The sequence below is a fragment of the Bos taurus genome, chromosome 22 (genome assembly GCF_002263795.3).
Source record: "Bos taurus isolate L1 Dominette 01449 registration number 42190680 breed Hereford chromosome 22, ARS-UCD2.0, whole genome shotgun sequence".
NCBI lineage: Eukaryota > Metazoa > Chordata > Mammalia > Artiodactyla > Bovidae > Bos > Bos taurus.
The window spans coordinates 13,276,193-13,418,188 of NC_037349.1; the positions used below are offsets into that span (position 1 = coordinate 13,276,193).

Genomic DNA, 141,996 nt, shown 5'->3' on the forward strand with positions numbered 1-141,996 from the left:
ACTATCCACAGAGAAGAAAAAAATTTTTTAAAGGAAGTTTTGATTAATTAATTTAGTTAAAACTACAGGCCCATATCACTGATGAACATGGATGCAAGAATCCTCAACAAAATTCTAGCAAACAGAATTCAACAACATATTAAAAAACTCATACACTATGATCAAGCTCAGTTTATTTCAGGGATGCAAGGATTCTTCAATATATGCAAATCAATCAATCAGTGTGATACAACATATTAATAAACTGAAAGATAAAAACCATATGATCATCTCAATAGATGCAGAAAAAGCCTTTGACAAAATTCAGCACCCATTTATGATTAAACCTCTTCAAAAAATGGGCATAAAAGGGACTTACCTCAACATAGTAAAGGCCATATATGATAAGCCCACAGCAAACATTATTCTCAATGGTGAAAAACTGAAAGCATTCCCCCTAAGATCAGGAAGAAGACAAGGGTATCCACTCTCAACACTATTATTCAATGTAGTTTTGGAAGTCTTATCTACAGCAATCAGAGAAGAAAAGTAAATGAAAGGAATTCAAATTGGAAGAGAAGAAGCAAAACACTCACTGTTTGCAGATGACATGATACTTTACATAGAAAACCCTAAAGATACTATCAGAAAATTACTAGAGCTAATCAGTGAATTTAGCAAAGTCATAGGATACAAAATCAATACACAGAAATCACTTGCATTCCTATATACTAACAATGAAAAATCAGAAAGAGAAATTACGGAATCAATCCTTTACTACTGCACCAAAAGAATAAAATATCTGGGAATAAACCTACATAAGGAGACAAAAGAACTGTATACAGAAAATTATAAGACACTGAGGAAAGAAAGCAAAGATGACATAAACAGATGGAGAGATATTCCATGTTCCTGGGCAGGAAGAATCAATATTGTGAAAAATGACTATACTACCAAATGCAATCTAAAGATTCAATGCGATCCCTATCAAATTACCAATGGCATTTTTCACAGAACTAGAACAAAAAAATTTCACAATTCATATGGGAAAACAAAAGACTCCAAATAGCGAAAGCAGTCTTGAGAAAGAAGAATGGAGCTGGAGGAATCAACCTTCCTGACTTCAGACTATACTACAAAGCTACAGTCATCAAGACTGTATGGTACTGGCACAAAAACAGAAATATAGACCAATGGAACAAGATAGAAAGCCCAGAGATACCTTGTTTTTGACAAAGGAGGCAAGAATATACAATGGGGCAAGGACAGTCTTTTCAATAAGTGCTGCTGGGAAAACTGGATAGCTACATGCAAAAGAATGAAATTATACACTTCCTAACACCATATATGAAGAGAAATTCAAAATCAATTAAAGACCTAAATGTAAGACCAGAAACTATAAAACTCTTAGAGGAAAACATAGGCAGAATACTCTATGACATAAATCAAAGCAAGATCGTTTATGACTCACCTCCTAGAGTAATGGAAATAAAAACAAAAGTATACAAATGGGACCTGTCTGGTTAAACTTAAAAGCTTTTGCATAGCAAAGCAAACTATAAGCAAGGTGAAAAGACAGCCCTCAGAATGGGAGAAAATAATGGCAAATGAAACAACTGACAAAGGATTAATTTCCAAAATATACTGTCAGTGGATATCTCAGACATCTATTGTTCATCTGTCAATGGACATCTAGGTTGCTTCCATGTTCTAGCTATTGTAAATAGTGCTGCAATGAACATTGTGGTACATGTGTCTTTTTCAATTTTGGTTTCCTCAGGGTATATGCCTAGGAGTGGCATTGCTGGCTCATATGGTGGTTTTATTCCTAGTTTTTTAAGAAATCTCCATACTGTCTTCCATAATGGCTGTATCCATTTATTGAGCTTATACCACTCAATACCAGAAAAACAAACAACCCAATCAAAAAGTGTGGAAAACATACAGATGGCTAACAAACACATGAAAAGATGCTCAACACTGCTCATTATTAGAGAAATGCAAATCAAAACTACAATATCACCTCACACCAATCAGAATGGCCATCATCAGAAAGTCTACCAAAAAAAAAAAAAAAAGTCTACAAACAAAAACTGCTGGAGAGGGTGTGGAGAAGAGGGAGCCCTCTTGCACTATTGGTGGGAACATAAATTGATACAGCCATTATGGAAGACAGTATAGAGATTCCTTTAAAAAGTAGGAATAAAACCACCATATGACCCAGCAATCCCACTCACAGGCATGCCGGGAGCCGGCGAGAGACATTCCGCTCGTGACAAAGGTCATGAGGAAGGAGGCTCGGCATAGGCAAAGGCGGGATCGAGCCTCAGAAGTCTCCCTGGATATTCTCGAGTATCTTCCCCCAAAAAACCAGAGTCTGCCTACTTTATTGCTTTGTGCTCTCACCTCTGACTTTACTGGGGGCTGTCCCCTACCACCATCTCGCTCTCTCTGTCAAAGATTTAACTTACAGCTCCAATTAATAAAGTTCCTGGGCAATCAGGAGTGTTTAAATCCAAACCCCTCAGATGGCTCTCTAACTCGCCTGACAAGTTTACCCGGACTCCTGCAGCTATGCATACGATTGGTTACAGTCTCCCAGCCTCCAGAGGCACGGGAAGCTTAAGATATTCAAATAGCTTAGAGCCTCTCAGAGAGTTAGAAACTGTCAGAATAAGACTAGTAAAGGATTTCATTGATGAGCCAATGCTTGCTGCCAAGTTTTCACATCCCCTGAATTGTATCCTTGAATATGTATTAATTAATATAGTTGGTATATAGAAAAAATAAGTAGTGGCCTTGGTGTTAGTAACTTTAGACCCTTAAGGTAATAAATTCTTTGCTTTGTTGTAAACCCATTACACATCCACCCTATAGGAATGCAATTTTATCTTTGGAAGATGGCGCCAAACCTTAAAATAATTACTCTTAGAGAAAATAAGTCTTTGTTGATAAGTCCTTGTCAAGAGTCATAAAATGTTAATAAGCCTTCTGGCCAGAAGATGATGTAAATCACCTAAACCATTTGTATACGATAAATTTGCAGGAAAGAAACCCTGGGTTTTGATAAGAATCAAAGACTGCTGACTTTGCATCCCCTATTATCCTCTATGTGTAACTTAGGGTATATAAGCCCCTGTTGAAAATAAAGCTACGGGCCTTGCTCACCAGCGCTTGGTCTCCCCATGTCATTCTTTTCACGTTCTGGCTGAAGTCTCCATCTGGAGCGTGGAACCCACCACGCTTACTAATTATGCCTGGGCTTCTAAGACCCACTCGAGAAGGTGTCTAGGGTGAGGCACCTTCCGCTATTCGAGAGGGCGCCTGCAGCCTACGTAAGTGGTGCAAACTTCTTGTCTTGAAGTTTTATTGGTCTCCCGCGTAAACCAAGCTACTCAGCCTCTTTTCTCCACTGAATTTTCCTACTGAGCTATCCTCATTCTTCTATTCTTTATATCTCTAATTAGCATATAAATAGTCGCCTAGGCCGTCTCTCCTTCGAATACCCTGGATCAGCTGGGGCTGGTCCCCGGCACAGGCATATATCCTGAGGAAACCAAATTGAAAAAGACACATGTACCCCAATGTTCATTGCAGCACTATTTACAATAGCTAGAACATGGAAGCAACCTAGATGTCCATTGACAGACAGATGGATAAAGAAGTTGTGTTACATATACACAATGGAAAATTACTCAGCCATAAAAAGAAATGCATTTGAGTCAGTTCTAATGAGGTGGATGAACCTAGAGCCTATTATACAGAGTGAAGTAAGTCAGAAAGAAAAAGATAAATATTGAATACTAACACACATATATAGAATCTAGAAAGATGGTACCAAAGAGTTTATTTTCAGGGCAGCAATGGAGAAACAGACATAAACAGACCTATGGACATAGGGAGAGGGGAGGAGAGGGTAAGATGTATGGAGAGAGTAATGTGCAAACTTACACTACCATATATAAAATAGATAGCCAATGGGAATTTGCTGTATGTCTCAGGGAACTCAAACAGGGGGTCTGAATCAACTTAGAGGGTAGGATGGGGAGAGAGATGAGAGGGAGGTCCTGGGGCGGGCATATATGTGTACCTATGGCTGATTCATGTTGAGGTTTGACAGAAAACAACAAAATTCTGTAAAGCAATTATCCTTCAATTAAAAAAGAAATACATTTTTAAAAGGAAGTTTTGATTAATATCCAAGAGAGATAATAGAAGATATTGCTTCTATGAGATAGCAACAATTTTTTTTAATGCAGGTGGGATTAAGAAGAAATAACTCTTAAAAATTAATAACCTAATAACAGACATTAAAAACTAACTAGAAGGTTAGAAGATGCCATTTCATCAAACCCTTAGAAAGTAGTGAAAAGACAAAGGAATGGGGTCACATTGGTCAGAATCAGTTATGTTCAGTCACTCAGTCATGTCCGACTCTTTGCGACCCCATGAACCACAGCACACCAGGCCTCCCTGTCCATCACCAACTCCCAGAGTTTACCCAAACTTAGGTCCATTGAGTCAGTGATGCCATCTAACCATCTCATCCTCTGTTGTCCCCTTCTCCTCCTGCCTTCAATCTTTCCCAACATCAGAGTCTTTTCAAATGAGTCAGCTCTTTGCATCAGGTGGCCAAAGTATTGGAGTTTCAGCTTCAACATCAGTCCTTCCAATGAATACCCAGGACTGATCCCCTTTAGCATGGACTGGTTGGATCTCCTTGCAGTCCAAGGGACTCTCAAGAGTCTTCTCCAACACCACAGTTCAAAAGCACCAATTCTTCAGTGCTCAGCTTTCTTTATAATCCAACTCTCACATCCATACCTGACTACTGGAAAAACCATAGCCTTGACTAGACAGACCTTTGTTGACAAAGTAATGTCTCTGCTTTTTAATATGCTGTCTAGGTTGGTCATAACTTTCCTTCCAAGGAGTAAACGTCTTTTAATTTCACAGCTGCAATCACCATCTGCAGTGATTTTGGAGCCCAAGAAAATAAAGTCAGCCACTGTTTCCACTGTTTCCCCATCTGTTTCCCATGAAGTGATGGGACCGGATGCCATGATCTTAGTTTTCTGAATGTTGATTTTTAAGCCAACTTTTTCACTCTCCTCTTTCACTTTCATCAAGAGGCTTTTTAGTTATTCTTCACTTTCTGCCACGAGGGTGGTGTCATCTGCATATCTGAGGTTATTGATATTTCTCCCAGCAATCTTGATTCCAGCTTGTGCTTCATCTAGCCCAACGTTTCTCATGATGTATTCTGCATAGAAGTTAAATAAGCAGGGTGACAATATACAGCCTTGACGTACTTCTTTTCCTATTTGGAACCAGTCTGTTGTTCCATGTCCAGTTCTAACTGTTGCTTCCTGACCTGCATATAGGCTTCTCAAGAGGCAGGTCAGGTGGTCTGGTATTCCCATCTCTTTCAGAATTTTCCACAGTTTATTATGATCCATACAGTCAAAATGATCATCATTAAAAACTCTACAAATAACAAATGCTGGGGATGATGTGGAACAAAGGGAATCCTCCTACACTGTTGGTGGGAATGTAACTTGGTAAAGTCACTATGGAAAACAGTATGGAGGTTCCTCAGAAAACCAAAAACAGAATTATCATATGATCCAGCAATCCCACTCCTGGGCATATATCCAGACAAAACTCTAAGCCAAAAAGATACATGTACCCATATGTTCACAGTAGCACTATTCACTATAGCCAAAACATGGAAACAATCTATATGTTCATGGAGAGATGAAGGGATAAAGAAGATGTGGTACATATATACAATGGAACACTACTCAGCCATAAAAAAATAATCCCATTTGCAGCACATGGAAGCATCTAGAGATTACCATACTAAGTGAAGTAAGCCATACAGAGAAAGACAAATATCATATGATATCACTTATTTATGGAATCTAAAAATGTTACACAAAGGAACCTGTCTATGAAACAGAAACAGACTCATGGACATAGACAATAGACTTGTGGTTGCCAAGGGGATGGGAGTTGGGAGTGACAGAGTGGATGCTGGGGTTAGCAGATGTAAGCAATTATATACAGAATGAATAAACAACAAGGTCCTACTGTATAGCACAGAGAATTATATTCAATATCCTATGATAAGCCATAATGGAAAAGAATATTTTAAGAAGAATGTACATGTATGTATAACAAAACCACTTTGCTGTACAGCAGAAATCAACACAACATTGTAAATCAAACTATATTTCAATTAAAAAAAAAAGGAGGGGGGAAACAAAGGAATGAAGAAAAGGAAAAGATTTTAAAGTCAAAAGAATTCTAAAACCAGTCCTCAAAGGTCCTCATTTGCATAACACAAAATCAAGGAAGACTTCCTACTAGTTTGCTAATCCTCCCATCCAGCATCCAGCAAGAATCTGGCCTCTTTTTTGTTTACCTGAAGACAAGGAAGCCCACAGCTCTTAGAACATCCACCTACCACACACTTAAATATTGAGTACATTATTACAGAGACTAACTGAAGATGGATTCTGTGATAGATTAAGGACTTTATCTACACAAACGGGTTGGCAAAGGATGGTCAATTCTAGCTACTGCCTGTTTTGGTAAATAAAGTTTAGTGGAGCTGAAGGCCATCCCATGTGCCTCTGTCCTTTTACTTTTTCAGACGTGACCCTGTCCACTGATGTAGGAGCACCAGCCTTGTTGTAGTATCCCAACCAACCCTCTACTTTTGTTGTTTTTCAATCACTAAGTCATGTCCGACTCTTTGTGACCCCGTGGACCATAGCACGCCAGGCTTCCTTGTCCTTCACAATCTCCCAGTTTGCTCAAATTCTTGTCCATTGAGTCTGTGATGCTAACTATCTCATCATCTGTGGCCTACTTCTTCTTCTGCCCTCAGTCTTTCCCTGCATCAGAACCTTTTCCAATGAGTTGGCTCTTCACATCAGATTGCCAAAATATTTGAGCTTAAACTTCAGCATCAATCCTTCCAATGAATATTCAGGATTGATTTTCTTTAGAATTGACTGGTTTGATCTCCTTATTGTCCAAGGAACTTTCAAGAGTCTTCTCCAACACCATAGTTCAAAAGCATCAATTCTTCAGTGCTCAGCTTTCTTTACAGTCCAACTCTCACATCCATACATGATAATTCGAAAAACCATAGCTTTGATTATATGGACTTTTGTCCGTAAAGTGATGTCTCTGCTTTTTAATATGCTGTCTAAGTTTGTTATAAATTTTCTTCCAAGGAGCAAGCGTCTTTCAATTTCATGGCTGCAGTCACCATCTGCAGTGATTTTGAAGCCCAAGAAAATAAAGTCTGTCACTGTTTCCATTGTTTCCCCATCTATTTGCCATGAAGTGATAGGACCGGATGCCATGATCTTCATTTTTTGAATGTTGAGTTTTAAGTCAACTTTTTCACTCTCCTCTTTCACTTTCATCAAGAGGCTCTTAAGCTCTTCTTCACTTTATACCATGAGGGTGGTGTCATCTTCGTATCTGAGGTTATTGATATTTCTCCCAGCAATCTTGATTCCAGCTTGTGCTTCATTCAGCCCAGCATTTCTCATGATGTACTCTGCATATAAGTTAAATAAGCAGGGTAATAAAATACAACCTGACGTACTCCTTTCCCAATCTGGAACCAGTTCATTGTTCCATGTCCAGTTCTAATTGTTGCTTCTTGACCTGCATACAGATTTCTCAGGAGGCAGGTAAGGTGGTCTGGTATTCCCATCTCTTGAAGAATTTTACAGTCTGTTGTGATCTGCACACTCAAAGGCTTTAGCGTAGTCAATGAGCAGAAGTAGATGTTTTTCTAAAATTCTCTTGGCTTTTTCAATGATCCAGTGGATGTTGGCAATTTGATCTCTGGTTCCTCTGCCTTTTCTAAATCCAGCTTGAACATGTGAAAGTTCTCAGTTTACATGCTACTGAAGCCTCGCTTGGAGAATTTTGAGCATTACTTTGCTAGCGTGTGGGATGAGTGCAATGTGCAGTAGTTTGAACATTCTTTGGCATTGCTTTTCTTTGAATGAAAACTGACTTTTTCCAGTCCTGTGGCCACTGCTGAGCCTTCCAAATTTACTGGCATATTGAGTGCAGCATTTCAATAGCATCATCTTTTAGGATTTGAAATAGCTCAGCTGGAGTTCCATCACCTCCACTAGGTTTGTTCATAGTGATGCATCCTAAGGCCCATTTGACTTTCCATTCCAGGATGTCTGGCTCTAGGTTAGTGATCACACCATGTGGTTATCTGGGTCATATTTGTATAGTTCTTCTGTGTATTCTTGTCACCTCTTCTTAGTATCTTCTGCTTCTGTTAGGTCCATACCATTTCTGTCCTTTATTGTGCCCATTTTTGCATGAAATGTTCCCTTGGTATCTGTAATTTTCTTGAAGAGATCTCTAGTCTTTCCTATTCTATTGTTTTCCTCTATTTCTTTGCAAATGGGTCTTACTTGGGTGCTTATGGGTAAGCGCCTGCACACTAAGAGAAAAGTTATATAACCAAAAGCTGTCAATCAACTTGTTAAATAACACAGGACACAGGGAGGGATCACCACTGTAAAAAACTCAACACTATCCAATGTAGTCCTGCTTCTGGTTTCCATTTGGCCTGCTCTCCTTTTCTGAAAGCATACTTTTGCTTTTTTAAAACTAAAACTCTGGCTGTTTAAAACTGCGCTAAGTCTGTTGATTGAATTATTTTCTTTGAGAGCGTAAGAACAAAGGTATTGCCATTTTGCTGGTAACACTACTTCCTCTGGTACAAGTACAAACTCCATTTGCACTGGAAATTCTTTTTAAAACAAATTTTTTTCTTCTGGTTGCGCCATGCAGCTTGTGAGATTTTAGATCTCTGACCAGGGATTGAACTCAGCCACCGTAGTGAAAGTGCCGAGTTCTAGCTAACCACTAGACCACAGGGAATTTCCTAAAACTATCTTATAAAACAGAGAGCAAATCTCAGAAACATGCTCAGCAGACACATTTGCCCTGAGGCAAGTTTCAAGTACTCATATAGTTCAGCAACTCAGAAAACATTCCAGCCACTGTCAGTGTCCATGAAGCAGAAGTAAATGTTTTTCTGGCACTCTCTTGCTTTTTCAATGTGTGGATCACAACAAACTGCGGAAAATTCTTCAAGAGATGGGAATACCAGACCACCTGACCTGCCTCCTGAGAAATCTGTATGCAGGTCAAGAAGCAACAATTAGAACTGGACATGGAACAACAGACTGTTTCTAAATCGAAAGGAATACTTCAAGGTTGTATATTGTCACCCTGCTTACTTACTTATATGTAGAGTACATCATGTGAAATGCTGGGCTGGAGGAAGCACAAACTGGAATCAAGATTGCCAGGAGAAATATCAATAACCTCAGATATGCAGATGACACCACCCTGATGGCAGAAAGCAAAGAAGAACTAAAGAGCCTTTTGATGAAAGTTAAAGAGGAGAGTGAAAAAGTTGGCTTAAAATTCAACATTCAGAAAACTAAGATCGTGGCATCTGGTCCCATTACTTCATGGCAAATAGATGGGGAAACAGTAGAAACAGACTTTATTTTCTTGGGCTCCAAAATCACTGCAGATGGTGACTGCATCCATGTAATTAAAAGACGCTTGCTCCTCAGAAGAAAAGTTATGACCAACCTAGACAACATATTAAAAAGCAGAGACATTACTTTGCCAACAAAAATATGTCTAGTCAAAGCTCTGGTTTTTCCAGTAGTCATGTATGGATGTGAGAGTTGGACTATAAAGAAAGCTGAGCGCCAAAGAACTGATTCTTTTGAACTGTGGTGTTGGAGAAAACTCTTGAGAGTCCCTTGGACAGCAAGGAGATCCAACCAGTCCATCCGAAAGGAAAGCAGTCCTGAATAACCATTGGACGGACTGATGCTGAAGCTGAAACTCCAATATTTTGGCCACCTGATGCAAAGAGCTGACTTATTTGAAAAGACCCTGATGCTGGACAAGATTGAAGTCAGGAGAATGAGATGACAGAGGATGAGACAGTTGGATGGCATCACCGACTCAACAGACATGAGTTTGAGTAAACTCCAGGAGTTGGTGATGGACAGGGAGGCCTGGTGTGCTTCAGTCCATGGGGTCGCAAAGAGTTGGACATGACTGAGCAACCGAAGTGAACTGAACTGGTCAGTGTAAATATAGGTCAAAGTCATTCAAGACCTTATGCATATTAGGTGTCCTGAGGAATACCCGTTAGGGGCAGCCAAAGCTCTTGCTTCCTTCCAGAATGCCTCTGACAGATTCTGATCCTTTCCACCACCAGGTGGGACATGGACAGGTATGAGAAAAAGTGAAAGTTAGTCACAAAGTCGTGTCCAACTCTTTGCAATTCCATGAACTGCAGCCTGTCCCGCTTCTCTGTCCATGGAATTCTCCAGGCAAGAGTACTGGAGTGGGTTGCCATTTCCTTCTCCAGGTGATCTTCCTGACCCAGGGATCAAACCTGGGTCTCCTGCATTGCAGGCAGATTCTTTACCAACTGAGCCACTAGGAAAGCCCACAGACGGGTATAGTGGCTAAAATAGTGACCATAATGAAGAAGGTTGTTTATTAATGCTGGCATAGGAAACAATGGCAACTAATTCAATCTCAGACCCTTTTCCCCTCTTCCTGAAAATCAAAGGATGGAACTGAAAGTTCCAACCCTCTAATCACAGAGTTGGTTCTCCAGGCAACCGGCTCCCATACTACTTTTAAAAGTCACCTTATTAACATAACAAGAGACACCTTTAAAAGCTGTAACAAATACAGCTGAGTTAAAAAAAAAAAAAGACACCTTTATCACTCTCAACATTTAGGAAATTCCAAGTTTTAGCCATCTGAATGACAAAATAAATATTCTCCTTATAAATCACAATGTCCCACTTCTCTTCCTCCTCCCAGTACTCACCCCATTCATTCAAGGATGCCTGCATCAAACCTAGGTGAGATGCAAAGTGCTTTGAGAATGCTTTTAGTGGTACATGACCAAATTGGTGACTGTCTCCACTGCACAGGACCAAATAATAGCTGAGTCCAGCTTCTGTAGCTTAGAAGCCAAGAACGAGATCACCCTCTGATCATCAAAACCCCACAGTAATTCCTTTGCGAAACCCCAGGCTGCTATTCTCTACAAGAAATATTAGGTTGGGAAATTCTGTCATGTCAACAGCCTCTACAAAGTCAATTAGATATTAACAAAACTCCACTTACCTTCCTTACTCTGGTAAAAACAGCACACAAAGAGGGGAAGATTTTCTTTGGAAGAGATTTTGATCACACTCAAGAATTCAGCTGCTTTTACCTGCTCCAGGAGCTTGTTCTGGATTTGAAGGCTTATTAGCTTATCGGTTCATTCTGTATTTATTCAGTTATTCCCAGAGCACTGTGCAGTACATAGCTAATGTTCTCTTTCAATACTGGGTCCAATCCTGTAATATAACATGAGAGTGCATATTTAATCCTGGTGTTAGTGAGCCTTCTATGTGACAGAATATTCTATCTCCCACAGAAAGTGAGTTTAATGGTCTAAACTTCTAATACTCAGGGGCAACAAAAGCCTCCAGCTTTGCTGTGGCCTTACTATGTTCTGATGTTTCCCCAAGTATAGATCTGATATGTTTCCCAAGTATTTTTTTGAAATTTATTTTACTGAAGTATAGTTGATTTAGTGTTAATTTCTGCTGCACAGCAAAGCAATTCAGTTACACGTGTGTGTGTGTGTGTGTGTGCGTGTGTGTATGTATAATAGTAAGGTCCTACTGTAGCAAACTATAATGAAAAAGAATACATATATTTTTTCAATATCCTGTGGTAAACTATGACATATACATAAACTATACTAAAATATAGTATAAATGAAGGAATATATATATATCATTATAGACTATAGCTTACCACAGGATATTGAATGTAGTTCCCTGTGCTATACAGTAGGAGCTTATTATTTATCCATTCTATGTATAATAGTTTGCAAATACCAACCCCCTTGATCTATCAATCACCATATTTTCCCAAGTAATTTCTTTACACTGGAGCAGTCTGTAGTGGCACAGAAACCAATACTACCTCCTTGGTTGTTAAACAGAACAGACAGACCAAAAATACTCCATCCAGACATTTGGAGTATTGGAGGAACTTGTAGTACTAAAAAACAAAACAAAACTGGGCATTACAGCCCAAGAGTCCTGACCCACTTCAGAGCCTGTTAGTTTCTTTGTGAACTGGAAGTCAGAAGTGAGGAACCACTGGGTTAGTAAGTAAGCTTCATTTGATACTACTTAGGTTCTTGTGATTTAATAAGCCAATGTCCTCCTCATGATGGACATTTTATTCATCCATGGGTGTGTAATTTCCTGTGGTTTGTGAGTTTACCTCCTGTTTTGCAACACAAAGATTTAAAACTTCCCCATGGATGAAACCCTCAGGATATCTTCCTGTATATCATCAACATTTCTGTTAATTAAAAATTAGCTCTGTCTCAGAAAGTAAAATCTGCATGACTATTCACTGTGCAGGAAAATCAGATAGAAATAAAGTAAATAGGAAAACAATATTTCTGCAAATGAATGCTACATCTGTGAAGAGTCATGTTAACTTTCTTCTTTAAGTGACTACTGCTCTCTCACTGGACATGACTGAAGTGACTTAGCAGCAGCAGCAGCTCTCTCATTGAGAAACTTTGTTGTCTAAAATTAAAGCCTCTGGAAAACCTTGTGCTTTACATTTTATCAGTAAGAATGAAACAATTTCAATTTACTTTTCAGGGATAAAGCTTCAGAAAGGGTGCTTCTGGACAACATTTTAATAAAAACAGGATCATGGGTCCGTTTTGTTGTCTTAGGGCTGATGTTGATCACTTTAGAAAATTCTGCTCTGCTTTGTCAAAGCAATATTTCATGTGCATTTCATCTAAACTTCATATCCCCACAATCCTATAACCCTACCTCATTCTTTCACTCAGTTATATGTCCCATAACGTCTCTGGTGTGCAGTGTCCTTCATTATAATTTTATCAAGAGATTTGACTTTGCTGTACTACGGGTTTATTCCAGGTGGTCTTAGGTTGATGGGGCTTGGATCCTGTCTTGTTCAGCTTCCAGGGTTCAAACACGAAAAAATTTTAAACAGTTGTGTGAATGAAAAATGCTGCTATATCAGTAACAAAGGATGTTGCAGCCATCAATTACTGTAACCACCCCAACTATGCACCCAGAGGGCAATCACAACGGAAAAAAGAACACCATATTGTTTCTAGACAGCCCTAGAAGGACTACAGCTATAATACACTATAGCTATAATAGCTAAATTATTGCTCAGTCATGTCCAATTCTTTGCAGTCCATGGACTTGCAGCCCACCAGGTTCCTCTACCCACAGAATTTTCCAGGTAAGAATACTAGAGAGGGGTGCCATTCCCTTCTCCAGAGGATCTTTCCAACCCAAGGATCGAACCCGGTCTTCCACATTGCAGGCAGATTCTCCATGGTCTGAGACACGATGGGAGCCCATTATCAAAGAGATAATTTCAAACAGCCCACACTCTTGCATTTTCCCACACATAAAAAAGCACTAAATTCATGAACTTCACAGGTGTTATTACAAAACTCCTGTGTATCCTGGCTCCTCCTTTACCTCTTCAGTAGTCCCTCAGAGAGATCTGAGAGGCAATCTTCCAATCTTAAGTCCTCAGAAAAGCCACCAAATACAACATAATTCTCAACTGTTAGGTGGTATAGTTTTTTCACTTGACTGTAATATGCATTTTTCATCCCTAAATATAATATGCCAGGTAAGCATACTGTCTACCATGCCAGTTTCACTATAATTGGGATGAGTTCATATCCCAGAAAGGGTACAGGAACAAGGTTGTCATGGTACTCGGTGGCTTTTACTTCACTTCTTGGAACAGACTTAGATTTTCTTTTCCTCTTTTTAGTCCCAAATATTTTCCTCTCCTAAACTGATGCTTCCATCCCTCATGACTGAGGGGAATAAAAAAACTCGAGAGACATTTACTCAGCTGAAGCTGTACAGGTAGACAGCTCTGGCCACATTGACATTCGCGGGTATTGTGGAAACTGGGGGGAAGAGGTCAGCTGCTGCCCACCCCCGCAATCCGTGGCCTAGATCCAGGACCAGCGTGCTCCTATGCTCTCAGCCTCAAACTGAAACCCGAAGCAGGGCGCCCGCCTCGCCTTTAACATTCACTTCTTGTCACAAATAGGTACTAGGGCGCGCGGCTTAAAAGGAAACATAGTTTCCAAGACACTTCACGCTCACGAAACACCTGAGCTCTACCACGCTCTGCGGTCGCCATGTTTCTCGCTGGCGCCGGCTTTGATCCGCCTTTCAGTGATTGGACGAGAAGCAACGGCGTACGGCAGGGGCGTGGCCCCGCAGAAAGAGGCTGAGGAAACTACCGGATGACGCCATCTTGGATCCTGGCATCCTCCTCGAGTTGCCCTCCCTCCTGGTGATTGGACGAGCCGGTTTTGTGTCCCGGAAGGGACGTAATCAGCCAACCAGACCTGGGAGAGTGCGTTTTCTTTTCTCTTGTTTCAAGGGTGTAACTGTATGAAATGCTCTTGCTCATTCTTGGACGACCCTGACCTTTTCGCGAGGCAGAAAGGCTTGCTTGGAGATTTATCTTGCATTTTAATGGAGCTTTGAAAAACCTGAAAACTGCCTGGGGCTGCTTGGGAAGGCGTCTTATCCTTGTCATTTTTCAAAGAAAGAAGGGGAGCACATTCTAGGAAGAGGCGGCTGATTACATGGAAAGTCCCGAAACTTGTACCTATTGCGATGTTAGGGGTAAAGGAGGCAGAATGCCCAGACAGAAAAAATTTAGGAAGGGGTTAGGATTAGACTATGGAGGCCTTGAATTGCTGGGGAGTTAGGACTTTATCCTGTAGACTGGGTCAGCGGTCCCCAGTCTTTTTGGCACCAGGGACCAGTTTCGGGGAGGATAACTGCTCCCCTCCTGCTGTGAGTGCTGGTTGCAGGGAATTGGGGACCCCAGGATTATGTGGTGAAAAATGGACTTTTGGAGTACTTCAAACAAGTGTGACATAATCATTTAGTGAACTCTAGAAAAATAACTGGGGAATCCCAAAGTCTTTCCCAAAGTATTCAGTGAACGACTTGGGGAGCTTGTTTATTAAATGCAAATTCTTGCTCCTCTGCAGACCTGCAGATCAAGATTCTCTGGTTGTAGAGCTAGGAAACGTGTTTGGGGGAAAGAAATGCACAAATCATAAAGGCAGAGATTTGAATGTTCACAAGCTGAACACACTGGTGTAACCACCAACACCCAGATGAAGAAACTCACCAGCAGCTCAAAAACCCCGCTTCCCCCTCCAAGCCACTGCTGCCTGCACCAGGGGTAAAAGTGACTACTAACATAGATTAGTTTGCCTGATTTGAATTTTCTATAAATGAAATTACAGAGCATATACTTGAGACCTATAGAACAACTAGCCTGTATTTTTAAATGTCAGTAATATGAACGACAAGGATAGGTTTATTACAAATTTTTTAAAAGACCAGACATAACTAAATGCAGGCTGTAACCCTTCACAAGATCATAGGCCAGGAAGGCTTTTTCATTTGCTGGGAATAACATAAATGGAACAGTTGCTGATAGTTAAATAAGGAGTGCAAATTAATAAATTAGGTGGGAATTCCCTGGTGATCCAGTGGTGAGGATTCTGGGCTTTCATTCTGGGTCAAGCGTCTGGACCCTTGGTCTGGGAACTAGGATCCTGCAAGCCTTGAGGCACAGCCAAAATAATACATACATACATGTATATACATAAGTGTGTGTGTGTGTATATATGCATACACATATACACACAGATATATGACTATTATTAACTTACTGAATTTGAGTATTGTACTGATTATGTAAAGTCATGCCCTTGTTTCTAGGAAACATCACATTTAAGTGTAAAGGAACATCATGTCTGCAGTTTCCTCTCAAATGGGTCAAAAAAATTAAGCAATAGGAAAATATTAACATTTGGGAACTCGAAGTGAAATGTTTACGGGAATTACTTATACTTGTTTTGTAACTTTTCTGTAAAGTTTGAATCTTTTAAGAAGAAAAGTTAATAAAATTAATGGGGTCACTTACGGAGAGGAAAAAAAAATTGTACTAAGACACCAGTAACATTTAGACGAGCAGTGAAAAATAAAAGGAAGAACGTTAAAAGATGAAGTCGAAAGGACTGCAAATAGTCACAAAGGAAAGCACAGCTTCTGTGCTCTTCTGCACCGTGAAGTTTTAAGAGACAGCTGCTCACGCGCGGCATCGACTAAGCCAAGCCCACGAAACCCAATAGCGAAAGCATAGCCGAGCTCCCGCCGACTCCGCCATGTTTTCCCAGTGAGCATGTGTGCGCATACGTGCATACGTCCCAACCAATCGGTGCCCACGTCGGCGACTCGTTCACTACCGGGGCGGGGCGGCCTTCTACACAGGCGCGGGGTTGGGCGGGCCTTCTTCCTTCTCGCCGAACGCCGCCAACATGGTGAGTATCGCCGGTGCGGGCTCCATGTCTGACCCCTATGCCGCTCCAGCTTTGCCTGGGCTGGGGGCCGGAGGCGAGCAGCGGCGCTCAGTGGATGTTAGGTATCGTGCAGTGAGGTTCCCCGGGTGGGCAAGACACAAGAGTTGGGAGCTTTCAGGATGCGCGCCCGAGGAGCGCGTGGAGGACCGGGCCGGGCGCTCGCTGGGCCACGCGAGCGCGCTCTGGCCGCCTCCGCCGTATCGTTGCGGCGGCCAGTCGCCTAGCCCGCCCGCCGGGGCCGAAGCAGGGCAGGGCATGGTGGTCTGGCCGTGCTGGCTTCGTAGACGGGGAGGCCAGCGGGAGACTGACTTGCCACCGTTCCCTCTGTGGATTTCGTCCATCCTGGTTGTTCCATGGCACTTAGGCGTGTTCTCCTCAACATTCTTTTTTCCTGTTTTTAGCCGCACTATCTTTAAATTGCAAAGACTGGCAAACTGGATCGTATTTTTAATCAATCTCGCTGTTCTCTCTCCTCCCGCCTCCCAATTTTAGGTGTTCAGGCGCTTCGTAGAGGTTGGCCGGGTGGCCTACGTCTCCTTTGGGCCTCATGCCGGGAAGCTGGTCGCGATTGTAGATGTTATTGATCAGAATAGGGTAAGTGTAAGGAAAAGTGTCACGGCTTCACATGGCAGTGTAGACGACAATGGTAATGGTTTCAGCGGCCCTTTTAAGATAGGAGTACTATGGGTGGTAGTTTTAATTAAACAGCCAGCGCAGATAGGGGTTACAGAGCAGAGGCCTGAATTGACCTGTATTACTGGGTTTGAGTAATACTTCTGTCTCTTAAACTAGGCAGTTTTAGACTAAAGGTGAGCTAAAACAGGCGAGATGTAAATCACTATGTTCAAAGCGAGTTTGGAACAAAGCCATAGAAAGCCCTGTTTCCTGTTGTCACTTATTGAGCACCACAAACTTAGGAATTGAGCAGATAGTTTTTTGTGGGAAATGGAAATATTAAATACAAAATTATATGTTGGGTTCTGTGCTTAACTATTACTGCTAAATCTTTTTAACCTTTAAGAAAGCATTTAAATATAAGAATTTGATGATTCTGAAAAGACTAATATGTAGGATATCTGCATTTTGAATACTGTTACATTTTTATACTGAGGTCATTGATCATATGTCTTCTAGGCTTTGGTGGATGGACCTTGCACTCAAGTAAGGAGACAGGCTATGCCTTTCAAATGCATGCAGCTCACTGACTTCATCCTCAAGTTCCCACACAGGTAACTATCCAACTATCACCCCTCCCATAGTTTTGTTAATACTAGTAAAAATTTGCTTAATTTCATTTAAAAATGTTGTTGGTTGTTTTGTTTTTCTCTTGAGAATATAGTAAGCAGTGTGAAAGTGAGAGCCATTTAGAAGAGAGATTTGCATTCTAAAAGTAGACAGACATTATTTACTTCTAAAATGCCCTGGGATCCGGTGGTTCTCTGGCTTTCCCTTTGTTCAAATTTCCCATTCTTTTTCTCTTGTACCCCTTTCTTTCAGGATTTGCACAACAAAGAACTTTCTATATGTGTAGTTCCCTGAACATGTGTTTGTCAATTTTAGCTTTAGAACAAAAAATACTAACATCGGTTGAACTTTTCATATGTGTTGGCTAATATTTAACTTATCATCTCCTTATGACAGCCACCAAAGAGGTTCTCTTCCTGGCTATTCATGAGCAATTAAGGCAGTCATTCTGTGATTCTTGACATGATGTAGGTCATGGAAGTTAAAAACCGATGTGTTGCTGTGTGGTGACAATTGTTTGCAATGTAACCTGTGCTATGACTGGTTTACTTTCTAAGCATACTGGATTTTGATGTTTGAAACAAATACCAAAGTGGTTACAATTCCATTTTACGGCATTTGAACACAAATCTTTAAGCATTACTGTACAGGATAAAACAAGGCATAAGGGACAACTACATTATTCTTTATGAAAAGGAAATTGCTTTTTGCTGCTGCTGCTGCTAAGTCACTCTATGTGACCCCAGAGACAGACGGCAGCCCACCAGGCTCCCCCGTCCCTGGGATTCTCCAGGCAAGAACACTGGAGTGGGCTGCCATTTCCTTCTCCAATGCATGAAAGTGAAAAGTGAAAGTGAAGTTGCTCAGTCGTGTCCGACTCTTCGCGACCCCATGGACTGCAGCCCCCCAGGCTCCTCCATCCATGGGATTTTCCAGGCAAGAGTACTGGAGTGGGGTGCCATTGCCTTCTCCAATTGCTTTCTACTCATCCACTATTTGAGTGATATATGCATATTATTGGAGGTGATTTTTAAGCCCAGAAAGTGGAGTGGTTGGCATATTTTTATTAAAAAGTTGTGTGTTTTGAGGATATAAGACATCCTGGCTTAGTGAACACTGTTGGAACAAGTAGAAGATAACATTGTGCCTTGTGCTGTTTTCTGTGGAGACACTACAACTGGAAGTAGAAAAAACAAGGGTTCTTGTGGCATTTTTCTTGTGCTTTTTCAGAGGATGAAAAGCTGTCCTTGAATCTGTGTGACCTCAGAGCTGATTTCTTAAATCTTTGTTCTTGTTTCTTTCTAGTGCCCGCCAGAAGTATGTCCGGAAAGCCTGGGAGAAGGCAGATATCAATGCAAAGTGGGCAGCCACAAGGTGGGCCAAGAAGATTGAAGCCAGAGAGAAGGTAATGATTTAGAGTTATTTGAAGTTGGACATGTTCTGATTTTGGAGGATTAGAAGGTGGTTTGACAGAGTTCTTTTTTTTTTTTTTTAACACAGAAAGCCAAGATGACAGACTTTGATCGTTACAAAGTCATGAAGGCAAGGAAAATGGTAAGTTTTTGTGATTGTTGTATTCCAGCCCTGAATTTATTTGTCTGGTAATTCTGTTTGCCTAAGTTTCTAGACCACAAAGTTGACATCATAGAAGTCTTAGATGGTATAAGGGTGGTCTCCTGTACCTACCTACATATCCATACATATAGGATGGGTAAGAGTTTTGTGTGCATATATAATGAACATTTTTATTGAAATTTTTCAGAGGAACAGACTAATCAAGATTGAAGTTAAGAAACTTCAAAAGGCAGCTCTCCTGAAAGCTTCTCCCAAGAAAGCCCTTGCTGCTAAGGGGGCAGCTGCAGTAGCTGCTGCTGCTGCCAAGGTTCCAGCAAAAAAGATCACCACTGAGGGTAAGAAGGCTCCAGCCCAGAAGGCTCCTGCCCAGAAAGCTGCAGGCCAGAAGGCAGCACCTCCTCCTAAAACTCAGAAGGGTCAGAAAGCTCCATCCCAGAAAGCACCTGCTCCAAAGGCATCTGGCAAGAAAGCATGAGTGCATAAGAGGCTATTCGAATCAGAATAAAAGTTCTTTTTGACATGTTGGCAAATTATTTAATCTGTGGATTAAAGTCTTCTTGCTGGGGCTGGGTTTATGAGGCTGATTGATGGTAGGATTGTTACTGTCCTCATTGGAGAAGGAATTCCCGAGTCCCACTCTGTCCAGACTCAGATACTATCAAGTCATCACACAAAGTCCTAAGTAATGTTCTTAGGGAAATCATAATTAGACCACTGGGTTAATTTTCTTTCCCTGTACAAATATACATCTCATAAATAACTAAAATCCCAGATGCTTCTGATGCTCAAGAGTAAATTTTCTTACAAAAATACACTGTAGGTAAACAAATACTACATTTTGATAGGTCGGTTACTTAGTTTCCAGTTCCCGGTCATTTCTTAGTTTTGTTTAGTGGCATTAATAGGCAAGTGATACAGTGTAATAGTTGCCGTGATAGAGGAAATACAGGCAATTTTGGGTTACTTGTCCTTCTGACAAGGACAAGGGGGGTTGTCTAAAGTGGAGTCTTCAGCTTCCACCCAGAACAGGGGTTGTGGGGAAGGGGGGTATGAATTTCTCTGGCATGTAGAAGACTTGCCAGAGACCACAGGACTAGGAAGCCAGGTGTTGGCTCTGTGGTGGGTGGATAGTGTGTATAAAGCCATAGAGTGTTTTTTAAATAGAGTGATGTCTAAAATTTACATTGTGTCCTGTTGAACGAACTGAAACATGGGACAGAAGAGTTGGGAAGGTCAGGTGGTTTCAAGTTTGGCAGTACTCTTTACTCTGTAAAGGTCCAAAGCCCAAAGTGGCACTGATGAAATTGTATTGAGGTTCATGAACTGCATCTTCTAGTATTCCTAGAATTGCATATTCTAGTTAGCATTCATGAGTATAATAATTTCTGAATGCTTTTTTGTCTGAAATCTTCCCTGGTAGTTCAGTTTGTAAAGAGTCCATCTGCAATGCAGGAGACTCTAGTTCGATCCTGGGTTGGGAAGATCTGCTGGAGAAGGGATAGGCTACCCACTCCAGTGTTGTGGCCTGGAGAATTCCATGGATTGTATGGTCCATGGACATGTATATTTTGGGCTTCCTGGTGTCTCAGATGGTAAAGCGCCTGCCTGCAATGCAGGAGACCCAGTTTCAAGCCCTGGGTCGGGAAGATCCCTGGAGAAGGAAATGGCAACCCACGCCAGCATTCTTACCTGGAGAATCCCATGATTGGAGGAGCTTGATAGGTTACAGTCCACGGGGTCACAAAGAGTCGGACACAGTTAAGCAACATCACTTTCAGTTTTCATTTTGCTTGTCTGAAAGTAGTTATTTCCCCCTTAAGAATTTTTACTTAGCACATCTGATAGAAACTGCCCAGGTGAGCCACAGACCACACAGGTGAATGGGTGTGTGCCTGGTCATTCACTTAAGTCGTGTCTGACTGTGACCCCATGGACTGTAACCTGCCAGGCTTCTCTGTCCATGGGATTCTCCAAGGCATGAATACTGGAAAGGGTTCCCATACCCTCCTTCAGGGGATCTTACTGACCCAGGGATTGAACCCATGGTGTCTTCTGCCTCTTCTGCATTGCAGTTGGATTCTTTACAGCTGAGCCACCAGGGAAGCCCCAGAGGGATTTGCCGTGACTTCAAATGCCAATTGCAAGGCTCTCGGGCCTCTTGCAGCTGTAACTGGAGTTCACATGACTCCCTCCTTTGTTAATAGAACTAAGGCATGTTGCAGGCTTCCCAGGTGGCTCAGTGTTAATGTGCCTGCCAAGCAGGAGACTATCCCTGGTTCCAGAAGATCTGGAGAAGGAACTCGAACATTTGTTACAGGCCTGTCACAAAAGGTAACTCGGAACAGCCAAATGGAAATGCATGAGTTAAGGTGTGAGGGAAGGGGCACACAACTTACACGCCCTCTCTAGCTTGCTACCCTCCCAGCACCTTTATATTCATCCTGGGAACTGCCTTGCCTTTAGACTTTTTATGAAATTTCATTAGGTAGGCATGTTTGATTAAGTCATTGGCTATTGGTGATTAGTTAGATCCCCAGCCTTTCTGCTCCAGGCAGTTCGGGAGGTGGTGGTGGTGGTGGTGACCAGGTCACCCACGATGGATGACTATGAAGTTGTGGTTCCTCTGCTGAGCAGCCTCCCCCCACCCATCCCCATCTTAAGTTAGGAGACCCTAGCCACCGGTCATCTCAGTCAAAAAGGACAGTCCTACCACTCTGGAGACTCCCCAAGAATTTTAGAAGCTTCTTGTGTCAAGAACTGGACACAAATACCAAATACGTATTTCTTAAGTCATAGTATTACACCCTGTATCTCTGTGATAATTTGCAGTTTATGAATTGACTCAGTTAATCTGTTCAGTTTATGAGTTTGAAACTACTTCCATTCTCAATTAGAAACTGAGGAAGAGTTTAGTAATTTGCCAAGGCCATACAGTGAAGACAATTTGAACCTAGTCAGATCTCAGATTTCATGATTTTAGGTCACAGTCCAGACCATCAGCCACTAAGCAGGGGAGACGGGCTATATTCATTAGGTTAAGTTGCTGCTAGCAAGTGTGGGGCTTCCTTGGTGGCTCAGACGGTAAGAATCCGCCTGCAACGTGGAAAATTGTGTGCTCGATCCTTGGGTTAGGAAGATCCCCTGCAGGAAGGCATGGCAACCCATTCCAGTATTCTTGCCTGGAGAATCCGCATGAACAGAGGAGCCTGGCAGGCTACAGTCCGTGGGGTCGCAAAGAGTTGGACAGGACTGAGCGACTAAGCACACAGCAAGTGTTAGCGCCATAACTTAAAGCATCACAAGTATAATGTGGAATCTCGGTCCTTGACGAAGTGTCAACTTGGCGTAAGCAGCCACAGGTACGAGCTAATGCGCCTGCAGTCATCAGGTATCTGGCTTGGGGGGAACCATGGAGAAAGGCCAGCCTCCGGGCTTCCTAGAGAGGCGCTGAGAGCGCCAGTTGGGAGCGCTTCCGCCTTGGCTACGGTCGGTGCTGGCACTCGCGATCACCAAGCTGCAGGGAATTCCGCGATCCCATTCCCTGGTGGCGCAGTCCTCTTCATCCTGGAGCTCGCCGAGCAGAGGCCTCCGAAGCTCCGCGAGCCTGAGCCCAGCCCTCTGCTGGAGAGGAGCAATCGACCTTTCTGCCCTGAAGGGCCGGCCCGACCTCCTTCCTCTGACTGAGGTACTCAGGGTGGGGACCGGTCACATTTGGAGTCACCTCTTTCCCAGGGTGGAGTGTTCAGATCAGGATGCGGGCTTCCCTTTTTCCCTTTCCTCCCGGGGTCAGAACTCCACTTGCATTTTGTTCTGCAGCCCTTGCAGAGGTCCAGAGGCCTGTATTACTCTATTTTCTCTACAAAAGCTTGTTTGGGATCTTGGCCAACCATGGTCAGGAGAAGCATTCAGTGCAGACTACATAGTAATGCATTCAAAGTGGGCCAGGGATTTTCTTAAAAGTCAAATGTTCTGCAGTCCTTGACTCTTGCTTCAGATTCTTTCTAGGAATTTCTATCCTCATCAGGCAAATTTGTAGAGTGTACAAAGGAGCAGTGGCAGCATGCAGTGAATCCCTAGTGGGGGTGCAATGAACATCCAGAGTGTCCTAAGAGTATCTTTCCTAGGATAGTGGTGAGGAGACTGAGGGAGGAAGAGGTGGTGAGTGTGAGAAACAAGATAGGGTTAGTCTCACTGTGGTTCTTTCTCCTCTTAGCTCTCCAGGTTTTTGCTTTTCCAAACAGGGCAGGGCATGAAGCTAGGGGTCATCAGCCATTCTCCAGACATGGTCCCAGGTGAGCTGAGTGTTTTTCCAGATTTCCACATTCAGAACAGATATGAAAGGGCATTACAGGACATGCCTTGGCCAGTCCTGTGCTTAGCTTTGCATCCATCAAAGAGTATGGCAAAGGAGTGTGTTAGGGGAGTTGATGAGGGAGAGTAGAATAAATTCGGAAGGATCAGGTATGAAAAGAGGGAAGCACCAGCCTAGAAATTCTAGAAAATGAGAATCTACATCCAGGCAGACCGCGAGGACAGTGCACAGATGAACATGTTTGGCCTGACCAGGGGGCTTATTAGAAAGGCAGAACCTCATCTACTGAATCAGAATCTGCATTTGTACAATATCTGGGGAATTAGTGGGCAAGTTAAAATTTGGGGAGCACTAGTCTGTGTGGCAATACACAGAGGAAGGCCACCTCCTGAGATTAAACAGGCATGCCCACAGGAGGAGTTTGCTCTGCAGACCATGGAGTCAGGGTGCAATGAAACCCAAATTGGGAGCATTGGAGGGTGTGGATTGATGAGAGAGGTGAATTCTTGGAGGAGTGCTGAGTTTGGCGCTGAAGCCAGTACCTCTAAGTCCACTGCAAAAACTGCAGCTTAATCTGTGTTAAAAGGCTGTATTCATTGTTGGCACAAATTCATGCAGCATTAAAGGAAGTGTTCCCTCTCAAGTTTTCTTACTGATAGAGGATGATTTCAGTGAATTTCTCTCCAGAGTCCTAGACCATGCAATGAGAAAGCTGGTGTGTCATGTAATGGATGTATTATAAAATGAGAAAGCTCCATCCCAGAAACTTCAGAGCAGTGTATATTTGGTTTATTTTTTTGGACCTTGGACCATCCACTTCTGTTTCAGCACTTAAGCCAACATCAGTTCCATGTTAGGAAACATTTTAATATCTTTGGGGTCAGTCTTTCCTCTCCAGGGGCTTTGCCTAAAGTATGGTAGTCATGGGGGATTATGTTCCACTAAGAAACCCCCCAATTGAGGAATTCCCTGGCAGTCCAGTGGTTAAGACTCGAGGCTTCCACTGCAGTGGGTGTGGGTTTTATCCCTGGTCAGGGAACTAAGATCCTCCATGCTCTGTGGTGTGGCCAAACAAACCCCAAGTGACAGTGGCTTAAACGTGGCTTAAACAGGAAAAAACCTTCTCTCTCACACCAGAGAAGTCTGGGAGAGGCAGTCTAGGGCGAGTGTGATGGCTCCACTATCGTCACACATGCAGGTTCTTTCTGTCTTTCTGCTCCACCATCCTAGCACTGGCTGTCCTGCCCAGGGTTACTTCACAGTCTAAGGCGGCTGCCTGATCTCCAGCATTCATGTACATTCCACCTAGAAGAGGAGATGCTAAAAATGCAAACCTCTCAGCTCTTCTCTTTTAGAAACCTCTTAGAAGTGAGATAGATGGATGGATAGATATATTAATAACTGTCAGTCTTTGCTACAGTCTCTTATGAGAAACACTTGTTATTTGGAATCATCTAGGAAGTTCCCCCAGTCTCATCTGTTGTTGTAATAAGTGCTCAGATTTATATATTATCATGTGCCAGGTGATGTTTGCTTTACACATACTAATTCATTCCATCCTTACAAGATCCTCGTCAGCTTGGGATTGCTAGGATCACAGTTTTTTAGATGAAGAAATTGAGGCACAAAACGTTAAGTGGCTCATCTAAGTTCATACAGCTAATGGCTATAGTGGTGGAATTTGAACCTCGGGAGTGTGACTGTAGAGCTGCGTTCGTCAACCTCAGCACTGTTGCTGTTTCGGGCCAGGTAATCCTTTGCTGTGGGGGACCCTCCTGTGTACTGTAGGATGTTAAGTAACATGCACCCGTGGCCTCTAACCACTAGGTGCCAGTAGCATCACCACCCTCCGGAGGTGGTGGCAACGGAAACCCTCTCCAGACACCACCACATATTCCCTGATGAGCACAATTGCCCCCCACTGAGAACCACAGCTCTAAAGTCTATGCTGTTTGTCATGAATCTGTGCCGCCTCTGAAACCCACTTCCCATGTAGGGGAATCAACAGCCCCATTGATTTTTTTAAATGTATTTGTTTTATTTTTGGCTTTGCTGGGTCTTCGTTGCTGCACACAGGTTTTCCCTAGTTGCAGGGGCAGGGGCTGCTCCCTAGTGGTGTGGGCTTCTCACTGTTGTGGCTTCTCTTGTTGCAGAGCACGGGCTCTAGAGCACAGGCTCAGTAGTTGTGGTGTACGGGGTTAGTTCCACCATGCCATGTGAAATCTTTCTGGACCAGGGCTTGAACCCCAGTCCCCTGTATTAGCCGGCAGATTCTTAACCGCTGGACCACGAGGGAAGTCCCCTGTTAATTTAATAATGGAGAGGGAAGAAGTGTCAGCAAGGGAATGAAGCAGAATGATGAGAGATGGAGCTGGATGTTGAGAATCTGCATGTTGCAGAGAACAAAGAACAAAGGATACATAAGTAATTAGAGAGGTGTGGAGGGTGGAAGCCCTAATGTGAGGGAAGATGGTCAGGACTGTGCTTTCAGCTGCTGACTTTCAAGGAAGTAGAGGCAGAATATTAACATTCAGGGTCAGCAAAGTGTCTGTTCTCCACTGTTCAGTAAGGGAGCCACTAGCTACCTAGGTGCCTATTTAGATTAAAATGAATTAAAATTATAAATCCAGTTCATCAGTCACACTAGCCAACTTTAGATTTCCTGGTCAAGGTGTTATCTGATTTCTTCACTGTATAGTTATTATTTTTTCCCCCTGCAACTGATTAGAAATCTATTGGGAATCATTTAAAATCATGCAGATATCCTGCTTATCAACATTTCCTCCTAGATTTTGCATCTAGCAGTGGTTTTTGTCTAAACGGGTCTTTACAGTGATGGCTACAAGTCCTCTGCTTCTTTTTTGGTGGCTCTTTATTCCAGGACTCGCCCTCCCTGAAGTTCAGGCCCCTCCCTTTGCCTCCGTCCGGGGCTTGAGAAGAAGCCTGTTGTTTCAGGAGCCAGTGACCTTTGAGGACGTGGCCGTGTACTTCACCCAGAACCAATGGGCCAGCCTGGACTCTGCGCAGAGGGCCCTGTACAGGGAGGTGATGCTGGAGAATTACCCAAACATAACTTCCTTGAGTGAGTCCTTCTTCCTAAAACTCAGCTTCTGCCCTTGGGGGCTCCTGGCTTCCTCTATAATGTATGTGGGATCTCTAATACCATCAGAATTGATGCTCCATGAGCTGAGCTCCCTGATCCTCAGTTGCAGGAGTAACTAACTACTGGAGAAAGATCTGGGTTCATTTCAGTTTTAAACAAGACTTCCCTGAAATTCCGTGGCAGTCCAGTGGTTAGGACTCCACACTGCCAAGGGTGTGGGTTCAATCCTTGATTGGGGAACTTAGATCCCACAGGTTGAGCAGTGTGGCCAAAAGAAAAAAAAAAAAACTTCCTTCTTTCCCCTTGGGAATTCTCCTGGGAGGGGCAAAGCCCCTGGGGTCAGAGCACTGAGAAGGTTCCATATTCGTTCCTTCACTCTTTCAGTTCCCTGGAGGAGACTGTGACCCCATCTCCTCTGTGTGAGAGTCTCCTAAGGCCTTCTATACACACTTCCAGTGACAGTGTGGACTTCCTGTGCTTTCAGAGCCAGAATAAGCTTCCTGGGCAAAACAGTTTGAGCCCTCCTTTCATCCCCAGAGTCTCTCCACTCTGGCCTCCCTTCGTCTCCTGGGACGTCATTGCTCTTTCCACCTGGCAAAGCGGAGGGTAGACTGAGAGGGGTCCGAGGAGACTCTCCTCAACTTTCTATTCCTTTTCTGTGTCCTTCAGCAGCATTTCCATTCCCCAAACCAGATCTGATCTTCTGGCTGGAGCGAGGGGAAGAACCAGGGCGCCTGGATCCCTGGACACTGGTCAGGGGAGAGGACCCGAGAGGCACCTGCGGAGGTAAGCAGGAAAACCTGCCATTCTCTTCTCCATAGAGCTTCAGCCCCAAACTGGAAAAGACGAGTCCAGACCTTTCATTTTCTGTCATTCTTCTTTGTAAAGCTAAAGGATTTCAAACCTTTACTAGTGCAGATAGACTTCTGTTGATTAACTTAAGAATATATACAAAACAGAGAACTTGTTTCTGTAAGGACATTTTGTATGTGTTTGTGTGTCTGTGAGAGAGAAACTGTAGCAGAAGAATGGACTTTTTATAAATCCCTAAACACTAAATTGGGAAGTAGCTTTTGAAAGAAACCATATTTATTTTGGGGAGTGTTTTTCTACTTTTGTTAAAAAAAAATGCCGTTGGCAACTTGATAGAGATTGCATAGACTCTATAGATGACTTTCAGCAGTACTGACTTTTGTTTTTTAAGATTTATTTATTTATGGCTGTGCTGGGTCTTCCTTGATGTGTTCAGGTTTTCTCTTTACAATGAGCAGAGGCTCCTCTTCTTGTGGCGCAAGGCTTTTTTGTTGCAGTGGCTTCTCTCGTCGTGGAGCACAGGGTCTGGAGCACAGGCTTAGTCATTGTGGTGTACAGGCTTAGTTGCTCCAAGGCATGTGGGATCTTCCTGGAACAAGGATTGAACCCATGTTCCTGGCATTGGCAGGTGGATTCTTAACCACTGGACTACCAGAGAAGTCCAGTTTTGACATTTGAACAGTATTAATTCTCCCAGTTCACAAACATGGAGTATTTTTCCATTTATTTGTGTCTTCTTTGGTCGTTTTCATCCATGTCTTGTAGTTTTCAGAGTAGAGATCTTTCAGCCCCTTGGTTAAATTTATTCCTAAGTATTTTAGTGTTTTCAATGCTGTTATAAATGAGATCAATTTCTTTATTTCTCAGAAAACTCATTGTTAGTGTATAGAAAGTATTCAGATTTCTATATGTTAATTGTATATCCTGCAGCTTTACTGAATTCACTGATTAGATTTAACTATTCTTTTTGTTGAGTCTGAAGGATTTTCTATATTTTAAATCTTGTTATGTGCAAATAGAACAAATTGTATCTCTTCCTTCCCAATTCTGGTACCTTTTATTTCTTTTCTTTCTTTCTTCTTCTTTTTTTTTTGTCTGTTTGCTTTAGCTAGGATTTTCAGCATTGTGTTAAATTGGAGTGGTGAAAGTGGATGCTCTTGTACCTAATCTTGGAGGAAAAACTTTCAACCTTCCACTCTTGAGTATGATGTTAGCTGTGGGCATTTCATTTATGGCCTTTTTTATGTTGACATATGTTCCTTCCCTGTGGCGGTGGTTTAGTTGCTAAGTCGTGTCCAACTCTTGTGACCCCATGGACAATAGCCTGCCTGGCTCCTCTGTCCATGGGCTTCTCCAGGGTTAGAATACTGGAATGGGTTGCCATTTCCTTCTCCAGGGGATCTTCTCAACTTCAGAATCAAACTAGTAACTCCTGCATTGTAGGCAGATTCTTTACCAACTGAGCTACAAGGGAAGCCCATGTTCCTTCTCTACCTAATTTGTTAAGAGTTTTTATGGTGAATGTTGAATTTTGTCAAGTTCTTTTCCTTTACCTATTGAAAGTGAAAGTCGCTCAGTTGTGTCAACTCTTTGCAACCCCATGGACTGTACAGTCCATGAAATTCTCTAGGCCAGAATACTGGAGTGGGTAGCCTTTCCCTTCTCCAGTGGATCTTCCTGACCCAGGAATCGAACTGGGGTCTCTTGCATTGCAGGCACATTCTTTACCAACTGACCTTTCAGGGTAGCCTTTAACTGTTGAGATGATTGTATGATTCTTTTCTTTCATTCTATTCATGTGAAGTTTCACATCAGTTGATTTGTAGAACACATGTTTATTTATTGGGAATGAGTGGTTTCCTTTTTTGTCTTTTGGGTGAGGGATCTTCGTTCCTCAACCAGGGAGTAGAAGAACCCCTGCCCTGCTGCAGTGGAAGCACAGAGTCATAGCCACTGGGCTGCCAGGGAATTCCCCTTTTTTGAAAGCTAATGAATTGAAGTTAAATGTAAAGAACTATCCACAGATTTGGTGGATAGTCTTTCTCATTTGGTCGCCCCTGTTCTTAAACTCCCTCAATTCCTAATGCTATTCAGAACCTCTGTAAACCAAATGCCCTTTCTTACTCACCCCAGTTCTGTCTTCATCTAGTGCCTTTAGATTGACTCCAACACTTGAGCCCACCTTGATGTAAAAAGCTTTCCCAGGGGCCCACCTGCAGTTGTCAGTGTCTCTCTTTGCCACAGCTGCACATTGTCCATTAGCCTGTCAACAGCTTTGTCCAGTAGCACTTTTCTACAGTGATGGAAATGTTATGTATCTGCACTGTCCAATATGGGAGCCATTAGCCACATGAGCACTTGAGATGTTGGTCATACAACTGAGGAACTGAATTTTTAACTTGGTTCCATTTTAATTAATAGCCACATGTGGTTAATGGCCCTAATCAGACAATGCAACCTAAAACAATTTAAAACACAGCCTCCAGCTGCCTCTTTTAGTTTCTAGATCAGATCAGATCAGATCAGTCGCTCAGTCGTGTCCGACTCTTTGCGACCCCATGAATCGCAGCATGCCAGGCCTCCCTGTCCATCACCAACTCCTGGAGTTCACCCAGACTCACGTCCATCGAGTCAGTGATGCCATCCAGCCATCTCATCCTCTGGCGTCCCCTTCTCCTCCTGCCCCCAGTCCCTCCCAGCATCAGAGTCTTTTCCAATGAGTCAACTCTTCGCATGAGGTGGCCAAAGTACTGGAGTTTCAGCTTTAGCATCATTCCTTCCAAAGAAATCCCAGGGCTGATCTCCTTCAGAATGGACTGGTTGGATCTCCTTGCAGTCAAAGGGACTCCCAAGAGTCTTCTCCAACACCACAGTTCAAAAGCATCAATTCTTCGGTGCTCAGCCTTCTTCACAGTCCAACTCTCACATCTATACATGACCACAGGAAAAACCATATCAAACCCTAGTGTGCGTCAGAATCACTTGCAACGCTTGTTAAACTCAGACTGCTGGACGCCACCTCCAGAAATTCTAGTTTGGTAGACTGGGGTAGGGCCTGGGAATCTGCATTTCTAATGAGTTCCCAGACCATGATGGTCCTGGGACCACACTTTGAAGACCTCTGTTCTTGAGAATCTTGAACTGTGTTTTTAAAATTCTGGGTTGCAACTCCTTAGTGAGTTGTGCTCACCATTTAAAAAGTAGACTAGATTGGGCTAGACTTAAATAAAATAGACCAAACTAGTATAAAATCCGTCATATATTCATCATTCTTATTAAGGGTAGTGTTCTTCAAAACTCTTGTTTCCATGGGATCTAAACGGTGAGTCATGGTCAGAAACACTTGAGAAACACTAAGCCACAAGTTTCATTTGTCAAATCCTTGGTGCCTGGAAAGGCAAACATGGCTTCTCTGTTGTAGCGCCACCAGTAAGAGTGTGGGTCCCCCTTCCCCACCAATGGCCGTCTGCAGTCCTAGAAGGGTCTGAACCAGCCATGTCTTTTTTCCTTCTGAAAGGTTGTTGTTGAATCACGCGAATACACCAGGATTCTTGGCCCCCGGAGGAGAAGAATTCAATCCGGAGCCAGAGACGAGGCTTGATCGCTCAGAGCTTTTGTGTAATAAAGTTTTATTAAAGTATAAAGGAGATAGAGAAAGCTTCTGACATAGGCATCAGAAGGGGGCAGAAAGAGTACCCCCCTGCTAGTCTTTAGCTGGATGTTATATAGTCACTAGCAGTCTGTTAATGAAAGAAAGGAATGTCTTAAAATTCAGAATGGCACCAGGCCCCTCACCCATAAGATGCATTTTGGGATAATCTTGGCACCAAATGGTTTATCCTGGGCCATAAAATGATTAACTTGAATCTTGAAGAAGGGCAGACCACCATACAAATAGTTTCATTTACATAGATTAGGGGAACAATATCCATACTGGTTTGTCAAGTAGGTTCTGGGCCAAGAGGCGGAACCGACTTGGAGACAGAGTTTGGGGTAAAGGCATAGTACATTAGCATAGCTTAAGATGAACATTTCCATAAGAAAAAGGCATTGGTTATTTCTAGGCTCGAGAATAGCTAACCTCAGGCGAAACCGGTGTCATTATGGCAACACAGTATTTTAAGAGAAACCTCCCTTTAAATTTGTATAGAGAAGGAAAAAATATTGCTAGTTTGTTTCTTCCTGCCGCTTAAGAGAGATAAAAATGTCTGACACTTGCAGGCTATTTCCTCCATTTGGAGACCCCTGGCCTTCCTGCCTGTTACCCTCTCACTTCCACAGTTAAGTCTCTCTCCCACTGGACAGCACACAGGTTTTGCAATTACGTTCCTTTTATGAACCCCTCACAACCTGCAGTATTACAAACCGTCCTTTCCCCAGTCAGGCTTGCAATATAAAACATTTCTTTAAACATTACAAAATATTCTAAAGCATTCGGACAGTTTCTTGCCTTCACGGGGGGCCTTGAGATCCACTGTTGCAGACAGCATCTTCCAGCCCTCTGGATGCTGTGTGCTGTGAGAGCTGCTTACCCAGCTCTTTTTGCTCCAGTGTAAAGATCTTCTTCAACCTCAGCTCCATCTGCTTTCTTTTCTTTTGGCCACGCGTTGTGATTTGTGGGATCTTAGTTCTCGACCAGGGATTGAACCCAGGGCCGCAGAAGTGAGAATGCTAAATCCTAACCACTGGATTGCCAGGGAATTCCCTCCCTCTGCTTTTTTAATTGCTTCCCATTCAGCATTTTCTCCACCCTATTCCTGTTTTTTCTTTTTCCATTTGTCTCCATTAATAGTTTTTGCTGTCTGTACTGATTTTGTTGTCCTAATGGCATTGCTTGCTTTCTTTACCTCCAATATTTTTACTTTTCCCTCAGGGTATCATCAGGAGGCTATGTCTCTCTCCAGAAGTACACATGTCCTGGTCATGGCATTAATAGTACTGCTTAATCCCTTTCTCCTTTCAGCATAACTAGGTGACTGTTATGTTTTCTTTTCTTTTTTTGAATACCTTTATCATTATATAATACCCTTTTTTTTGTTACAGTCTTTGTTTTAAACTGTATTGTGTCTGGTATGAGTATTGCTACTCCAGCTTTCTTTTTATTTCCATTTCCATGGAATATCTTTTTCCATCCCTTCACTTTCAGTGTTTGTGTGTCTTTATTACTTATTTAGAATTTTTATTTCATATTAGAATACAGTTGATTAACAGTGTTGTGTTTCAGATGTACAGCAGAGTGATTCAGTGATATCATGTTATGTTTTCATCATGCTAGGTGGTAAAACAAGACTGAGAATGGAAGGCAGACTGCAGAGCTGAGGATTTCAAAGGGACCAGAGTCTCACAAGTTGATAACGGAGGTGCTGCTGGTGGATGTTCCCAGGCACCCTCTCTTTGAGAACAGCTTAGAGAAGCTGCAGCTGTATGACCCAGGGAAGAAAAAACACTCAAAGAACGGCGATTTCACAGATTTGCCAGTCCAGGATCATCCATCCTCCACTGTTGAAAGAGAAGAGATAGCCAGACAATTGCAAGGAAGCCGTGGTGTCTGCATGCATCTCATTACTAAGCAGGGCCTCCCTAGAGAACAGGTATTTTATAATTGTGGTGAGTGTGGCAGATATTTCAACCAACATTCAGACCTTCACCAGCATCAGAGAATTCACATGGACAAGAAGCCCTACAAATGCAAAGAACGTGGCAAAGCCTTCAGATATAACTCAAAACTGTCACGGCACCAGAAGATCCACATTGGGGAGAAACCGTACTCTTGCCAGGAATGTGGACAAGCTTTCAATCAAAACTCGCACCTCCTTCAGCATCAGAAACTCCACGGGGGAGAGAAGCCCTACGAATGTAAGGACTGTGGGAAAACCTTCAGCTACAACTCAAAACTTATCTGGCATCAGCGAATCCACACTGGGGAGAAACCCTTTAAGTGTAAGGAATGTGGGAAGGCCTTTAAGTGTAACTATGACCGTGTCATCCATGAGCGAATTCACACTGGGGAGAAGCCGTACGAATGTAAGGAGTGTGGGAAAAGCTTCAGTTCAAATTCAGTCCTGATTCAGCATCAGAGGATCCACACTGGAGAGAAACCTTACAAATGTAAGGAGTGCAGCAAGGCTTTCCACCGGAGTTCACTGTTTCTCCAGCACCAGAGGTTCCACACTGGGGAAAAGCTCTATAAATGTAACGAATGTTGGAAAACTTTCAGTTGTAGCTCACGCTTTATAGTACATCAGAGGATCCACACTGGGGAGAAACCTTATGAATGCCAGGAGTGTGGGAAGGCGTTCAATCAGAAAATCACCCTGGTTCAGCATCAGCGAGTTCACACTGGGGAGAAACCTTATGAGTGTAAAGTGTGTGGGAAATCCTTCAGATGGAGCACAAGTTTCATTCACCATCAGAAACTGCACACCAGGAAGAAACCCGACCGAGTTACAAGGCCATCCCCAGTGAAGCCCTGCCGCCCCACTTCAGTCCTATCCCCTCTGTCTCCCCAACATGCGCGACCTGCCCCAGCCACGCCAGGGGCGCCCCTGTCTTGTCCACGGGCACCGCTGCTTCCTCCTTCTGTGCCTCTCTTCCTGCTGCTCCCCTCATCGGAAATGGCCATGTCTTCACCTGTCCAAGTTGTGCATTTCTTTCAGAATCATGCTTCTCCTTGGAAGTCAACTACTCATAGCCTGAACCCTTTACCTCATTCCCTGTGAGCTCCTGCATGTCCCCAACTCTGTCATCCCTAGAGTGGCAGACTCTTCTGGGCTTCTGCTCATGTCTTTAAAGATACTCTTCTGGTCTCCTATAAGTAAGTCATTATTGTTTTCCCAGCTCCACTTAAGTTCTAATACTTAAGGACCAAGTTTGATTCCCCTCTTCTGTCCCCTGGTAGGGCTTCCCTGGTGGCTCAAATGATGAAGAATCTGCCTGCAGTGCAGGATACCTGAGTTCAATCCCTGGGTCGGGAACATTCCCTGGAGAAGGGAATGGCTACCCACTCTAGTATTCTTGCCTGGATAATTCCATGGCCAGAGGACTCTAGTGGCCTACAGTCCATCAGTTCAGTTCAGTTGCTCAGTCGTGTCCAGCTATTTGCAACCCTGTGGACTGAAGCACGCCAGGCTTCCCTGTCCATCTCCAACTCCCAGAGCTTACTGAAACCCATGTCCATTGAGCCAGTGATGCCATCCAACCATTTCATCCTCTGTCATCCCCTTCTCCTCCCGCCTTCAATATTTTCCAACATCAGGGTCTTTTCTAGTGAGTCAGTTCTTCACATCAGGTAGCCAAAGTATTGGAGTTTCAGCTTCAGCATCAGTCCTTCCAATAAATATTCAGGACTGATTTCCTTTAGGATGGACTGGTTGGATCTCCTTGCTGCCCAAGGGACTCTCAAGAGTCTTCTCCAACACCACAGTTCAAAAGCATCAATTCTTTTTTTTTTTAATATAAATTTATTTATTTTAATTGGAGGCTAATTACTTTACAATATTGTATTGCTTTTGCCATACATTGACATGAATCCGCCACTGGTGTACATGTGTTCCCCATCCTGAACCCCTCTCCCACCTTCCTCCCCATCGCATCCCTCTGGGTCATCCCAGTGCGCCAGCCCTGAGCAACCTGTGTCATGCATCGAACCTGGACTGGCGATTCATTTCACATATGATAATATACATGTTTCAATGCCATTCTCCCAAACCACCCCACCCTCGCCCTCTCCCATAGAGTCCAAATTACTGTTCTATACATCTGTGTCTCTTTTGCTGTCTCGCATACAGGGTCATTGTTACCATCTTTCTAAATTCCATATATATGTGTTAGAATACTGTATTGGTGTTTTTCTTTCTGGCTTACTTCACTCTGTACAATAGGCTGCAGTTTCATCCACCTCATTAGAACTGATTCAAATGTATTCTTTTTAATGGCTGAGTAATATTCCATTGTGTATATGTACCACAGCTTTCTTATCCATTCGTCTGCTGATGGACATCTAGGTTGCTTCCATGTCCTGGCTATTATAAACAGTGCTGCGATGAACATTGGGGTACACATGTCTCTTTCAATTCTGGTTTCGTTGGTGTGTTTGCCCTGTAGTGGGATTGCTGGGTCATATGGCAGTTCTATTTCGTTTTTTAAGGAATCTCCACACTGTTCTCCATAGTGGCTGTACTGGTTTGCATTCCCACCAATAGTGTAAGAGGGTTCCCTTTTCTCCACACCCTCTCCAGCATTTATTGCTTGTAGACTTTTGGATCACCGCCATTCTGACTGGTGTGAAATGGTACCTCATTATGGTTTTGATTTGCATTTCCCTGATAATGAGTGATGTTGAGCATCTTTTCATGTGTTTGTTAGCCATCTGTATGTCTTCTTTGGAGAAATGTCTGTTTAGTTCTTTGGCCCATTTTTTGATTGGGTCGTTTATTTTTCTGGAATTGAGCTGGAGGAGTTGCTTGTATATTTTTGAGATTAATTCTTTGTCAGTTGCTTCATTTGCTATTATTTTCTCCCATTCTGAAGGCTATCTTTTCACCTTGCTTATAGTTTCCTTTGTTGTGCAAAAATTTTTAATTTTGATTAGGCCCCATTTGTTTATTTTTCAAAAGCATCAATTCTTATGCACTCAGCTTTCTTTATGGTCCAACTCTTATGTGCATACATGACTACTGAAAAAATTATAGCTTTGACTAGACAGACAATTGTTGGCAAAGTAATGTTTCTGCTTTTTAATATGCTGTCTAGGTTTGTCATAGCTTTTCTTCCAAAGAGCAAGTGTCTTTTAATTTCATGGCTGCAGTCACCATCTGCAGTGATATTGGAGCCCAAAAAAATAAAGTCTCTCACTGTTGTCTTCGTATCTGAGGTTATTGATATTTCTCCTGGCAATCTTGATTCCAGCTTATGCTTCATCCAGTCCAACATTCCTCACAATGTACTCTGCATATAAGTTAAATAAGCAGGGTGACAATATACTGCCTTGACATACTCCTTTCCCGATTTGAACCAGTCTGTTGTTCCATGTCCAGTTCTAACTGTTACTTCTTTACCTGCATAGATTTCTCAGGAGGAAGGTCAGGTGGTCTGGTATTCCCATCTCTTTAAAAATTTTCCACAGTTTCTTGTGATCCACACAGTCAAAGGCTTTGGCATAATCAATAAAGTAGATGTTTTTCTGTAATTCTCTTGCTTTTTCAATGATCCAACAGATGTTGGCAATTTGATCTCCAGTTCTTCTGCCTTTTCTAAATCCAACTTGAACATCTGGAAGTTCTTGGTTCACATGCTGTTGAAGCCTAGCTAGGAGCATTTTGAGCATTACTTTGGTAGCATGTGAGATGAGTGCACTTGTGTGGTAGTTTGAAAATTCTTTGGCATTGCCTTTCTTTAGGATTGGAATAAAAACTGACCTTTTCCAGTCCTGTGGTCACTGCTGCATTTTCCAAATTTACTGGCATATTGAGTGCAGCACTTTCACAGCATTGTCATTTACGATTTGAAATAGCTCAATTGGAATTTCATCACCTCCATTAGCTTTGTTTGTAGTGATGCTTTCTAAGGCCCACTTGACTTCACATTCCAAAATGTCTGGCTCTAGGTGAGTGATCACACCATCGTGATTGGGTCATGAAGATCTTTTTTGTATAGTTCTTCTGTGTATTCTTGCTACCTCTTAATATCTTCTGCTTCTCTTAGGTTCATCCCATTTCTGTCCTTTATTGTGCCCATCTTTGCATGAAATGTTCCCTTGGTATCTGTAATTTTCTTGAACAGACCTCTAGTCTTTCCCATTCTACTGTTTTCCTTTATTTCTTTGCATTGATCCCTGAGGAAGGCTTTCTTATCTCTCCTTGCTATTCTTTGGAACTCTGCATTCAAATGGACACATCTTTCCTTTTCTCCTTGCCTTTGACATCTCTTCTTTTCTCAGCTATTTGTAAGACCTCCTCAGACAACCATTTTGCCTTTTTGCATTTCTTTTTCTTGGGTATGGTCTTGATCACTGCCTCCTATACAATGTCACAAACCTCCATCCATAGTTCTTAAGGCATTCTGTCTATCAGATCTAATCCCTTGAATCTGTTTGTCATTTCCACTGTATAATCATAAGGTATTTGCTTTAGGTCATACCTGAATGGTCTAGTGGCTTTCCCTCTTTCTTCAATTTTAAGTCTGAATTTGGCAATATGGAGTTCATGATCTGAGCCATAGTTAGCTCCTGGTCTTGTTTTTGCTGACTGTAAAGAGCTTCTCCATTTTTGGCTGCAAAGAGTATAATCCACCTGATTTTGGTATTGACCATCTGCTGATGTCCATGTATAGATTCTTGGGGTTGCACAAAGAGTTGGACACGACTGAGCAAGTAACAGCTTCACTTTCCCCTGGTACGAAATGGTAGTGTTTGTTCCTTTTTCTTTTTCTTTTTTTGACTGCACCATGGTGCTTGCTGGATCTCAGTTCCCTGACCAGGGACTGAACACAGGCCAAGGTAGTAAAAGCCTAGAATCATAACCATTGGGCCACCCGGGAACTCCCAGTAGTATTTGTTCCTTTTTTTTTTTTTTTTGGCTGCTTCGAGTCTTTGTTGCAGCATATGAACTCTCAGTTGCAGCATGTGAGATCTAGCTCCCTTACCAAGGATTGAACCTGGGCCTTCTGCGTTGGGAGCACAGAGTCTTAGCCACTGGACCACCAGGGAGGTTCCAGTATTTGTTCTTTATCATGCCCAGTTTTGGCCTACCGTCAGTCCACTTCTGCCTTCTAATACTAGAGTTGGAAGAGTTCATAGAACATTTTGGGTTTTGGGAGGATGGCATTACAACTGAGAAGGGCTATTGTAATTCACCAAGTAGAGGAAATGCAGTCTGTGGGAGGAAGTAACCATAAAAACTATCCAGAATTTCAGGAGGGCCCTTTGGTGGGGCCAGTAGCAAAGTTCACTGTGGAGCATCTAGCCTTGGATTTCTATTACCTTGATAATGACCATTATCAGGATCTTGTGTAACCAAGCTATAGAGCAGGAAAATAATCAGTGACAAGAATATGATTGAAAAAGGATGTGGTTTTTCTGTTTGGGTTTCTTTGCTACTCCCATCCATGCCACTATTTAACTTTAGTGCCTATTCAAGTATGTAGGTACAAAAGTGACTTGTGCCATTGAGGGCAGGCCTCTGGGTGTGTCTCTAAATTAGACACGGGGTGATCTTGTTGGCATCACACTGGGAAACACCGGAGGGAAGAGAAACCCAGCTGTGACTTGCTGCTGCTCCTGTCTTAGAGGAGAGCCTGCTCCTGGTCAGTTACCATGCCTGCCCTCACATGTTCACATCTGCTCCACGGCCCCTATCAGTCGTTTGTGAGGGGTGGTACTTTTTATATTTAATTTGATTATTGTTATTGTCATCTTATGTTTTGGCCAAGCTGGGCACCATATGGGATCTTAGTTTCCCGACCAGTGATTGAACCTGAGCCTCCTTCATTGGCAGTGCAGAGACTTAACCACTGGACCACCAGGGAAGTCCTGGAGGTGGGGTGCTTTTGAATTAATTTTCTAATTAACGATTTTGATAACACAAGAGTTTAAAGGATGCTGATCTGACCAGATGTTATGATCTCACTGGCTTGATCACACTTTTCACCCAGTGGTTAGATGCCCTGTCCTTTCTCAGAATGACAGCTTCAGACAGTGTAGTGACATAGAAGTTACTTTTAAATAATTAGATGGGGATGGATACTAAGAAAATGATATGTACGTTGGGCATAAAGATTGGGTTTGGATTTTGGTTAGGTTTATTGAGATATACTTTATAGACAGTTACTCCATCCTTTTAAATATACAGTTTGGCGAGTTTTGACAAATGAATATAGTTATATAATTGAGACATAGAAAATTTTTATTAGCCCCCAAAATTCCCTCAGCATAGGGAGAAATTTAAAAGATTGGTAGGGTGTTAAGGATTTTTTCCTTTATTCTCATTTCTTGATAAGGTTTATGTAATACAAGAGACTGCTGCTGCTGCTGCTGCTGCTGCTGCTAAGTCACTTCAGTCATGTCCGACTCTGTGCGACCCCATAGACGGCAGCCCACCAGGCTCCCCCATCCCTGGGATTCTCCAGGCAAGAACACTGGAGTGGGTTGCCATTTCCTTCTCCAATGCATGAAAGTGAAAAGTGAAAGTGAAGTTGCTCAGTTGTGTCCGACTCCCAGTGACCCCATGGACTGCAGCCTACCAGGCTCCTCCATCCATGGGATTTTCCAGGCAAGAGTACTGGAGTGGGGTGCCATTGCCTTCTCCGATACAAGAGACTAACAGGCACAAATCAAACTTATTTACCCAACTGTGGTCAGAGCTTCCACAGTATGCAAAGATGCCTTATCCAGAATCATTGTAAAGAAAAAGTCAAAATGTAGGGGAAATGACAGTAACTATGGTTTCATTATCATATTTCTGACACATGTGTTGCAGAAATCAGTACTCAAGAAACCAGGCACCACACTTGGAGAGTTGGAGAACTCAGGGTTATTATTCCCGCGGGCCCACGGGAGTTAACACTCCGAGCTCTGAGCCCCGAACAAAGTGGTTACAGAGATATTATAGACAGACTATAGTGGGCAACACTAGCTGTTAATAGGCTGGTTTAAACTAAGGGGTTTTGCACACGGGAATAGCAGTCAAGATGGGGAGGGGGGTGCCTCACCTTTACATGGACAGGCATGATTAAGCAGCTGTGCAGGGGCTGGGCATTTGCAAAGAGCAGGACAAGGATGAGAGTTAAGCTCCAGTTCCTAGTATTGTAAGTCCCCACTTTCTGAGACTACGTGACCTACGTGATCCAGATTTTGCAAGGAGCAAGCTGAGTTATAGAGGTGCGAAGGAGCAGGAGGTTATGTAAAATTTTAACTTTTTCTCTTCACATGCACACCTATAGAGATGTGTGTGTGTGTTGGAAATAATATATATTTATATGTAATATGTGTATGTGTGTGTGTATATATGTATATAAATTTTGTCCTATTTACTTCCCCAAAACACCGTTTAACAAGAAGGGGCTCAAGGCACCTGAGAGGATTATAACGAGGAAGGGCGGGACTAAGGACTCTTGCAGAAAAGAGGAACTTCTAAACAGATTATACCAAGAGAGGAAAGCAAGAAGTGTAGATGAAGTAAACAGATCTCCTCTGGGCTGGAAGTGGCTTTTGAGTCTTCCCAGCCAAGAGAGTTATCATTTTCTGACTTTTGGTAACTTCTGTTTTCCCATTTAGTTCTTCCTTTACTCATTAATTCAACAGGCATTTAGGGTTTCCCCCTGTTGTTAATTGAACATTATTAATCAGTCTCCACAGCACCTACTAGGTGAAGGGTGAGTAATGGGCCATTCTTTCTAACTCAGGGCTCAGGGTTGTCAGGTGTCTGGCACTTCATTAGATGTTCTGGAGTTTTTTTGAAAAGGGCCATAATGTAGCTCACAGAAAGGATAGATGTGTAAAAATAAACTTACACATAGTGTTCTTTCACAACTTTCTACTTTTTTTCTGAAAGTGAAATAACAGTATAACCAGTTGACCTCCCCCACCCCTGCCGATTTGCTTGAGGACTGCCTGCTTCCCTCCAGAAAGGTATGTGGGTGTCATTTTACCTGAGTTCAGTTCTGAGACATTTGCATTGACTGATGACTTGCTAAATATATTATTTAGGATCTGTTTAAGAATAGCAGAGACCCACTTGAATTAACTCAGATATACTTAATTTATTATGACTCCTGTGTGTATCCTGGCACCCAAGGGTGAGGTTACAGCAGAGGGGTCTGGAGGCTAGAAACCCAGTCAGAACTTCATGCAACACTCAGGCTCAGTCTAAGCAGGCTTTGCACCTTCCACCTCTTCTCCCCTCTTTGAATTCCTGTTTTCTTCATCTCCAGGCACCGGGCAGAATTTGCTACAGGTCCCACGTTTACAACTCCATTCTAGGGACCAACCCAAGCATAATCTCCCAGGCTTGAGTCCATATTCTTAGGAAAAACAATCTGAATTGTCCAGTTTAAGTGCTTACTTCTGGCCTGCTCTCCTCTGAGGGTAGGGTGGTTCACACAATGCAATGAGCTTCTGGGGCCCCGCCCTGTGGAAAGGGAGCAAGTACCCAAAAGATATCTGTGGCCGACTTCTTTGATGGCTATCTGTTTTTTTTTTCTTCTTTTGCTGTGCCACACAACTTGTGGGATCTTAGTTCCAACCAGGGATTGAACCCAGGCCTGGGAAAGCATGGACTCCTAACCACTGGACCACCAGGAATTCCCTACAATCTTCCTGTCATTCCTGTAGTCCATGTCTCCTTGCAACAAAGATAACTTTAGGGAAGCTTTGGGCAATTTATCTTTGACAATCTTCCACCAGATACACTGACTATCCTCCATTAACATTTCCTGGCTCATAGTGAGCTCAGTCTGTGCATTCAGATTCTCCTTTTTGATGGCTTGTGGCTGACCAGGATTGGGGTAGATTTGCTGGTGGGCTTTTGTGAAGTGACTTCCCTTATGGCTTAGCTGGTAAAGAATCTGTCCGCAAGGCGGGAGACCTGGGTTTGATCCCTGGGTTGGGAAGATCCCCTGGAGAAGGGAAAGGCTACCCACTCCAGTATTCTGGCCTGGAGAATTCCATGGACTGTATAGTTCATGGGGTTGCAAAGAGTCAGACATGACTGAGCGACTTTCACTTATGTGAAGTGGGGATATGCCGCCAATGATTTCTTCTGTGCTCTATGTTCGGGGTAAACAGGTACTTCTGGTCATGGACTGAGGGAGGCTCTGTGGCTCTTGGATCTTTTTCTTTGGGATGTATGTGTGTAATTAACTCAGCAGTGGCAAGGCTGACTCTCTAGTTATAGCTCTCCATCTTGTTCATTTCTGTTTATAGTTCTCCTGCTTTTCCTTCTCTTTTCACAGTCATTCCAGTGTGGAAGCTGGGTTGCTGATAAGAACAAATAGTGGCATGATTTCTCCCCTACAGCAGCTTCCACTGCCTTGCCTCTGAAAAGAATAGGCCTCTGGGAGAGTATTTCCGGTGAGTAACATTCGTCTGGTAGAGATTTACAGGAACATCTTTACCTGATCATGACCTGCCCTCTAGAACAAAGGATTTGACATCAAGAAGTCTGCAGCAACTAACCACACCCCTCCCTTAACCTTTCCTATAAAAGGGCTTTGCTGAGAACTTTTGGGGAGCTTGGGGTTTTTAAGGCATGGGCCACCCATCTCCTTGCTTGGCTGTGCAATAAACCTTTCTCTGTTCCAGACTCTGAGATTTTGGTATTGTTTGGCCTTACAATGCGCTGGGCACATGGACTTGTGGTTCCCTAACATTTATAGGTGAAGGTTCAAAAGCCTAGCCAAGAAAGGGCTTACAGGAGCCTGGCTAGAGTTTGGTCAAGGACAGAATCTTTATCAATGGTTATGGTCACTGGACACTGATAGGGCCCACATGGCACCTCATTGTTAAGATGGCTCATTATGTTGAGCTCAAAAACAAAGAATAAAATCCCAGTGATCCTTGAGACTAAGCAAATTGCCCAAACGACATTCTGTTTTCTCACTGGCGCCTACCTTCTCAAAGCTACGAGACCACCAGATTCCAGACCTCCTGCTACGTGACCACAGGACTCAACTACAGGCTAAAAATTAACCATCCCTTCAGAGAATTTTTCATTGGTGGGGTATAAGAAAGACCCTGTAAGAAAGGGAGGACGCTGGTTCTCCTTAAGGGCCAGTCACCCTCCCATTTCCCTCTAATAAATTTCCCTTTTCTTGCCTGATTGCCCGATTTGCTCTCTTTTTCTTTGCACTCGCCTTTACTGACACATTCAGTAAAAATAACTTTCTACTCCAACCCAAGCAGTCACTGAGGCTAGGACCCTCCTTTAGCCGAGACTCAGTTCTGGATAATGGAGTGTTGTAGTAAATTTTTAGAAGCCTTGTGCCCTGCCAGTAAGTGGACAGAGCAGTTAAAACTCCATGGGTGAGGCGCAGGCTGCCATGGAGTCGTAGAACAGTCATTGTTCTAAGAGTTAGGGGAGTCCAGGGATGGTGGTGAGAGATGTGAAGGGGAGTAATGCTCACATGGACTGCAAGAGAGGGGCGGTTTCACTCAGAGCTCTTTTCTCCTTAGATCTGAGACTCTTCCTTTTCTCAAATCTGAGAGCCGTGCAGAAAGCCAGGGGACCATGGCCTTGCTTCAGAAGGCATGCTCAGAGGGCATCTGGCTTCCTGACAGCTTTTCTTAAATTAGCGTTTGGAGAAGTAGGTGCCAGACTCAGGCCTGCCTTTGACAAGCAGTTATGGCAGGTGCGGATGAGTGTCCACCCAGGTGGGGTTGTGTTTGGGGAAATGTGGTTTAAAATGAGATGAGATTATCCCAGTGGCAGATACCTTTGTCTGCAGTTCAGTTGCTCAGTTGTGTCTGACTCTTTGTGACCCCATGGACTGCAGCATGCCAGGCTTCCCTTGTCCATCTCCAGCTCCCGGAGCCTGCTCAAACTCATGTCCATTGAGTCGGTGATGCCATCCAGCCATCTCATCCTCTGTCATCCCCTTCTCCTCCTGCCTTCAATCTTTCCCAGCATCAGGGTCTTTTCAAATGAGTCACTTCTTTGCATCAGGTGGCCAAAATATTGGAGTTTCAGCTTCAGCATCAGTCCTTCCAATGAATATTCAGGACTGATTTCCTTTAGGATTGACTGGTTGGATCTCCTTGCTGCCCAAGGGACTCTCAAGAGTCTTCTCCAACACCCCTATTCAAAAGCATCAGTTCTTCAGTGCTAAGCTTTCTTTATGGTCCAACTCTCATCCATACATGACTACTGGAAAAACCATAGCTTTGACAAAATGGACTTCTTTTGGCACAATAATGTCTATGCTTTTTAATATGCTGTCTAGGTTTGTTACAGCTTTTCTTCCAAGGAGCAAGCATCTTTTAATTTCACGGCTACAGTTACCATCTGCAGTGATTTTGGAGTCCAAGAAAATAAAGTCTGTCACTGTTTCCATTGTTTCCCCATCTATTTGCCATGAAGTGATGGGACCAGATGCCATGAACTTAGTTTTTTGAATGTTGAGTTTTAAGCCAGCTTTTTCACTCTCTTTCACTATCAGGAGGCTCTTTAGCTCCTCTTCGCTTTTTGCCATAAGGTGGTGTCATCTGCATATCTGAGGTTATTGATATTTCTCCTGGCAATCTTGATTCCAGCTTGTACTTCATCCAGCCCAGCATTTCACATGATATACTCTGCATATAAGTTAAATGAGCAGGGTGACAATATACAGCCTTGATGTACTCCCTTCCCAGTTTTGAACCAGTCTATTGTTCCATGTCGAATTCTAACTGCTGCTTCTTGACCTGCATACAGATTTCTCAGGAGGCATGTCAGGTGGTCTGCTATTCCCATCTCTTTAAAAATTTTCCAAAGTTTGTTGTGATCCACACAGTCAAAGGCTTTGGCATAATCAATAAAGTAGATGTTTTTCTGGAATTCTTTCGCTTTTTCAGTGATCCGATGGATGTTGGCAATTTGATCTCCAGTTCCTCTGCCTTTTCTAAATTCAGCTTGAACATCTGGAAGTTCTTGGTCCACGTGCTGTTGAAGGTTAGCTTGGAGAATTTTGAGCATTACTTTGGTAGCGTCTGAGATGAGTGCACTTGTGTGGTAGTTTGAACATTTTTTGGCATTGCCTTTCTTTAGGATTGGAATGAAAACTGACCTTTTCCAATCCTGTGGCCACTGCTGAGTTTTCCAAATTTTCTGGCATATTGAGTGCAGCACTTTCACAGCATCATCTTTTAGGATTTGAAATAGCTCAGCTGGAATTCCAACACCTCCATTAGCTTTGTTCATAGTGATGCTTCCTAAGGCCCACTTGACTTTGCATTCCAGGATGTCTGGCTCTAGGTGAGTGATCACACTGTTGTGGTTATCTGGGTCATTAAGACCTTTTTTGTACTGTTCTGTGAATTCTTGCCACCTCTTCTTAATATCTTCTGCTTCTGTTAGGTCTATACCATTTCTGTCCTTTATTGTGCCCATCTTTGCATGAGATGTTCCCTTGGTATCTGTAATTTTCTTGAAGAGATCTCTAGCCTTTCCCATTCTATTGTTTCCCTCTATTTCTTTGCTGAGGAAGGCTTTCTTATCTCTCCTTGCTATTCTTTGGAACTCTGCATTCAGATGGGTGTATCTTCCCTTTTCTCCTTTGCCTTTCGCTTCTCTTATCTTCTCAGCTATTTGTAAGGCCTCCTTAGACAACCAGTTTCCCTTTTTGCTTTCTTTTTCTTGGGGATGGTTTTGATTGCCACCTCCTATACAGTGTCACGAACCTCCTTCCAAAGTTCTTCAGGCACTCTATCAGATCTAATCCCTTGAATCTATTTGTCACTTCCACTGTATAATTATATGGGATTTGATTTAGGTCATACCTGAATGGTCTAGTGGTTTGTTTTCCCTACTTTCTTCAATTTAAGTCTGAATTTTGCAATAAGGAGTGCATGATCTGAGCCACAGTCAGCTCCCGGTCTTGTTTTTGCTGACTGTATAGAGTGTCTCCATCTTCGGCTACAAAGAATATAATCAATCTGATTTCGGTATTGACCACCTGGTGATGTCCATGTGTAGAATCGTCTTTTGTGTTGTTGGAAGAGGGTGTTTGCTATGACCAGTGTGTTCTCTTGGCAAAATTTGTTAACCTTTCTCCAGCTTCATTTTTTACTCCAAGGCCAAACTTGCCTGCTACTCCATGTATCTCTTGACTTCCTATTTTTGTATTCCAGTCCCCTATGATGAAAAGGACATCTTTTTTTGGTGTTAGTTCTACAATGTCTTGTAGGTCATCATAGAACTGTTCAATTTCAGCTTCTTTGGCATTAGTGGTTGGGGCATAGACTTGGACCTCCTTCAAAAAGACTTATTCCAGCCCTGATGTATTCAGTGCCTCTGACCCAGCAGTAGGCCACCGTCAATCCACGCCTCCACCACAGATTCCTGGATACTCACAGGCAAGTCTGGCTCAGTCTCTTGTGGGGTCGCTGCCCTATCTCCTAGGTCCTGGTGTGCACAAGGTTTTGTTTGTTCCCTCCAAGAGTCTGTTTCTCCAGTCCTGTGGAAGTTCTGTAATCAAATCCCACTGGCCTCCAAGGTCAAATTCCCTGGGGGTTCTTAGTCCCTTTGCCGCATCCCCAGGTTAGGAAATCTGTGGTGGGTCCTAGAACTTTCGTAACAATGTGAAAACTTCTTTGGCATAATTGTTCTCCTGTTCCACAGAGAGAACATGATTTTCAGAAGATCCATGTAATTGCTTGAGGTGGAAGCATCTACCAGTAAAATTTTCTGGGAGCTAGAAATCCACATTAGTTTCTACAGAGGAAGTCTACCCACAGACAGGCCGCCTGTGCCAATGGTTCACTCCTGTCTTTGGCGGCCGTGAAATTTAGATTGAGTAGAGCATGAATCTAGGAGGGACAGGAGGAAGACTGCAAATAACATGACATCAGGCACTTCAGACAATTGTTGGGGAAATACAGGAGGACTGAGTAGTGCAGCAGAGGCAGTGGGCTGCGGAGCCAGGCAAATTACAAAAGGGAGCTGGGCTGGAGCAATGTGCAGCAGATACTTAATTGCAGGAGAATCTGAGTATACAGTGTGTGAAAGGCCCCCATCATAGGGCTTCCTAGATGGCAATAGTGGTAAAGAATCTGCCTGCCAATTCAGGAGACATAAGAGACATGGGTTTGATCCCTGGGTTGGGAAGATTCCCTGGAGGAGGAAACGGCAGCCCCTTCTAGTATTCTTGCCTGGAGAATCCCATGGACAGAGGAACCTGGCGGGCTACAGTCCAAGAGTCACAAAGAGTCAGACATGACTGAGCAACTGAGCACAAAAGGTCCCATTGTGTGGCATTTGAAACAGCAGAGGAGAAGTCCCTGATACTGCAATGCCTGTGGTCACAGAAGAGAAGCCATTCCTGGTTCAGTTTCTATTCAGGGCCTCTGTCATGTAGTTGCACTAACTACAAGATGCCTTTGTAATTAAACTCTTCTGGATAGTGATGCTGAATTTCTCCAAGTTGGGCCTGGAACACACATACAGTTATATGGTGGGAAAGGGCTCTAAGAATAAATGCTAATCGCTGTTTCCCTAAACTGTGCCACAGGTTGGAGCCCCAGCAGGACTTGTATCTCTAAAAACAACGGTTACAAAACAGAACAGACTCTCAAGGACTTATTTTGTGCCAGGCACCACTGTAAATACTTTGCCAATCTGTGAATTCATTTAATTATTAACCTTCATTTATTATTAATAGCCCTTTGTGGGGGGTGCCCCCATCATACCCATATAACAGACAATGAAACGGGCAAAGCAATTTGCTGCTGATCCCCCAGTTATTAAGTGCTACAGCCAGGTTTCTGGAACTAGCTAGTTGATGCTGTCAACCCACACACATTTGGCCGCTGAAATGGTGGGCACTACTCTTCCCATTTCCAATTCTCCCACAGTGGTATGGACACAGGACCCAGGTCGCCTGGGCACATTTGGAGCAATGTATGTACCTCAGTTATCTTGAATGGCAACAACTGGCATAGACCAGAGAACCCAGGGTAGTCCTCAGGACTGAAACCATTCAGCAGTTGGAACCGGATTCCCAGGCAGATCAGTGGTGAAGAATCAGCCTGCAAATGCAGGAGATGCGGGTTTGATCCCTGGGTCTGGAAGATCTCCCTTGAGGAGGAAACGGCTACTCACTTCAGTATTCTTGCCTGGAGAATCCCATGGACAGAGGAGCCTGGTGGACTGGTACACCGTTGTCCAAATATGAGTAGGTCTAGTTCTATCTTAAACGTCCCACACGCGTCTAGGTCCTAGGAAGGGAGAGGGCTTTAAAAAGGTAGATGGAAACCATGGTTTTCCTAAGGGCTGCCCGGCCTAGGACACAAGCACGATCCCTGGCGTGGGCCTCTGAGACATGACACAGCAGGAGTCCCTCTCCCTAAACTGCACAGCCCAGACTCCAGATGACCCAAGGAGAAAATGAGGCAAACAGCTGATGAAGCTGTCCGTTAACTGCGGCCCCACCTGCGCCCTGAGGCCGAGATCTGAGTAGATTAAGGCGTCAACAGTGCCGCGACACGCCACCCCTAGTCGGCTCAGCGGTTGGAGCACAAGGGCGGAGGGACCAGCCCCTAGCGCTGCGTTACGGCGCCCACCAGTGACGTCACGGGCAAGTGCCGGCCAGAAGCCCGCCCCTTCGGGTCACGTGAGGTCGCGCCGCCGGGACCACCGAAATGCTCTGCCCAGAAGTGCGCTGGGTGCCCGCGCTCGCTTCTGTGTGGGCTGTGAGAGTGCTTCTTGGGGTTCGGAGGGGAAGAGGGTAGGTTCTGGCGAGTTTTTCGTGCCAGTCTCGTCCGGCGCCGGCTTCCTCGTTTTCCTTAGCGCCTCGTCAGCACGCTACCCTGAACTCGCTTCTCTCTGACCGGATGCCCCGGCGTCTCGGCCTCACAGAAGCCGCAGAGATGGCTGCTGGGCCTCCTAGAGCCCCGGTCCAGACCTTTGCCACCGAGGCGTGATCCTCTTTGTTTGAAAGAAGTTGGCCCAACAGTTCCCCGTGGCCGGTACTGAAGTTTCTGATGTTTGGGGTCTCCTGCTTGCTTGGGTGGAGAGCCTCTTGGGGTCTCCCGTCCCCTGATAGCTCTTGTGACCCTGAATATTTTACTCAATCCAAATCCAGCCACCCTTGTTTCCTCTCCATAGGCACTTTTGGGAGTCAGTGACGTGGTCCCCATAAGCACTTTTTTAGGTTTTTAAATTTGTTCAGACCCAGCACTGTAGGGGCCGAATTCGCCATGTGTGTCTCGGTCCACTCGGTGTGAATGGTCCCAGGAGCGCTCTTGGGCAGAGGAGGCAGGTGGTGGATTGTCCCGAATACCAGCTAGAGCAATTCATGAGGAGGTGGGGGCCATCAGCCAGTGGAGGGCTGGTAGAGACTCCTGCCAATGCTGGAAATGAGACCGAAGACCGTGGGCGGTGTTGGTGATGTAGAAAAGGGACCATTGCGCTCATGGCTCTTCTTGTCTTAGTTTTTAAGGTTCTTGCTTTTCCAAACCGGGAAGAGTGCACAGAGCCAGGGGACATCAGCCATGCTCCAAACCACTTGGCCTCAGGTGAGCCTACCTTCATTTCAGTCTTAAAGGTCACGTTAGCTATCAGGTCATTAGGAAGGGACCGAAAAGGCCTAAGTTGGAGAGGCTGTGGTTTCCCCCTTGAATCCATCCCCAGGGCTAAGGTTGTAAATATGTTGTGGGGGAGGTAAGAGTCTTGTGTGTAGAGTGGAGAGTTTGGATATATAGGTTTAAGTAGAAAAGGGGGGACCCATGTCAAGAAATTCCCCCAGAACATGAAAATAGAGATAATTTGAGGTATTATATAAATAAAAGTTGTGTGCAGAGATATAGAAAACAACTTTGCCTAAAGGGAAGCATGTGGGGGTGGAGTATAAATTAGGAATATGGATTAGCAACAACAAAAAAATAAGGTTGCTAGGTGAGAAACCGCTTGAGAAAAATTCTCAATTGAAGAGATTGCTTCACAAATACTAGATGTATCCCAGAGAGACCTGCATTGTTCTTTCCATATGTGCTTTCAGACTAGGCACATAATGCTGAATAATGCAGACAGGTTCTCCTTTCTCATGGAGGGTACTTTTACCAAAAACAAGTTGATATCATAAGTACCTGTTGCTCAAGTACCGTGCTTCCTAACAGTGAGGGCCGCAGGTGGGCAGCATCAGGATCGCTTGAGTGCTTATTAAAATCGCCAGTTGCTAGGTGCCACCCTAGATCAGTAATCATCCTGGGTAGGAGGGTAGGTCGGTGTCAGGAATCTGTTGTAGCAGGTTCTGTGGGTGATTCTTATGCACCCTCTCAAATTTGAGAAGCCTCAAAGAAGCTCCCTTTGAAGGTGGTCGTCAGGGAAGCCCTCATGGAGGTGGTCACATGAGCTTGAGACCTCCTGAAAGAAGTAAAAATAGGCTGGAGAACTACTGGAGAGAGAGCCAAAGCTGAGCTTTCCAGGGAGTATAGCAAATGTGTCAGCCCTGAGGTAGGGGAGAAAGCTGGGTGTATTCTAGAGACAGAAGTTAGAGGAGGTAGTTCATTGTGAGGTGGGACAGTTAGGCACGTGTTTTGGAGGTCACTGTGAAGACTCTGGTCTCACTTCTGAGTTCAGTAGGAAGACCGTAAAGGATTTTAATCAGGACATGTGAAAGGGATGGATTTACATATCAAAAAGATTTTTGGCCCATAGTGGTGACTTGCTTGCAAGAGTGTGAGTCACTTAGGAGGATGTTGCAGTCCGGGTAAGAGGTTAAGTATTGGTGTCCCTGCTCTCTCATCTTTCTTTTTTTAGTAGACTCTTTTTTTTTCCCCAGTGAGAAATTTTAGGTTCATTGTATAATGGCGCAAAAACCACAGAGTCCCCAAATGCTTTCTGGCCCCATACGTGGATAGCCCATTATCAGAGTGGTACATGAATTCAACTGATGAACCTACATTGACATAGTCACCCAGAGTCCATAGCTTGCACTAGGGTTCATTCTTGGTGTTGTACATTCTGTGGGTAACGTGTATAAATGATGTGTATTTACTATTATATCATACAGTGTCTTTTCACAGGCTCTAAAAATCCTGTGTCCTGCCCTCCCTTCCTGGCAACTGTTGATCTTTTTGCTTTTTCCAAAATATTGTGTAGTTGGTATCCTACCTTTTCATGTTGGTTTCATTCACTTAGTAGTATTCATTTCAGGTTCCTGTGTGACTTTTCATGGCTTGATAGCTTGTTTTCTTTTTAGTGCTCTATAATACTCCATTGATTATACCACAATTTATTCACCTACTGAAGGACCATTTGTTTGCTTCCAAGTTTTGGCAATTGTGAATAAAGCTGCAGTAAACATCTTTGTGTTTGTTTTTGTGTGGCCATAAGTTTTTAGCTCATTGGGTAGATACCAAGGAGTATGATTGCTGGATTGTATGGTTAGAATGTGTTTATTCTAGTTTTATAAGGAGCTGTTAAACTGTCTTCCAAAGTTTGTATTTGGAAAAGAATGAGAGTTCGTGTTGCTCCACATCCTCACCAGTGTTTGGTGGTGTCAGTGTTTCGGATTTTGGTCATTCTACTAGGTGTGTTGTGGTATCTCATTGTTTTAATTTGCATTTTCCTGAACACATAAGTTGTAGAGTATCTTGTATACCTGTTTGCCATCTGTATAACTTCTTTGGTGACATTTCTGTTCGGGTCTTTTGCCCACTTTTTCATTGGGTTCATTTTCCTGTTGAGTTTTTAAGAGTTCTTTATGTACTTGGGGTAATAGTCCTTTGTTATGTGTGTCTCTTTAAATGTTTTCTCACTATCTGTGACTTGTATTCTCATTTCCTTGAAGTATTGTCCTTTTAAGGTACTGTTTAATTCCCCGTCATCTTTTCTTTCAAAAATGTATTTCCTTCAAAACCTTCTCAGCTCTATGATGAGTTACTTTTTTTCAGATGACTTTAAATGAACCTCAACTGCTGCATAAATCTCATTGATTTTTTTTTTTTTGGTGAAGAAGTTGATTTTATTGGAATCATAGGCAAAATTGGGGATTGACTTCTTTACAAGTTTGATTCTTCCCATTTAGAAACACTGTATAATTTATTCAGTTCCTCTTGTATTTATTTTAATAGACATATAGTTTTCTTCATCTTGGTTTTACAGGTTTTTGTTGGGTCTGTTCTTAGCTCTTTTCATATGAATGGCATCTTATTTTCTACCATTTTGTCTTTTAGCTGATTATGATGATACTTAGGAAAACTAATCATTTTGGTTCATTTATCCTATATCTAGGTAACTTAATGAATTATTCTGTCAGTTTTAAATGTTTTTCATTGTCTTGGGTCTTGGATATTTTTTTAAAAAGATAGCTATTTCATCTGCAAGCAAAGATATTTATGTTGCTTTTCTATATTTATGTGCCTTCTCCAATCTTTTTTAAAAAATTATTTATTTTTAATTGAAGGATAATTGCTTTACAGTATTGCATTGGTTTCTACCAAACATCAACATGAGTCAGCCATAGGTTTACCTATGTTCCCTCCCACTTGACCATCCCTCCCACCTCCCTCCTCATCCCACCCCTCTAGGTTGTTACAGAGCCGCAGTGTGAGTTCTCTGAGTCATACAGCAAATTCCCGTTGGCTATATGTTTTACATATGGTAGTGTATGTTTCCATATTACTCCCTCCATACCTCCCAATCTCTCCTCCTCCTCTACCCCTAGCCATGTCCATAAGTCTGTTCTCAATGTCTGTGTCTTCATTGCTTCTCTGCAAATAGTTTCATCAGTACCATCTTTCTAGATTCCAGTTTTAAGCGTTCAGTTCAGTCGCTCAGTTGTGTCCGACTCTTTGTGACCCCATGAATCGCAGCACGTGAGGCGTCCCTGTCCATCACCAACTCCCAGAGTTCACCCAGACTCATGTCCATCGAGTCAGTGATGCCATCCAGCCATCTCATCCTCTGTCGTCCCCTTCTCCTCCTGCCCCCAATCCCTCCCAGCATCAAAGTCTTTTCCAATAAGTCAACTCTTCGCATGAGGTGGCCAAAGTACTGGAGTTTCAGCTTTAGCGTCATTCCTTCCAAAGAAATCCAAGGGCTGATCTCCTTCAGAATGGACTGGTTGGATCTCTTTGCAGTCCAAGGGACTCTCAAGAGTCTTCTCCAACACCACAGTTCAAAAGCATCAATTCTCAGCTTTCTTCACAGTCCAACTCTCACATCCATACATGACCACTGGAAAAACCATAGCCTTGACTAGACGGACCTTTGTTGGCAAAGTAATGTCTCTGCTTTTGAATATGCTATCTAGGTTGGTCGTAACTTTCCTTCCAAGGAGTAAGCGTCTTTTAATTTCATGGCTGCAGTCACCATCTGCAGTGATTTTGGAGCCCCAAAAAATAAAGTCTGACACTGTTTCCACTATTTCCTCATCTATTTCCCATGAAGTGATGGGACCAGATACTATGATCTTCGTTTTCTGAATGTTGAGTTTTAAGCCAACTTTTCCACTCTCCTCTTTCACCTTCATCAAGAGGCTTTTTAGTTCCTCTTCACTTTCTGCCATAAGGGTGGTGTCATCTGCATATGTGAGGTTATTGATATTTCTCCTGGCAATCTTGATTCCAGCTTGTGCTTCTTCCAGCCCAGCATTTCTCATGATGTACTCTGCATATAAGTTAAGCAGGGTTACAATATACAGCCTTGACGTATTCCTTTTCCTATTTGGAACCAGTCTGTTGTTCCATGTCCAGTTCTAACTGTTGCTTCCTGACCTGCATACACGTTTCTCAAGAGGCAGGTCAGGTGGTCTGCTTTCCCACCTCTTTCAGAATTTTCCAGTTTATTGTGATCCACACAGTCAAAGGCTTTGGCATAGTCAATAAAGCAGAAATGGATGTTTTTCTGGAACTCTCTTGCTTTTTCGATGATCCAGCGGATGTTGGCAATTTGATCTCTGGTTCCTCTGACTTTCCTAAAAGCAGTTTGAACATCTGTAAGTTCACGGTTCATATATTGCTGAAGCCTGGCTTGGAGAATTTTGAGCATTACTTTACTAGCGTGTGAGATGAGTGCAATTGTGCGGTAGTTTGAGCATTCTTTGGCATTGCCTTTCTTTGGGATTGGAATGAAAACTGACCTTTTCCAGTCCTGTGGCCACTGCTGAGTTTTCCAAATTTTCTGGCATATTGAGTGTAGCACTTTCACAGCATCATCTTTCAGGATTTGAAATAGCTCAACTGGAATTCCATCACCTCCACTAGCTTTGTTCGTAGTGATGCTTTCTAAGGGCCACTTGACTTCACATTCCAGGATGTCTGGCTCTAGGTCAGTGATCACACCATCGTGATTATCTGGGTCGTGAAGATCTTTTTTGTACACTTCCCATCACTTCATGGCAAATAGATGGGGAAACAATGGATACAGTGACAGACTTTATTTTGGGGGGCTCCAAAATCACTGCAGATTATGACTGCAGCCATGGAATTAAAAGACACTTGCTCCTTGGAAGAAAAGCTATGACCAACCTAAACAGCATATTAAGAAGCAGACACATTCATTACTTTGCTGACAAAGGTCCATCTAGTCAAAGCTATGATTTTTCCAGTTGTCATGTATGGAGGTGAGAGTTGGACCATAAAGAAAGGTGAGCACTGAAGAATTGATGCTTTTGAACTGTGGTTTTGGAAAAGACTCTTGAGAGTTCCTTGGACTTCAAGCAGATCCATCCAGTCCATCCTAAAGGAAATCAGTCCTGAAAGTTCATTTGAAGGACTGATGCTCAAGCTGAGGCTCCAGTACTTTGGCCACCTGATGGGAAGAACTGACCCATTGGAAAAGACCCTGATGCTAGGAAAGATTGAAGGCAGGAGGAGAAGGGGACAACAGAGGATGAGATGGTTGGATGGCTCACCAACTTGATGGATATGAGTTTGAGTAAGCTCCGGGAGTTGGTGATGGATGGGGAAGCCTGGCGTGCTGCAGACCATGGGGTTGCAAAAATTTGGATTAACTGAGCCACTGAAATTATATAGTATCCCTGTTCAGGGTACATATGGCTGCAGCAAGGATTGCCTATGTGATTATCATTCCATTCAGACTCACAGATCAGTTGCCTCACTGTCCCAACAGCCTCAAATGTTTCTCCTCTGTCCTAAACGGTTGCCTCAATGTGGGATCTCACCCCTCCTTCAGTTCACCCCCAGGTGCAGTCCTCCTCACACTCCTCTTTTCCCCCCTACTTCTTTTGTCCTACAGAGTTTGCATGGTTTTATATATTCTTTTCTGGTGATCAGGTACTCCTGCTCGCTCTCAGCTGCTGTTCTATAAGATCGTCTGTGTCTGAAGGTGTATTCCTGATGAATCCATGGAGAGAGAAGTACTCCTTTTCTACTTATGCCTCCACCATCTTGGATCTCCTGAACATTCCTATTTTTAGTTTTTTAAGGAACCTCTGTACTCTTCTCCAGAGTCTGTATCAATTTACTTTCCCATCATCAGTGTAGGGAGGCTCTCTTTTCGCCACACCCTCTCTAGCATTTATTGTTGGTAGATTTTTAGATGATGGCTCTTCTGATCAGTGTGATACTTCATTGTAGTTTTGATTTGCATCTTTTCATGTGCTTCCTGGCCACTTGTATGTCTTCCTTGGAGATGTCTGTCTAGATCTTCTGCTCATTTGTGATTCGGGTTTTTTTTTTTTTTTTTTTTATTGAATACATGAGCTGTTTGTAAATTTGGGAGATTAATCCCTTATTGGTAATATTGCTTGCAGATATTTTCTCCCATTCTGTGGGTTTTTTCTGTGCAAAGGCTTTTGAGTGTAATTAGGTCTCATTTTCTTCTTTCCATTACTCTGGGAGATGAATTGAAAAAGATATTGACACGATTTATTTCAGAGTGTTCTGCCTATGTTTTCCTCTTAAGAGTTTATAGTATCTGGTCTTATATTTATTTAATCTATTTTGAATTTATTTTTGTAGATGGTGTTAAAGAAAGTTCTAATTTCAGTTTTTTAAATGTGTAGCTGTAGTGGGACTATTTCAAAGGAGTGGCTTCTCTGCATGTAGTGTAAGCTGGTGGAGAAGGCTAGAGAGAAACTAGGGCGGGGAACATACGTGGTTGTACACATGTATTTTTGCTGAGCAGAGATAGGGAGAGTAGTTGGTGTACAGAGAATAAGGTGACAGGTTATGGGTACCCCAGACTTCCCTGGTAACTCAGCTGGTAAAGAATCTGCCTGCAATGCAGGAGACCCTGGTTCGATTCCTGGGTCAGGAAGATCTGATGGAGAAAGAATAGACTACCCCCTCCAGTTTTCTTGGGCTTCCCTGGGGGCTCAGATGGTAAACAATCCGCCTACAATGCAGGAAACATGGCCTTGATCTCTGAGTTGGGAAGATCCCCTGGAGAAGGGAATGGCTAGGACTTCAGTATTCTGGCTTGGAGAATTCCATGGACAGAGGAGCCTGGCAGCCTACAGTCCTGCCAGGGGTTGCAAAGACACAACTGAACAACTTTTAGTATGGTATGTCAGGGCAGCTGATGCTAGAGAGACAGCTCCATGGAGACAGGAACATAAGAGGTTGATACAGTTACAGCCCCTGATGAGCCCCTGATGCCAGGCTTTGAGGTTTAGAGCTGCAGAGCTGAGCAGGTAGGAAGCCTTGGTGATCCACATTTGAAGGTGGGAACCAGTGCTCTTGTCCATAGAACAGACCTTCCACGGGGCTCAGAGTCACAGACCTTGGCAGGTCTGTTTCTTCCCTGAAGCTCATACTGGCCCCCTCTGGCCCTCACTCAGAGCCTGAGCAGGAACCTGTTGTTTCAGGAGCCAGTGACCTTTGAGGACGTGGCCGTGTACTTCACCCAGAACCAATGGGCCAGCCTGGACTCTGCGCAGAGGGCCCTGTATAGGGAGGTGATGCTGGAGAATTACGAAAATGTGGCTTCCCTTGGTAAGATCTCTCAGTGGCCCTCTGATAGTTGGTCTTCCTCAGATGTCTTGGGAGTTCTAGTAGTCCTCAGGGTTCTGTGGAGATGCTGGGTGGGGAAATCCCAGGTTCCCCTTGGCTTTGAAGTTGGACTTTATTCCTTCCCAGGGAAGAGCGTGGTTTTGGACCCTGAGGGAAAGGACTCTTGGGGTGCCCCCAGGAGACCTCAGTTCCTCCGTCCTTGCAGTGTGGTGGATGTGGGCCCTCTCCTGTGTGCAGGAGCCTCCCAGGATATCGGTACATTCATCCTTCCTGAGGGGATGTCCTTTCTTCTGAGTCAGGGCGAGCTTGCACTTCCTCCCTGGGGAGAATCACTGTCTCCCTGATCTTTGCATGGAGTCAGTTTGGACCCCTTCCTCAGAACCCCTGTGTGGCTCATTGGTCCCCCAGGCAGTCCCCTTCTCCCCCCAACTCAACTCGCCTGCCTTGGGGTGGGCAGAGGGATCTCAGTAACAGCTCTGGATGTCTCCCCTCAACTTGTCTGTCTCTCTGTCTTGTTGGAGTAGTGTCTCCATTCCCCAGACCTGATCTGATCTCCCAGCTGGAGAGAGGGGAAGCTCCATGGGACCCCGATCCCTGGGAAGCAGAGGATTTGAGAGGCATCTGTCCAGGTGAGTAAGGGGACTTAGCACCTTCTGGTTTTGCCTTCCTGGTTTACTGGAAATGTTTCTTCTGCAGTGGAGAGCAAAGCTCCCTGTAGCTGACCCTCTGACCTGTATTGAGTTCCTGTCCCAAACCTGTAAGGACAGTTTTCATGGCAGGGTGGTAGGGTTTCAGCTATACTTTAAAGAAGGTGTGATTCTGTGCATCAAACTGATTGATTTGTACCATAGCTATGATTTTATTTGCCTTTTTAGTGTTTATATAATTTTTAGTATTTTAAAGTTCCTGATGCCATAACGTTGTGGTTTACAATGAATTTGTTTTAAATGGGGCCATAGAGGAAAGGGCAAGAATACTACCCCACTGAACACACACACCCACTTACCCTAAAATTTCCTAGAATCTTTGCTGATGAGTTAGTCCTGGGAGGTTTTAATTATTTGGGTTTTCTTTACTCATTCCCAGGTAGCTCAGATGGTAAAGAATCTTCCTGCAATGTGGGAGACCTAGGTTCAATCCCTTGGTTGGGAAGATCCCCTAGAGAAGGAAATGGCAACCCACTCCAGTATTCTTGCCTGCAAAGTCCCATGGATGGAGGAGCCTGGCAGGCTACAGTCCATGGGGTCGCAAAGAGTTGGACGTGACTGAGCGAATTCACTTTTCTTTGCTTTAGGAAGAAACTTTCCAGGCCTCACTTCTCACACATATTGTGATACTGTAAAAAGTGGTTTCTTCAGCAGTAAAACCACGGTGGCCTACAGTTCTCCAATCAACTTGTATTCCCACTGACTTGCTGAAATAATCTTTTATCCCAGAATGTTATATGAAATATTTAAAAGTAGAATTGTCAGGCTGTTATTTAGAATTCAAAATTGGGGGTGGTTTCCTGGCTTCCAGGTGGGGCATTGGGGTCCATCGTTTCTCTGTTTGTGTTGCTGGGCTTCTCAGCTGCTCCCCTTCATCTCACCGATGTCTTATCCCTCCCTGAGGGTCTCCCTCTCTCTCTCTTTTGAAGCCTGTTTGCATTTCGTGCTGGTCCATCTTACCTCACCCATTCTTTTTTCCCCTCCTGCTTCCTTTCCTTCCCACTCTTGAAGTTCTCATTTGCCCACCTCACCTGCCCTGGTTCATTGCCCAGCCCTTCCTTATAAGAGGCACTTCCTGGACTGCAGTGTCATCTTTTGTCCAGTTTATGCTGTTGTTTTCCTTTTTCTCTCTTATCCTCTCTTATGGAGGCTCATAACCATCTCATGGGATATTTTTGGAATATCGCATCCTACGAGAGAAAACCAGGACCACTGCATCCCATTCCTTCCAGTTCAGTAACGAGGAAACTTGTGGTTTCTTTGGTCAGGTGGTGAGAGGGGCATCAAGACAGAAGAGCCAGCGGTAGCGCAGCAAGCCTCCGAGGGCACAGAGGCCCACAGCAGGCCCGTGGGAGGGCTTCTCACGAACGTGTCTCAGCACTTGGATTTTGAAAACAAGGCAATGTGGCAGACTTTCAGTCTGAATCCCAATCTGATACTTCGAGGCGGCATGAAGTTCTACAAATGCAAAGAATGTGGGAAGATCTTCCGATATAACTCACAGCTCCTTCGGCATCAGAGTAGGCACACTGGGGAAAAGCCCTTCAAGTGCAAGGAGTGTGGCAAAGCTTTCAAGTCCAGCCAGAACTGTATCGTACATGAGAAAAATCACATTGGCAAAGGACCCTATGAATGTAAGGAGTGTGGCAAAGGTCTGAGTTCCAAAACCGCCTTGACCCAGCATCAGAGGATCCACACGGGGGAGAAGCTCTATAAATGTAAGGAGTGTGGCAAAGGTCTGAGTTCCAACACTGCCTTGACCCAGCACCAGAGACTACACACTGGGGAGAAGCTCTATAAGTGTAAGGAGTGTGGGAAGGCGTTCACCCAGAAGATCACCTCCATTCAGCATCAGAGAGTTCACACCGGAGAGAAGCCCTATGAGTGTAAGGTGTGTCGGAAAGCCTTCAAGTGGTACCCCAGCTTTCTTCAGCATCAGAAAAGGCACCGTGTGGAGAGGCCCATCAAGGCTTTTGGGCCGCCCCTGCTGCGTCCCCAAGGCCCCTCTGCATCCTTAGCTCCTGGGTGTCTCCCGGGCCCGGGCTCTACTCCTGTGGCTGTGGCCTTGCCACACACCGTCCTCATTCCTGCCTCCGGGCCCATGTTCATGCTGCTGCCCGCCTCTGGGGTTCTTTCTTCCCCTGTCCAAGTAGTTCGTGTCTTCCAGGGTCTTCCTCCTGCTGTGAAGCCTTCCCCAGTTATTCTGACCCCTTCTCCTCACCCCCGTGACCTCTCTCTTGGCACTTCTCTGGCTGTTACAGCAGATGTCTAACCTACTTCAGCTTGAACTGTAGCTTTTACACTGTACTTGTGTTCCAGCTATTTGAGCATAAACCCCATTGTAATCGAGATACATCTAAAGACTGTGTTATATACAATATATTCTCTTCTGGGTAGAAAATGGAAACACTTGACTTTCATATTGGTCCCTTTCAGACTTGAACAGTAATGACCGTATCTGCATCATGGGGCTGCTCGTGGGTGAAGTGCTGGTAGGACGCTGTGGTGAATTAGGGATGTTTGAGAGAAGATATCCCCATGTCAGGCCCCTGTGATGTGAGAGAAGCTGCCTGGGAGAAACAGGAGGCATGTGAGATCTGTCAGAGTTTAGAATTGGCCTGAGTTTCCAACCAGGGCCTTTAGAAATGAATGCAGGTGGTTCAGTGGTTGAAGGTTCATGGTGTCTTCATGCAGTGGAAGTTGGGTTGCCTTTGACACAGATCATTGAGGATCTCGTACGTCTCTGCAAAAAATCATGCGGAATAACCAGTTAAAAAACATGTATTGGGCTTCAAGGGTGGCTCAGGGATAAAGAATTCACCCTCAATGCAAGAGAAATGGGTTCAGTCCCTGGTCCAGGAGATCCCACATGCTATGGAGGAAGTGAGCCCCTGTGTTGCAGCTACTGAGCCCACCTGCCTCAGCTACTGAAGCCCGAGAGCCCTAGAGCCTATGCTCTGCAACAAGAGAAGCCACTGCTGTGAGAACCCTGTGTACTGCAACCAGAGAGTAGCCCCTAATTGCTGCAGGTAGAGAACAGCCTGTGCAGTAAGAAGACCCAGCACAGTCAAAAAAAATACATGTACACAGTGATAGCAATTATTTATATGATTGATAGGAATCATGTCTTGAAACATGAAAGGTTTTTTATTTTTTAATCTTTAGTTTTGCTCTTGATATGTAGTTTCCTTTTACCTTTGGTTTCCTAAGCGCACACACACCAAAGCATTCATCTTTGCTCCACCCATTGGGTACATTTTTCTTGGTGGGCGTTCTGGTTTGCTGTTTGCAAGCATTGGTTTCTGCATTTCCTTTTCTCCAGATAGCATAAATTATGAGTTTGGCAAACTACTAAAGAAATAGGAGCAGAAGATTTGGGGGAAATCTGAATATGCCTGTGTAATGTTTTTAAAATAATTTTTACTTATTTATTTTTGTTGGCACTGGGTCTTCACTGCTGCCCTGGGCTTTCTCTACTCGTGGTGTGCGGGCTTCTCGTTGCAGTGGCTTCTCTTGTTGTGGAGCACGGGCTCTAAGTGTGTGGGCTCAGTAGTTGTGGCACGTAGCCTTAGTTGCCCCACATTGTGTGAGATCTTCCCAGACCTGGGGTCAAACCTGCAGTCCACCAGGCTCCTCTGTCCTCCACTGTCTCCTGGAGTTAGCTCAAATTCTTATCCATTGATCGGTGAGGCTATTTAACCATCTAATCCTCCACCTTCTTCTGCCTTCAGTCTTTCCTAGCATCAGGGTCTTTTCAGTGAGTTAACTTGGTGTCAGATAGCTAAATTATTGGAGCTTCAGCTTTAGCATCAGTCCCTCCAATGAATACTCAGGGTTGATATCCTTTAGATTGACTGGTTTGATCTCCTTGCAGGTCAAGGGACTCTCAAGAGGTTGTGACAGGTTAGTGAAGTAGAACTTTGGATCGTTCTTGCTTTTGACTTTAGATGAGGTCTTTTATAACTATGCAAAAGACTATGTGAAGTAATTCCTGGGAAAAGAACTGAGTTATGCATTACAGGCACACCTTATTTTATTGCACTTCATTATATCTGTTTTGCATATACTGTGTTTTTTACAAATTGAAGGTTGTGACAACACTGCATTATTGGAAAATGGCTAAGATATTTTAGCAATAAAGTAATTTTTAATTAATGCTGTTCCTCTTTTTTTTTTGACATAATACTATTACACACTTCACAGATTGTAGCGTAAACAACTTTTATATGCACTGGGAAACCAAAAAATTCACGTGACTTGCTTTCTTGCTGTATTTGCTATATCATGGTCCTCTGGAACCAAACCCACAATATCTCCAACATATGCCTTACTAGCACTGTTGTGCTGTGCTTAGTCACTCAGTGGTGTCCAACTCTGTACCCGCCAGGCTCCTCTGTCCATGGGGATTCTCCAGGCAAGAATACTGGAATGGGTTGCCATGTCCTCCTCCAGGGGATCTTCCCAACTCAGGGATCAAACCTAAATCTCCTGCATTGCAGGCGGATTCTTTACCATCTGAGCAACCGGGGAGCCCAAGAACACTGGAGTAGGTAGCCTTTCCCTTCTGCAGGGGATCTTCCCAATCCAGGAATTGGAACTGGGGTCTCCTGCATTGCAAGCGGATTCTTTCCCAGCTGAGCTACCGTGGAAGCTGGTAAAGTATTACCACAGATTTAAAGTAAATCCTTAAATGTTTATGGAAGGGGCCATACATTTTTTAAAGTTGTTTTTCTATCTACATGTTTCTCCATTGTCATTAGTGCTTCTTAAACTTTACCATGTGTCTCAATAACCTGGTATAGAAAGAGTAATTTTCTGGCCTAACTCTCAGAGATTCTGATTTTTAAAACATGTTTTATGAGAGTATAGTTGATTTACAATGTTGTGTTAGTTTCTGTTCTACAGCAAAGTGTCTGTGGATATCCATGGTGATGCCCAGACCTTTAGTGTGGACCATGCTTTGAGAGAGCTGCCTTGAGCAGAAGATGTCTGGGGCTGTACATTGATAAAGGGCTTGCCCTGTTAACTCAGTGGTCTTCAGGAAAGAGACCTCTAAAAATAGTTTGGGTGGTGTCACTTTAGAAGGAGAGAGAAAAGCAAGTGGAATTGGTCCATAAGGAAGAAGAGGGAAGGGGAAAGAGATCTGATGTGGCCTGTGGAGAGTCCTTGAGTTCTCACCTGCCAGGAAGTTCCTGAGGTGGACAGTGGCTACTTTTTGCTGTTTTTGTGGCTTACTTGCATGTTCACTGAAAGAGTGAGAAAATATTTTTTCTTATATAAAGTTAATACACTTTAAAAATAGCTCTTGGGTTAAAGAGAACACAGAGTGGATGCTGCAGATGAGTGGGACCGAACAGCAGAAGGATGAGATGTAGCATGGTCTATGGCATGTGGCAGAAGGTGGGGCTTGGAATAAGCTTTACAGTCTTGGATGCATTCTTTGTGTGAAAAGTCACTCAGTCGTGTTCTGACTCTTTGCAGCCCCGTGAACTGTAGCCCGCCAGGCTCCTTTGTCCATGGGATTTTCCACCAAGAATACTGGAGTGGGTTGCCATTTCCTTGTCCAGGGGACCTTCCTGACCCAGGGATCGAACCCAGGTCTCCTGCATTGCAGGCAGATTCTTTACCACTGATCCACCTGGGAAGTTTGAAGGCTTGCAGTTCAGAGTTGGGGATGGTGGTAGTCGTGGGAACCAAAATAATTACCCCAAAACTAAAACCAAATATAGACCTTTTCCCCCAGTAAACTTAGCAGAAATAAGATACAACAGACTTTGTTAAGATGGCCATTGAACATAGCATTCACACCCTCCTGAAACCCCATTGAGAAAGAGATTAAAAATTAAAAAGCATAAACTCAGAAGGACAGTGAAAATAAGCTAATTATAACATTTTGGAAACTCGAAATTAGGTGAAGGAGTTATGACTAAGTACAGCTAAGAAAAGTAAATCCTAAACCATGTTGCGGGAAGCTGAGCAGTGCCTCCATGTGGCAGAAAAGGTTAAAGATTTGGGTAACTTCTGAAAGTCTGCTGGCAACACAGGAGACCTGGGTTGGATCCCAGGGTGGGGAAGATCCCCTGGAGAAGGCAATGGCTACCGACTCCAGTGTTCTTGCCTGGACATCCTATGGACAGAGAAGCCTGGAGGACTGTACAGTTCATGGGGCTGCAAAGAACTGGACATGACTTTGCGACTAACACTTTCTCTTTTCTGGAAGTGTAGGTGATGCTGGTGGGGTGAAGAACAGGAAAATCAACTAAAAGTCTTTAAGAAACACTGAGATTCCATGTCACTTCCCCACCCCTCCCTGGGAGCAGTGTAGCAGGAATTTTTGGTGTCGGGGAACAACAATAAATATTAAGTCCTTCCCCTTGTAACCAAAACCTGCTCATCTCTTGAGGATGCTGCTTCCCCAGCACCATCCCTCACATCACATATTCTGGGTCCTCTTTCTCTGTGAAAGTTTCAGGCCACTCTTCACCTCTCACTTTGCCCCAAAACCTCCACCTTTGAATCCTGTCATCAGGCTGGAACCTCTGGGTCACATGCCCTTTGTTCCTTGAAGATGTTAGCTCATCACCTGCTGTCACTCTGCTCAACATTAATCTTAATTCTTGGTGTTTTCAGTGGATGAGCCTTCCAACAGCTCACCTCTCATTTTCTTTCTTACCCTTTCATTTTTCCTGAACCACTCCTTGATCATATCCTAGACCTCTTCATGATATAAAACTTCACCCCTCTGTAACCTCAGCACTTTAAATATCTTGACCTGTCTTTCTAATTTCTTCCTTTTAGAATCCTGATGCTAACAGTCCTTCAGCTCCCACTGTTCCCCTCTTTCACTGCTCTTCACTTTCTTCATGCCTGTTCTTTCTTTATCCTGCTTAAAGTCCATGGTCAGTTATTAGAACAGTTCCTCTACATTCTCCTTTAATGGCCTTGCCCTTTTCTGGCTTTGGTATAGACACAGTTGGCAGGACCCCATCTCTGACTAAATGCAGTTCTTTGCCTTCTTTGTGCCTGCGTCCATTCTACCGAAAGTAGTCAGGGAAAAGCACATTGTCATGTGGAATTATCCTGCTTGAGGTTCATGATAAGTAACTTCAAGTAGGCCCTTAATGCCTCCTACATCATACCGTATCTCCAGGCTTCCCTTCATTTTCCTGGTCTGCTGCTCTGTACCTCCTCTCACAAACCTTCCAGACCCTCCTGCCCGGTCGTCACCAGCCTCAGCTGATAGATTGTGCTCTCTGCTGGGATAACTGAGCTCCAGGGAGTGGCTGTGCCTTCAGCCCTGGTGCCAGAGTGAGGAGACACAGGTGGGACCCTTCCTCATTTCTTCTCCTTTTCAATTTCTAACATCTGACCTTCTCCCACCCACTTCTCATCTCATGTCCTAAGGCAGCTCTGTCACGTTCAGCAGCCCGCTTCTACTTCCTAATTCCCGGTCAGTGTGCGGTTGCAGACATTTTTTTTTTTTTTTTTGGTCATATTGTGTGGTTTATAGGATCTTAGTTCCCCAACCAGGAATTGAACCTGGGCCCACAGCAGTGAAAGTGCAAAGTCCTGTCCACAGGACCATCAGTGAATTCCCCAGAATCTATTTTAACATGTTTAAGCAGAAAGGGATTTGCTACAAACCACTAGGTAGCTTACAGAATTCCCAAAAAGGAACCAAGCTGGGCTGTCACATAGGCATGCTCAGAAAAGGGACCAAGGACAGCACCAAGAGGCTCCAGTGGAAACCCAGCAGCTGCTGGTGCCTGCTGCTGGACTGGCACCCTCACCACACCGAAGAGAGGGGCTAGACCTCCAGGAGGCTTGCTACATGCGCTGAGAAAAACCAGGTGCATCCACATCCGTTTAAGGATCCTGACTATAGGGTCTCATGACCTTTATTTCCATCTTCCAAGTTGTACCTGCTCAATGGAAATTGGTTGTATGTGTACATCTAAGGAGCAAGGGCTTCTGGGAAATAGTTTTGAATTCTGCCTCATAAGTGAGATTTATAAGGTGGAGCAGTCCTAAAAAAAAAAGGGAAAGGATTTTCAAAACATTTGGGGCAGCTTTTATAAAATATCAAATATTCATTTCAGGCATAGAAAATGACCAAAATCTCTGAAGAATACACTATATTCATGGGTAGGGAAGGTCAATATCCAGATTTCAGTTTTTGCCAAGTGAATTTTTATGTTAAAAGTAATTCCAATCAAAATTTACAAGGGAAGTTGTCTGTGTGTGCGTGCATGTGTGTACGTGTGGAACCTCACAAATCGATTCTAGAATTTATACAGAAGAGCAAAGGACAAAGAATAGCTAAGAGATTTTTGAAGAAGTTGGCTGATTTTGTGCTACCAGATATTAAATATATTGATAATGAAAAACAACAAAAGCAAAAACAAAGCTGACCTAAACTTAACATACACTGTAATATGATTTATGTGAGTTAAAAGAGCAATAGAGTGTTTAGAAATAGACACATTTTATACACAGTTACACACATTTATACAAAGTACAGAATTATAGAGAAAGTATAGAGTGATCAGCATCAGTGGCACAGGCTGAGGAAACATACTTCCTCTCCTCTTCTTCCTCCTCTCTTCTCCTCTTACTACTTCTTTCGTTCTGTCCCACATTCCAGGAACCCAGTCCCAAATGCTGCCCCTCAGTGGTCCAGCACTCCCCACCTTTGCCCTATTTGTTTTCTGAAAGCAATAGTAGATGTTTTGTTTCTAAAATATCTTGAATTAAAGATTCTCAAAGTGCTTTACAAAATGTGGTCTTTTTACACTTCTATAAGTAGATCAGTACAAAAAGCTTATTTTATGGCTGTTCAGAAAGAAGTTATATGATTTGCTTTAAGGTAAAAATCATATTGTCTTATTAACTTTTTTAAGATTTGTTTATAGCTGTGCTAGGTCTCCATTACTGTACTCTGGCTTTTCTCTAGTTGCAGCGAGTGGAGGCTACTCTTGTTGCGGCACACAGGCTTCTCATTGCAGCGGCCTCACTGGGGTGGAGCAGGGGCTATAGGCTCTCAGACTTCAGTAGCTCCATCTCGCAGGCTCTAGAGCGCTGGCTCTGTAACTGTGACGTATGGGCTTGGTTGCCATGCGGCATCTGTGATCTTCCCAGTTCAGTTCAGTTCAGTCGCTCAATCGTGTCCGACTCTTTGTGACCCCATGAATCATAGCATTCCAGGCCTCCCTGTCCATCACAAACTCCCGGAGTTCACTCAGACTCAAGTCCATCGAGTCAGTGATGCCATCCAGCCATCTCATCCTCTGTCGTCCCCTTCTCCTCCTGCCCCCAATCCCTCCCAGCATCAGAGTCTTTTCCAGTGAGTCAGCTCTTCACATGAGGTGGCCAAAGTACTGGAGTTTCAGCTTCAGCATCATTCCTTCCAAAGAAATCCCAGGGCTGATCTCCTTCAGAATGGATTGGTTGGATCTCCTGGCAGTCCAAGGGACTCTCAAGAGCCTTCTCCAACACCACAGTTCAAAAGCATCAATTCTTCGGCGCTCAGCTTTCTTCACAGTCCAACTCTCACATCCATACATGACCACAGGAAAAACCATAGCATTGACTAGACGGACCTTTGTTGGCAAAGTAGTGTCTCTGCTTTTGAATATGCTATCTAGGTTGGTCATAACTTTCCTTCCAAGGAGTAAGCGTCTTTTAATTTCATGGCTGCAGTCACCATCTGCAGTGATTTTGGAGCCCCCAAAAAATAAAGTCTGACACTGTTTCCACTGTTTCCCCATCTATTTCCCATGAAGTGATGGGACCGGATGCAGGGATCAAACCTGTGTCCTCTTCATTAGCAGGTAGATGCTTAACCATTGTGCCACCAAGGAAGGCCCCAAGTCATATTATCTTAAAAGCTAGCTAATATATAAAAGAATATCTTGCTTAAAGAAAATATTTTGAAACTTCTATTACAAGAAGCCCAGTTGTAGGGCTGGCTCATCTATTTCTCATAAATGAATCAGTAATGATTGTTATTTCTACCAAAATATTTCGCCTCACTAGTTACAATGTGTGTTAGTTGCTCAGTCCTGTCGGACTCTTTGTGATCCCGCAGGGTGTAACCTGCCAGACTCCTCCGTCCATGAGATTTTCCAGGCAAGAATACTGGAGTGGGTTTCCATTTCCTTCCCCAGGGGATCTACCTGACCCAGGGATTGAACCCAGGTCTCCTGCATTGCAGGCAGACTCTTTACTGTCTGAGCTACCAGGACTGTTACAGGAAATTTCAGTTGGCCACAATTTTCAATTTACCCCATTACCACCTTCTGAAGGACACCTTGAATTGTTTTAGTCATGACCTGTGGCTTATGGGATTCAGTTTCCCAACCTGGGACCGAACCCTGGCCCCTAGCAGTGGAAGTGGAGAGTCCTAACTACCAGACCACCAGGGAATTCCCCTTGGATTTTAATAATGAGAAAAATATCTACTTTACTGGTGCTGTTTACCATTTAACATTTAAGCACAATGCACTGAAAGTTAGATTTTTCTATATCAGGTTTGTATTTTAAAAAACTCCAGAAATTGTAAATGGCCTTGCTTCAGGACAGTGACTAGAGACAGAACTGAAATGTATCAATGCCCACTTTCAGCTGTAATCTTTACTCTGTAAGAAAAGCAGTCTCAGGTATAGCAGTTCTCAGTGTATCAAATAAATACATGGGATAGATGAATTTTCTTCTTGCCCTTGTTTTGCCAGCAATCTTAGCAGTTTAGTTATAATTTGTTCTTCAGTGACTGTTGGCAAATTGGTTATCTAAGAAACGAGTGAAGTTCATTAGATTCTGTCAATAAAAGTGCAAATAATGAGTCTCAAAGGTATAGGCAGCAAAAATATGAAGCCAATTGTGTCTGTTCCTAAGAAGGTTTTCTTCATAGCCACTGTTCTGGGAACAGGGCAGTTTTCTTGTACCTTTTCAGCTGTCTAATTTTCCATAAACAAGATGCCTAATTATTATTTTTTTAATATTTATTTATTTGACTGCATTGAGTCTTAGTCGAGGCATGCTATACCAATCTTCATTGCTTCAAGTGGGATCTTTCACTGTGGTGCACAGAATCTCTACTTGCAGCTGGAGGGCTTAGTTAGTCTGAGACATGTGGGATCACAGTTCCCCAACCAGGGACTGAACCTGTGAAGCAGTGCAAGACAGACTCTTAACCACTGGACCAGCAGGCAAGTCCAGATGCCTAATGATTTTATGAGCAGTTAAGAAGAGGTGCCTACATTATCTCCACTTTTAAGCTCTTGACCATATAAAGTGGCTTTTAAATTTCTTTTTTTTTTTTTCCTAATTAGAAATACATGCTTTGGAGCAAAAATCTTGTCTGGAAAAACACCTAGGCCTGAATTTCACCACTTGTAATGCTTTGGTGAATATACACACACACACACAGTGAATGTGCATGCATGCATGAATTATAGTTATGCATACTCTGTCACAGAGTTCTTTTCAGTTAGCAGAACACAATGTATGTGTCCTAGTAAACAAATCATCTGTAGTATCACGTGATATTGCACTGCATGGATTTCTCTTCTTCCTGGAACTAATATCTTATTATTGAATGTTTAGGATATTTCCATTTTGAATCTCTCTAAATACTTAGATGAACATCTAGTACATATGTGATTGACACAATTATGATTTATTATTTTTTACCTCATTCCATTTCAAAGGAGTGGAATATTTCTGTTAAACTAAAGGCCTCTTTGATACCCAGCCCAAGCTTGTCCTGCTCACTGTACAACAGGCCGATAAATTGAAAGGTGAGTCGTTGGGGCAAGGAATAATGACTTTAACTGGAAAGCCGGCAGGCCAGGAGTGATAGACTAATGCCTTGTCGCAAAGAACCCTCTTCCTTCAGCCAGAATTTGGGCTTCTGTTGCACAGGGAAGGGGAGGGCTCACTGCAATGCCAGTGGGCCAGGGGGACCTGACCCTATTATACCTTCTGTTCTTCTGTTTCGCTCTTATTATTTTCCCAGAGCTGCTCTATAAATCATAAATGGCCCTGCTTTTCACGTTGAGAAAGCCAGCATTGGTGCTGCTGTCCGAGGGACGCTGGAGACAGTCATGCCGTGGGCAGCCTCGTGCACAGGTTCTCTGTCTCTGTGGGTTATTTAGTCTCTCCCCGGTTACTCAGCAACATGTTCCCTCATTACCATTGTGCTTGAGGTATGTTACTAGAGGATTCAGGAAAGTAAGGGAGTAAACCAAAAAGAGAAATATTTAGAGCTCAGGAAATGGAGGATCCAATATTCACAGAGTAGTGAAGGGATGGGAAGAGAGTTGTACGCCTGTCCTAGGCAACAGCCCGTTTGAATTGAGTAGGACGATTAAATACTGTGGGGGTTAGGCCTCCAGGAAAAAAGGACAACAATATTCTAATTCCAGGCACATCATTATGCACTGTCAGAACACCAAGGAGTAAAAGAACCTAATTAAGAGCTTCTGCGGGTGTGTGGGAGTGGGGAATAGATCACATACATCGAGGAAGTGGAATCGAAATGGCGCGAGACTTCTCAGTAGCATCATGGGATGCTCCAAGAGAGTGGACAGTGCCTTAAAAATTCTGAAGAAAATTATTTTCAACCTAGAATTCCATCCCTAGCCAAACTATCCATCAAAAGTAAATTAATGCAAGTAGAAAAAGTGCTAACTATAAATGTACTGAGAGTACTGAAGCTGTAAATCACTTTCTGACCATTATAATAAAGATTGGTTCAGGTAAGAATCAATGGATGCTCAGTCTAGAGGGAAATTTAATGAGGATCAGAATATTTGTTTAATCTTCAATGTTTCCCCATGGAAGCTTATTAGTTGCAAGAGAAATCACAAAGTATCTACAAATTGCACAGCACCTTGACTGTATTATCAAAATTAACACCACCAAAGAGGGGAATTTGGAGATTGTATCCTTCATATGTGATGCCCTGAGAAAAGCACATCACTTGTGAGTATTCTCGTAAGGGATGATTATCCCAAATCTAATCATGGGGAATAACCAGGCAAACCCAGTATGGTGTATTTCTATTCAAAAAGGTGATTCTGTGTTCTTTTAAAATGTGTCATAAAAGACAAAGGCTGAGCAGGTATTCCAGATTAAGTGTGACTAAAGAGATATGATGCTAAATGCAATACCTGAGTGGATGGTCTATTGAAGGAAAAATAAACTGCTATAAAGGACATTATTGCAACATTAAAATATAGACAATAGATCCAAACTGGATCAATATTAAATTTACTAAAGGTTAACAGTATTGTTATTATGTAAGAATATTCTAAGGAAATATACACACTGAAATATTTATGGATAAAGGGCCATGATGTATGAATATTACTTTTTAAAATTATTTAATTAGAGGCTAATTACTTTACAACATTGTAGTGGTTTTTGCCATACATTGACATGAATCAGCCATGGGTGTACATGTGTCCCCCATCCTGAACCCCCCTCCCTCCTCCCTCCCCATCCCATCCCTCTGGGTTGCCCCAGTGCACCGGCTTTGAGTGCCCAGTTTCTTGCATCAAACTTGGGCTGGTGATCTATTTCACATGTGGTAGTATACATGTTTCAATGTTATTTTCTCAAATCATCCCACCCTCACCTTCATCTATTTCACATGTGGTAATATACATGTTTCAATGTTATTCTCTCAAATCATCCCACCCTCGCCTTCTCCCAGAGTCCGAAAGTTTGTTATTTATATCTGTGTCTCTTTTGCTGTCTCTATAGGGTCATTGTTACCATCTTTCTAAATTCCATATATATGCATTAATATACTGTAATTGGTCTTTTTCTTTCTGAATTACTTCACTCTGTATAATAGGCTCCAGTTTCATCCACCTCATGAGGACTACTGATTCAAATGTGTTCTTTTTAATAGCTGAGTAATATTCCATTGTGTATATGTACCACAGCTTTCTTATCCATTTGTCTGCTCATGGACATCTAGGTTGCTTCCATGTCCCAGCTATTGTAAACAGTGCTGCAGTGAACATTGGGGTACACGTGTCTCTTTCAATTCTGGTTTCCTCGGTGTGTATGCCCAGCAGTGGTATTTCTGGGTCATATGGCAGTTCTATTTCCAGTTTTTTAAGGAATCTTCACACTGTATGAACATTACTCTTAAATATTTCAGAGAAAATGATCATCTCTCTCCATCCATCTACCCCTCCCTCCCTCCCTCCCTCCATCCATCCATGAGAGAGAAAGAGGAGAGACAGAAAAAGAAAAAGCAGATATTAAAGAATATGGAACAAAATGCTAGTAACAGGTCAATGTGCATAAAAGGTAACACAAGTTTCATGTAACTATTCTTATTCTTAGAACTATTCTATAAGTTAGAAATATAAAGAAAGTAATATAAACGTGTTTTCAGACATCCAAGGACCAAATAGTTTAACCATCATGTTACAAGATGTGCTTCAGAAAAATAAGGAAGCAATGTAGAAAAAAACTACAGATGATCTAGGAAATTGGAAATCCAGCACAGGAGAAGGAGAAAAGGAAGCCCCAAGAAGGCAACAGTAATCAGTCCAGACTGGAACAGAAGGATGAAGCATGCCGGGAGATAGATCTGAAAAAAAAACAAAAACAAAAAAAACAAATGGGGACTGATAGATTACTGGGAAGTGTTTGAGTGTTCATAAAATTATTGTTTCACAAATCTGTAGGAGAATTTGGGAAAAAAAAAATAAGGGGCAATACAAAACAAAGCAAATTTCAAAACAAAAAAAATCCAGGCAACTATGAAGTACAGGAAAAGCCAAAAATTTAAGAAAGAAAGAAAAGATAATCATAAAACACACCATGACTTATCAGGTAATGATATTTAGTCATGATAAGTAAACACTGCATTTTTATAGTCAAAATTTGTGATATATTGGGAAAACAATGGAGTATAGTGAGATGTAAAAATTACATCCTCAATGATCACCATCAGAACTCAACAGATTCTAAAAACAACCCTGTGAAGAGCAATGTAAACGTACGTGGCAGCTGCTGTCGTTTGCCCACGAAACAGCCAATCCATTTGTTCCTCTTCTGGATTTTGTTCAGCATTTCCCTCCTTCCACTGGCCATGTGTAGCAGGGGCATCCCCAAAGGGGAAATGCTGCTTGGTCCAAGCTGATCATGCTGGGCTTACACCCCTCTTTTTACCAGCCAGGGCATGGCAGTGTGCTTTGGTTCTAGCTGATGACACACTAGGGAGGGCTTCTCAGGGGTTTCAAGGAGTCCACTTTACATAGCAAGTGGCCTTTAGGCACTGTCATTTCTGGATGTGGTGTTCAGAGCTCCTGAGTCATCTTGTGAGCCCCATTCACAGCACCTTCTCTGTGGTGCTCCTTATCAGGAGGAGCTGTGCTGTGGAAGACAGCACAACTGTCTTGCTTCTGGGTTTCCGTCCCAACCAGAAAAGCACAAAGCCTACACTGCATCTTCTCCCCGTCTAGTTAATGTCCTCCTCGTTTGACTTTCTACCTACTTTGAAACCCAGGTACGTTATGGAGACATTGAGAAACAAGCTGGCAGAGACCTTCAGGGAACACCAGCCGACCCGAATTGAAAAGGCTGTTTTTTAGAGACAGTCCTCAATACCATTCAATGCAGGAGGGCCCCCAAGTGGTATATTAATAGCAAATGCCTATTTAAAATGATTTTTATAATGATAAGATAATTATATCACTGCTGTGCTGTGCTGAGTTGTGTTCAACTCTTTGCAACCCCATGGACTGTAGCCCACCAGGCTCCTCTATCCATGGAATTCTCCAGGCAAGAATAGGAGTGAGTTGCCATTTGCTCCTCCGGGAGTCTTCCCAATCCAGAGATCGAACCCGAGTCTCCTGAGTCTCCTGTGGTGCAGGTGGGTTCTTTATCACCAAGCCTCCTGGGAAACCTCTTTGTATCATTAGTAGTTCCTTTTAATTTCTTGGGCAAAGTTTAGTGGGTGAAGAATTGAGATAAACTTGTATTTCCTCTTGGAGGTACTTCACATGGGTAAATGAGGCCACATATTTGAAGGTTAAGGCCTGGCTCTCAGCAAAGAGCCCATGGATGGCTCTGTCTGGCAAGGCCACTGCTGGTATATAGACAACTGGAGGTCCATAGCTCAGGTTAAATATGCTCATTGGTCCATCTTATTGGGAGAGTATCAGTTTAGTTCAGTTGCTCAGTCGTGTCTGACTCTTTGTGACCCCATGGACTGCAGCACATCAGGCCTCCCTGTCCATCACCAACTCCTGGAGTCTACTCAAACTCATGTCCATTGAGTCGGTGATGCCATCCAACCATCTCATCCTCTGTCGTCCCCTTCTCCCGCCTTCAATCTTTCCCAGCATCAGGGTCTTTTCAAATGAGTCAGTTCTTCCCATCAGGTGGTCAAAGTATTGGAGTTTCAGCTTCAGCATCAGTCCTTCCAATGACTGTTCAGGACTGATTTCCTTTAGGATGGACTGGTTGGATCTCCTTGCTGTCCAAGGGACTCTCAAGAGTTTTATCCAACACCACAGTTCAAATACATCAATTCTTTGGTGCTCAGCTTTCTATATAGTCCAGCTCTCACATCCATACATGACTACTGGAAAAGCCATAGCTTTGACTGTATGGACCTTTGTTGGCAAAGTGATGTCTCTGCTTTTTAATACCCTGTCTAGGTTTGTCATAGTTTTTCTTCCAAGGAGCAAATGTCTTTTAATTTCATGGCTGCAGTCACTATCCACAATGATTCTGGAGCCCAAGAAAATAAAGTCTGTCACTGTTTGCATTTTTCCCCCATCTGTTTGCCATGAAGTGATCTGTGGTAGTTAAGTTCCATAAAGTCACTGTGAACACTGAATTAGTAAATATAGAAGAACCCTTCTCTCAGGGGAAATACAGGAGTAGGTTTCTGTGAGACTCTGGCCATAGTTTCATCAGCTAATAAAAACATGACCTTATTTTATGTGTGTTTTATTTTAGAGACAAGTTATTTCATATACATCATTGATTCATTAATACTGAACTCATGGCCAACAGTATCATAACTCATGCCTGAATTAAGTTTATCTAACAGATGTATTTTCTCCATAAGGCGCATCACAGCCTTCTTGCTTTTAGGAACACTGGATTGCATTTCAGGACATAAATGCAATGAGCCATCCTAAGTGGTGAAATTACTAACAAAAAGTGGCACAAAAGTGTGAACAGAGTGACATTAAATAAAACTACAGAAAAGGCATTTGTGTATAGCCTAAAGGATGAATGAAGGCAGAGTCCCCTTGATCAACCTCATCTAGGAATATGCAGAGTGGGTGACTCAAGGCTTTTGCCAGTCTTCACACGTCTGTGAATGACCACAAAAACACCCAGGGTATTGATTTTGGGGTTACTAATGAATTTTCTGAGTATAGAAATCCACAAATATAGAACCTGTGAATATTAAGAATTGGCTGTATGCATCTTTTAAATATAAGAATTATTTTAAAAACGTAGCTTCAATTACCATTTTTGCTCCTAGATTCCTTAACATTATGGAGTAGCCATCACAATTCACGTTTTCCCAACTGTCTTATTAAAGCATCTTTATGAATCCATGGATTTAATCATAGCTGACATGTTTGAATTCATTTGCAAAGATTATCATGATTCATTTTATTACTTATCTTTACTATTATTATTACCCATGCTCAGACTGTCCCATCTTTGGCCACTGGGAGTTCTATTTGTTCAGGCAGCACTGGTTCCTTTTCATGAGAAATGGCCCATAGAGAGCCTGCTACGGGTGCTCATGCGATCAGCACTGTCAGTTTCCAGTGGACAGAACTGGGGAACAGGAAGTACCTGTCTGTCTATGTATCTGTCTACCTATCTAGCTAGCTATCTAATCAATCATGAAATAACATCATAAATTTGAACCTATGCTTCCTTTTAAGGTTCTGGATTATATGATTTTTACTCAGTTCTTCTAATACTTGTATTTCCTTCTTCCCACAGCCAGAATCTTCGTTCTCAAAAACAACATGAATGATAAAATATCATGTAATTTTTCAGTAGTTTTATCTGACATTGCATTACCCAAATGACAAGTCTAAAATAGCAGAACCACAGTAATATCATTACTGAAAAGTTACTCTGTTGCTGTTTTTTAAAGTTGGCGGATAGCTGCTTTACAATATTGTATTGGTCTCTGCCACACATCAACATGATCAGCCACAGGCATACATATGTCCCCTCTCTCTTGAACCTTCCTCCCGCCTCCCACCCATCCCATCCTTCTAGGTTGTCACAGAGCACCTGATGTGAGCTCTCTGTGTCATACAACAAATTCCCCCTGGCTCTGTTTTACATACGGTTATGTATATGTTTCCATGCTGCTCTCTCAGTCCGTCCCTCCTCCCCCACTGTGTCCACAATTCTGTTCTCCGTCTGTGTCTCCACTGCTGGCCTGCAGATAGGTTCATCGGTACCATCTACAGTCCTTTTTGTACTTAGGATGCATCCCACTAGGGGAACACAAATTCTTATAGCTTCTCTTTGTGTAGTTTTGCTACCAAAATGGATACACAGTTAGGTTCATTTATTTTTTTATATTTTGGGATTAATATTTTAAAATTGAATCACACAGTATCAAAGACATACATAGAAACCAAAATATATGCAAGTCTAGTTTGTATCTATCCTTGTCTCATACGCTCTATACCTTTCTTTATCCTATAGAGAACCCTTAAAACCTTTTTGTGGTTTATTTGTCCATGGAAAAAGAGAATTAAATCTGTATATATTTATATCCTTTATTATAGAAATAGTAGTATACACATTTTTATGCACTTAAAATCACTTTAACAATGTATCTTGGAAATTACTCCATAGTAGATGGAGATACTCATTATTACAATATAGTTATATACTACTCTGTCATAAGGATGTGCATAATTTATTCAGCCAGTCCCAGACTGTGGCATTTTAGTTGTTTTATGGCTTAGCTTTTATAGAGTGTCCTTGTACACCTCTCTCTTTTTAAAGAAAGATTTATCTATGACTGCAGTGTGATTTTTTAAGATTTATTTACGGCTGCGCTGGCTCTTTGTTGCTGTGCGTGGGCTTTCTCTAGTTGCAGTGAGCAGGCGCTACTCTTTAGTTATGGTGTCCAGACTTCTCATTGCAGTGGTTTCTCTTGTTGCAGAGCACGGGCTCTAGGGACCGTGGGCTTCAGTAATTGCAGCTCACGGCTCTAGAGCACTGGGTCAGTAGCTGTGGTGCACAGGCTTAGATGTTCCTTGGGATGTGGGATCCTCCTGGACCAGGGATCAAACCCATGTCCCCTGCATTGGCAGGCGGATTCTTTACCTTTGAGCCACCAGGGAAGCTCCATATATCTCTTTTATATTTGCCAGTATATATTTGAAATAGATTACAAGAAGTATGATTACTGAATCAAAGGGTAAAAGAATATATAATTTTGCTAAATATCTTCAAATTCTCTTCCGTACAGGTTATTCCATTTGCATTCCTTCTGTGTGCAAGCCTGTGTGTTCGGTCACTTTGTCTCTGACTCTTTGCCACCCTAGGGACTGTAGTCTACCAGGCTCCTCTGTCTCTGGGATTCTCCAGGCAAAAACACTGGCATGGGTTGCCATGCCCTCCTCCAGGGGATTTTCCTGACCCAGGAATCAAACTGGTGTCTCCTGCATTGCAGGCAGATTGCTTACCCACTGAGTCATCTGGGAAACCCCTGTATTCCTTCTAGCAATATGTAAAGGTACTGGTTCTTCCAAAGTTTCATTAACTTTGGAAGTTAGTTTCAAGAGTGTACTTTTGAGCTTTTTTAATTTTGCTAATCTTTTGGAAAGGCAAGAAATATCAGTATAATTTGCATTTCTGTTATTATTGCCCAACTTTTGGAGGAAAATACAATGTATTGGTAACATATAAAATAATACATTTCACAGAAACCTTAATCTCCTTTCTTAAAAAGTTAATGTAGCTGCACCAAATCAACATTTCCAGCTGGGGTGACTGGCTGGGACTGAGTCCAGCTGTTCACGTTAGATGGGCGTGTGGTTCCTAGTTTAATACAAACTCCACTCTGCCTCTCACTGGATTATAGGACCTGCCTTTCCCTGTCAGTGTTCTATCTGTCAGCCCATCCCTTGACTTGGAAAGTAGGTGTAACAGTTTGTTGCCAGAAAATGCGGCATCATGAGCATCACAGTCACAGAACTGTGGTGGCCTCTATCACACTGAGCATTTGTTGCCCTGCCTCTGGGGTGGTTGGCTGGGTGGCTGTGCTGACATTAGCTGGGCTCACTCACATGTCTGAGGGTTGGTTAGCTGTCAACTGATCCAGATGATTTTTGACTGTATGGTTATACAGCCACACACAGAGTGTGATCCCATAAATGTAGAGCACAGCATGTACTGGGTGATGTGCTCTTTGTCCAGATGCCACTCACGCAGGTGCCCTCACTGCTAGGTTTCTGGGGGGCTATGTCCCCCTTAGAGCCATGTGTCCTGTTGTTCTTGGGGTGCTTCATCCCCTGACGACCCACCCCCAGCGCTCTAGTCTCAGACATCTGCTCGCTGTCAGCAAGGACTTTTGCTTCTACCAGGTCCCTTGGCTCTGTCAGAGATGGGAACATGGTCTCATCTGCTGAACCATGCGGTAGGGCAGAAGGACGGCAGTAGCAATGTTGAGTTGATGAGAAGAAGGCGGAGCGCCTGGGGAGAGGGATTCCTATCAGCTGACCACGTCTGGACTCAGACCGCAGCTCTTCCCTGGCTCTTCAGCTGTGGGCCCGCCCTGCAGATTCTGGACTTTCCAAGCCTCCACAATTGCATGCACCAATTTCTTTCTTTCTTTTTATTATTGGAATATAATTGCTTTACAACGTTGTGTTAGTTTCTGCTGTACAGTGACGTGAATCAGCCATACGTATACACATATTCCACCCCACCCGTTTAGGTCATCACAGAGCTCCGAGATGAGCTTCCTGTGCTTTATGTTAATAGCAAGTTCCCACTAGCTATTTATTTAACACATGGTAGTGTATATATATGTCAATCCTAATCTCTCAATTCATCTCAGTCACCCTCCTCACTCCCGCCCCGTGTCCAAATGTCTATTCTCTACGTCTGCATCTCTATCCCTGCCTTGAAAATAAGTTAATCTGTACCATGTTTTTAGATTCCACATAAAAGCAATAATATGCAATATTTGTTTTTCTCTTTCCGACTTACTTCACTCTGTATGAGTGACTCTAGGTTCATCCACATATCTACAAATGACCTTATTTCATTCCTTTCAGTGGCTGTGTAATATTCCATTGGCTTCCCTAGTAGCTCAGCTGGTAAAGAATCCGCCTGCAATGTGGGACACCTGGGTTCAATCCCTGGGTTGGGAAGACCCCTGGAGAAGGGAACAGCTACCCACTCCAGTATTCTGGCCTGGAGAATTCCACGGACTGTATAGTCCATGGGGCTGCAAAGAATCAGACACGACTGAGCAACTTTCACACACACACACATATGCATGAGCTCATTTCTTTAAAACTTTTTTAAGATGCAGTTTATATTTATTTATTTTGGGCTGCACTGCGTCTTTGTTGCTAGTTGTGGCTAATGGGGGCTACTCTTTGTTATGAGAGGGCTCTCACTGCAGTGGTTTCTCTTGTTGTGAAGCACGGGCTCCAGGTTGAGGATGGACTTCTGAAATTGTGGTGCAAAGGCTTAGTTGCTCTGCAGCATGTGAAATCTTCCAGACCAGGGATTGAACCTGTGTCCCCTGCATTGGCAGGCACATGGTTATACACTGGGCCGCTAGGGAAGTCCCTGCATGAGCTAATTTCTTAGACTCTCTGTACACACACACCCTGTTCGTTCTGTTTCTCTAATACAGAATGTTAGCGAAGGAAGGGCTTCAGCCTGCATTTTTGCTTGTTTCCTTCTAAGGCAGTTTAAGAACAAATATGCTTCACCATGGTGAGAATTCATTTCCTGCAGTTTTACACAAACAGATGACTATTCCTTACATAAACAAAATGCTGCCTTCATTTCTTGTCTCTTATAACTCTGTTCTTAGGATTCCATCCCTTCTCGTTCCGTGTTGCACTCTGGAGATTTCTGGAATTAACTGACAATGTGTGGTCTCAGTGCCAGATAAGTGTTCTGTAATTCCCAGGGTTTCTCCCGGTGGGTTGAATGGGGTGGTGAGAGAGTAGGACTGATGTAAGAGAAGCCTTTTCACCCTGCCACAAACCTTTAGAGGCTCTTTGTAGTTACACGCCTCAAAGATTTAGACCTTCCCTAAGCACTATTTGTTTTCAGAAACTGTCCTGGGTTCCAAGGCAGGTTCCATTCAGGCCAAACCCAACAAAAGAGATGGTGCAGCCATAAGAATACATTGAGCCATTTTGTCTCATTGAACCTACTAGAATTTGGTTACTTATTTTTGGCTGTGTGGCATGTAGGATCTTAGTTCCCTTTCAAGGACTGAACCCACCACCTGTGCATTGGAAACCCAGCGTTTTAACCACTGGACCACCAGGGAAATCCCACTGAACCTAGGAGGATTTATACTCAAGTCTTAAAATTGGAAGGCTCTGTGTGTCTTGGATATTCTGAGTTTTGTACCAATGGCACCACTGACACATGGGCCTGACTCATCCTCCAGGATCCCTGAGCGCACACGAGAAAGATCTCAGTAGCCAGACTCGGAAAAGGAGAGGAAGAGAGGGCACAGCAGGCACACTAGACTCTGCGTTCAGTGGCAGAGGCTGGGCTGCTCCTCTTCCTATCACATTATTCTGCAGATATTCCATGGAGTGTTTGTTCTAAACGTCCTCTGATTTGGCAGAGGCACCTTGGCATCACGGGGAACTGGCATCTGGGAGAAGCACTGAAGGTGCTTTGCAATGGGCGCTGATTTCTAAATGCTCATAAATTCTGCACGCTGTGCATACAACCAAACACATCACAAACACACGCTCTGAAAACCCTCTTATGAATTCTTTTCGATCTGTGCCTCTGCAGAGAACACGGGTGTCATCTGATAAATAATCACATGGCCTCCCAAACCCACAGTGGGATGAACGAGGGAATGATGGGCTTGACTCCCCATATCTAGAACCTCTCAATCCCCACGTTCCAACATTAAAACTCACTAGTGGAGGTGGAACCCACTCCAGTGTTCTTGCCTGGAGAATCCCAGGGGCAGCAGAGCCTGGTGGGCTGCCGTCTGTGGGGTCGCACACGACTGAAGCGACTTAGCAGCAGCAGCAGGGGGGGTGGAGGGGTGAAGGGAAGAAGGGGAGAGAAGGGAGAGAAAAGGGAAATAGCCAGGCACCAGTGGAGCCACAGTTCTTCTCTGGGGAGAGACTGATGTGAGGAAGATGAGGAAATATATCTACCACAGCATACAGGTTTTTGAGTCAAATATATCTGGGTTCAAATCCAATTCCTACTGCTTACCAGCTGCATGACCAGAGGCAAGTCACCGAAAGCCCTGAGCCTTAGTTCCCTTATGTGTACAAAGAGGGTAAGAGCTAACTACCTTGGAGAGTTGCTGGCAGGCTAAGGTCATGATTGTGAAGAACACGGCACACAGTGGGGCTTCAGGAATGCTAGCTTCCTGACAGCTTTTCTTAGATGAGCGCTCTGAGAAGTCAGTGCCAGACTCTGGCCTGACTTGGCTTCCCCTTTGACAAGCAGTTATGGCAGGCATGGATGTGTGTCCACCCAGGTGGGGGTGTGCTTGAGGAAACGTGGTTTGAGGTGAGATGAGATTATCCCAGCGGGAGATACCTTTGTCTACAGAGAGGACATGATTTTCAGAAGATCCGTTTAATTGCATGAAGTGGAAGCACCTGTCAGTACAATTTTCTGGGGGCTAGAAACCCACATCAGTTTCTAAAGTCAAAGTCTACCAACAGGTAGGTCTCCTGTGCCACTTATTCACACCTGTCTTTGGGGGCCATAGAATTTAGAAGATTTTGGAAGACGCTGTTGGGATAGTAGATGAGTAGAGCATGAATCTAGGGGGAACAGGAGGAGGACTGCAAATACCATGACATCAGGCAGTTCAGACAATTGCTGGGGAAACACAGGAGGGCTGAGTAGTGCAGCAGAGGCAGTGGGCTGTTGAGGCAGGGATTCTCTGTAATGTTTCCATGGTATTTAAAGTGCTTTTCAGCTCCCAGGAGAAACTGTACAGATGTTGGTTAATAAGCTTTCCTAGCTCTGTGGCCTCTTATTACATCTAAACTTCTTTAGGTTCAGTATTCTCACTTGTAAAACGGGGAACGTAACAGTACTAACCTAAGAAATGAAGATGAAAAGCAATGATGCTTATAAAGCCTTAGCATAGTTTCTAGCACATATTAAGGTCTCATAAATCTTAGTTATTATACAAAGACCGTTTAAGTGACTAGTGCAACACAACAATGAATATGAATTGATTGCAACAAATTTATTAGTTTTTCCTTTTGGATTGCTGTTGCCATCTAGCTGTTTCTGTTTGGTTTCAGTATCTATTTATATGTGTAACTACAAAAGGGAGCTGGGCTGGAGCAATGTGAAGCAGATGCTTAATTGCAAGAGAATCTGCGTATACAGTGTGTGAAAGGCCCCCATCATAGGGCTTCCTAGGTGGCAACAGTAAAGAATCTGCCTGCCAATGCAGGAGACATAAGAGACATGGGTTTGATCCCTGGGTTGCGAAGATTCCCTGGAGGAGGAAACAGCAACCCACTCCAGTATTCTTGCCTAGAAAATCCCATGGACAGAGGAGCCTGGCAGGCTACAGTACATGGGGTCGCAAAGAGTCAGACATGACTGAGCAACTGAGCGCTAAAGGTTCCATCATAGGGCATCTGAAACAGCAAAGGAGAAGTCCCTGGACACCACAGTACCTGCGGCCACAGGAGAGAAGCCATTCCTAGTTCAGTTACTATCCTGGCCCTCTGTCATGTAGTTGCACGAATTGAAGATGCCTTTGTAATTAAAACCTTTCTGGACAGAGGTGCTGAATTTCTCCAAGTTGGGCCTGGAACATACATACAGATACATGGTGGGAAGGGGCTCTAAGAATAAATGCTAATGGCTGTTTCCTAAACTGTGTTACAGATTCGAGTCCCAGCAGGACTTGTATCTCTAAAAACAACACAGTTACAAAACAGAACAGACTCACAAGCACTTATTTCGTGCCAGACACCACCGTAAACACTGTACCAATCTGTGAATTCATTTAATTATTAAACTTCAGCAGCCCTTTGTGGGGGGTACCCCCATCATACCCATATAACAGACAATGAAATAGGCAAACCCAGTTAGTGAGTGGTTCAGCCAGGTTTCTGGAACTAGCTGGCTGAAGTTCTCAACCCGTACACATTTGGCCACTGAAATAGTGGGCACTACTCTTCCCATTTCCAATTCTCCCACAGCGGTGTAGACACAGGGCCCAGGCCGCGTGGGCACATCTGGAGCAACGTCCCTGTTATCTGGAATGGCAACTACAAGTAGTGTACACCTCCTGGGAAATCCTCAGGACTGGAACCATCCAGCCGCTTGCACCGGATTCCCAGGTGGGCCAGTGGTGAATTCGCCTGCAAATGCAGGAGACGCGGGTTCGATTCTTGGGTCTGGACGATCCCCCGGAGGAGGAAATGGCTACTCCAGTATTCTTATCTGGGAAATTCCATGGACAGAGGAGCCATAGGGTTGCAGAGTCGGACACTACTGAAGCGACTTAGCACACAGCACATACCTGGGCCCAGAGGCCGAGATATGAGTAGATTAAGGGGTGCCGCGACACCCAACCTCTAGTCCCCTGAGCGGCTGGAGCACAAGGGCGGAGGGACCAGCCCCTAGTTCTGTGTTACCGCGCCCACCAATGACGTCACGGGCAAGCGCCTGTCCGAAGCCCAGCCCCTTCGGGTTACGTGAGGTCGCGCCGCCGGAACCACCGAGATGGGCGGCCTAGAGGGATGGTGGACACCTGCGCTGGGTTCTGCATGATCTTTGAGAGAACCGTTTCTAGGGGTTATGAGGGAAAGGGTAAATTCTGGCTAGCTCTTCTTGCCAGTCCCGTTAGGCGCCGGCTTCCTCGTTTTCCTTAGCGCCTCGTCAGCACGCTGCCCCTGAACTCGCCTCCCTCTGACCGGATGCCCCGGCGTCTCGGCCTCACAGAAGCCGCCGAGGTGGCTGCGGGCCTCTAGAGTCCTGGTCCAGTCCCTTGCCCACCGAGGCGTGATCTTTTTTTGTCTAAAAGAAGTTGGCCTAACAGCCCCCTGTGGCCGGTACTGAAGTTTCTGATGTTTGGGGTCTCCTGCTTGCTTGGGTGGAGAGCCTCTTGGGGTCTCCCGTCACCTGATAGCTAATGTGACCATGAATATTTCACTCAGTCCAAATCCAGTTATCTTTGTCTCCTCCATAGGCACTTTTGGGAGTCAGTGACGTGGTCCCCATAAGCACTTTTTTAGGTTTTTAAATTTGTTCAGACCCAGCACTGTAGGGGCCGAATTGGTCATGTGTGTCTCGGTCCACTCGGTGTGAATGGTCCCAGGAGCGCTCTTGGGCAGAGGAGGCAGGTGGTGGATTGTCCCGAATACCAGCTAGAGCAATTCATGAGGAGGTGGGAGCGATCAGCCAGTGGAGGGCTGGTAGAGACTCCTGCCAATGCTGGAAATGAGATGGAAGACTGTGGGCGGTTGTTGGTGATGTAGAAAAGGGACCATTACGCTCATGGCTCTTCTTGTCTTAGCTTTTAAGGTTCTTGCTTTTCCAAACCGGGAAGAGTGCACAGAGCCAGGGGACATCAGCCATGCTCCAAACCACTTGGCCTCAGGTGAGCCTACCTTCATTTCAGTCTTAAAAGTCACATTAGTTATCAGGTCATTAGGAAGGGACCTAAAAGGCCTAAGTTGGCGAGGCTGTGGTTTCCCCCTTGAGTCCATCCCCAGGGCTAAGGTTGTAAATACGTGGTGGGGGAGGTAAGAGTCTTGTGTGTAGTGTGAAGAGTTTGGACATACAGGTTTAAGTAAAAAAGGGGGGACTCACGTCAAGAAATTCCCTCAGAAAGTGAAAATCCAGATCATGTTGTACAAATAAAAGTTGTGTGCACAGATATAGAAAACAACCTTATCTAGAGGGAAACACGTTGGGGGTGGGGGATAAATTAGGAATATGGATTAGCAAAAAAAATAAGGTTGCTAGGTGAGAAACCGCTTGAGAAAAATTCTCAATTGAAGAGATTCCTCCACAAATACCAGATGTATCCCAGAGAGACCTGCATTGTTCTTTCCATATGTACTTTCAGACTAGGCACGTAGTGCTAGTCTGAATAATGCAGACAAGTTCTCCTTTCTCATGGAGGGTACTTTTACCAAAAACAAGTAAGTTGATATCATAAGTACCTGTTGCTCAAGTACCGTGCTTCCTAACAGTGAGGGCCACAGGTGGGCCGCATCAGGATCACTTGGGTGCTCATTAAAATCACTAGTTGCTAGGTGCCACCCTAGATCAATAATCATCCTGGGGAGGAGGGTAGGTCGGTGTCAGGAATCTGTTGTAGCAAGTTCTGTGGGTGATTTTATGCACCCTCTCAAATTTGAGAAGCCTCAAAGAAGCTCCCTTTGAAGGTGGTCGTCAGGGAAGCCCTCATGGAGCTGGTCACATGAGCTTGAGACCTCATGAAAGAAGTAAAAATAGGCTGGAGAACTACTGGAGAGAGAGCCAAAGCTGAGCTTTCCAGAGAGTATAGCAAATGCATCAGCCCTGAGGTAGGGGAGAAAGCTGGGTGTATTCTAGAGACAAGTAAAGGTTAGAGGAACTAGTTCACTGTGAGGTGGGACAACGAGGCACAGCTAGTATCTCGGAGGTCACTGTGAAGACTCTGGTCTCACTTCTGAGTTCAGTAGGAAGATGCTAAAGGATTTTAAGCAGGGCATGTGAAAGGAATGGATTTATATATTAAAAAGATTTTTGGCCTATACTGGTGAGTTGGTTGCAAAAGAATGTGAGTCATTTTGGAGGATATTACAATCCAGGTAAGAGATTAAGTATTGCTCTCTCTGCTCCCTCCCTTTTCTTTTCTTAGTAGACTTCTTTTTTTTTTTTTTTTAGAGAACTTTTAGGTTCATAGCATAATTAAACAAATAGCACAGAGTCCCCATATGCTTTTTGGCCCCATACATGCATAGCCCATTGTCAGAGTGGTACATTAGTTCAATTGATGAACCTACAGTGACACATCATAGTCACCCAGAGTCCATAGCTTGCACTAGGGTTCATTCTTGGTGTTGTACATTCTGTGGGTTACATGTGTATAATGATGTGCATTTACTATTATCATATCATACAGTGTCTTTTCACAGGCTCTAAAAATCCTGTGTCCTGCCCTCCCTTCCTGGCAACTGTCAATCTTTTTGCTTTTTCCACAATACTGTGTAGTTGGTCTCATACCTTTTCATGTTGGTTTCATTCACTTAGTAGTATTCATTTCAGGTTCCTGTGTGACTTTTCATGGCTTGATAGCTTTTTAAAGCACTGTATAATATTCCATTGACTGTACCACAGTTTATTCACCTACTGAAGGCCCATTTGGTTGCTTCCAAGGATTGGCAATTATGAATAAAACTACTGTAAGCATCCTTGTGCTTGTTTTTGTGTGGACATAAGTTTTTAGCTCATTGTAGCAAGGAGTCTGATTGCTGGATCATATGGTTAGAATGTGTTTATTCTAGTGTTGTAAGGAGCTGTTAAACTGTCTTCCAAAGTGACTGCAGCAGTTTGTATTTTCACCAGCAGTGAATGAGAGTTCGTGTTGCTCCACATCCTCACCAGTGTTTGGTGGTGTCAGTGTTTCCGGATTTTGGTCATTCTGCTAGGTGTGTTGTGGTATCTCATTGTTTTAATTTGCATTTCCCTGAACACATATGCTGTAGAGTATCTTTTTGTATACCTGTTTGTTGTCTGTATAACGTCTTTGGTGAGATTTCTGTTCGGGTCTTTTGCCCATTTTTTAATCAGGTTCTTCATTTTTCTGTTGAGTTTTTAGAGTTCTTTGTGTACTTGGGATAATAGTCCTTTATTATGTATTTCTCTTTATATGTTTTCTCACTATCTATGGCTTATATTCTCATTTCCTCGAAATATTGTCCTTTTCAGGTAGGGTTTGATTCCCTCCCATCTTTTCTTTCAAAAATGTGTTTTCTTCAAAACCTTCTCAGGTAGTCTCTCACACTTACTTTTCTCAGATGACTTTAAATGAGCCCCAGTGTCTGCATTAATCCCATTGATTTTTTTTGGTGGAGAAGTTGATTTTATTGGAATCATAGGCAAAATTGGGGATAATTGGCTTCTTTACAAGTTTGATTCTTCCCATGTAGAAACACTGCATATTCTAATTTATTCAGTTCCTATTTTATTTAATAATCATTTAGTTTTCTTCATCTTGGTTTTGCAGGTTTTTGTTGGGTCTACTCTTAGCATTTTTCATATGAATGGCACCTTATTTTCTCCCATTTTGTCTTTTAATCGTTCATAGTGATACTTAGTAAAGCTAATCATTTTGGTTCATGTATCCTATATCTGGCTAACTTAATGAATTATCTTGTCAGTTTTAAATGTTTTTCATTTATTTTCTTGGGTCTTAGATATTTTTTAGGCAAATAGCCATTTCATCTGCAAGCAAAGATATTTATGTTACTTCATTAGCTATATTTATGCTGCTTATCCAGTCTTTTACCGAAAATAGAACCTCAGCGCATGGTAAATTATCAGCCATCAGCTTTAATGGATGTGCCCTGGCATTTCACTGTGAAAGTGGTATTTGCTGTTCTTTTCTGACCTTCTTCATAAGGGTAAAAATTCTATTTGTGATCGAACCATTTTTGAAATTAATTCTTTCCCCAAATTCATATTAATCACCTTGGATCTGCCAGACATTAGGAAAAGCTACTACTAGCTTTTACCTACTGCCAAGCACTAGGGAAAGCTACTAGGAAAACCTACTGTGCACTAGGAAAGCAATAATGAGGAAAGCAGAATCCTTGCCTCATGGCTTACATTCTGGTGAGAAGGAGATACACGATAAAAGTGTAATTTGTTAGATGATGAAAAAATACAGTGGAGAAAAGTAAGGTGCAGGTACACAGGGACCATCCACAGGAGGAAGAAAATTATATCAATAGCCTAACTGTCTTAAAATAGCGAGTTCCCCTTTATTTAAGAAAACGTGTTTCCCTTAATTTGGTCGCACGGGATCTTTGTTGTCGCCGTGCTTTCTCTAGCTGTGAGTGGGACTACTCTCTAGTTGCAGTTTGAGGGCTTCTGTGTTGCAGCAGCTTCTCTTGTCGTGGAGCACGGTCTCTAGGCACGCAGGCTTCAGTAGCAGCCGAAGAATCCATGGCATGTGGAATCTTCCCAGACCAGGGATCGAACCAGTGTCCCCTGTATTGCAAGGCAGATTCTTAAAAACTAGACCACCAGGGAAGCCCAAGTTCCCCTTTAATAATGGGAATTTTTTTGGACTCATGATGCCTGGGAATATTTGAAAGCAGGTGGGAAGAACAGCCTGTCAAGGAAGATGGTACTGGGTGGGGAAGACTGAAGCAGCTCTGGAGATGTGAGGGAGTGAGACTTGACTTCCGGGAAGCAGAGTGAATTCGGTTTTCCTACCAGGCTGTGGCCTCAGAATCCCTTAATGCCTTGTTGCTGAATCCATGATTACTCACAGGACATCATGGTTCTATCTGATGTTTGGATTTGGGGCTCAAGTATTCCAGGGGCCCTGTGGACTTTGTCAGTGCCCAGTTTAAGGGTCAGCTCTCCTTTGAGAAATTGCTAAATTTGTTCTTTTGTGTTCTTTTTCTTTCACTCTCTCCTTTTGAATTCCGTAGTTCTGGTTTGGAAAGGACCCCCTCGTAACGGCCTGGGTGTAGAGCGAGGAGAGTAGCTAGGAGCAGTTGCAGTGTTTGTCCTGGGGATGTGTTTCTTCCCTGCCTCCTCCAGCAGCCGTTGTGAGAGTGTCCCCTTCTCCCTGTCCCCTGTGCTGTCTCCAGTGCACAGGCTGCTCTGGGGCTGCCGGGAGAGATTGGTGCACTCAGAGAATTAGGGGCTTAGCTGAGCCCCAGTGGGTAGGTGTTTTCATCTTCATTGGCTGAAAAGAATGCTGACTGCATAGGGTAGTGAGAATCCCAGGAGGTAGAATCATCTGTGGGGTCATCAAGGTGAGAAGGTACAGAAGTCAGGAAACCCCTTCCAGGTTGGGAGTGCAGCCTCTGTGGTCTGCATCATTCAGTCTGTCCATAGAAGCAAAGAGAGTAGCCAGTGGATGCTGTTAGAGACTGTTCTTGTGTCTCAGAAAATGCAGAGGCTCTGGCTTCTAGGGTGATGTGTGCTGTTCTGAAATAGCTGATCCCTCAGTCTAGATTGGGGGAGGGGCCTCGTGTTGCCTGGAGGTAGCCAGATAAAGATGGATTGACTGTTGATTTTGGAAGTTGTGGATGTGAAAAGATCTTCTCCAGACAGGGGCGACACCAGGTTAGGAGGAGGTTCAGGGGTTGGCTGTGTGTTTGGAGAAGTTCATGAAGCCTGTGCTGGAGGCAGGTCGCTATGTGGGAGGAGCCCGGGTTTGCTGTTTGACGAGTTTGGGTTGAAGTCCCAGCTCTGTCACTTCCTGGTTGTGTGATTTTGGGCAAAGTAGTGAATTTTTCTGAACTTTAGTTTCATTCTTTGAAAAAGAGGGGTAAATAACTCTGACTTCACATTGTGTTGTTAAGAGTAAATGACAGACAAGATTTAGAAGTACCCACCCAAGAGCCTGGTGCCTAGGGTCTAGTCTATGAATATGAGTTCATGTCGCTCTTGGGATGATGGCCTGGGGAGACAGAGAGGGGTGAACTTTCTCAAGTGGGATGAAGCTCAAGACATGGGGCAGGGGATGTGCCCGTGCTCGGAGACAGCACATAGCCAGCCTTCTTTGAAGATGTGTGGTTCAGAGAAGAGGCCAGAATAGGCAGGCTGCAGGTTTCCTTCAAGAGAGCTGGCTTTCTAATATGGTAAGAAGGAATGAAAAGAAATTTGTGAAATATTGGGAGTGTTTTTTTTTTTTAATTTTTATTTCATATTGTAGTATAGTTGATTAACAATGTGTTAGTTTCAGGTATACAGCACAGCAATTCAGTTATACATATTCAAGTATCTATTCTTTTTCAAATTCTTTTCCTATATAGGTTATTGCAGAATATACAGTAGAGTTCCCTGTGCCATGCAGTGGGCCTTCGTCAGTTATCTCTTTTAACATAGTAGTGTATACATGTCAGTCCCAAACTCCCAATCTTTCCCTCCCCACTGACCTTCCCCTCTGGTAACCACAAATTCATTCTCTAAGTCTGTGAGTCTGTTTCTGTTTAGTTCTTTTGTATCTTGTTTTTTTTTTTTTTTTTTTAACATTCTACATACAAGCTACATCATATGATTTTCTCTCTCTCCATCTGACTTACTTAACTCAATATGACTATCCCTAGGTCCATCCATGTTACTGCAGATGGCATAATCTTATTCTTTTTTTTATGGCCAAGTATATTCCATTGTGGGTTTCCCAGGTGGCTCAGTGGTAAAGAATCCGCCTGCCAATGCAGGAGACGCAGGAGAACCCCCTGGAGAAGAAAATGGCGACCACTCCAGTATTCTTGCCTGGTGAATCCCATGGACAGAGGAGCCTGGTGGGCTACAGCCCTTGGGGTCGCAAGAGAGTCAGGCACAACTGAATTACTAAACATAAGCAACAGTATTCCATTGTATATATGTGCCACATCTTCTTTATCCACTCCTCCATCGATGGGCATTTAGGCTGCTTCCATGTCCTGGCTGTTGTAAACAGCGCTGCACTATGCTGAACATTGGGGTGCATGTATCTGTTTGAATTATGGTTTTCTCTGGATATATGCCCAGCAGTGGAATTGCTAGATCATGTGGTAGCTCTGTTTTTAGTTTTTAAGGAACCTCTGTACTCTTATCCACAGAGGCCGTGCCAGTGGACATTCCCATCAATGGTGTAGGGAGGTTCACTTTTCTCCACACCCTCTCCAGCATTTATTATTTGTAGATTTTTAGGTGATGGCTGTTCTGAACAGTGTGATACCTCATTGCAGTTTTGACTTGCATTTCTCTAATAGTCTCTCTAAAGATGCTGACATCTTTTCACATGCCTCTTGGCCATATGTATGTCTTTTTTGGAGAAATGTCTGTTTGGATCTTCTGTCCATTTTTGATTGGATTTTTTTTTTTCATATTGAGTGCATAAGCTGTTTGTAAATGTGGAAGATTAATCCTTTGTCAGTCGTATTTACAGATATTTTCTCTCACTTTGGGTTTTTGCTGTGCAAAGGCTTTTGAGTGTAATTAGGTTCCATTTGTTTACTTTTGTTTTTCTTTTCATTACTCTGGGAGACAAACTGAAAAAGATATTACTGTGATTTATGTCAAAAAGTGTTCTGCCTATGTTTTCCTCTAAGAGTTTTATAGTATCCTGTCTTACATTTAGATCTTTAATCTATTTTGATTTTGTTGTTATATATCATGTTAAAGAATGTTCTGATTTCTTTTCTTTTTTTTTTTTTTTAACGTATAGCTGTACTGGGGCTATTTCTAAGGAGTGGCTTCTCTGTGTGTAGTGGAAGCTGGTGGGAAAGGCCAAGGAGAAACTGAGCAGGGAATACGTCCGGTGGTGTACATGTACTTTGGCTGAGAGGAGACGGGGAGAGTAGTTGGTGTACAGAGATAAGGTGACAGGTTATGGGTACCTCAGGTCTGTGGGTCCTAGAGAGACAGCTCCATGGAGACAGGAACATAAGAGGTTAACACAGTTGCAGCCTGGAGAGCCCCAGATGCCAGGCTGTGAGGTTGGGATGACAGTTTGGAGCTGCAGAGCTGAGCAAGTGGGATAGCCTTGGTGTTCCACATTTGAAGGTGGGAGCCCTGGCTGAGGGCTGGGGTACTGAGTGCTCTTGTCCATAGAACAGACCTTCCACGGGGCTCAGAGTCACAGACCTTGGCAGGTCCATTTCTTCCCTGAAGCTCACACTGGCCCCCTCTGGCCCACACTCAGAGCCTGAGCAGGAACCTGTTGTTTCAGGAGCCAGTGACCTTTGAGGACGTGGCCGTGTACTTCACCCAGAACCAATGGGCCAGCCTGGACTCTGCGCAGAGGGCCCTGTACAGGGAGGTGATGCTGGAGAATTACGCAAATGTGGCTTCCCTTGGTAAGGTCTCTCAGTGGCCCTCTGATAGTTGGTCTTCCTCAGATGTCTTGGGAGTTCTAGTAGTCCTCAGGGTTCTGTGGAGATGCTGGGTGGGGAAATCCCAGGTTCCCCTTGGCTTTGAAGTTGGACTTTATTCCTTCCCAGGGAAGAGCGTGGTTTTGGACCCTGAGGGAAAGGACTCTTGGGGTGCCCCAGGAGACCTCAGTTCCTCCGTCCTTGCAGTGTGGTGGATGTGGGCCCTCTCCTGTGTGCAGGAGCCTCCCAGGATATTGGTACATTCATCCTTCCTGAGGGGATGTCCTTTCTTCTGAGTCAGGGCGAGCTTGCACTTCCTCCCTGGGGAGAATCACTGTCTCCCTGATCTTTGCATGGAGTCAGTTTGGACCCCTTCCTCAGAACCCCTGTGTGGCTCATTGGTCCCCCAGGCAGTCCCCTTCTCCCCCCAACTCAACTCGCCTGCCTTGGGGTGGGCAGAGGGATCTCAGTAACAGCTCTGGATGTCTCCCCTCAACTTGTCTGTCTCTCTGTCTTGTTGGAGTAGTGTCTCCATTCCCCAGACCTGATCTGATCTCCCAGCTGGAGAGAGGGGAAGCTCCATGGGACCCCGATCCCTGGGAAGCAGAGGATTTGAGAGGCATCTGTCCAGGTGAGTAAGGGGACTTAGCACCTTCTGGTTTTGCCTTCCTGGTTTACTGGAAATGTTTCTTCTGCAGTGGAGAGCAAAGCTCCCTGTAGCTGACCCTCTGACCTGTATTGAGTTCCTGTCCCAAACCTGTAAGGACAGTTTTTATGGCAGGGTGGTAGGGTTTCAGCCATACTTTAAAGAAGGTGTGATTCTGTGCATCAAACTGATTGATTTGTACCATAGCTATGATTTTATTTGGCTTTTTAATATTTATATAATTTTTAGTATTTTAAAGTTCCATGATGTTATGGTTTACAATGTATTTGTTTTAAATGGGGCCATAGAGCAAAGGGCAAGAATATTCCTCCAATACCACACTCTCAAGACACACCCACCCATCCTAAAATTTCCAGTCTGCTTACCAGTCAGTCCTGGAAGGTTTTAATTACTTGGATTTTCTTTACTTTAGGAAGAAGCTTTTCAGGCCTCACTTCTCACACATACTGTAATGTTGTGAAAAGTGATTGCTTTAGTGGTAACAGCACAGTGGCCTAAAGTTCTCCAGTCACCTTATGTTCCCTCTGACTTCCTAAAAGAAAGAATCTTTGATCCCAGAATAGTATGTGAAATATTTAAAGTAGAATTATCTGGCTATTACGTAGAATTCAGAGTTGGGGGTGGTTTCCTGGCTTCCAGGTGGGGCACTGGGGTCCATCATTTCACTGTGTGTTTCTGGGCTGCTAGCTGCTCCCCTTCGTCTCACCGATGTCTTTTCCCTCCCTGAGGGTCTCCCTCTCTCTCTCTTTTGAAGTCTGTTTGCATTTCGTGCTGGTCCATCTTACCTCACCCATTCTTTTTTCCCCTCCTGCTTCCTTTCCTTCCCACTCTTGAAGTTCTCATTTGCCCACCTCACCTGCCCTGGTTCATTGCCCAGCCCTTCCTTATAAGAGGCACTTCCTGGACTGCAGTGTCATCTCTTGTCCAGTTTATGCTGTTGTTTTCCTTTTTCTCTCTTATCCTCTCTTATGGAGGCTCATAACCATCTCATGGGTGTATTTTAAAAAATCGCATCCTATAAAAGAAAACCAGGACCGCTGGATCCCGTTTCCCTTCCAGTTCAGTAACGAGGAAACTTGTGGTTTCTTTGGTCAGGTGGTGAGAGGGGCATCAAGACAGAAGAGCCAGCGGTAGCGCAGCAAGCCTCCGAGGGCACAGAGGCCCACAGCAGGCCCGTGGGAGGGCTTCTCACGAACGTGTCTCAGCACTTGGATTTTGAAAGCAAGGCAGTGTGGCAGACTTTCAGTCTGAATCCCAATCTGATACTTCGAGGCGGCATGAAGTTCTACAAATGCAAAGAATGTGGGAAGATCTTCCGATATAACTCAAAGCTCCTTCGGCATCAGAGGAGCCACACTGGGGAAAAGCCCTTCAAGTGCAAGGAGTGTGGCAAAGCTTTCAAGTCCAGCTATGACTGTATCGTACATGAGAAAAATCACATTGGTCAAGGACCCTATGAATGTAAGGAGTGTGGCAAAGGTCTGAGTTCCAACACCGCCTTGACCCAGCATCAGAGGATCCACACGGGGGAGAAGCCCTACGCGTGTAAGGAGTGTGGCAAGGCTTTCCGCCGGAGCGCCGCCTACCTGCAGCACCAGAGGCTGCACACCGGGGAGAAGCTCTATAAATGTAAGGAATGTTGGAAAGGTTTTGGGTGTAGGTCACTTTTTATCGTTCACCAGCGCATCCACACTGGGGAGAAACCCTACCAATGTAAGGAGTGTGGGAAGGCATTCAGCCAGAAGATCGCCTCCATTCAGCATCAGAGAGTTCACACTGGAGAGAAGCCCTATGAGTGTAAGGTGTGTGGGAAAGCCTTCAAGTGGTACGGCAGCTTTGTTCAGCATCAGAAAGTGCACCCTGTGGAGAAGAAGCCCAGCAAGGCTCTCGGGCAACCCTTGCTGCGTCCCCAGGGCCCCTCTGCATCCTTAGCTCCTGGGTGTCTCCCGGGCCCGGGCTCTGCTCCTGCTGTGGCCGTGGCCTTGCCACACGCTGTCCTCATTCCTGTCTCCGGGCCCGTGTTCATGCTGCTGCCCACCTCTGGGGTTCTTTCTTCCCCTGTCCAAGTAGTTCGTGTCTTCCAGGGTCTTCCTCCGGCTGTGAAGTCTTCCCCAGTTATTCTGACCCCTTCTCCTCACCCCTGTGACCTCTCTCTTGGCACTTCTCTGACTGTTACAGCAGATCTCTAACCTGCCTTCAGCTTGATCTGTAGCTTTTACACTGTACCTGTGTTCCTACTATTTCAGCATAAACTCCATTGTAATTGAGATATATTTAAAGATATATTTACCTGTGTTTATATAATATATTCTGTTTTCTTTTGGGTAGATAATGGAAACACATGACTTCTATATTGGTTCCTTTCAGACTTGAACAGTAACGACTGTATCTGCATCATGGGGCTGCTGGTTTGGAAAGTGCTGGTAGGATGCTATGGTGAATTAGGCATCTTTGAGATAGGACGTCCCCATATAAGGCCCCTGTGATGTGACAGAAGCTGCCTGGGAGAAACAGGCATGTAAGATCTGTCAGAGTTTAGAAGTGGCATAAGCTTACAGCCAGGGCCTTTAAAAATAAATGTAGGTGGTTCAGTGGCTGAAGGTGTGTATTCATGCAGGTGAAGTTGGGTTGTCCTTGACATAGATCGTTGAGGATCTTGTACATCTCTGCTAAAAATCATATGAAATAACCAGTTAGAAAACATATATGTGGCTTCCCTGGTGGCTCAGTGGTAAGGAATCTCCCTGCCAACACAGGAGACATGGGTTTGATCCCTGGTCTGGAAAGATCCCATATGTCGTGGGGCAACTAAGCCTGTGTGTGACAACTACTGAGCCTGCGCTCTAGAGCCTGAGAGCCACAACTCCTGAGCCTGCGTGCCCCAACTCCTGAAGCCTGTGAGCCCTAGAGCATGTGCTCTGCAGCAAGAGAAGCCCACTTCTCACTGCAATGGGAAGCCCACGTACTGCAGCTAGAGTAGCCCCGCTTCCTGCAACTAGAGAAGAGCCCGTGCAGGAATGAAGACCCAGCACAGTAAAAAATAAGTAAATAACAACTAAAAAAATGTTAAAATAGTTTAAAAAATGATAATCATTTATATGATTGAGAGAAATCAGGTCTTGAAACATGAAATTGTTTTTTATCTTTAGTTTTGCTCTTGATACCTGGCTGTTTCTTTCTTTCTTTTTTTTTTTTTAAGCAAATGAACTTTTAAAAAATTTATTTGGCCTTTCCAGGTCTTCACTGTGACCCAGGCGCTTCTCTAGTTGTGACACACGGGCTTAGTTGCCCCGAGGTATGTGGGATCTTAGTTCCATGACCAGAGATCAAACCCAGGCCCCCTTGCATTGGAGCTTGGAGTCTTAGCCACTCAATCACTTTGGAAAGTCCCTGGTTGTTTCCTTTTAAGTTTGGTTTCTTTAGTACATGTACACCAGGACATTCATCTTTGCTCCATGTGTTGTGTAAATTTTTCTTAGTGGGTGTTTTGGCTTCCTATTTGCAAGTGGCGTTGGTTTCTGCACTTTTCTCCAGGTAGCATAAATTATAAATATGAGTTTGGCAAATTACTAAAGAAATAGGAGCAGGCGATCTGGGGAAAATCTGAATATGCCTGTGGAATTTTTTTTTAATAATTTTTGTTTGCATTGGGTCTTTGTTGCTGCACATGGGCTTTCTCTAGTTGTGTGCGGGCTTCTCACTGCAGTGGTTTTTCTTGTTGCAGAACATGGGCTCTAGGGTACTTTGACTCAGCATTTGTGGCACACGGCCTTAGTTGCCCCACGGTATATAGAATCCTCCCAGATCAGGCATCAAACTTGTAACCCACCAGGCTCCTCTATCCCCCACTGTCACAATACATGTTAGCTCAATGCATGTTCATTGATCAGTGATCCTATCTAAACATTTCATCGTCTGCTGTCCCCTTTTCATTTTGCCTTCAGTCTTTTCCAGCCTCAGGGTCTTTTCCAGTGAGTCAGCTATTCGCATCAGGTGGCCAAAATATTGGAGTTTCAGCTTCAACATTAGTCCTTCCAATTAATATTCAGGGCTGATTTGGTCACGTTGCAGTCCAAGGGACTGTCAAGAGGTTGTGACAGGTTAGTGAAGTACAATTTTGGATTGGTCATGCTTTTGACCTTAAATGAGGTCTTTTATAACTATGCAAAGAATTATGTGAAGTAATTTCTGGGAAAAGAACTTGAGTTATGCATTATAGACACAGCTTATTTTATTGTGCTTCATTGTATCTGTTTTGCAGATACTGTGTTTTTTACAAATTGAGAATTTGTGGCAGCACTGCATTATCATATTATAGCTAAGATATTTCAGCAATAAAGTATTTTTTAATTAAGGTTTTTCCTTTTTTTTTTCCTGACATGATACTGTTAGACACTTCATACACTATAGTGTAAACAACTTTTATATGCACTGGGAAACCAGAAAATTCATGTGACTTGCTTTCTTGCTGAATTTGCTTTATCATGGTAGTCTGGAACCCAACCCACAGTATCTCCAAGGTTTGCCTTTATTAACACAAATTTAAAGTAAATCCTTATTGCCAAATTCAGACTTAAATTGAAGAAAGTAGGGAAAACCACTAGACCATTCAGGTATGAACTAAATTAAATCCCTTATGATTACACAGTGGAAGTGAGAAATAGATTTAAGGGCCTAGATCTGATAGATAGAGTGCCTGATGAACTATGGACTGAGGTTCGTGACATTGTACAGGAGACAGGGATCAAGACCATCCCCATGGAAAAGAAATGCAAAAAGCAAAATGGCTGTCTGGGGAGGCCTTACAAATAGCTGTGAAAAGAAGAGAAGCAAAAAGCAAAGGAGAAAAGGAAAGATATAAGCATCTGAATGCAGAGTTCCAAAGAATAGCAAGGAGAGATAAGAAAGCCTTCTTCAGCAATCAGTGCAAAGAAATAGAGGAAAACAACAGAATGGGAAAGACTACAGATCTCTTCAAGGAAATCAGAGATACCAAGGGAACATTTCATGCAAAGATGGGCTCAATAAAGGACAGAAATGGTATGGACCTAACAGAAGCAGAAGATATTAAGAAGAGGTGGCAAGAATACACAGAAGAACTGTACAAAAAAGAGCTTCATGACCCAGATAATCGTAATGGTGTGATCACTCACCTAGAGCCAGACATCCTGGAATGTGAAGTCAAGTGGCTCTTAGAAAGCATCACTATGAACAAAGCTAATGGAGGTGATGGAATTCCAATTGAACTATTTCAAATCCTCAAAGATGATGCTGTGAAAGTGCTGCACTCAATATGCCAGCAAATTTGGAAAACTCAGCAGTGGCCACAGGACTGGAAAAGGTCAGTTTTCATTCCAATCCCAAAGAAAGGCAATGCCAAAGCATGTTCAAACTACCGCACAATTGCACTCATCTCACACGCTAGTAAAGTAATGCTCAAAATTCTCCAAGCCAGACTTTAGCAGTATGTGAACCATGAACTTCCAAATGTTCAAGCTGGATTTAGAAAAGGCAGAGGAACCAGAGATCAAATTGCCAACATCTGCTGGATCATGGAAAAAGCAAGAGAGTTCCAGAAAAACATCTATTTCTGCTTTATTGACTATGCCAAAGCCTTTGTGGATCAGAAAGGATCCTGTGTAGATCACAATAAACTGTGGAAAATTCTGAAAGAGTTGGGAATACCAGAACACCTGACCTGCCTCTTGAGAAACCTATATGCAGGTCAGGAAGCAACAGTTAGAACTGGACATGGAACAACAGACTGGTTCCAAATAGGAAAAGGAATACGTCAAGGCTGTATATTGTCACCCTGCTTATTTAACTTATATGCAGAGTACATCATGAGAAATGCTGGGCTGTAAGAAGCACAAGCTGGAATCAAGATTGCTGGGAGAAATATCAATAACCTCATATACGCAGATGGCACCACCCTTATGGCAGAAAGTGAAGAGGAACTAAAGAACCTCTTGATGAAAGTGAAAGAGGAGAGTGAAAAAGTTGGCTTAAAGCTCAACATTCAGAAAACGAAGATCATGGCATCTGGTCCCATCACTTCATGGGAAATAGATGGGGAAACATTGGAAACAGTGCCAGACTTTATTTTTTGGGGCTCCAAAATCACTGCAGATGGTGATTGCAGCCATGAAATTAAAAGACGGTTACTTCTTGGAAGGAAAGTTATGACCAACCTAGATAGCATATTCAAAAGCAGAGACATTACTTTGCCAACAAAGGTCTGTCTAGTCAAGGCTATGGTTTTTCCAGTGGTCATGTATGGATGTGAGAGTTGGACTGTGAAGAAAGCTGAGCACCAAAGAATTGATGCTTTTGAACTGTGGTGTTGGAGAAGACTCTTGAGAGTCCCTTGGACTGCAAGGAGATCCAACCAGTCCATTCTGAAGGAGACCAGCCCTGGGATTTCTTTGGAAGGAATGATGCTAAAGCTGAAACTCCAGTACTTTGGCCACCTCATGGGAAATGTTAACTCATTGGAAAAGATTCTGATGCTGAGAGGGATTGGGGACAGCAGGAGAAGGGGACGACAGAGGATGAGATGGCTGGATGGCATCACTGACTCGATGGACGTGAGTTTGAGTGAACTCCGGGAGTTGGTGATGGACAGGGAGGCCTGGCGTGCTGCAATTCATGGGGTTGCAAAGAGTTGGACACGACTGAGTGACTGAACTGAACTGAACTGAAAGTAAATCCTTAAATGTTCATGCAAGGGCCATACATTTTTTAAAAGTTGTTTTTCTATCTACATGTTTCTACCTTGCAATTAGTGCTTCTTAAATTTTGCCATGTGTCTGAAGAACCTGGTGTAAAATGAGTAATTTTCTGGCCTAACTCTCAGAGATTGATTTTATAAAAACTTTTTATTGGAATATAGTTGATTTACAATATTGTGTTAGTTTATGCTCTACAGCAAAGTCTGATTGTGGATATCCATGGTGATGCCCAGACCTTTACGTGGACCACGCTTTGAGAGAGCTGCCTTGAGCAGATGTCTGGGGGTGTACATTGATAAAAGGCTTGCCCTATTTCTCAGTGATCTTCAGGAAAGAGACCTCTACACGTAGTTTGGGTGGTGTCAGTTTAGAAGGAGAGAGAAAAGCAAGTGGAATTGGTGCAAAGGGAAGAAAAGGGAAGGGGAAAGGGATATGATGTGGCCTGTGGAGTCCTTGAGCTCTCCAGCACCAGGAAGTTCCTGAGGTGGACAGTGGCTGTTTTTTGCTGGTTTTGTTGTTTACTTGCATGTTGGCTGAAAGTGAGAACATTTTTTTCTTACATGAATTAATACACTTTAAAATAGCTCCTTGGTTAAAGACAGCACACAGTGGATGCTGCAGATGGTTTAGAGATGAACAACAGGAGTCTGGAGACAGCGGGGGTCTATGTGATGTGGCAGAAGGTGGAACAAAGAGCAAGGTTTACAGTCTTGGATGCATTCTTTAGAAAACTAGTTTGAATGCTTGCAGTTCAGAAAATTTGGGCTGGTGGTAGTGGTGGGAGCCAAAAAAATTAACCAGAAACTAAAACCAAACAAATAGACCCCTCCTCCTGCAGTAAACTTTGTGGAAATAGGATGCACAATGTAGTTTTGTAAAGATGGTGGTTGAACATGTTGACATCCACACCCTCCTGAAACCCCATTAAGAAAACTAAATGAAAAATTAAAAGACATAAACTCAGGACAGTGAAAATAAGCTGATGATAACACTTTGGAAGCTTGAAATCAGATGAAAGAGTTGTGACTTGGAGCAGAGCTGAGGAAAGCAAATCCTAAGCCACATTGCAGGGAGCTGAGCAGCGCCCTCATGTGGCAGAAAAGCTTAGGAAAGATTCAGATAACTTCTGAAAGTGTATGGGCATGCTAACGGGGCAAAGAACAGGAAAACTGGCTTAAGTCTTTAAAAAAAACTTAGATTCTGGGTCACTTCCCCACCTTTCTCTCCTCAGTAGCAGTGTAGCAGAATTTTGGGTGTCAGGGAACCACACTGAATGTTAAGTCCTTCCTGCTCTGATCAAAACCTACTCATCTCTTGAGGATGCTGCTTCCCCAGCACCATCCCTCACATCACAATTCTGGGTCCTCTTTCTCTGTGAAAGTTTCAGGCCATTCTTCACCTCTCACTTTGCCCCCAAACCTCCATCTTTGAATCCTGTCATCAGGCTGGAACCTCTGGGTCACATTCCCTTTGTTCCTTGAAGATGTTAGCTCATCACCTGCTGTCACTCTGCTCAACATTAATCTTGTCTTAATTCTTGGTGTTTTCAGTGGATGAGCCTTCCAACAGCTCACCTCTCATTTTCTTTCTTACCTTTTCATTTTACCTGAACCACTCTTTGATCATATCCTAGACCTCATGATATAAAACTTCACCCCTCTGTAACCTCAGCACTTTAAATATCTTGCTCTATGACCTGTCTTTCTAATTTCTTCCTTTTAGAATCTTGATGCTAACAGTCCTTCAGCTCCACTGTTGCCCCTTTTCACTGCTCTTCACTTCCTTCATGCCTGTTCTTTCTTTATCCCACTTAAAATCCATGGTCAGTTATTAGAACAGTTTCCTCTACATTCTCCTTTAATGGCCTTGCCCTTTTCTGGCTTTGGTATAGACACAGTTGGCAGGACCCCATCTCTGACTAAATGCAGTTCTTTGCCTTCTTTGTGCCTGCGTCCATGCTACCAAAAGTGGTCAGGGAAAAGCACATTGTCATGTGGAATTATCCTGCTTGAGGTTCATGATAAGTAACTTCAAGTAGGCCCTTAATGCCTCCTACATCATACCGTATCTCCAGGCTTCCCTTCATTTTCCTGGCCTGCTGCTCTGTACCTCCTCTCACAAACCTCCCAGTCCCTCCTGCCCGGTCGTCACCAGCCTCAGCTGATAGATTGTGCTCTCTGCTGGGATAACTGAGCTCCAGGGAGTGGCTGTGCCTTCGGCCCTGGTGCCAGAGTGAGGAGACACAGGTGGGGCCCTCCATTATCTCTTCCCCTTTTCAACTTGCAACATCTGACCTTCTCCCACCCACTTCTCATCTCATGTCCTAAGGCAGCTCTGTCACGTTCAGCAACCCGCTTCTACTTCCTAATTCCTGGTCAGTGTGCCGTTGTAGACAACAGAATCTTTTTGGGTGTTTTTTTTTTTTTGGCCACACCATGTGGCTTATAGGATCTTACTTCCCCAACCAGGAATTGAACCTGGGCCCACAGCAGTGAAAGTGCAAAGTCCTGTCCACAGGACCATCAGTGAATTCCCTAGAATCTATTTTAACATGTTTAAGCAGAAAGGGATTTGCTACAAACCACTAGGTAGCTTACAGAATTCCCCAAAAGGAACCAAGCTGGGCTGTCACATAGGCATGCTCAGAAAAGGGACCAAGGACAGCACCAAGAGGCTCCAGTGGAAACCCAGCAGCTGCTGGTGCCTGCTGCTGGACTGGCACCCTCACCACACCGAAGAGAGGGGCTAGACCTCCAGGAGGCTTGCTACATGCGCTGAGAAAAACCAGGTGCATCCACATCCGTTTGAGAAGGATCCTGACTATAGGGTCTCATGACCTTTATTTCCATCTTCCAAGAAGTTGTAGCCACTCAACTGTATTGGCTGTATGTGTACATCTAAGGAGCAAGGACTCCAAGGAAATAATTTTTGGATTCATTCTCAGAAAGTGAGATTTATAATGTGGAGGAGTCCTGAAAAGGAGAAAGGATTTTCAAAATATTTTGGGCAGCTATAAAATATCAAATACTCTTTACAGGCATAGAAAATTACTGAAATCTCTGATGAATGTGCTATATTCATAGATAGGGAAGGTGAATATCCAGATTTTAGTTTTTACCAAATGAATTTATATGTTAAAAGCAATTTCAATCAAAGTTACTAGAGGAGGGGGTTGTGTGTGTGTTGTGAATGTGCACACATCTGCAGCCTTACAGATTAATTCTAGAATTTATACAGAAGAGCAAAGGACAAAGAACAGCCAAGCCATTTTTGAAGAAGATGGGAGATTTTTTGATATAAGATAGATATTAAATATATTGATAATCAAAAACACAAAAGCAAAAACAAAACCGCACCCCACAACCTAAGATACACTGTAATATGGTTTATATGAGTTAAAACAACAATAGAGTGTTTAGAAATAGATACATTTTATAAAGTAATGAAGTAGTGAATGTCACCCAGTTGTGTCTGACTCTTTGTGACTCCGTGGACTCTACAGTCCATGGAATTCTCCAGGCCAGAATACTGGAGTGCGTAGCCTTTCCCTTCTCCAGTGGATCTTCCTGACCAAGGAATCGAACCAGGATCTCCTGCATTGCAGGTGGATTCTTTACCAACTGAGCCATGAGGGAAGCCCTAGTTATACACATTTATACAAAGTGCAGAATTATAGAGAAATTACTTTTAGAGCAATCAGCATCAGTGGTGCAGCCTGAGAAAATATACTGTTCCTCTCTCCTTCCTCTGTTCTCCTCTTACTAATCCTACTTCTCTTATTCTGTCCTATATTCCAGGAACCCAGTCCCAAATGTTGACCTCTCATGGTCCAGCACTCCCAACCATTGCTCTACTTGTTTCTGAAAACAATAGTGGGCTTTGTTTCCAAAAATATCTTGAATTAATGATTCTCAAAGTACTTTACGAAATGTGGTCTTTTAAAACCCCTGGATCAGTACAAATAGCTATTTCATGGCTGTCCAGAAAGAAGTCATATGATTTGCTTTAACCTAAGAATCATATTGTTTTATTTTAAGATTTGCTTATTTATTCTTAGCTGTGCTGGGTCTTTGTTGCTCTGTTCAGACTTTTGTCTCGTTACAGCAAGCCGGGGTTACTCTTCATTGCAGTGCGTGGGTTCATTGCATTGCGGCAACCTCATTGGGGTGGAGCAGGGGCTATAGGCTCTCAGACTTAAGTAGCTGCAGCTCGCAGGCTCTAGAGTACTGGCTCTGTAACTGTGACGTGTGGGCTTGGTTGCCATGTGGCATGTAGGATCTTCCCAGAGCAGGGATCAAACCTATGTCTTCTTCATTAGCAGGTGGATTTTTAACCACTGCATCATCAGGGAAGCCCCAAAGTCATATTGTGTTAAAAGCTAAATAATATATAAAAAAATGTATTGCTTAAGGAAAACATTTTGATACTTTTATTATATGAAGCCCAATTATAAGATGGGCTCTTGTATTTCTCATAAATAATTCAGTGATGATTGTTATTTCTACCAGTCTCCTCACTAGTTACAATAGATTTGTGCTGTTAAAGGAAATTTCAGTTGGTCACAATTTTCATCTTACACCTTTGCCACCTTCTCAGTTCAGTTCAGTCACTCAGTCATGTCCAACTCTTTGCAACCCCGTGGACTGCCAGGCTTCCCTGTCCATCACCAGCTCCTGGAGATTGCTCAAATTCATGTCTGTCGAGTTGGTGATACCATCCAACCATCTCATCTTCTGTTGTTGCCTTCTCCTCCTGCCTTCAATCTTTCCCAGCATCAGGGTCTTTTCCAGTGAGTCAGTTCTTCCCATCAGGTGGCCAAAGTATTGGAATTTCAGCTTCAGCATCAGTCCTTCCAATGAATATTCAGGACTGATGTCCCTTAGGATTGACTGGTTTGATCTCCTTGCAGTCCAGGGAACTCTAAAAGTCTTCTCCAACACCACAGTTCAAAAGCATCAATTCATTGATGCTCAGCTTTCTTTATAGTCCAACTCTCATATCCATACATAACTACTGGAAAAATCATAGCTCTGACTAGATGGACCTTTGATGAAAAAATAATGTTGCTAGTTTTTAATGTGCTGTCTAGGTTGGTCATAGCTTTTCTTCCAAGGAGCAAGTGTCTTTTGATTTCATGGCTGAAGTCACCTTCTGCAGTGATTTTGGAGCCCCCCAAAATAAAGTCTGTCACTGTTTCCATTGTTTCCCCATCTATTTGCCATGAAGTGATGGGACCGGATGCCGTGATCTTAGTTTTTGGAATGTTGAGTTTTAAGTCAGCTTTTTCACTCTCCTCTTTCACTTTCATCAAGAGGCTCTTCAGTTCTTAGCTTTCTGCCATAAGGGTAGTGTCATCTGCATATCTGAGGCTACTGATATTTCTCCTGGCAATCTTGATTCCTTTCCCAGTTTTGAACCAGTCTATGGTCACCTCATGTGAAGAGTTGACTCATTGGAAAAGACTCTGATTCTGGGAGGGATTGGGGGCTGGAGGAGAAGGGGACGACAGAGGATGAGATGGCTGGATGGCATCACCAACTCGATGGACATGAGTTTGAGTGAACTCTTGGAGTTGGTGATGGACAGGGAGACCTGGCGTGCTGTGATTCATGGGTTCGCAAAGAGTCGGACACGACTGAGTGACTGAACTGAACTGATTCTTCCATGTCTGGTTCTAACTGTTGCTTCTTGACCTGCATACAGATTTCTCATGAGGCAGGTCAGATGGTCTGGTATTCCCATCTCTATAAAAATTTTCCAAAGTTTGTTGTGATCCACACAGTCAACAGCTTTGGTATAGTCAGTAAAGTAGAAGTAGATGTTTTTCTGGAATTATCTTGCTTTTTCTGTCATCCATTGGCAATTTGATCTCTGGTTCCCCTGCCTTTTCTAAATCTAGTTTGAACATCTGGAAGTTCTTGGTTCACGTGCAGTTGAAGCCTAGCTTGGAGAATTTTGAGCATTACTTTGTTAGCATGTGAGATGAGTGCAGTTGTGTGGTAGTTTGCACATTCTTTGCATTGCCTTTCTTTGGGGTTGGAATGAAAACACCTTTTTCAGTCCTGTGGCCACTGCTGAGTTTTCCAAAGTTGCTGGCATATTGAGTGCAGCACTTTCACAGCATCGTCTTTTAGGATTTGAAATAGCTCAGCTGGATTTCCATCACCTCCACTAGCTTTGTTCATGATGATGCTTCCTAAGGCCCGCTTGGCTTCACATTCCAGAAGGTCTGGCTCTAGGTGAGTAATCACACCATTGTGGTCATTTAGGTCTTGAAGATCTTTTTTGTATAGTTCTTCTGTGTATCTTGCCACCTCTTCTTAATATCTTCTGCTTCTGTTAGGACCATTTCTGCCCTTTATTGTGCCCATCTTTGCATGAAATGTTCCTTTGGTATCTCTGCTTTTCTTGAAGAGATCTCTAGTCTTTCCCATTCTATTGTTTTCCTCTATTTCTTTGAATTGATCACTCAGCAAGGCTTTCTTATCTCTCCTGCTATTTTTTGGAACTCTGCATTCAGATGGGTATATCTTTCCTTTTCTCCTTTGCCTTTAGCTTCTGTTCTTTTCTTAGCTATTTGTAAGATCTCCTCAGACAACCATTTTGCCTTTTTCCATTTCTTTTTCTTGGGGATGGTCTTGATCCTATACAAATGGTCTTGCCTCCTATACAGTGTCATGAACCTCCTTCCATAGTTCTTCAGGCACTCTATCAGATCGAATCCCTTAAATCTATTTGTCCCTTTTACTGTATAATCGTTAAGGGATTTGATTTAGGTCATACCTGAATGGTTTAGTGGTTTTCCCTACTTTCTTCAAGAACACCTTTAAGTTTTTCTTTTCCACTGCAGGGGGCCCAGGTGTTTTTTGTTTTTTTTGAAAAACACCTTCTCAAGAGCACCTTTAATTTTTTTTGGCTGTAACACTTGGCTTGTGGGATCTTCGTTCCCCAAGCAGGGCTTGGTCCTGGGCCCCTTGCAGTGGGAGTTGGGATCCCTAACCCCTGGACCATCAGGGCATTCCTCTTGAATTTTAATAATGATAAACGTATCTACTTTCCTGATGCTATTTGCCACGTAATATTTAAGCACAATGCACTGAAAGCTAGATTTCTCTATGTCAGGTTTGTATAAAAAGAAACTCCAGAAATGGTAAGTGACCTTGCTTAAGGACATAGCGACTAGAGACAGAACTGAAGTATTTCTTTTTTTTTAGATTTGAGTTCTTTATTTTTTTAATTAATTTATTTACATTGGAGGATAATTACTTTACAGTACTGTGGTAGTTTTTGCCATACATCGACATGAATCAGCCACGGGTGCACATGTGTCCCCCCACCGTGGACCCCCCTCCCACCTTCCTTCTCACCCCCTCCCTCAGGGTTGTCCCAGAGCAAAGGCTTTGAGTGTCCTGCTGCATGCGTCAAACTTGCACTGGTTATCCATTTTACGTATGTTAATATACATGTTTCAGTGCTCTTCTCTCAAATCATCTCACCCCTGCCTTCTCCCACATAGTCTGTTCTTTACATCTGTGTCTCTTTTTCTCTCTTGCATATAGGGTTGTCATTACCGTCTTTCTAAATTCCATGTATATGCATTAATATGCTATATTGGTGTTTGTCTTTCTGACTTACTTCACTCTGTATAATAGGCTCCAGTTTCATCCACCTCATTAGAACTGACTCAAATGCATTCCTTATTATAGCTGAGTAATATTCCATTGTGTATATGTACCACAGCTTCCTTATGCGTTCATCTGCCGATGGACCAGGTTGCTTCCAGGTCCTGGCTATTGTAAACGCTGCTGCAATGAACACTGGGGTACATGTGTCTCTTTCAGTTCTGGTTTCCTTGGTAGAACTGAAGTATTTCAATGCCCACTTTCAGCTCTAAGTTTTACTTTCTAAGAAAAACAGTCTCCATTATAGGAGGCATTTTCAGTGTATCAAAAATTACTTATATGGGATAGATAAATTTTTTTCTTGCCCTTGTTTTGCATGCAGTCTTAACAGCTTAGTTGTAATCTTTTCTTCAGTGACTACTAGCAAATTGGTTAACTATGGAAGGAGTGACAGTCATTAGATTGTATCAATAAAAGTGCAAATTATGAGTCTCAGATGTATAGGCAGCAAAACCATCTAGCCAAATTGTATCTACTCCTGAGAAGGAGGATCTTTTTATAGCACTGTTGTGCTGGGAACAGGGCAATTTTCTTGTACCTTCTCAGCACTCTCATTTCTACAAACAAGATGCCTAATTATCATATAATTATAAGTAATTAAGAAGAGGTATCTATATTATTTCCACTTTGAGTCTCTTGACCATATAAAGTGGGCCTTTAAATTTCTTACGTTTCTTTTTTTCTAATTAGAAATACATGCTTTGGAGCAAAAATCTTGCCTGGAAGTACCTAGGCCTGAATTTCACCACTTTTAACACTTTGGTGACCACACAAACACACAAAGTGAATGTGCATGCATCCGTGAATTATAACTGCACGCACTCTGTCATAAGCTTTATCTAGTTAGCAGAACACCATGGACCTGTCCTAGTCGGCAAATCATCTGTAATATCATGTTTAATAGCTACATATAGTTGCACTGCATGGATTTCTCTTCTTCCTGGAACCAATCTCTTATTATTGAACATTTAGGATATTTCCATTTTGAATCTCCTTAAATGCTTTGATGAATATCTAGTACATACATGATTGACACAGTTATGGTTTATGTATTTATTTTTAGTTCATTTCTACAGTTTTCTTTAAATAAAAGAAATGGAATATTTCTGTTAAACTGAGGGCCCCTTTGATACCCAGCCCAAGCTCATCCTGCTCCCTGTAGGACAGGCCAATAAATTGAAAGATGAGTTGTTGGGGCAAGGAATAATGACTTTAATTGGAAAGCCAGCAGGCCAGGAAGATGGTAGACTAGTGCCTTGTCGAAAAGAACCTTCTTCCTTCAGTCAGAATTCGGGCTCCTTTTACAAAGTAAAGGGGGAGGGCTCACTGCAATGCCAGTAGGCCTTGGGGACCCGCCCTATTACACTTTCTGTTCTTCTGTTTTGCTTTTATTATTTTCCCAGAACTACTCTATAAATAAGTGGCCCTGCTTTTCACGTTGAAAAAGCCAGCATCGGTGCTGCTGTCCGAGGGACGCTGGAGGCAGTCATGCTGTGGGCAGCCTCATGCGCAGGTTCTCTGTTTGTCTCTGTGGGTTATTAGTCTCTCTCCAGTTACTCAGCATCATTTTCCCTCATTACCATTGTGCTTGAGGTATGTTACTAGAGGATTCAGGAAAGTAAGGGAGTAAACCAAAAAAGAGAAATATTTAGAGCTCAGGAAATGAAGGATCCAGTATTCACAGAGTAGTGAAGGGATGGGAAGAGAGTTGTACACCTGTCCTAGGCAACAGCCCGTTTGAATTGAGTAGGACAATGAAATACTGTGGGGGTTCGGCCTCCAGGAAAAAAGGACAATAATATTCTAATTCCAGGCACATCATCATGCACTGTCAGAACACCAAAGATGAAAGAACCTAAGAGCCTCTGCAGGTGTGTGGGAGTGAGGAATAGGTCACATACATCAAGGAAGTGGAATCGGAATGGCACGAGACTTCTCAGTAGCGTCATGAGATGCTCCAGGAGAGTGGGCAGTACCTTAAAAGTTCTGAAGAAAATTATTTTCAAATTTGAATTTAAGTCCTAGGCAAAGTGTTAGTCACTCAGTAGTGTCTGACACTTTGCGACCCCATGGACTGTAGCTCACCAGGCTCCTCTGTCCATGGGATTTTCCATGCAAGAATACTGGAGTAGGTTGCCCTGCTCTCCTCTAGGGAATTTTCCCAACCCAGGGATCGAGCTCAGGTCTCCTGCATTTTAGGCAGATTCTTTACTATCTGAGTAGCCAAGCTATCCATCAAGTAGAATTAATGTGAGTAGATTCTATATTAATGCAAGTAGAATGCCAAGTGCTAACTATATAAAATGTACTGATAGTGCTGGAACTAGAAAATCATCACTTTGTGACCATTATAATAAAGATTGGTTCAGATAAGAGTCATCAATGGATGCTCAGTATAGGGGGAAATTTAATGAGAATTAGAGTATTTGTATAACCTTCAGTGTCTACCCGTGGAAAGCTTATTAGTTGCAAGTGTAATCACAAACTCTACAAATTGTACAGCATCTTGACTGGGTTATCAAACTTAACACCACCAATGGGGGGCGTTTGGAGATTATACCCTTCATACCTGATGACCTGAGAAAAGCACGTCACTTGTGAGTATCCTAGTAAGGGATGATTATCCCGAATCTAATCACAGGGAATCACCAGGCAAACCCAGTATGGTGTATTTCTATTCAAAAAGGAGTTTCCCTGTTCTTTCAAAAATGTAATTGCCATAAAAGACAGACTGAGAAGGTATTCCAGATTAAGTATGACTGTAGAGATATGATGCTAAATGCAATACTTGAGTGGATGCTCTATTGAAGGAAAAATAAACTGCTATAAAGGACATTATTGGGCGGACATACATTAAAATATAGACAATAAGGTAAAAATTGGATAAAAATTAGTTTAAAATTGGTATTAAATTTACTAAAGATAATAGTATTGTCATTACATAAGAGAATATTCTAAGGAAATATACACACTGAAGTATTTATGGATAAAGGGCCATGATGTATGCAAATTACTCTTGAACATTTCAGAAAAAAATGATCATCTGTCTCCTTCCATCTATCCCTCCATCCATCCATGAGAGAGAAAGAGGAGAGAAAGAAAAAGGAAATACTAAAGAAAATGGAGCAAAATGTTAGTAATAGGTGAATGTGGGTAAGAGATAACATGACCTTCATGAAATTATTCTTAGTCTTAGAACTATTCTACAGGTTTGAAATTTAAAAGTAGTATAAAATGTATCCTCAGACATCTAAGGACTAGGTAATTTAATCATCATGTTACAAGAATATGTGTGCTTCAGAAAAAGGAGGATGTTATGTAGAAAAAAATACAGAAGATCTGGGAAATTGGAAATCCAGCACAGGAGAAGAAAGGAAGCTTCAAGATGGCAACAGTAACAAGTCCAGATTGAAATAGGAGGATAGAGATCTGAAAAAACAAAAATGAAACTGATGGATTACCTGAAGTGTTTGATGGTTCAGAAAAAAATATTGTTTCACAGACCTGTGGGAGAATCTGGAAAGGATATTAAGGGGCAGTACAAAACAAAGCAAATTACAAAAGAAAAATCTAGGCAACTCTGAGGTACAGGAAAATCAAAAGTTGAATAAGAAACATGTAATTATAAAACATACCTTGGCTTATGAAGTAACTGTTTACAACCATGATAAGCAAGCACTACATATTCTACAACCAACATTTGTGATATATTGGGAGAATGATGGAGTATGCTGCTGCTGCTGCTAAGTCGCTTCAGTTGTGTCTGATTCAGTGCGATCCCACCAGGCTCCCCTGTCCCTGGGATTCTCCAGGCAAGAACACTGGAGTTGAGATGTAAAAAATTACATCCTTAATGATCACAACCAGAAAATGGATTCTGTCTAAAATTAATAACTGTGAAGAGCAATATAAACATGTGGCAGCTACTGTTGATTGCCTACAGAACAGCCAATCTTTTTCTTCCTTCTACCCAGTTTTCAGCATTTGCGCCTTCCACTGGCCATGTGTAGCAGGGGCACCTCCAAGGGGTAAACCCTGTTTGGTCCAAGCTGATCATGCTGGGCCTACACCCCTCTTTTTACCAGCCAGGGCATGGCAGCGTGCTGTGGTTCTAGCTGATGACACACTAGGGCAACCTCAGGGGTTTCAAGGAGTCCATTTGTTCACTCTTAACCAAAGACACACAGCAAGTGGATCTTTCATCCATCTGTTACTGTGAGTGGAGTTTATGTTATTCTGGCCTTCTTGCATATGTTTATGAACGTGTATGATTTTTAAATATATGTACGTATATATGTGTGTGTGTGTGTATGTACATGTATTCACACACAATTTTTTAAACCCCCAATGGGATCCTTTAAGAGACTAGTCCTCAAGCTTGAACATGCTTAAGAATGATCCAGAGGACTCCGTAAACACAGATTACCTGATGCCCTCCACAGAAATTGCCACACTTCAGGGCTTACAGCTCAGTCCTTCCAGGCACCGGTGGACAAACTCACCTGCAGTCCTGCCACCTCAGACCCTCTGAATACCCCCAATTCGCGTCCACATCTCTCCCATTTCTCTTTCCAATCCTGGGAGCACAACTGTCTTCCTTCTAGGTTCCCCTCCCAACCAGAAAAACACAAAGCCTGCATTGCATCTTCTTCCCAGTCTAGTTAATGTCCTCAAGAAGTTTGTTTCTAATAGCAAATGCCTGGTTTTATTTTTAAAATTTTTTGGCTTCAAAGAGATCTTTATAATGATAATTATATCCTGTGCTCTGCTGTGCCCAGTTGTGTCTGACTCTTTGTGACCCCATGGACTGTAGCCCACCAGACTCCTCTGGCCATGGGATTCCCCAGGCAAGAATACTGGAGTGGGTTGCCATTTCCTCCTCCAGGGGATCTTCCTGACCCTGGAGTCTCCCAAGTGTCCTGTCTTGCAGGTGGATTCTTTACCACTGAGCCACCTGGGAAGCCCAGTTATATCGCTAGTAATCTCTTAATTTCTTGAGAGTTAAGGCCTGATTCTCAGCAAGATCCCATGGATGGATCTCACTAGCAAGGCCATTGCTGGGAAGTAGACAACTGGAGGTCCATAGCTTGGTATTAAATATGCTCATTGGTGCATCTTCATTATGAGAATGTAGCAAATGCCTATTTTTAGATATTGTTTTCACACTAGACTCTGATTTACAGTTCCTTTTTTTTTTTTTAGAAACACAAACCCTTATTAACTGCCCCCTTAAGGAGAGGGAAATCCAGATTTTGTACTTTCTGAGATATCTGGCTACTCTCCTGGGGAGAGGAAAAAAATTGTCATCACTCTTTGATGATTGACAGTAGTAGAATCAAAAAACAAAACAAAAACCCAAATCACAGGCCACTTTCTTAGTCACCCTGCCGCATCCCGCATATAATAGGTGCTGCAATAAGCTCTGGTAAGTCATCAGATGAACCTTTGTGGAATGTCTTTTGCCTTGCCTTTGACTGATTTACCATGTTCTTTACAACAAATATCCTGCCTTAAAGATTCCATGCTCATTCTGTTTGACTCTGTACCTACCCCCAAACCCAGGTCTGTTACAGAGACATTGAGAAACAAGCTGGCAGAGATCTCCAGGGAACACCAGCAAACCCGAATTGAATATGATTGTTTCAATTGATGTTTCTTATGATGTCTCTGTTTTTTCCGAGACAAACCTCAATACCCTTCGATGCAGGGGGAGCCCCCAGGGGTTCTGGCATCCTTTCTGCTCCTGCTGCTGGGGCTGGGGAACAGGAGAAGACCAGTGTCTGCTTTAAGCATGTCCCTGGAGGTTTCCTCTCTCCTGCTTATGAGGTCACAAGTAAGAGTGCTGTAAGAGTGCTGATCCTGTGGGGCTGCAGGTGGCCCTGCTCCGAGTGTCTCCAGCACCACCTTCATCCTGCCGGGATTCCTGTCACCGGTCCTGGAGTCCAATATGAGCTTTATCTACTGGGCCATCAAGGGCCCTATTTGTGGGAATGAGCCTCTGGCGGGATGGCCAGAAGATGCCACCAGCCAGGATCCAGTGTCCTCACGTTTACAGGGGCCCTTCTTGGACTCACACCTTGCTCCATTTCCCTCATCTCAAAGGACAAGCCCCTCAAGCATCTCCAACCATCTGCCTCCCTGGGAGTCTGGTCAGGAAGTTTGTGGTGTGTAGGGCTAGGGCCCTGTGTCTTAATTTATTCTGGGCTCTGGGGCTGATGGGTTGGTTTGTTTTGTGCTAATAAAAGGGTAGTTAATTTAAAAAATGTTTTCTTGTAAAATGTCCCCCAGTCTTGATATGTATGGTTACTTCCACTGGGTAGTGACTTGTTTCTCTCTTCTCCGTATCCTTAAAGTTTGTCAAGAGATTTGATTAGATTATGACAAAAACATGTAATGGTGATGTAGTATCTTTCAGGAGGCTTTAATGCTAAGATACCTTCTTATTAGGGCTTCCCCAGTGGCTCCATGGTAAAGAATCTGCCTGCAGTGCAGGAGATGTGGGTTCAATCTCTGGGTTGGGAAGATCCCCTGGAGGAGGGCATGGCAACCCACTCCAGTATTCTTGCCTAAAGAATTCCATGGGCAGAGGAGCCTGGTGGACTACACTCCATATGGTCGCAAAGAGTCAGACATGACTGAAGTGACTTAGCATGCACACATGTACCTTCCTATTAACAATCCTAAGTTTGATCACTTGGTTAAATTGGTAATCGCTAGATCTTTCCATTGTAAAGGTACCTTTTTCTCTTTGAAATCACTATGTAATTTAATGTCATGATACTTGAACATCATGCTAATTTTTTATTCCCTAACAACCTTTTGTCTAATTGTTTTAGAATCCATTAATGATTTTTTTCCCTAATAGTTCATTGGAGATTGCAGGAGGGTATTTTTCCAGTTCTGTTATTTCTTCTACATAGTTTAGCCAGTGTAAAGACAATCTTTTTAGGGAATTCCCTGGTGATCCAATGGTTAGGACATCGTGCTTTCACAGCCATGGCCTGGGTTCAATCCCTGTTAGAGAACTAAGATCCTGCAAGTGTGTAGCACAGCCAAAAAATAATAGCAATGATAATCTTTTTATCCCTTTTTAATCTAAATATTGCTGTGGACTCATGCTTTTCTATAATCATATTTCTTCCTCTTATTATTCTTAAATTATCTCCAATTAGTCCTTGATCATTTTTGTGTTTTCTGGCTGATAATTCCCATCCCCAGCCCTGAAATAAACCATTTCTCCAAGGAGCCCTGGTTTGGGGAATAGTATTTAGAAACTGTGAGCTGGGAGCTGGGTGTCTCGAGTTAGCTTGAGCATGAATTGTCCAAGGCTGAAGTTGGTGCATTTAGTCTAGTTCATAGCTGTGGGGCTGTTGGACATTTTTCTGGTTTTCCAACTCTCTTCATGCAGAAACCCAACCTGAATGATAAGGTAGATCTCTGTGATCTTGGTGCTGAAAGACGGTGATGAACAGTCATCAACTGTTGGTTCTCATTTGAACTTGTAGCCATTGTGGTGGGTTTTTGTTTTTTGGGTTTTTTTTTTTTTTAGTATAAGAAAAGAGTAAATAATCTATGGTTGATTGACATGTCTAATGCATACAGCTCTCTCATTCCAAATAACTGACTGAGTGCCTGACACATTGAAGGCTTTCAATAAATGCTTTTTGAAGAAATAAATTACAAAAGCATCTTTGTGTAAGTAGTTATTGCCTTCATCATAATTCATGCTATAACTTAATGTCACCAGAAGACTAAGCAGTAAATATATAGGGATTCATGAACTATAAATTGTAAAAGAGCTCTCACTACATACTAAAATACAGACAAATAATATCTATGGATCCTAGTTTGTTTATAAATTGAATAAGCTGCTCCCACAATGGTAGGATTACTTTAAGGACATGCAGAAAAGATTTTCTTAAAACATTAAGCAAATATACAGTTGTAGATGGGCTTCCCTGGTGGCTCAGATGGTAAAGAATGTGCTTGCAATGCAGGAGACCCGGGTTCGATCCCTGGGTTGGGAAGATCCCCTGGAGAAGGGAATGGCAACCCACGCCAGTATTCTTACCTGGAGAATTCCATGAACAGAGGGGCATGGCAGGCTACAGTCCATGGGGTCGCAAAGAGTTCGACATGAGTGAGCAACTAACACTTTAACTTTTACATAGATAAGTGCTTGTTATTAGTAAAAGGCAAATGAACAGCATCAGAAGTGGCATGTTTAGTCTTTCCTTATTGATGAGGAAGGGAGCAAAATTAGGACTGTTTACAACTTTATTTTATTTGTGCCTAGATTTTAAGCAAGTGATATTTCTATGAAACACTGGTGATATTTCTAAGAAAAAGTGGTGTGAGGAAGCACAATGTTAGCCATGGAAACAAAGGGAATAAAATGAAATCCTGAGTCATTTTAGGTCCTTTAGCTGGGTGTACATAGACCCCAAAACTGGTTCAATTTGGTTATATTGGGATCAACTGAGACTTCTGACATTTCTGGTATGAGAATGATCCAGAGAAGGGATGAGCCCAGTTCAGATCTCCACCTACATTTTTTTTTTTTACTCGTTTCATACATGATATTATACATGTTTCAATGCCATTCTCCCAAATCTCCCCACCCTCTCCCTCTCCCACAGAGTCCATAAGACTGATCTATACATCAGTGTCTCTTTTGCTGTCTCATACACAGGGTTATTGTTACCATCTTTCTAAATTCCATATATATGCATTAGTATACTGTATTGCTGTTTTTCTTTCTGGCTTACTTCACTCTGTATAATAGGTTCCAGTTTCATCCATCTCATTAGAACTGATTCAAATGTATTCTTTTTAATGGCTGAGTAATACTCCATTGTGTATATGTACCACTGCTTTCTTATCCATTCATCTGCTGATGGGCATCTAGGTTGCTTCCATGTCCTGGCTATTATAAACAGTGCTGCGATGAACATTGGGGTACACGTGTCTCTTTCCCTTCTGGTTTCCTCAGTGTGTATGCCCAGCAGTGGGATTGCTGGATCATAAGGCAGTTCTATAGAAAGCCCAGAGATAAATCCACGCACATATGGACACCTTATCTTTGACAAAGGAGGCAAGAATATACAATGGATTAAAGACAATCTCGTTAACAAGTGGTGCTGGGAAAACTGGTCAACCACTTGTAAAAGAATGAAACTAGAACACTTTCTAACACCATACACAAAAATAAACTCAAAATGGATTAAAGATCTCAACGTAAGACCAGAAACTATAAAACTCCTAGAGGAGAACATAGGCAAAACACTCTCCAACATACATCACAGCAAGATCCTCTATGACCCACCTCCCAGAATATTGGAAATAAAAGCAAAAATAAACAAATGGGACCTAATTAAACTTAAAAGCTTCTGCACAACAAAGGAAACTATTAGCAAGGTGAAAAGGCAGCCTTCAGAATGGGAGAAAATAATAGCAAATGAAGCAATGGACAAACAACTAATCTCAAAAATATACAAGCAACTCCTACAGCTCAACTCCAGAAAAATAAATGACCCAATCAAAAAATGGGCCAAAGAACTAAATAGACATTTCTCCAAAGAAGACATACAGATGGCTAACAAATGCATGAAAAGATGCTCAACATCACTCATTATCAGAGAAATGCAAATCAAAACCACTATGAGGTACCATTTCACGCCAGTCAGAATGGCTGCAATCCATAAGTCTACAAGCAATAAATGCTGGAGAGGGTGTGGAGAAAAGGGAACTCTCTTACACTGTTGGTGGGAACGCAAACTAGTACAGCCACTATGGAGAACAGTGTGGAGATTCCTTAAAAACTGGAAATAGATCCACCCACATTTTTATCCTATTTGAAAAAAGATTCACCAGCTATGTGTTAACAGTTTCCATATTTCATTTATCATCCTCTCTCTCTCCATATATACCCTATGCACACACATACATAAATGTATATACATGTGTGTGTATGTGTGTGTGTATGTATATATATACACACACATGTATATATATGTATATACACACACACACACACACACACACACACACACACTTTTTTTCTGAATCATTTGAGAGCAGTTGCATGCCTCATGTCCCTTCACTCTTAAACACTTCCATGGGCATATCCAAGAGCAAATATATTTTCTTCTGTAACATCAACATAGTTGTCAGATTCCGGAAATTTAACATTGATCCAATACTATTTTCTAATTTATACTCTGCATCCCAGTATTGCCAGTTATCCCATTAATGTCATTCATGGCTGTTTTTATTCTAAGCCAGGATGACACATTGTGTTTAGTTTTCATGCCTCTCTGTGGTCCTGTAATTTGGAACAGTTCCTCAGCCTTTCTTTATCTTTGATGACCTTTACCTTATGTAAATTTGGTTTCTATAATGTTTCCTCGTTATTCGATTCAGATTATCCTTTTTGGCCAAGAATATCCTAGAAGTGATATTACGTCCTTCTCAGTGTAATTGTGGGTTGACTTCACTGTGGATGCTGTGAACACTGATCATTTGGTGAAGGTGGTGTCCATCAGCTTTTTCCACCATTAAATTCCTGTTTTTCCTTTTGTAGTTAGTAAGTACTTTTGCAGGAGATGTTCAGGGTTTAGGTAAATAACCTTTTCCTTTCTTGTCTGTATCATCTCCCTGATTTTTAATCTCTCTATGTATATAATCTGTGGAACAAAAGACAGAACATGAATCAAGTTTTATAATTCTATTGAATTCTCCTTGGCAGGTGAAATGGCTGCAGAATGCCAGCAGACTTCAGACTATTAATTCAGTAGACTGACAAAAATGCCAATCAGGTGAAAGCTGCCAAGTATTTTCAAACAGAGCTATAAACAACCCCAGGGGAAGAAAGAATAAATTCAGGTTGAGACTGGAGCTCCTAAGTCTTCAGGTCACAACTGTCCTGCTACTCAGAGCCAGGCGAACCTTGGCTAAGATGACCCTCTAGGTGATCCCACAGTATTCTTAGGACTGGGAAGACCCTCCATCTCTCTGCTGAGTTGCTATTTATTTTCAAAATGTACTTAGCTTCCAAGGCTCAAGTTCTTTCCTGAGGAGAAGCTTCACCTCTTGAAGAACCTTTAGACCTGTGAAGGGTGTGTGCAGGTCACCTCTACCCTGACACCCTCCAAGACTTGGCTTGAAGGGCAGAGAGGTCCCCTGCCTTCACTGGACTTCTGGGTTTGGGCTTTTCTGGCTTCACCATATTCATTTCACTGATATGGTGCCTTTTGGCCTCTCCAATGAGAACTTTCATTTTATATTCATTGGTTATGGATCCTTGACATACCTCCTAAGAAAAAAAATGATAATTCAGAATGAAGATCCCTAGTTGGGTGATTTATTAGTGATAAACTGATGCTGGATTTTCCTAAGTATCCATGACCCCAGGATGGAATTATTCTCATAGCTACATAACAGTACAGTTATTTTCATTCACTTCTTCACTGGCAAGGAAAACTAATGCCTTATGGGCTTACACGGAGATTCATATACAAAGAGAATATCCATAGCAATAGTCATGAAGAAAACTGATAGCCAGAGTTCTTTAAGCTAAAAAACAACTGTTATGATGGCAAGAGACTGAAACCTACTTTTATTGAACTATAACTAGTATACAATAAAATGTGCTTATCTGGAGCATTTGATGAGTTTTGGCAATTATGTGCATACACCTGTGTGTCCTCAGCAAGACAAGATGTAGAATGTCTCAGTCATCTCAGAACGTTCCCTCCTGTCCCCTTCCAGTCAACACCTACCACCCAGAAGCAGGTATATTCTAATTTCCATCACATCTCTCCCAGCAAGGCATTCTAACCACTATTTTAACTAGTTTCTCAAATGGTTGGTTTTGCCTGTTTTTAATCTTCATGTAAAGAGAACCGCACTCTTTGGGGATTTTCTTTTTTTGGCTGTACCACAAGGCATGTGGGATATCAGTTCACCTACCAGGGATTGAACCCCGATCCTCTGCAGTGGAAGCGCAGAGTCCTAACCACTGGGCCACCAGGAAAGTCCCCTGTATGTACTCTCTTGGGGTCTAGTTTCTTAACATTGTCTGTGAGACTCATCCATTTGTTTGTTTGTTTTTAAAAATTGCTGTGTAATATTCTCCAACATTATGTTAAGGCAAATTTCAAATACATCATTCCATTCATAAATACCTCAGTAGGTAACTTTAAAAGATAGGTAGTTTTACAAACCCTATATTATCACATCTAAAAGAAATCAGCACAGATGCTCTGACATACTTCTGAACCTCTGTCTGGGGGGCGGGGGGTGTGGGGAATGTTGAGGACTGTGATTCAGGCTGGATCAGGAACACAGGGAGTTGTGGGGTGGGACTTGCTCAGAGCAGAGGGGTGCGGAGTAGAAGGAAAGCATTCATGAGCCTTTAGTGAGGTCTGGGGAAGAAAAAGGCACAAGGAATGAGGGGGTGACGTCATCCCGTGGTCCAGTTTGGGTCGTGAACACCGCAGGCTCCGGGCTTGCTAAATGTACGTGGAATAATGAGTGACAACGTCAGCGACCTGGGATGGCCAAATGCCCTGTTTTCTGCTCATTCTGCCTTTTAGTCTTGGGTTCCTAGCCTCTGAACCATATACCTTAAGAAACATTTATTCTCCTTATGTGTGTTTATTATGTTTAAAGATTCAACGAGCCTGCCTTCAGACACACAGCATCTCTCAACCCCAAATACCTTTTCTTCTCTTTGTTTAGAATGGGTCTTTATTCACATACCCACCCCCTCCTCTTGCAGGGATTTGATTTTGGCTAAAAGAGGTTGGTCCTGTTCCCAGGTTATCATGAATCTGCCTGCATACTCTCTTTTCTTGTTCATTAAAAACCATGCTCTCCCATTTTAATTTTCTATTCCAAAAATGGTGTGCAGTGGTCCAATCCAACATGCAAATCAGTGACAGCACATTTCATGTTTTTGGTCTCTTTCCCTGCGCCTAGCTCTCTCTCTCTGCAGCCCTCCTGCTGTTTTCCTGCCTGTGTGTTCTTTTATCCTGTTGATAGCTTTCATTTTGGTCTTCCTTTCGCATCTGGCCCTTCCAGCTGGGCTGCGGTTCTGCAGTTCTGCGCTGCGGTTGGACCGTTCAGTGATTGGACTCTTTCCAGTCCCTGCCAATTGCCGTCTCTTTCTGTAGCAGGAAGATGAGCTTAGGATGTCTTTCTTATGGTACCCTGGATGATGTATTTTGCTTTGGGTGCAAAAGCCCATACCAACTTGAAATGGCTTGATTTTCTGTTGTTGTTATTTGAGATATATAGTTGAAAAGACAGGATTCCTGTCTTCAGGAAATATAATATCATGAAAATATCAACATATAATTATATGTAAAATATATAATGAGGAATAGAGGGCATGGATGTGGTATGTGGTATATGTAGAAAAATGAGTAATTCAACCTACCTACTCCTTGTGGGGTAAGGTAACATGCATTACTATGCTCTCAGCTATGTATTTTTAAATTTCTTCTAAAGAAAGGAATGTACACATTCATGGAGCTCCTTTAGAGATCAAACACAGGTTCTATCCCTGGGTTGGGAAGATCCCCTGGAGGAGGAAATGGCAACCCATTCCAGTATTCTTGCCTGGGAAATCCCATGGACAGAGGAGCCTGGCAAGCTACAGTCCCTGGGGTCGCAAAGAGCCGGAAAGGACTTAGTGAGTCAACAACAACAGGCTGTTCTGCAGTAGCAAGCAGCCCACCCTCTTTCAGTGGCTTAAGACAGTAAAGGTTAATTTTTTTGCTCATATTCAAGTCCATGGTGGATTGCTGAGACTGTTCTGCATCACTGTTTTCATGACAGTACGCTGGTGACAGAGTATTCACCACCTGGCATGTTGCTGATCACTGTATCAGAAGGAAAAAAGAGCACAATAAAACTTGCACAAGCTCTTGAAGCTTTACTTACAGTAAATGGACTCACTTCTGCTCTATTTATTGGCCCACAGGGCAAGAATATATGATCTTATAATCCAGAAGTTAATTTATCCAGAAGGGCAGAATCTGGACTTAAACCAGATCTTATGGTTCTAATGCTTTATCTCTTATAACATAGCTGTCCCAAATGATACTTGACATAGTATTGTTTCATTGACTTACTCTTTCCATAGTTTTCGGTGCTGAGGCTGGAATATTCCCTTATTTGTTTTTCATCAGCATGGGCCAGATACCACGTGTACAAAGAATTTATTTAGGGACTTCCGTGGTGGTCCAGTGATAAAGAATACACCTTCCAATGCAGGGGATGCAGGTTTCAAGCCCTGATTGGGGAACTAGTATCTCACATGCTGTGGGGCAGCTAAACCTGAGCACCGCAACTACCGAGCCAACACAGCCATAAATAAATAAACAAACCTTAAAGCAATGTGATTCCAGCTTTCAAAAGGAATTTATCTCTTTAGCATACCTGTTTATTTATATAGAGATATGTATATTAAATTTCTCCCTTTCCAATTTAGAAAGCCCTGTTGGAAATGAATTTTCATTAAAGTGGTACAAAATCGGAAAATAAAATATGCTTCAACACATTTTCCAAAATAATCAGCACAAACCCAATGTGAGAATCAAACAATTAATACCTTCAGAATTAGCCCCAGATTATTAAAATGCAATTATACTTGGAAAAGTAACCCAGCAGGGGGGCCACGTTTATTTATTTTTTTCTCATTTTCACAGTAAATTTTCTCACTGCCTCCACACTCTCCTCCTGATAGCTGAACAATACCCAGGACTCAAGGATAAGACGATTTACGACTTCCTATATTGATTTCAGAGAAACCAATCAGATACCAATCAAATACAGTCAAATACAGCTTGCAGGGGTGTTTTATGTGGCTCACAGGGTTTACAATTAAACATAGTTAGCTGCCAATGCTTAAAAGTCTGACATATAGGTTTGAATTTGCAGCCTTTTTTGGAAAACTGGAAGAGCTGGCGACTCTGGTGCTATTCCCCTGTGGCAGCACTTGGTGGAGCAGTGGCCGCCCCTTAAGGAAAGCCCGGTGCCCTGTCATTGGACATGTCCCTTCCGCAGCATGCAATCCCCCACCCGCCCCTGCCCAGAGCCTCGTCACTCCTTTGAGGTTCCCAAGTGAAGACGAAGAGGAACTGAGGCCTTTCTCAACATCCTCCCGCCCCGATTCTCTGCAGCCTCCCCAGCCCCAGCTGTCAGAACTCTCTAGATGCACTGAGCTACCCTGTAGGCGGTGGTGGTTGTTCAGTCACTCAGTCATGTCCGACTCTTTGTGACCCCATGGACTGCAGCACGCCAGGCCTCCCTGGCATTCGCTGTCTCTGAGTTTGCTCAAACTCGTGTCCACTGAGTCGCAGGGGAGTCGTTGCTCCGTAGGGGGGCCTCCCTAAGAGCTGCCTGCAGGGCTGAGAGCCAGACGCCAGAGCAGCAGGCACCAGTGGACTCAGCCCTGGGCAGCCTGCGCACAGCCCCCTGGCTCCTCTCGTGGACCTCAGGCGATGTCTGGTTCCTCCAGTCTTGGGGCCCTGGCTTGCCTTTCTGCTTCTGCTCTTGTCAAGGGACAATCCACCCCTTGTTTGGCTCCACAAGGTGCATGGGCCCTTAGAGATGGCTGCAACCTTCCCTCAGCTCATAGCCTGGCCACCCTTGGGCTCTCAAGTGGGCTTGGCACTGCTGAAAACATTTATTGGCCTAAACTTAGTTATTTATTTGCATTGAAAATGTCTGAAATGGTATCTTAGCTTCAGGAAGCTGAATGAATAACTGACCAATGGGACAGAATACAGTCTGACCCACTCATAGTCCCCTGATTTATGACAAAGGTGACCCTGTGATATAGTGGGAACAAAAGGGCCTATTTTGTTTTTATTTATTTATTTGACTGCACTGGGTCTTAGTTGCAGCATATGGGATATAGTTCCCTGACCAGGGATCGAACCCCAGGCCCCCTGCATTGGGAGCGTGGAGTCTTAGCCACTGGACCACCAGGGAAGTCCCCCAAAATGGTCTTTTTAATGAAAGTCTTGGGTCAACTGCATAGCTACATGGGGAGAGAGTCTAGCTTTACCCCTGCCTCATGTATACACAAAATGCAGGTGGATTTCAGATCCAGAATAGAAAGGCTTCTGGAAGATTACAGAGAACATTCTCACGACCCGTTTGTTTATTCCATTCCGTTTTTTCAACCATTCAACACAAAGAGGGATCAAGAACTTACTGTATTCTGGACTCTGTGCTGAGCAGCAGGGACGCAAGAATAAAGAAGACAGTCCCCTCTCTGAAAGAGCACAGTTTCATCGCATGAAAAGAAACTGAGGATGCCAACAAAGTTCGACAGGAGCCGGAGCAGTGTGCTGTGTGAGCCAGAGAAGGAGTACCTAGTCCGGTCCAGGGGAGTGAGGAGGAGGGCCTTCCTGGAGGAGGTGATGGGTGTATGAGGGAGGGGTTAGCCAGGAGGAATGAGGCAAAGAGATGCCAGGCTGAGAACCCAGCATCTACAAGGGCAAGGAGAAACGGGGCATAAGGATTGCCACCTATTTCTTCAAAGCATGTAGACATTTGCTTGGCTTGTTTGTCGGACTCTTGCAGAGAAATATCACATGTTTATCTGTGCAGCACATTCACCATGAAAGACGTGATGCGTTGTTGAGGCTGGGTCTTATCCTGGTTACACAGGTGGGCAGGCGGATTTGGAGAACTTGGGTGACTTACCGAGTCCACCTAGGTGGAGACGGTGAAATTAGAATTCAGGTATTTGGATGCTTACATTTATACTCTCTGCCACACCAGGCGACTGCCTGTTCAGCTCCAGCAAAGCCCTCAGGAAGTCAGAGTCCCGTGGGCTTTATGAGCAAGAGGAAAGATGCTGTGGGCAGTCTTGGACTGGGTTTAGAATTAGGCAGTTAGTGCCTTCAGGCTTCCCAGCATAGTTAAAGCTGAGGAATTGGCACAGGGCAGGATATATGGACAGGTTCACAGAGGACCAGGGCCACAGGTGTGCTGAGTCCGAAGTGTCCATTTCCCACGCGATGACTCAGGGTAGGCCGGCGGCCCTGGAAGAAAATGCACACTCGGCCGCCATGCCCAAACCTGCCACGAGGTGGCGCCCAGTTGCAGGCATAACCGGGCAACTCGGCGGTGGCTACACCTGCACAGAGGGCACACGAATGTAGTGGGATCTCTGACGGAAAATTGAGTGTGAAGCGGGCGGGGAGAACTGGACACGTGAAAGATGACGACATCCATGTGCGGGCCTTCCAGGATCTGCTGTTCGGCCTCATGAGATCTGAATGCCCCGAGACTAGCAAGGAAACCCTGCCCTGTCTGCATTTACCTCAGGGAGGGGGCACACAGCTGGGTTTGGACTCTGGAGAGCTCGTGGCACCCCTCCCCTCCCCCACAAGTGTAAACACAGCCCTGTACCTGCAAGACCCCAAATGAGCATGGTGCGATCACCAAGGAGTGTCTAGGTTTCCTGATGGTGAAATGCTGGATGGCCTTATCAGACCTCCTCTCCTTTTCTGATGTTCCTGGCTTGCCAAGCATCGGGCAACCCATGTAGATGACAAGCAAGGCTCCTGGCACTTTGAAACCTCATTTTCTCCTCTGTGATGTGGGCATGATTCCAGCTCGAGCCTCCTGGAGCATCACGTGCAAGAGTAGAACCAAGAGCACTTTGGCCATAAGTGCTTGCTGCGGCTCTTCCTATGGTCCCAAGTCTCCTGGTGTGCCAGTTACTCCTCCTCCTCCTCCGGCATCAGTCATGTGCCGGACACAGCGCTGAATGTTTCAGCATTCAGAAACCTCCACACTGTACTTCTAGACTCCCAGCCGACTAGCAGAAGGAGGCTTCGATCCAAGGCTGTGGCTTCAAGACTTAGCACTCTCCCCAATATCTGAGATGGCCTCTTCCAATCAAAGAGATATTGCTTCTGTGGGAGACAATGTGTCTTATTGTCCACATTTTCATTTATTAGCAGATGGAGGCTTCCAAGTCCTTTCCCCTCTGTGTCTATACAACTGCAGCCTCAAGGCTCCTCTTTGGGGTCAGTGGTAGTTCAGTCCCATCTGCTTCTCCCTCCTGGGGTGGAGTGGAAGAGAGGAGGGTGGTGGGAGGTCTAGAAAGGCAGGATGGAGAGCCCTGTTCTGGGTATGTCCTGCTGCAGGGAGAGTGGATGAGAGGAGGGGTCTCCCCACCCCAGGCACCACTTGGCTTCCTTAGGAACAATGACATTTCCAGGTATGTTCTCAGGACCTGTTTAGATCCTGTTGACTGGAGTCACGCAAAGAACAGAGAATTGGAAAATACAGGACACTCTTCCTGAGGCTGACGGCCTCCTCACCACCTCAGAGCTGTTACCTCCTGCTTTTCTCTTCTCTGAAAGGCCCCAGGGTGTCTGGGAGCCTCCCAGGTCCCAGGGCTTCATCTAGATGAGAGAGTGTTTGCACCAGCTGGGCATTGGACCAGGTACCTTTTCAGCTGTTTTGTAATTTCATGGAGGGATGCCTGTGTTAATAAGGTACCTGGTCAGCATCTGAATTTTAAATTCATTAAGAAAGAGTGAGGGCTGTGAGGGGTATTAGTCGCTCAGTCATGTCTGACTCTTTGCAACTCCATGGACTGTAGCTTGCCAGGCCCCTCTGTCTGTGGGATTTCCCAGGCAAGAATACTGGGGTGGGTTGCCATTCCCTTCTCCAGGGCATCTTTCCAACTCAGGGATCAAACCGGGGTATCCTGCATTGCAGACAGATTTCTTTACAGTCTGAGCTACCAAGGAGGGGGAGGGGATGTGTTTTGTAAGCGTCTCAAGGTATGGCAGCAGAGTTGAAGGATGGGACAGTAGGCAACAGGACTGAAAGGGTGCTGGTGGCAAACGCCCCTTTCATCCTAAGGTTCTGGGATTCAGTGACCGGATCACATTCATTTGTTTTCATTAAGGTGTAAATGACTGATACGTTATACAACAATCCTTAGATTTTACCCAGGGACTATGAACAAGGCCTCTTTCAGCCACATTCTCCAGACGGCACTTCCAGAAGTGAACACAAGGAGCTGCACCACTGTGGGAGATTTCTTCCCCAGCTCCCCGTCATGTACTCTAGTAACCCAGCCTCCTTCTGGGAGGAGGTGGCTTGAGAGGGTCAGCCAGGCCCAGGGTGGGCCTGGAACCCTGGTTCAGGGGCCCCTCCCTTGAGCGGCTGCTCCTCCTGGAGCCCCACGGGCACCTCTGGCCAAGTGGTACAGGAAAGTTGGCCCCTATCCCTGTCACCCGGGCAAGCTGGTGAGGGACCGGGAAGGAAACCTCTTCTCCTCCCAGGACAACTCCAAAGGCCAATATTTAGTCCGTGGTCAGGTCCCAAGTCCCAGTTTCCAATTCAGCAAGTCGGCCCCTGGGCATAAGGGCAGTGACATCCAGGTGCCAAGAGGTTAGGGAATCAACCAAATATTTTCTAAGGGCTTTCCAGATGGACTCTAGGCAGGAAGATGAACCAGCGGTCAGGTGAATGCGTGGTGATGTTGCCGGCAGAGGAAGGCGAGGGTGGGCAGTGCGGTGGAACTCAGAGCAACAGGCACCCTGCCTGAGCGGTCGGGGGAGGAGACAGGGAAGAACTATCTTGGGAAGGTTGATGCTTGGTGACAAGTTCAAGTTAGGCAGGTGATGAAGGCTAGAAGGGGTTCCAGACAGAGGAGCTGCTTATGCAAGCCCAGGGGAGCCCTGGGCTCAGTAAACAGCCTTGCCTTTGAGAGAAGTAGCCCTGTGGACAGGTGGAGCCTGAAAGGTGAGTGAGCCACTTTAGGGACATTCAGGAAAGGAAGGAATGCCCACACAGCATCTGAAGTCAACAGCACCAGGGACTTGCCTGATGCCCCAGTGGTTATGACTCCATGCTTCCAATGCAGGGGGCATGGGTTCAATCCCTGATTCGGGAACAAGGATCCCACATGCCTCGTGGTGTGGTTCCTCCACCCTAGATTAAGTCAACAGCACAGACAGAAAACCAAATGCTGTCCAGAGCATCCTGTCTAGTCCCTGTGACCTGGGGGAGCAGGCAGGCCAGAGGGCGTGGGGCAGGGCTAGGCTGCCTGGGTGGTGGGGGCAGAGGTCCTTTCACACTCCATTAAACATGAATCGCTCGTGGGGTCCTTGCCATGCCCGGCCCCTTCTAAAGGTCACTGATCCGGAGTGTCTGGCACTGTGATCTGTAGCCGCAGCCAAGTGGGATGTCTCTGGTCAGGGGTCATCTCAGTGTGATGTTTACAGAGTCAGTTCCTGTGTGTGTGTGAGGGGGTCACAGCCCAAGATGGCCATGGCAGGAGGAGAAACGCAGGACTGTCAGAAGATTCCAGGGTGGCCAGGATGCTCCTTGCTCTACCAAGCCTCCCAGAGCCCCGGCAGTGGGGGGAGGGGATTAAGGAGACACCCCTCCCACCACCCCCCACCCCACTCAGCCTTACAGCAGAAATAGCCTCCCTGAGTCCAGGCCACTCCCAGCCTGGCCTTGTGGGCCTCACAGGCAGGGCTTCCTACTTGCTGGTCTGGTCTGGTGTGGATAACGCAGGTCCGGTTACATCATTCCATCTTTCCCGAGAAGGGGCATTCCGGCAGTGATGGCCACAGCACATAGGGTCAGGGAAGGGGCAGCGGTGTCAAATGCTGATACTGAATAAGCCAGTTGCATCCACTGGGCAAATCACTCGACTTCTTGGAATCTGTAGGGGCAACATCTCCACCTTGCAGGGTTAGGGATTGAATGAGACGATGTGTATAATGCTGAGGCGCAGGCCTAGTGGAGTCCTTCCAGCCACGATCTGGCACCTCACAGAGGACCATTCTCCAGCCACCGTGGGCCAGGTGGTCAGAAAGTCTCCAGCAGCTGGCAGAAGCCTGCCCCCGTCTTAGAGTCCCCAGGCTTGGCCGGCTTCCCGGGTGCCCTGCCGCTCATGGCCTGCAGGGGGCAGCAACGGGACACGCCGCCGAGTTCAGGCCTCTTCCCCACCAGGCAGTGTTTTCCTTGCCGTCTGGGATAGAAAGTTCTCCAATTGCATCAGTGAATGCAGCTTGGGTCGATTTGTTTTTAAATGGGTGACGTTTGAGATTCCTTTGTGAAAGCCCTTCACATCTGGCATCCAAAGAAAATCATCAGTCTAGACTCTCAGGCTGATAGCAGCTTGTATGACATTTGGGCCTGTTTTCCAGTAAAAGTGCCTGCCTGCTCCCAGCCCCAGCCCCCGCCCACGCTCCCGCCTTCTCTTCTTGTGACCTTTTATCTCAGCGGGAGCCCTGACTAGAAAGAGGGTTCTGGAAATGTGGTGTGTTTCTCATTAAGTTTCTGCATCAAAAAAAAAAAAAAAAAAAAATTCACGTGATGCAAAGCTCTTTTTTCCCCCATTCTCTCTTTACCCCTATGTGTCTCCAGTAACTCCTGCTGCTTAGGTTTTATTTACTTTGAGATGATTGAAGATGGAAATTTTGTTGATACCAAGAGTTAAAAAAAAATCTGTCTCTCAGGTCTTGGTGATATGCTTGGGTCCCTTTTTTTCGCTCAGGCTGGAGGTAGTCACAGAATTCCAAACAGAATTAATCCTGTCAAGGGCCCGACAGTCCCCATGGCCTTTTTTCCAAACCTGAACATTTCTTTCTTGAAAACCTGAGACTTTGACCTGGGAGACTGTATGGGTTGAGCAGGCCCAGGGTTCTGAGGGGCCCTTAAGGAGCCTCTGGTGGCTCAGATAGTAAAGAATCCGCCTGCAATGTGGAAGACCTGTGTTCGGTTCCTGGGTTGGGAAGATGCCCTGGAGGAGGGCATGGCAACCCACTCCAGCATTCTTGCCTGGAGAATCCCCATGGACAGAGGAGCCTGGCAGGCTACAGTCCACGGAGTCTCAAAGAGTCAGGCACGACTGAGTCACGAAGCACGGCACAGCACGCAAGGAGCCTCTGGGGCTGGAGAGAGTCTCCCTGCTCTCAGAAGGTCACTTCGGTGAGCCAGGCCCCCCTTCCCTGCATATGTTAAGAGGCCTCCATCTGAGCCCAGCAGTCTGTGGCAGCAGAATTGAGACAGAGGGGGACAGACAGAGAGGGGAGGCCACAGGTCCTGATGACTCCAGGTCCCTTATATCTTCTCCAGGGACCAGTGGGCCTACATTTTCCCTGGAGGCAGCCTCTGTGAAAGCTGAAGCCAAGGTCAGAGTGTGTGAGCTGGCATGTCTCAGAACAGGCTGACAGTGTGGGACTCCCCTGGCATCCCAGTGGCTAGGACTCCACGCTTCCACTGCCAGGGGCCAGGGTTTGAGCCCTGATCAGGGAACTAAGATCCCACAAGCCTTGAAGGGAGGCCAAAAAAAAATTAAAAAATTAAAAGGCTCAAAATAGGCTTCGTTCCTAAAGCAGAGGCCTGTGAGAGCAGGGATTGGGTCACCCCTGTGCAGGTAAGCAGTCCAGATGTGGACGTGTGAACCCAGGGTCTCTCCTCAGCTGGTCTCCGCACTCTGAGCCACTGGGACGCCTCCTCCCTCAGCCCCTCACCTTGACCTCGGCGGTGGGAGGGACCAGCCTTCCGTCTTCCCTCGAAGAGCAACAGGGGCCCGGAACTCTGGGCCCCTGTTGATGATGATGGGTCAGCATCATCCTCTGGCTCAGGGTTGCCCCTTCGCTGTGCCCCCTTGGAGGCAGACCCCAGAGGGGCAGGCTGACGGTCGTCTCCACGCCTGGCTCTCGGCTGACTTCTCTGGTTTCCTTCTCCTTCTGGGGCAACATGGCACCCTCTGTTGTCAACAGTCAGAGAAGCCTTTAGGATCCAGCTCTACCCATATGAGATTCGCTTCTGAACCGCTGGGCAGAAACAAGAAGTGGGCCATCCACTTCTAGTCTGACTGCCACTAGCTCCCCGGGGGACCTCAGGCACGTCCCTTCCGCCCTCTAGCTGGTCCTCGTCCTTTCCACCCGGGGTTGGATCTGATGTTTGCTAAGCTCCCAGTTCCAAGAGCCTGTGGCAGGGGTCAGTGCATGCCTGCTCACAGTGGCCTGTTTTTCTCAGGAAAGCTCAATGGGCCCACAGCCAAGCCCATCATTTCCATACCGTCTGGGGCTGCTTTTGCAAGGCAACAGCAGAACCGAGTCGTTGTGACAGAGGCCACATGACCCTCAGAGCCTAAGATATTTACTATCTGGCTCTTTACAGAAAGAATTCGCCAGCTTTTGGTCTATGACTTCAATTTTATTTTATTTTCCCTAGAGAGGCAGAGTTGTTCCCAAAGGCACAGTCCTTGTGTTTTGCAGTGATGGGTCATTTGAATGAGGCAGAAGAAGCTCTTCCGGGATCCCGGCCAGAGAGCAGGCGAAGGAATCAGTATTAGGCCAGGCTGCTGTAACAAATACCCACAGGCTAGGTGGCTTCAACAACAGATATTTATCTTCTCACAGTTCTGGAGGCTGGAAGACCAAGGTCAAGATGCTCACAAATTCAGTTTCTGAGGCCTATCCTGTTGGCTTGGAGGCCACATGTCCTCCTCACATGGCCCTTCCTCGGAGCGTGGGCACGGAGGGTAGAGGAGGGGGTCTGGTGTCTTATAAGTTCACTAATCCTCTTGGATCAAGGCTGTAGTCTTAATGACCTCCTTTAACCTTAATTGCCTGCTTATAGGCCTCATCTCCAAACCATAGTCACATTGGGGTTGGAACTTGGACATATAAATTCTGGGAAAACACACTTCAGTCTATAACAATTCTAACCCTTTGCTCGGGAGACTTTCTAATTATGCCTCCCTGACAGAAGGGGAGCCCACAGCTGTGGAGGGTCAGATGCTTGCTCTGGGTCTTTGGTTGCATTTTCCAGAAGCAGACCTTGAGATGAAGACTTAGGTGCTGGTGATGCGCTGAAGACAGGCTACTGGGGGACAGGTCAGGGAGTCTGGAGGGGCAGGGCGAGAGCTCAGGCATAGACCCGCAGCAGGTGGCTTCATCCTGCAAGGAGCACTGGGCTGTGGGTTCCCTCCTGGAGTCTGGGACACTGGCACCCATCAGTCATTGGCTCAAGGCTGCCTTGGGGGACGTCACCTCCCAGGCATTTCCAGTCTCTGCAGGTGCGGGCAAAGCAGCTCTAGTTGCCTGAAGGCAGTCCTTGATGGGAGGTGCAGGTGTCAGAAGTAGGGGGTTGTGAGGCAGCTGCGAAAGGGATTGGAGGGGGTCTGGGCAGGGCATTGCCTGTGCGGTTACACCCTGCAAGGAGAAGTCTGAGACGACAACAAAATGTTTATCCAAGAGCACAAGGCTCAGTCTGGGAGGAAGGTCTATGCCTTTGGATTCTCACGTTCCCGGCCCTGGCACACAGTAGGCGTTCAGTTAGGCCTCAGGGCTGCTTGCAGAAGAGCTGGAGTGATGGGCGACGGGCTGGGTCAGGCGTGGAGGGTCATGGCTCTCCTCACGGCTAGGGCCCCTGCCCTGAGCCCGACAGTCCAGAAAAGCTTAGGGATTGACCGGTCACCAAAACAAAGGACTTTTGTGAATGTGGGTCTCAAAGACTTTCTTCACAACACAGGGGAGGGACTTCCCTCAGGGCCTGGTGGTTAAGGTGTCAGGCTTCCACTGCAGAGGGCATGGGTTCAATTCCTGGTCAGGGAACTAAGATCTTGCATGCTGCATGATGCAGCCAAAACACATGTGTGTGAGAGTGCACACACACACACACACACACACACAGCACAAGGGAGTAGTCTTTTCCCAGGGGTGGTGTGAGGGGAGGGCCATGGAAGCATTGGGGTAAGGTGGGTGGGAGCAGACTAATCTCAGGTAACCTGAGTAGGATTTTGTTTCTAACTTTTTTTTTTCAATCCACTTCAGAACAAATAGAATGGTGGCTGATTTCACATGTTTTTTGGTCAGTTTTGTCACATAGCCTTAATTTTTTTTTCCTTGGGGAGTATTGAACTGAAAAGCTATTAGAAATAATGAGAGTTCAGTAAGGCAGCCAGTCACAATATAAATGTACAAAAATCAATAGCTTTCCTATTTCCCACAGTAACCACTTAGAAAAAAAATAATGGAAAAGAAAGATCTCGCTCACAATAGAAACAAAAAACATTTATCACCTCGAAGCAAACTTGTAGGAGAAGACACACATCCTGAACCTTCGCTCTCTGCCCCAGCCACCCCACCGTGGTGGGAGAGACAATTGTTATATAACTATGAGCTTGGTTTCCTGGCCCCTACCCCTCAGAGAATAGCAGGTCAGCGTTTCCTTGGCTCTCTTGGTGGGAGGTTTTTGTCTCTTTGGAGGCATTTTGAAGATATAAGCTCATGACAGCTGCTCTGGGTAGCTGCCAAAGGGCGGCTGGGCCTGCTGGTTGCCCGTTGTGGTCACCGTGTGTGGTCACCCGAGCCCAGGGCCTGGCCTGGACCAGGGAGCCATTGGACGGATGCTGTTTCCTGGAGGGCTGGTTGACTTAGACAGGAACAGGGCTGACCACTGCTCCCACTCAGGGAGGTCTCAGTGATCAAGCTGGCTGAGCCACCATAGGTGCACAGCACAAAAGTGATCATTGGAAGGAGCCCTTCCTTGTAACCAGACTGGTGTCTTGTCTGGGATGGAGTGAGGTCAAGGAAGAAATCCCAGAAACATTCTAAGCCAGTTTCTGACTTGGGTGGAAGTGTCACATACACTGTTGTTGTTGCTTAGTCGGCAAGTTGTGTCCAACTCTTTGCTACCCCATGGACTTTACCCCGCCAGGCTCCTCCGTCCATGGGATTTTCCAGGCAAGAATACTGGAATGTGTTGTCAGTTTCTGCCTCCAGGGGATCCTCCCAACCCAGGAATTGAATCCTTGTCTCCTGCATTTGCAGGCAGATTCCTTACTGCTGAGCCACCGGGGAAGCCAGTTACATACATCATTCAGGGTGACTTTCCTTTGTAAGGGGCAGAAAGCCTAGCTTGACCTGCTCTTCCCTCCCTATGTACCAAAAGGATATGCAACAAAGCAAGAGGGTTCTGACCAGACCCTGGGACAAGGCAGACATCTTGACTGCCCACTACAAGCCCCTACGGCTGCCCAAGGAGCCTGCTTTGCCCATTCTTATGGTGGGTCAGCAGTGAAGGGTACCAAGCCCCTCAAAGGAGCAGCCTGACACAGCAGCAGGAAGAGAGGTGGGTCAGCACCTCAGCTGTCTTGCCCCTCGGGCAGGATGGCCCTGAAGTGTGTACTCCACAAGGTCTCCCACGGTGCCTGAATGGGACTGAGCTCAAGTTGGCCTTTAGCAGTTACCTGCTCAGTAATATATCTTCTTTTCCTGTCTTACTTTCCCAGTCTCCTAGTGATGTGTTCTGGGATGACTGTGAAATAAACTCTTTGCATATGCATCCTTTTAGAAGGCGCCTCAACTGAAAGAGAGAGATTGATTCAGCCTCGTGTAACTGGAGCCCAAGCATAGATTTGGCTTCAGGTAGGGTAGGATCCAGAGGCTCATTAGAACTTGCTCTCTCTCCTCCCACTACTTGGTTCTGCTTGCTTCCCAGGCAGAATTTCTCAACATGCTGGTTCCTAGCAGGCTTATATTCTCCCAACTAAACCACTCTAGCAGAAAGAAGAAACTCCAAGCAAATCTTATTTTTCTTTACTTATTTATTTAATTTGGCTGCACTGGGTCTTAGATGCAGCAGGTGGGATCTTTGATCTTCACTGCGGCTTGTGGGCTCTTTAGTTGGGGCATGTGAGATCTAGTTCCCCCACCAGGGATGGAACCCAGGCTCCCTGCATTCCGAGTGGGGACTGCCAGGCAAGTCCCCCAAGCAAATCTCAGAACTGAGAACCACTGGTCTGGCTTGCAGTCTCTGAGCCAGCACTGAGGCCAGGCGGATGGAATGGCCTGATTGCCCAGTCCCGAGTCAGCTGCCTGTGGCTCTCTGTCAGGCCTTCTTTATCCACTCCCCTTCTCCTTCCCCCACCCATAGCACCTTATACACTGGAGAGATCAGAAGCAGGGACCAGGGACTTGTGTTTTGCAAGTAAACGAAGGGCAGACACTTACCTGTCAACCTGCTGATGTTTGTTTGTAGAACGGAGAAGCCTTGAATGTACCTGTCCCTCTAGACTGCTGCTGCTGCTGCTAAGTCACTTCAGTCGTGTCTGACTCTGTGCGACCCCATAGACGGCAGCCCACCAGGCTCCCCCGTCCCTGGGATTCTCCAGGCAAGAACACTGGAGTGGGTTGCCATTTCCTTCTCCAACCCTCTAGACTAGACTTGCTAATTACCATCGGACAGTATTGGTGACCCATTTTCAGAGAATCTGTGGGTAAGCCAGGCTGCCATTTCCCTCAAAGTTATGAGAGAGAAAGAAAAGAACATCACATCTGAAATACTGCATCTGCTTTTCACACTCATGATTCCTGTGGATGAAACCAGTCTTTGATGGGAAAATAGAAGGTGAGAAGAGGGCTCGTATCTGGAGATTAACTACTGTGCTAGGCAACATCTTAGCCCTGTGTGGTTGGGATTCATTTAACACGAACCCCACCTGCTCCTCTTACTGATGGACAGACACAGAAATGGGGAGATGTTAAGTCAGGTGCTGAGAAATCAAGATAGAAATTCTGAGCCTGGGCTGTTTTCACCCCTCAGCCATGGTGTTGTCACTAGTTTGGAAGCTTTGTCTCAGAGAATGGGCTTCCCAGGTGGTGCTAGTGGTAAAGAACCTGCCTGCCAATGCAGGAGATGTAAGAGACTTGGGTTCGATCCCTGGGTTGGGAAGATCCCCTGGAGGAGGGCACGGCAATCCACTCCAGTATTCTTGCCTGGAGAATCCCATTGACAGAGGAGTCTGGTGGACTACGGTCCATGAATGGGGTTGCAAAGAGTCAGACTTGACTGAAGTAACGTAGCATGCATGCGCCCTTGGAGAATGGTGTCAGAAAAGGGGTGTGTGCTCTTCTGGTTCTGTGGTTAAGATAACCCATCTTCCCATGAGTCCAAGTACCTTGATATCGGAAAGGAGAAACTTTAAGGGGCAGAGTTATACACACATAGTGTAAGAATCACAAGCAAACCATCAGTGCCCATGAAATGACAGAGAGCTTAATAGCAAAGAATTCATCGTGTGTTCAGAGCAGGCTGGAGAAGCCGATCTGTGTAGTTCACAGTGCAGGCAGGAAGAACCAGACAGCTGGTCTCCCAAGAGCAAGGACTCTGCCTGCATGTATTATGACTTTGTGTCCAGCACCCAGCCTGCCACACAGTAGGTGCTCAGCACTCACCTGGTGGGTGAATGAACAAATGGGTGCATGTTGGCCCTTAAAAAAAAAAAAAAACAATGTTACTTTGCAAATGTCTTTCCATGCTGATAAAGAAATCATTTCTACTGGCTACATAATAGTTACTAACAGGTCCATTTAACACTTGATTGAACTGACAGTTCTAAAGCATTTGATATATTTAACTATTGAATTCCCTGTTTTTGAACAGTTGGATAGTTTATATCTTTGTTTTCATTTATTTGTTCAGTCATGTCCGTCATCTTTGTGACCCCATGGACTATAGCCTGCCAGGCTCCCCTGTCCATGAGATCTTCCCAGGCAAGAATACTGGAGTGGGTTGCCATTTCCTTCTCCAGGGACTCTTCCCAGCCCAGGGATTGATCACTGCTGCTGCTGCTGCTAAGTCATTTCAGTCGTGTCTGACTCTGTGCGACCCCAGAGATGGCAGCCCACCAGGCTCCCCCATCCCTGGGATTCTCCAGGCAAGAACACTGGAGTGGGTTGCCATTTCCTTCTCCAATGCATGAAAGTGAAAGTGAAGTCGCTCAGTCGTGTCCGACTCTTAGCGACCCCATGGACTGCAGCCTACCAGGCTCCTCCATCCATGGGATTTTCCAGGCAAGAGTACTGGAGTGGGGTGCCATTGCCTTCTCCGGGGATTGATCACATGTCCCCCTTATTAGCAGGCTGATTCTTTACCACTGAGTCACCAGGGAAGCCCAGTTAGTATCTTGGGAGGATATTAAACAATGCTATGAGTGAAGATCCTTGCACTTAAATGTTTGCAGTTTTTCAAATAATTTTCCTAAGATATATGCAGAAAAGAATTACTTGGCTAAGTAGCATGCATGTTTAAAGGATTCTCCATCCCCCCTTTATTTTTGGATACACATAGCCAAATAGATATCCATGTATAATAAGAAAAAATGTAATTTACTTTAAAAACAAAATAGATTTGTCCTTGACACAGTCTTAGGCTAGACATAGCACACGTTAGCACTCCGAAGCTAATTAGTTCATTTTTATGGATTCTTGTTTAAAAGAAGTGAGGCCCTGGATGAGGTTGGAAAATCCTCTGCTTGCTGTTTATTCCCGACATCCAGTCCTGTGAATCTCTGTTGACTCTCTGGAGGGGATGAGTGCCTTGTCTTTGGGCTGTGACACCATGTCTTATGGAGCTCACATCTTCTTTTGCTTCTTCTCCACCCCATCACCTCATTAGTGGCTCGCACAGGATCCAGATTCCAAAAATACTTGTGGAATTAAGCATTGGCAAGAGGGTGGGAAATCCAGACTCGCACATACTTGGTGGGAGTATTAATTGGTACAGCCACTTTGGAGGTGGTTTGGCAGCATCTGTTAACATGTAAAATGTGCATACCCTGTGATTCAGCAATTACAGTTCTCCACATCTTCTCAAGAGAAACCATTGCACATGTGCAGATGTTCACTGCAGCACTGATCTTGAGTGCAAAATCGAAAGTAACTCAAATGTCCAACAGGGGAATGTGATTGAAAACATTTCTGTCCTGTGCAGTAGTTCAAGAGGGTGAAACAGACCAGCATCTGAAAAGTGGATCCTGTGAGCCAAATCCAGGCCAGCAGACACATTCTATTCACGTTGCACAGTATTTTTGCTCCATATAATCTGCAACTGTTTTAGTGGAGTCTATTCTTGTTATGTGTGGTAGTTAGGTTCCATAAAGTCACTGTGAACACTGAATTAGGGAATATGGAACACTTACTCGCAGGGAAAATACAGGAGTAGGTTTCTGTGAGCCAGTTTTATCAACCAGTAAATTCATAGCTTTGTTTTGTGTGTGCTTTGTTTAGAGATAAATTATTTAATAGGCATTATTGATTCATTAATACTGAACTCACAGCCAACAGTATCATAACTCATGCCTGAACAAAGTTTATCTAACAGATGTATTTTCTCCATAAGACGCATCACAGCCTTCTTGCTGTTAGGAACACTAGATTGCACTTCAGGACATAACTCCGGAGCCAACCTAATCAGTGAACTTACCAACAAAAAGTGGCACAAAAGTGTGAACAGAGTGACATTAAATAGACCACAGAAAGGGCATTTGTGTATAGCCTGAAGGATGAATGAAGAAGGCAGAGTTCCCCTTGATCCACCTCATCTAGGAATTTGTAGGGTGGGTGACTCAAGGCTTTTACCATTCTTGACACATCTGTGAATGACCACAAAAACACTCAGGGTCAGTGAATTTTAGTGAGTACAGAAATCCACAAATAGAGAACCTGTGAATATTAAGGATTGGCTGTATGCATCTGTGAAATATAAGACCTCTTTTAAAAACATAACCTCAATTATCATCTTTGCTCTTAGATTCCTTAACATTATGGAATAGCCATCAAAATTCACATTTTCCCAATTGTCTTATTAAAGCATCATTATGAATCTATGGATTTAATCGTAGCTGACATGTTTGAATTCATTTGCAAAGATTATTATGGTTCATTTTATTATTTATCTTTAATATTATTATTACCCATGCTCAGATCATCCCATCTTTGGCCAGTGGGACTTTTTTCAAGCTGGCATAACCCCAGTAGGCTTTGATAATTTTCTTTCTGATACAATCTGATATTTAGGATCCTTTTACTTATTTCCTGTTCCAGACCCAGAATTAGCTATTTCTCCGCAGCATTGGCTCCTTTTCGTGAGCAATGGTCCACTGGGACCCTGATGGGAGTGCTGCGGATGCTCACTGCTATCAGCACTGCCAGTTTCAACTGGGAAACACAGGAAGTACCTGTCTGTCTATGTATCTGTCTACCTATCTCATCAATCATGAAATAATGATGAATTTGAACCTATGCTTCCTTTCAGTTTCTGGATTTTACTCAGCTCTTCTAATAGTTGCGTTTCCTTCTTCCCATGCCCAGAATCTGTGTTCTCAAAAACAACATGAATGAGAAAATATCATACGATTATTCAATAGTTTTATCTGACATTGCATTACCCATACGACTGGTCTAAAACAGCAGAACCACAGTAATATCATTACTGAAAACATTTACTTTGTTGCTGTTTTTTAAAATTTATGTTTCACGGGTGGATAATTGCTTTACAATATTGTATTGGTCTCTGCCACAGAAGGGGACGACAGAGGATGAGATGGCTGGATGGCATCACCAACTCGATGGACATGAGTTTGGGTGAACTCTGGGAGTTGGTGATGGACAGGGAGGCCTGACGTGCTGTGATTCATGGGGTCGCAAAGAGTCAGACACGACCAGCGATTGAACTGACTGAACTGAATACATCAGCATGAATAAGCCATAGGCATACATATGTCCCCTCTCTCTTGAACCTTCCTCCCACCTCCCACCCGTCCCAAGCTTGTAGGTTGTCACAGAGCACCTGATGTGAGCTCTCTGCTTCGTACACCAAATTCCCACTGGCTCTGTTTTACGTACAGTCATGTATATGTTTCCGTGCTGCTCTCTCAATCCGTCCCTCCTCCCCCACTGTGTCCACAATTCTGTTCTCCATCTGTGTCTCCACTGCTGGCCTGCAAACAGGTTCATCGGTACCATCTACAGTCCTTTTTGTACTTAGGATGCATATCCCACTGGGAGTGTGCAGTCAAATGCTTATAGCTTATCTCTGTGTAGTTTTGCTACCAAAATGGATACACAGTTAGGTTCATTTATTTCATTTTTAATGTTTTGGGATTCATATTTTAAAATTTAATGTTGTCTTAATAGATGTAAAAGATTTACACAGCATCAAACACATATCTAAAAAGCAAAATATGTGTAAGTAAATCTAGCTTCTATCTATCCCTGTCTCATTTACTCTATACCTTTCTTTATCCTATAGAGAACCCTAAAAACCTTTTTGTGGTTTATTTGTCCATGGAAAAATAGAATTAAATCGGAATATATTTATATCTGTATATTTCTTCCTTTATTATTTATATCTATATATTTCTTCCTTTATTATAGAAATAGTAGAATATGGCATTTTTCTGCACTTAAAAATCACTTTAACAATGTATCTTGGAAATTACTCCATAGTAGGAGATAGAGACGTTCCTCATTATTACAATATAGTTATATATTACTCTATTACTCTATCATAAGGATGTATGTAATTTATTCAACCAGTCCCAGACTGTGGCATTTTAGTTGTTTTCTGTTTCAGCTATTATAATTTGTGTCCTTGAACATCTCTCTCTCTTTTTAATATTTATTTACAACTGCACTGGGATTTTTTTAAGATTTATTTATTTGGGCTTCACTGGTTCTTTGTTGCTGCACAGGGTTCTCTAGCTGTGGTGAGCAGGGGCTACTCTCTAGCGATGGCGTGCAGACGTCTCATTGCCGTGGTTTCCCTTGCTGCAGAGCATGGGCTCTCGGGAGCACGGGCTTCGGTGGTTGCGGCTCCCAGCTCTAGAATGCTGGCTCAGTAGCTCTGGCACACAGGCTTAGCTGTCCTGCAGCGTGTGGGATCCTCCCAGACCAGGGATCCAACTTGTGTCCCCTGCATTGGTAGGTGGATTCTTTACCACTGAGCCACCAGGGAAGCCCCACATATCTTTTTTTTATAGTTTTGCCAGTATATATTTGAAATAGATTCCAAGAAGTATGATTATTAGATCAAAGAGTAAATGAATATGTAATCTTGCTAAATATCTTCAAATTTTCTTCCGTAGAGGTTGTTCCCTTTACATTCCTTCTAGCGATATGTAAAGGTGCTGGTTCTTCCAAAGCCTCATCAACAGAGTGTACTGTTGAACTTTTCGAGTTTTGCTCATCTTTTGGAGAGGTAAGAAATCATATCTCGGTATAATTTGCATTTCTGTTATTATTGCCTAACTTTTTGGAGGAAAATACAATGTATTGGTAACATATAAAATAATACATTTCGTAAAAACCCTAATCTCCTTCTTTCTTAAAAAGTTAATGTAGCTGCACCAAATCAACATTTCCAGCTGGGGTGACTGGTTCAGACTGAGTCCAGCTGTCCAAGTTAGATGGCCGTGTGGTTCCTAGTTTAATACAAACTCCACTCTGCCTCTCACTGGATTATAGGACCTGCCTTTCCCTGTCAGTGTTTGAATCTGTCAGCCCATCCCTTGACTTGAAAAATAGGTCTAACAGTTATCTGTTGCCAGAAAATGCGGCATCATGAGCATCACAGTCACAGAACTGTGGTGGCCTCTATCACACTGAGCATTTGTTGCCCTGCCTCTGGGGTGGTTGGCTGGGTGGCTGTGCTGACTTTAGCTGGGCTCACTCACGTGTCTGAGGGTTGGTTAGCTGTCAACTGATCCAGATGATTTTTGACTGTATGGTTATAGAGCCATACACAGAGTGTGATCCCATAAATGTAGAGCATAGCGTGTACTGGGTGATGTGCTCTTTGTCCAGATGCCACTCACGCAGGTGCCCTCACTGCTAGGTTTCTGGGGGGCTATGTCCCCCTTAGAGCCATGTGTCCTGTTGTTCCCTGGGTGCTTGTCCCCTGATGACCCACCCCCAGCACTCTAGCCTCAGACGTCTGCTCACTGTCAGCAAGGACTTTTGCTTCTACCAGGTCCTTTGGCTCTGTCAGAGACGGGAACGTGGTCTCGTCTGTGTGAACCATGCGGTAGGGCAGGAGGACAGAAGTAGCAATGTTGAGCTGACGAGAAGAAGACTGAGCTCCCGGGGGAGAGGGATTCCTATCTGACCACGTCCGGACTGAGACTGCAGCTCTTCCCTGGGTCTTCAGCCTGCGGGGCCCGCCCTGCAGATTCTGGACTTTCCAAGCCTCCACAACTGCATGAACCAATTTCTTCTTTCTTTTTTATTATTGGAATATAATTGCTTGTGTTAGTTTCTGTTGTACAATGATGTGAATCAGCCATATGTACACATACATCCCTTCCCTCCTGGACTTCCCTCCCAACCCCTCCCCCAACCCTCACACCATCCCTCTAGGTCGTCACGGAGCACCAAGCAGAGTTCCCTGTGCTTTATAGCAGGTTCCCACTAGCTATTCTTTTTACACATGTCAAACCTAGTTTTGCAATTCGTCTTGCTCTCCCCTTCCCCCACTGTGCCCACTTGTCTGTTCTCTACGTCTTCACCTCTATTCCTGCCTTAGAAGTGGGTTCAGCTGTACCATTTTTCTCGATTCCATATATATGCATTAATACGTGATGTTTCTTTTTCTCTGACTTACTTCATTCTGTGTCAGACTCTAGGTCCATCCACGTGTCTACAAATGACCTTATTTCATTCCTTTTAGTGGCTGAGTAATAGTCCATTGTATATATTAACATACGCATGACCTAATTTCGTAAGTCTGTCTCTCTGTACACACACACACCCTGCTGCTTCTGTTTCTCTGACTAATGCAGGATGTTAGCGGGGGAAGGGCTTCAGCCTGGGTTGTTGCTTGTTTCCTTCTAAGGCAGCTTA

At 44.0% G+C, this 141,996-nt stretch overlaps 4 protein-coding genes across 7 annotated transcripts; all 4 read left to right on the forward strand.

Annotated features, from left to right (window-relative positions):
* Window positions 1–16,506: 16,506 nt before the first annotated feature.
* RPL14 (ribosomal protein L14) lies at window positions 16,507–19,917 on the forward strand. Its single transcript, NM_001034674.1, is given in 6 exon segments — window positions 16,507–16,531; window positions 17,063–17,164; window positions 17,705–17,799; window positions 19,121–19,220; window positions 19,316–19,369; window positions 19,578–19,917. Coding segments are annotated over 6 exon segments (642 nt in total). The 5' UTR covers window positions 16,507–16,528; the 3' UTR covers window positions 19,866–19,917.
* Window positions 19,918–23,672: 3,755 nt separating this feature from the next.
* On the forward strand, window positions 23,673–43,430 carry ZNF619 (zinc finger protein 619). Its single transcript, XM_059880184.1, is given in 4 exon segments — window positions 23,673–23,682; window positions 26,584–26,784; window positions 27,475–27,595; window positions 32,894–43,430. Coding segments are annotated over 4 exon segments (1,776 nt in total). The 3' UTR covers window positions 34,338–43,430.
* A 5,462-nt stretch (window positions 43,431–48,892) lies between these two features.
* On the forward strand, window positions 48,893–62,085 carry ZNF621 (zinc finger protein 621). 2 transcript variants are annotated; one of them, XM_059879701.1, is made up of 5 exons: window positions 48,893–49,270; window positions 49,736–49,819; window positions 57,079–57,205; window positions 57,748–57,852; window positions 59,199–62,085. In XM_059879701.1, exons 2-5 carry the CDS (start codon window positions 49,796–49,798, stop codon window positions 60,200–60,202), a joined length of 1,260 nt encoding a protein of 419 aa, XP_059735684.1. In that variant the 5' UTR covers window positions 48,893–49,270; window positions 49,736–49,795; the 3' UTR covers window positions 60,203–62,085.
* Window positions 57,766–112,069, forward strand: LOC132343483 (zinc finger protein 621-like). 3 transcript variants are annotated; one of them, XM_059879987.1, is made up of 5 exons: window positions 57,766–57,852; window positions 84,698–84,781; window positions 92,075–92,201; window positions 92,743–92,847; window positions 93,979–112,069. In XM_059879987.1, the coding sequence occupies exons 2-5, from the start codon at window positions 84,758–84,760 to the stop codon at window positions 95,070–95,072; spliced, it is 1,350 nt and encodes a 449-aa protein (XP_059735970.1). In that variant the 5' UTR covers window positions 57,766–57,852; window positions 84,698–84,757; the 3' UTR covers window positions 95,073–112,069. The 3 variants fall into 3 exon arrangements, with proteins under 3 accessions (XP_059735970.1, XP_059735969.1, XP_059735968.1); XM_059879986.1 differs by lacking the exon at window positions 57,766–57,852 and adding an exon at window positions 83,902–84,233; XM_059879985.1 differs by lacking the exon at window positions 57,766–57,852 and adding an exon at window positions 83,902–83,991.
* The last annotated feature ends 29,927 nt before the right edge of the window (window positions 112,070–141,996 follow it).

Excerpts from the sequence above, each read along its gene's own strand:
- ZNF621 (XM_059879701.1), top strand. The coding sequence starts at position 49,796 with ATGCTCCAAACCACTTGGCCTCAG. Across the intron at positions 49,820-57,078 it reads TCCAAACCACTTGGCCTCAG|GAGCCAGTGACCTTTGAGGA; the intron begins GTGAGCCTACCT and ends CTGTTGTTTCAG. Across the intron at positions 57,853-59,198 it reads TTTGAGAGGCATCTGTCCAG|GTGGTGAGAGGGGCATCAAG; the intron begins GTGAGTAAGGGG and ends TTCTTTGGTCAG.
- LOC132343483 (XM_059879985.1), top strand. Across the intron at positions 92,202-92,742 it reads CGCAAATGTGGCTTCCCTTG|TGTCTCCATTCCCCAGACCT; the intron begins GTAAGGTCTCTC and ends TTGTTGGAGTAG. Across the intron at positions 92,848-93,978 it reads TTTGAGAGGCATCTGTCCAG|GTGGTGAGAGGGGCATCAAG; the intron begins GTGAGTAAGGGG and ends TTCTTTGGTCAG.